This window comes from Megascapheus bottae, chromosome 12 (assembly GCF_031878675.1).
Source record: "Megascapheus bottae isolate mThoBot1 chromosome 12, mThoBot2.hap1, whole genome shotgun sequence".
NCBI classification, from domain to species: Eukaryota; Metazoa; Chordata; class Mammalia; order Rodentia; family Geomyidae; genus Megascapheus; species Megascapheus bottae.
The window spans coordinates 8116402-8260580 of record NC_143520.1 but is presented as its reverse complement, the minus strand read 5'-3'; the positions used below and the strand labels follow the sequence as shown (position 1 = coordinate 8260580).

The following is a 144179-nucleotide window of genomic DNA, read 5'->3' as shown; positions in this document are numbered from 1 at the left end:
TGTTCATTTTTATGTTTAATTCTTATTTTGTTGTTCATTCTTGTCCCTATTATCCTCCCCACCTCCACCCAGGTTTTTGAGCCAGTGTCAAGGATAGCCAAGACATAACTAATCCTTCCATGCCTCTCCACTGCCAGTCCTGCCCCTCCTCGCTTCCCAGTCCTGACTGAGCTGTGAAAGTACTTTCCAAGCATCAGAAACTTCACCTCCAAAGATGCCAACTTTTTTCACCTATTTCAATTTCTTTTTGGGGGGGGGGTTCAAATCTGTACCATGGGTCATTAGAATGACCACCTTCAGGACAATTACCTTGAAAAAGAGGCATTCTAAGGTGATTTCCTTTTATCCTCCCTTGAAACAGAGAGCTGTATTTTGTCAAAACTTGAGTTAGATCCCAAGGGAACCCAAGTTTAGATCACACATCCATCGGAGAGAAGGCAACTCAAGCTGTGTTTACAATCTGGCAATTTACTTTCTTCAGATCTAGCTAGGGGTGTGCAAGCCCCGCAGATCACATTTCTACAGTGCAATCCTAAGAATTTTTTAACCTCACCGAGAAATATTTAGGGGGATAAACCCTCTTTCCATCCTATTTGCTTCTCCCCTCCCAAAGCAAACACACCACAATATTTTTTAATAAAGAAATGTGAACCACTCAATATCTAAATAAAGAAATGTGAACCACTCAATATATTTTAAAAAATGTCATTTGTCTAAAAAAATGTCATTTGTTAATAAGTCATAGGAGATATAGGCTTTTCTTTTCCCACAATCTTCTCCTAGGTGAACTCTTTGAGGATAGAGGTCAAAATGTTAAGTTAGAGCAATTTAAATAAGAGACATTGAGTAATTTTAAAAGAAGACATTCAGTCCAAGACTCATTTATTTAAATTACATAGAAATCTGAGGTAGACTGTGTTCAATTAGGAGCCTTTAAGTCCTCGGGCAATTTCAGTGGGGTTAAGAGATTGCTTCAATAGAACATGACAAGTTTCCTTTTGTTTTTTTCTAAAATACTGAATCCCTATTGAAATGTTAACAAATCCTTAATGAAATCACAACTCCTTTATTGTTAGGTAATACATTTTATGTTTTGAGAACACAAGCATGTCAAAACAATTAATGCAAATTAGTGATGGAAAAATCCTCAAAAGACACAGAAGTCGGTATCAATTCAGATATATGAAGCCTCATAGGCAACTATGTGAAGACTTCAGTCAAAAGTCTTACCTGGTAAGGTGCCCCCAGGAGAGGCAATGGGTTGAATGGAATGCCAGGGTTACATTGGAAAAGACGTGCTAGGGAAGGAGACAGTAAATCTGATTTTTATTGGTTCTGTTATTCATTTCCTGGATTAGCTCCAGGAAGTAACTAGGAGTCTCTGGACATGATTTTTCTATTTCATTTTGTTTGTTGCATTATTTGTAATGATAGGGAAAAAAATCTTATGAAGAACGAGAAGACAAACAAAAAATATTTTGTAACTTCTATGTGTCCAGTAACAGTTATGTTGGACTAATAGTAATGAATTTCAACTAAATTTTAAAAAATACTTTCATTTGGTCCTCAAGTAGTAAAATGACAAAATCTGGTGGTACAGCTATGGTGGTGACTGTGTATGTTATAGTCAATGTGATTTACCAGCAGTTAAGAGAATTGAGGAAGGAGCAGACCAAACTTTTGCTTTAATAAGGGAGTCTTGCCAAACTAGCCTCCCTTTCTTGAGCTAATATATGGATGTTTGAGATAATCACTTTTATAAAGCAGCCATCTTAATTTCAGACAAACATAAAGCTTACTGGCTTGCATACTATTATGGATTAGATAATTAAAAATTAGCTATAGGATATGAAAACCAAAATGTTCTGCAATTGTTCCAGTCTTATTGTTCACTTTGTCAAAAATGAAGCTAAAGTTATCAAAGGTATATCTATCAAACCCTCAATAAAAAAAAGTAGAAAAAGAAAAAAGAGAGTTTTGGAGCAAAGGACATAGCTAGTAAATTAATTAGGAAGCCTACAGAATGGGAGAAGATCTTCACCAACCATACAACAGACAAAGGCCTCATATCTAAAACATATCAACAGCTCAAATTGAATCACTCCAAAACTAATCTCCAAAGAAACAACCATCCCATCAAAAGATGGGCCAAAGACTTAAAGAGAGTCTTCTCTGAAGAAGAAATAAGAATGGCCTATAGACACATGAAGAAATGCTCGACAAATCTGGCCATAAAAGAAATGCAAATCAAAACAACTCTTAAGATTGCACCTCACTCCAGTTAGAATGGCCAGGATCAAAGAAAACTAATAACAACAGATGCTGGAGGGGATGTGGCCAGGAGGGATCACTACTACACTGTTGGTGGGAGTGCAAACTCGTTCAACCACTATGGAAAGCAGTATGGCAGTTCCTCAAAAGACTAAACATAGAGCTCCCCTATGACCCAGCAATTCTACTCCTTGGCATTTACCCAACCGCCCAGAAACAAAGACATACTAAATCCACTGGCACAATGATGTTCATTGCAGCACTATTCACCATAGCAAAGATATGTAACCAACCCAGATGTTCCTCAGTTGATGAGTGGATCAACAAGATGTGGTATTTGTACACAATGGAATTCTATGCTGCTGTCAGAAAGAATGACATCGCCCCATTTGTAAGGAAATGGAAAGACTTAGAAAAAATCATATTAAGTAAACTGAGCCAGACTCAAAGGAACATAGGCTCAATGGTTTCCCTCATTTGCCATAATCAGTAGAAACCTTGGATTCTTCTAGCAGAGCTTTGCAACAGAGCAAAACCTAAATATATAAGGCCATACAGTATGATGCTAAATGAAAGGACCACTAGGATATAGAAACATAAGCCATATAATGAGTGATTGTTGTCCTTAAGGTACTATGTTATCTCTCATCTCTTTTGCTGTCCCTTGGTTATCTCATATTGTTACAGTATCTCACTTTGTTATCTGATATATCGGATATATTTGTATTTGGTTATTTGAAATTGGATAGGGAAGGGGGGAAAACAAGATGGGGGTGGGGGGAGGGTAATGGGGACCAAGACATGTGAAAGGGTATCAATGTATGTGAATTAATGTACCTTCTATCTGGCAAATATCATGTAACCCTTTTATTAATTACAATAAAAAATATCAAAAAAAAAACCCGAACAAGTAAAATCTATGTTAAAATAACTCAAATGAACTTTTACAGGGATACAGCCCATTGGTTAGGTTAAAAAAGGTTAAAAATATACATTCACACTACACACACATACATGAGTAGTTTTAGGTAATGGCTAAAATTTCAGAATCAACTGTCACATGACTGCCCAAAATATAAATGTAATAATGGGTAGCATATAAATTGAGATATCTGGCATTGTCCTAAATTACTAGCCTTATTTCACTTACTGTGGTCATCATTTTTATAAATTAAGAGGCTGTGGACAAAAAGGTCACAGCCTGGATGAGGATACAGCATCTGCTCTGAGACTCTGAATCCCTACTTTCACACCCCTTCACGCAGGGGGAGCTACCCTACTGTTCTCCAGATTAGGGTCTTTCAGTTCCTTGCACCTCCTGTGGTGAATCAGGACAAAGTACAACCTAAACATTGCAGGACAAAGCTGTAAGAAAGAGAGAAGCTTGAAAGAAAGAGGCTTGAAGGAGAGAGGGGAGAAAGCCAGGAGGACATCTTGGTGGGTGTTTCCAAATATCTAGACAAGAACTTGTCAAGGAAAGAGGATCCTTGCTCATGGATTTCTGTTGGGTCTAGAAGTCACAAGGAGGCAAATGCTAACCCAACATAGGATATCATCACACAAAACAATTCAAACTTGGATGAACTGCCTCTGAGAGCACAAGCATCCTGTCTGTGGAAGGATCTAGAGAAAGTTCTAGCAAGAGTAGTGCCATGCCTTGGAAAGGCAACGCAGGTGATCTAATGGTGCCTAAAAAGATACAGAGGTTCGGGTAACCAGGGTGAGTCATGATGTGGAAAAACTCTTTCGGAATGCCTCTCCAATTGGTGCAACACACACACACACACACACACACACACACACACACACACACACACACAAACCTCAGATGTGGAAAATGAAAATAAACACTCAAGACAATTGTTCTATTCTATGCATTCCCAGACAGTGAAACATTCAACCATTTGCTGGTAAAATACACCCTTTCTTACATCAACTTTAAAATATACAGCCATAGATACCATAGAAGATTGTATAATAAAATACAAGAATTTTAAAGTATCATTTAAAACTTATCAAATGCTACTACTTGAATATCTGGAAAGAAAACACAAGTAGGTCAATTATAAATGTAATAATTTTAAGGAACTGGATATTATATTTGCAAGATAACGGATGTGATACATAGAAACCAGAAATAAGGTGGTTTAATTTTCAATTTCCCTAGATTTACATTAAGGAAATATAGTTGACATCATAACCGTAATATGGAAGTTAAAAAATGAATCATGCAGCTAAGTAGGTTTGGGAAGGAAGTATGATATATTGTGTAGCAAATCAAATTAAAGTAATATATTAACTCTAGTTGAGGCAAAAATATCAAGAATAACATATATTGGAAACAAAAGTAAATAATCATCATGAGTTTTCCAGCTTGAAATTTCAAGCTACATATTGCCTTAGCCGTTTCTAAAGTGAAAGCTTGGACATCATTCTAGAACTTGTCTGGATCATACTTTACATATACACTGGAAAACTGAGACTGGGCAGGGGGAGATGGTAGCAGTTCACCCAGAGTTCTTCTTTTGGGTCTAAGCATGTACATGGACTACATTTGTCAGCTTCCCTTGCAGCTAGCTGTCACCATGTAACAAATTACTGACCTATGAGCAGAAGTGGTGTAAGCAATTATTACTATACTCATAGGGTAGGGAATTCCTGACCCTTGACTCCATCTCCCAGCTATTTCCTCTAAGCTCCTGTGGCTAAAGCATGGGAGACAATGCATGAGAACAACCTGACCCAGGTACATGCCTGCCATGGAAAATGGAATGTGGAAGAAAAATGTTTAAGTTACCCGAGGAATGATTCTTTTGTGTGTTTAGCATCTTGAAAAAACAAACAAAATGTTTTCAAAAAAAGGAATTTACCAGTTATTTTCAATACACACACATGTTGGCCTTTGGAGATAGATTTGGATTAAAATACTTGGAAAAAAAAAAGAAACATGAAGCTAGATGTGACGGCTCATGCCAGTAATCCCTTGGGAGAGTGAGATTGCAAGGATTTTGGTTCAAGAACTGCCTCAGCAAAAAGTTCATGAGATACCCCTCATTTCAACCAATAAAAAGCTGGGTATGGTTGCATGAACCATGTCATCCCACCTACATAAAAAGGATAAATAGCAAGATCATGGTTCAGGCTAGCCTTGGCACAATAGAAGACCTTATTTCAAAAATATCAAAAGCAAAAATAGGTTAGAGGCATGACCCATGTGGTAGAGTGTGAAGTCCTATGTTCAAAGCCCAGTACTGCCAAGTGCATATGTATGTTTTTGTACATCTTTAGTAATTAAATGGACACTTTATCTTAGATTTTTTTTGTTTTAAATTTTTATCCATTTAGTCTTACAACCACAAATTTTATCATATAAAGCCCAGCCATATGCCAGTGGCTCATGTCTATAATCCTAGCTGCTCAAGAGGCTGAGATCAAAGGATTCTGGTCCAAAGCCAGCTCAGGCAGATACATTCATGGAACTCTCATATCTAGTCACAAGAAAAAGTTGGAATTGGAACGGTGGCTCAAGTGGTAGAGTGCTAGCAAAAAGAATAAACACAGAGGGGGGGCGGAGGGAGAGAGAGAGCATGCCCAGTAATAGTGCCCAATTCCTGAATCTGAGTTCAAGCTCTAAGACTGGCATTATAAAGACAAAAACTGAGTTCAGAGTTTAAGTGAGCAATCTCTTAGAAATATTGTCATCACCATGAAAATTATACATACATTTTTCTGTACTATTTTGTGTACATAATTTTAAATAGCTATTTGGGTGGGGAGGCTTGAAGCTTACTGAGAAATGAGTTTCCATAGCTGCTGTCCTTAGAATACCTGTGTGCAAGTTTAGTCATATGTCTCGTGGGGAACTGGAGTGTCAGAAAGGCTTTCATTATTCCTCAGTTAACGACTGTCTCTGTGCCTAAACTGCTCAGGCAAAAAAAAAAAAAAAAAATCAGGTTTATACTGCTGCCTGTGCTCCGAGTTTGGGATCTCCAGACTTAGGGTTCTAGGTGAAGTATGGGCAGCTACAGTCAGAGACTGTGACAATAATTGCCCAGAATGCTGTTGTAGAGATAGTCTGAGGAGCTTACCTTCTAAAAATGAGTTTTTGTGACTCCTCTCTTGATAGAATTGAGAACTTCAATTGGCTGAATGGCGGGGGGGGGGGGGGGGGGGGGCGTCTGACCCATTGCATGTTTCTCAATCCTTATTGAAAATAATCATGCTATGGAATTCTTTTATAAACAGATTTATTAATCACACCTGAGCAAATTTTGATTGAGTAAATAGAGGTTGAGTTCAGGAGCTTGTTTTCATTTGGTAAGAGAGGAGAATACTAGTATTTGAACTTAGGGTAGGTGTGTTACCACTTGAGTCACATTCCTAACTCATCTTATTCTTTAGGTATTTTTTATACAATGATGGGCAAAAGTAATGATCACTATCTACCCATCTATATCTCCCATGTAGCTGGAATTATAGACATGTGCCACTATGCCTGGCCCCAGAAGTTTGCTTTCTTAATAGACATATTAGAGGATTTTTGAACTACATTCCCACAAAATTTTTAAATTACAGTATTTTTGCTTTCACACAATTTGAACCTCTACCATGAAAAATTAATGTTTTAGAACCTCAAATCGGAGAAATGAAGCAAGTAAAATCCTTTAATGCTATGATGTTTGTAAAAAACATTTTTTTTTCTCAGATCAGGACAATGACCTAGGAATGACCTTACAAAGAAAGTTGTTCACAGTATGGAAGTTGAGTCATAATATTTTATAATTGTTGGAAAGGATGTTGTTGTGTTGAAGGTGATATATAGTAACTGCAATGGGAAGTTTCACTTGTGCATCTGAAAGAGATTTTTAAGAACAATAAGGAGAGCTCTTGCTTGAACTCCCAACTTCCTGGCTTCCTACATGTTAGATTGGCTTCTGTAGTTACTTCTACTCCCAGGAGTACTCAATCCCTTCTGTCTTCATTTGGCATCACTCATTGTACTGGTGTGCTTAATGAGCAATAAACATGCATTTGCTCATGTTAAAACACATGTGAACATGGCTATTTATGTTTGATCCAGTGAACCAGAAGAATGGGCACCTGTAATGCATTCTATCTCTAATTAGTTAGTTAGCTTTTCTGTGCTTCCAACTATTACAGGTGCTCCAGGACAGTTGGTTCCGCTGATGACTGAGTTATAGATATCTCTTTTCCCCCCCAGAGCTGAGGACCGAACTCAGGACTTGTACTTGCCAGGCAAGTGTTCTTCCACTGAGGCAAATCCCCAACCCCCTGAGTTATAGATACCTATGTCTATGTATATAGTCTTTTTCTAAAATCACATGCATACTATGTATCATGTACCATGCTGGAGATTAGATATTTAAAATAACAAATGAGAGACACAAGTTTTGTCTTGAAATATCCATAGTCTAGAAAGCAAGATGAACACCATAATGAATGACAGAGCAATTTGGTAAGTGCTTTAAAAATAATGTTAAGTGGAAGCACAAGTTAAAGGCTAGAAAGGGAAATCTTGGGAAGAAAGAAGACTCTAGGAAGAAGGCACCATTTAAGCAGGCTTTTGAAAGTAGGAAAAGGGCATGATAAAAGAGGAGAAAATATTTCAGGCATCATGAACAGAGGGTACAAGCAGAGAGTTATGAATGACTTTACTGCATCTGGGACATGAGGATGATAAGGATGGTGGCAAAGCTGATGAGTGACTGCTCAGGCTCATGACAAGAAGCCTAAATCAGTCCTGTTAGAAGTTATGAGAGGTTGAGGACTTGTGTCTAGGAAAAAAGTATTCTGAAAACACAATTCATCAGCAACATAGAGGAGGATTGGACAAATAAAAATGAGGAAACTAGCATATCAAATGTGACTTCAAGTTTAGACAACAGAAATAAGGACAAGGGCATGGACTTACCATCTCAGGATATAGAATGGTTTGAGTGGAAAAAAAAAAAAAACGTGAACATCTATTAGCTCAAAATTTCCACATGGGTCAATAGTTTAGTGTTACTAAATAAAACATAAGGCACTCTGATATCCATTTTGGAGTTGCCACTCCAGAGAAAAATACAACAGCTACAGAATCAGTTACAGCAGATTATAAGAGAAAAAGAGAGCTTTTCATCAAAGTGTGCAGGCCTCCTTTCAACACTGTGCACCCTCCTCAATTTTCTTTTTTTTTCCCTCTCTTTTCTTTTTTTCTTTTCTCTTTCTTCCTTTTTTTTGCATTTTTTTATTGTAATTAGTAAAAGGGTTACATGATATTTGCCAGATAGAAGGTGCGTTAATTCACGTACATTGATACCCTTTCACATGTCTTGGTACCCATTTCCCTCCCCCCCACACACACCCCCCACCTGTCTTGGTTTTCCCCCCTTCCCTATCAAATTTCAAATAACCAAATACAAATAAATTCAATATATCAGATAACAAAGTGAGATACTATAACACTATGAGATAACCAAGGGACAGCAAAGGAGATGAGAGACAACATAGTACATTAAGGACAACAATCATTCCTTATATGGCTTTTGTTTCGATATCCTGGAAGTCCTTTCAATTAGCTTCACATTATATGGCCTTATGTATCAAGATTTTGCTCTATTGCAGATCTCTGCTAGTAGAGCCCAAGGTTTCTACTGATTATGACGAATACCCTCCTCAATTTTTACAACTCAGTGTCATCTAAAATCTCTTAGTATGACATAGAAACAACAGACTATTTCCAAGTAACTCAATTATGTCCCGAAATAAATCTCTAAAATATTCAGAGGAACATGTGAATATCCTGCAGATAAAAGACATGGTGTCTGTCATCCAATCCAAAATTTGTACAGAAGAAGAAAAGAAGACCCTTAATGCAAACAAAAAATAATCAGTCAAAATCAACTCAAAACTGACAAAGATATTAGAATTAACACAGAGACATTAAGATAAGAATTATAACTATATTCCTTCTGCTCCAAGAGTTAAATGGTACTAGCAAAGACATGTTTTTAAATACCTAAATTGACCTCATAGGGAAGAAAAGTATGTTTGAAATTTAAAATATTCTTGATATGATTCATAGCAGAGTAAATACTTTGCAAGAAGAAACTAGAAACTTGAGTTACGGCAAGAGAAATGCCCAAACAGGATACACAGAGAAACAAAATTTCTAAAATAAAAAAATTATCTTTGAGTTGTTCAAGAAGCCTAATCTATGTATTATTGGAGAGCAGACTGAAGTGAAAGAGCGTATTACATATTACACAGAATAGGAGCACTTGAAATGGGACAGTAATGAGCAAAAGAAGTGTATATGAATGTATAATATAAACCCTATGGCAACCACCAAAAACAACAAATAAAAGTTAAGACATGGATTTTTATGAATCATGAACATATTGATTCATTCAAAAGAAATTTTTAAAAAGAAAATGAAGAACCAAGAACAGATGGGACAAAAGAAAGTAATAGTGGATCTGGAAAGTAGTATGGAAGATCCTCAAAAGACCAAACATAAAGCTTCCCTATAACCCAACATTCCACTCCTGGGCATCTTTCCAAATGACCACAAACAAGACCACACTGAAGCTAACCATGCACAACCATGTTCACTCACTGCAGTATTGTTTACCATAGCTAAGATGGAATCAACCCAGCTGGCGCTCGGTGGACTAATGGATCAAGAAAAGGTGGTGGATATACACAATGGAATTCTATGCTTTCATTAGAAAGAATGACGTAAGGAAATGGAAAGAGTTGGAAAAAAATTTTATTAAGCAAAGTAAGCCAGACTTAAAAAAATATAGACTGCAGGCATGTTTTACCTCATGTGTAATAATTAAATATGCCTAGGAAATCCTTAGTGCTCAACAGCATGTGGATATGACCGAGTAAAATGATGTTTATCAAAATGAACTCCAGGAAATACGAGGAAGGAGTGTTTTTTAAAATTCCTTTTTATTTTCTTTCTCCCCCCTACCCCTTAGGCTTATTCCCTGTTGTCACTATTCTTTTTTAAATTTCCATACCATTGTTTTGCATAAATGCTTATCTGATTTGAGAAAGGGAAGAGGAATCACAGAAACAATGGGACTGAGCATGAAGTCCTGCAACAGTGACACTTACAAGACTCCATGTTGGAAATGAACTCTACAACTTAGGGTGAAACGAAGTCCAGGGGTGAGGGTAGTGGGAGAAATGAGGAAGAGTTAATAAAGAAATGCATTCATTACTTTACTTATGCAACTGTAATCCCTTTGTACATCACCTTTGCAATAAAATTTTTGAAAAAGCAATAGTGGAGTTGGTGGGAGTGCAAACTCATTCAACTACTATGGAAAGCAGTATGGCAGTTCCTCAAAAGACTACACATAGGCCGGGAGTTTGGCCTAGTGGTTAAAGTGCTTGCCTAGCATGCATGAAGACCCGGGTTCAATTCCTTGGTACCACATACATAGAAAAAAGCCAGAAGTGGTGCTGAGGCTCAAGTGGTAGAGCTCTAGCCTTGAGAAAGTCCAAGGACAGTGCTCAGGCCCTGAGCTCAAGCCCAGGACTGGCAAAAAAAAAAAAAAAAGACTAAACATAGAGCTCCCCTATGACCCAGTAATTCCACTACTTGGCATTTACCCAATTGTCCAGAAACAAGGACATACTAAATCCACTAGCACAATGATGTTCATTGCAGCACTATTTACCATAGCAAAGATATGGAACCAACCCAGATGTTCCTCAGTTGATGAGTGGATCAACAAGATGTGGTATTCATACACAATGGAATTCTATGCTGCTGTCAGAAAGAATGACATCGCCCCATTTGTAAGGAAATGGAAAGACTTAGAAAAAATCATATTAAGTGAACTGAGCCAGACTCAAAGGAACATAGGCTCAATGGTTTCCCTCATTTGCCATAATTAGTAGAAACCTTGGACTCTACTAGCAGAGATTTACAATAGAGCAAAACCTAGATACATAAGGACATATAGAATGATGCTAAATGAAGGGACCTCCAGGATATAAAACAAAAGCCATATAATGAGTGATTGTTGTACTATGTTATCTCTCATCTCTTTTGCTGTTCCTTGGTTATTCTCATATTGTTACAGTATTTCACCTGGTTATCTGATATATTGTATGCATATTTGATTATTTGAAGTCAGATGGGGAAGAGGGGAAAAACAAGATGAGGGGTGAGGGGGGGAAATGGGTACCAAGACATGAGAAAGGGTATCAATGTATGTGAAGTAATGCACCTTCTATCTGGTAAATATAATGCAACCCTTCTATTAATTACAATAAAAAGTATATAGAAAAAGAAAAAGCAGAAATGGAATGATAGATTTAAGTATAATCAAAACATCTCAATTAAAATGCAGACACTTTCAGATTGGATAAGAGATGGAGTTCATCTTCTTCCTAGTTGAAATGTACATTAAAAGCAAATGGAGGGAAAAATATGTATATGCTAATGCTAATAAAAATAAACACTAACACTAAGATAAACAAGATTAAAGAGCAAAGACTGTTACCAGAAATAAAGAATTTAAGAAGTCAGTTTATTAACAGAATCTAACACAACATGATATTCATCTGATTAATATCATTTTCAAATTAGGTGAAGCAAAAATTGCTACATCAGCAAGAAATAGAAATCAATAGGTAAAAACAGAATAGATGAATACACAAGTACATTTATTTAGACATACTTGCTAATATCTAAAATGTTATCATCCTAGATCTCCATGACTGTGCCTTTTTAAGGAAAGCAGATCGAATGTCAACAAGAATAGACTAGAACAAAAGTATGAACAAACTAAACTTAATTTACATTGTAATGTATATCACCACCACTCCACCTAACAGCAGAATATAAATTTTGGAGTGCGCAGAGAATCTTTACCAAGACAAATTAAACTACAAAAGTAAGTCTCAATAGTATAAAAAGTATTTACTCCAGTCAAACAAAATGTTTCCTGATTACAATGGAACTAAATTAAAAATCAATAACAGAAAGATCTCTGGAAAGTGTCCACAACTGCGAACCTAAATGATACAATACAACTGATAAAGAAGACATAAAAGGGAAAATTGGAATGTCTGAACATTTAATGTGAATTAAAATAAAAATACAACATATCAAAACTTATGACATAAACTTACAAATTCATGAAGTCCTCACATAAGTGACTTCAGCTCCTGCCTTTACAAACTAGAAGGATAAGAGCAAAAACCCAAATAAATAGAAGAAATGAATGGAATAAATATCAGAGTAAAGATCAATGAAAAAAACAAACAGGAAAAACAATAAAGAATATCAATGGAACTAAAAGCTGGTTCTTGAAGGGCATCATTATAACTGACAGTCTTCTAACTATTCATAAGGATAGTGAGACAGAAAAGGCACACATTGGGGCAGGAGTAGGGGGAGGAAAATGGGGACCAAGACATGAGAAAGGCTATCAATGTTTGTGAAGTAATGCACCTTTTTTTCTTTTCCTTATATTTTTATTGTGATTAATAGAAGGGTTACATTATATTCACCAGATAGAAGGTGCATTACTTCACAAACATTGATACCCTTTCTCGTGTCATGGAATTTTAAATCATGGAAGAATTTGAACCCTAATCTTATATTATGTGAAACTGGAATTGAAAATATATCATTAAAAGCTAAAGCCATTCCCTCTAAAATCAGGAATGAGTAATGCACCTTCTATCTGGTGAATATAATGTAGCCCTTCTATTAATTACAATAAAAATATATGGAAAAAAAGAAAAGGCACACATTACCACAACAAAGACTTAGATAGCATCAGTATAGAACCCACTGATATTATAAGAGGAGCAAAAGAATGTGAGAAACAACCTATGAAGATGAATTTAGCTGTCTAGATGAAATGGACATTTCCTTCAAACGCTTAAGTACCAAAGCTCCCTGAAGAAGCAAGAAAATATCTTAAGTCTCAAAATTCCTATAAAAATTGAATTGTGGGTAAGAGAGACCTTCTCACAGAGGAATCTCTAGGCATGGGTGACTTCATTAATAAATTCTACTAATTAGGAAGGAAATAATATGAATTCTGTCAAAACCTTTCCAGAAAACTAAAGGTGAGGAAACACTTCTCATCTCCGTGTATGAGACAAGCATTGTCATGATATCATAAAAAAGAAACTGTGTAATATTTTCCATGACCACAGAAACAATAATTCTAAAATAAAATTTTAACCTACTGAATGTTAAAAGGCTAATACATCACAAGCAAATAGGATGTGTGGCAAGAATGAGGCTTGGTCAACATCATCGAGATAAATATTGTCAAAGAATTCTTCTTGTGGTGTGAGGGATACCTGCAAGCCCCGTGCCCGACCACTGTGCATACTCCCGGACCATAGATGATCCATTTAAAAAATATTAGGAGACTGGACTCAAAGTCAGTCTAAGTTGTTTTTATTCGTTCTATGATGGAATGTAAAATTAAGATCTTTTTGACAAATCTTGATATCACTCCATTTTAGGAGCAGCCACCATCTCCTAACTAGTAGCACAACCTGAGGTCCTCTTAAACTGTCTATGTGTTCTTTTGGTCAATCTCACAAAAATCATTTTTTTAAAAAAAGAGTTACTTTAGTTGGGCATTGATGCCTGGTACCTATAATCCTATCTATTCAGGAGAGTGAAATCTGAGGTACTTGGCTCAAAATCAGTTTAAGCAGAAGTCTATGAGATTCATATGTCCAGTTAATCACTAAAATGCTAAAAATATATAGCTGTGGTTCAAGTGGTAAAGTGCCAACCTTGAGTGAGAAAGCTAAGAGATAGTTCTTAAGTTGAATTCAAGTTCTGGTGGTGTGTGCACATACACAGTCATATCACAATTACATCTTGTTGTAAACTACAAGCTAGTTTTTGCTATGGCTAGGTGATTGGGTAAACTTGTGACCCCATTTCAAAGATGGGGTCTTAGCCAATCACCTAAGACTACAACCTAAGTTCTCCAGACCGTGAGAACGAGGAAGGGTGGCGTGGTGGATAAACCTAGCTGGACTGCACTCCCAGTGTGCTTGCTAATCTGACATTTGTTGGTTGTTCACCCTTCTGCAGAAATAAAATTTTCCTTGTAATTTCTGTGTTGGATTTCACCTCATAGTGATATTCCCAATCGAGAAATTCATTTCCAACAAAGAGCTTCCTTTTATTAGGGCAGCAGCTAGGAGTTGGATAACTTTTTACTCTTCAGGACAAAGAAGAGTACTAGTTCAAAGCATGCAACAGATAAACCAAGTACATAAACTATACATCAAATGATATAAGCAATACTTGCATTTCTTGGAGACTTACTAGATACCAGAGATCATTCATCATAAGCATTTTACAAATGTTATAATTAGTTCTCACCAAATCCTAAATAGTTAAGTTTCCCTTCTTACTTTTAGTCACAAAAATAATATATTCTTGTTAGCTTTATCTTGTATGATTGCTGTTCTTAATGTACTATGTTACTTCTCTTTTGTTGCCTTTATGTAAACCTCATATTGTTACTGTATCTGACTTTGTTACCTGGTATATTGTATATATGTTTATTTGTTTATTTGAAATAGAAAAGGAAAGAGGGGAAAAAGATGAATGGAAGGGAGTGGGGAGAGGGAAATGGGGACAAAAACATGAGAAGGGGTATCAATGTGTGAGAAGTAATGTACCTACTACCTAATGAATGTAACTGTAACTCCTCTATACATTATTTCAACAATAAAAATATATTCTTGTTATAACAAGTCAAGCAATCATTCCATATTAGCCTTTAGCAAAAGTAAAAAATTGGCTTGTATTCTTCCATAGATTTTTCGTATCTCACATAGCCAGCATAAATATACAAATAATGCATTTGTACATAAGTAGGTTTATGTACACATTTTTATTAATTGCTTTCAAACAATAGTCATGGCCATTCTGCTAGATCGACAAGTACAGAGATGAATCTTTGAACTCTATACAGAAAGGCTTATGGTAAGAATGTACCAGAGAATAGGATAGGGAATGGGGGAAAACAAGATGAGGAGCGAGGGTGGGGCAGAAGGAAATGGGGCCCAAGACATGAGAAAGGCTATCAATGTTTGTGAAGTAATGCACCTTCTATCTGGTGAATACAATGTAACCCTTCTATTAATTACAATAAAAAATATACGAAAAAAAGAATGTACCAGAGAGCCAGGTACAGGTAGCTCACACCTCTCAGGAGACTGAAATCTGAAGATCACGGTTCAAAGCCAGCCCTGGCAGGAACAGTTCTCCAATTAGCCACCAGAAAACTGGAATGGCACTGTAGCTAAAAGTGGTAGAGAGCTAACTTTGACCTTGGGGACAGTGCTCAGGCCCCCAGTTCATGCCCCATGACCCACAAAACAAAACAGGAATGTACCAGAGTAGGTTCAACCTTTCCTATTCTAATCTAGATCCCCCTGCCATGGATTCTACAATAAGCATGTATCTTTGCGCATATCCTTGTACATACTGGTGCATTTATACTTGTAAGGTAGATTCCTCTAAAGCAAGTACACATAGTGAAAATTTTAGACTTACTGCAACACTAAATTGTTATTTTCCTTTACAGCTTATTTATTTTTTATCTTTAGAGTTGCAGGAAATAATGTGTACCTCCAGGTAACCTCTTGGGCTCTGCGCAGAATGATGAGGTCCTGACATTTTTTTGTTTTAATGGTCAACCTGAAGGTTTTAGCCTAAAATTTACATAGTTGGACAATGAGACAGAAAGCTATGGGGTGATAAAGCATCTCTTTATACCCACATCCCACCACTTACTGCTGAGGAATTCCTTACTTATCACTTGGTTTGAGCAAGTGCTAAGCTGTCAGGCTGCCAGATTCTAGGTGGAGAAGTCAAATTATGAATGAATACCTGTCCAAGTGGTCACGTGACATGCCCCTCTGCCAAAGTCACGCTGCAATCAGGACAAATATATTGCCATAACTACAGCTTCTGGTTTAGACACATAAGCAAACATCTCCTTAGAACTGTTTGCTGTATAATATATTCTTGAAAGACTTGCCTGCATTATTTCTAAGTAGCTTTGGTGGATTTAGCAGAGCTAGCATTTTTAAAAAGACAGATAAAGGGGAAATATTTTCAAGTCCAAAGCTAAAGCATAAGCCTTGCTTTTATACTGAGCAATTTGTTTTCTTTACTTTTAACATAACTGCATTTCTGTTGACGTGGACTACTATCCTCTTTTGTCCAGAGTTAAATTTTAAGTAGCACCAGACAAGGTGTTAAAACTATTCTTTCTAATGGGCTCTGTCTGCAACTGAATCATTTCTAGTTTGACCCCGAATTATGCTATTTTTCACATATCTGATTCTTGAATCATTTCTGGATTATTGCCCTATTTCCTCAGTATGCTCATTCCAAGTCTCCCAATCCTTTCCTCCATATTTTACCAGACCTGTTCCCAGTAAAAGTGTTCATCTACTCTACAGCTAATTACCTCATAAGACTTCATATCATATATGTAATAAGAAATGTCACTTAAACAAAGAAATAAATCTCTAACGTGAAATTGCAAATATCGGAAAACAGCCCTTCCTACATCTCTCTTACCTGTGACCGCAAGAGAGCCATTTCTTCCCTATTAGCACAGGCTATTCTTAGAGTGATAGGCATAAATCACATGTGCTCTCTATGAATAAATGTAACTCTTATCCTCCTCAGGAAGCAAATGCCTCTCTATAACTCTGGGTCCCACTTAGATGGAGTCTAAGCTCCAATGTCAAAGCACCTCACCCGACTTGCATGCACTTGTGCTCTTAGGACAGAACACTGGTACCCTCTTCTCTGTAGCCCCTCTCTTTAATAGGTGAAATTCCACTGAATCTTTGGACTCAGCTTGAATGTCTCTCCTCTGCCATTTCTGCCCCACTTCTCTCTAACCTCTATTCTCTGACTGACATTGCCAGATGCCTTATGTGTGGGCTCTGCCACCATCATCATATTCTGGAGAGCAGGGCTAGCTCTCATTTGTGATAGAAGCCCTCAGAAGTCCAACCAGTGCCACCATGAGTCATGTAGGATGCTCACAGACACATTTGAGTCAGTTTCTCCAAAGTAACAGGAAGGACTATTCATCTCAGTCACACTCTGCTCACAAACTCTCCACCAAACTCTCTATGAATATCAGTCTTGTGAAACCAAAACTAAGAGGATTGCTTCATTTGGTTTTCGAACTGCCAAGCCCTCCAAGAAAGGCTATGTTGCTTTCTGGAATCCCTGTGTTTAACACTAAAGCTGTGTAACATGGGACATAAGTACAGGTTCTGGAGTCAGACTCAAACTCCAGCTTTTGGGCTTGAACTCTGGGCCTGGGTGCTGTCCCTGAGCTCTTCAGCTCAAAGCTATTGCTCTACCATTTGAGGCATAGTGCCAATGCCAATTCCTTGCTGTATAATCTTGGACTAGTAACTAAACCTCTTCATGCCTCTGTTTCCTGAACTATACACTGGTTATGACATGGCAGGGCATTTTATATTAGCTATTATGGACATTATTTAAATTCATTTGTAAAATGTTTACAGTACTGTTGGGTTTATGTTACTGCAATAAATGGTAGCTACTATTAGAATTAGTAAATCCTAAATCATTTGATGTCCTTGAGCATTATTCAAATTTATATATATATGCAAATCCCAGTAATGTATGCTCATTGATGTCAACATGAATCATATCAGAATCTGCCCTGTAAGCATAATTTGAGCATAGGCTAACGTGTTTGTATGCACAGGACTTCCACAGCTCACCTTTCACAGACTAGCAGTAAGGATGTTATTCAGTGAACTTTGCCCTGGCAGTTAACAAATGATAAGAAAGTTCATTCCATGGAATTTTACAGGCAGGCAAACTGCCCCGAGTTTAGACTATCCAAAGCTACTACAATAAAACTAGCGCTGGCAGCTGGGGCACCCCATCCATGACCTCACTGGGTAACATGAAGTGAGGAAATCCAAGGAAAAGAAGGTGGGAAATGCAATAGCAAGTGGTTCTCTGATTCATTCAGGGTTTTCTTTAGGAAAAACATACCAGTTTATGAAACACAATGTTTTTTTTTTTCATTTTTTTTAATGTCATTTCTTTCTCTTTTTTTGTATTTTATTGTTGGGGTAATGTGCATTGATACCCCTTCTCATGTTTTTGTCCCTATTTCCCTATACCCCTTCCCAATCATCTTGTTTCCCCCACTTCCCTATTTCAAATAAACATATGCACAATATACCAAATAACCAAGTCAGATACAGTAACTACATGAGATTAACTATAAAGGGAAAAAAGAGAAAAGAAATAACATAGCACATTAAGAACTACAATCACAAAGATAAACCTCTTTTGAAACTCAAGTTTTAAAGAGAATTTCCTATCTATGTTTTCCTCACTAAATTCTTCTCATCTATCTGATTTCTACTTTCCAATATTCATCAGCCAATATTTAAGATTATTATCAAACTGACCCAAAGCATCATGGGAGAAAAGCTCATTTTTTTTATCCTACCCAAAGTGTCTACCACTTTACATCAACTCCCATCTTTTTTTTAACTTTTCAAAACATGTTAACTAGCAGCTTTATTTAAAAATATACAAATATTTTAACATGTAGAGTTTAAGATTTCACCTCCCATCTTAACCAAGGAAGTGATTTTCATATGCATGGCATCAATTGTTTGCCAACCTAGGACAAAACACAACTTCCCACTAGATGATGGGGTTATTTTAGTTCCTATTTGGCCAAACATTCTGCATTTTTAAACAAAGTAACCAAAGAGCTACAAGGAATTATTTAAAACAGACACTTATTTTTGCATTACTTTTATCTGATTCTAATTTCAATCTGCCAATTTACTTCTGAAAGTATCTCCTCCATTTTGATTTCACCATTAAGAATGAAAGAAAAAGTAAGGTTTCTATTCCAAATGGCATGTTAAAGTTAGAAGTTAACCTCCAAGATTATTCACAGGAGTTTCAAGAGGAAGAAGAAATGGAAGGAGAGAGTAATATTCCAGAGTCCATGGCTGTTTGGGACAGAATTGTGTCTGCTACCACTTTGATCTTAAATGTTCCCCTAAAGCCTCCTGAATTAAAAACTTAATCTACAAAGAAACATTATTGAGAAGTGGTGGAATCCTTAAGTGGTGGGGCCTAGTGAGAGGTCTTTAACTCCTCAGGAGCATGCCCTTGTGGAGACAGGGAGAACCTATCTCCTTCGTACTGTTCTTTTTTGCAGGAAGCGTGCAGTTTTCCTCTGCCACACACCCCTGCCACGGTAGTATAATGAAGCTACACAATCATGGATGAGAGCCTTTAAAATTGTGAGTTAAATCTTTTCATTTTCTAAGTTGACTATCCTGTGTTTTTTTTGTAACAAAGTTAAAAGAATATCCATTTCAATTTTGTGTACTGGAGTCTTACCTGCAAGTAACTCAGAACGTGACTATAGAGATAGACTCTCTAAAGATGTAGCTAAATTTTGAAATTTCATTAAAGGCTGGAAGTTTGGCCTTGTGGTAGAGTGCTTGTCTAGCATTCACTAAGACCTGGGTTTGATTCCTCCGTACCACCTACATGGAAAAATCCGGAAGTGGTGCTGTGGCTCAAGTGTAGAGCTCTAGCCTTAAGAAAGCCCAAGGACAGAGCTCAGGCCCTGAGGTCAAGCCCCAAGACTGGCAAAAAAAAAAAAAAGGCATTCGAGTGGATCATAATCAATCTGACTGATATTCTTATGAGAAGGGGAAATAGGACACAAAAAGAGACACCAATGGCAAAGTACAGAGAGATCTGACCATGGACAGTGCACAGGCTGCAAGAGGGCAAACATCTGAAAATTAAGGAGTGAGGCACCAGAGGAAATCATAGACCTCTTGATTCCAGGACTTTGATAACATTAATTTCTGTTATTTAACTAATCCACTCTGAAATATATTGTTATAACAGATCTAGAAAATTAATAATTGTGTAAGAATTCTGATGTAGTAATAAATCCTCTACAGAATGACAAAGTCTCAAATGTTGTACTGTAGCCCATGAAACTGATTGAAAATTGTAATGTACTCATCTTTGAACTCTATTTGCCATGCACCTCGAGGCTTAAAAAAATTGTGGCTGTGAATCCTATTCTATTCTTTTCAGAGATGATATCCAGAGTCTGTCATTCTTCCTTCATCCTGGTATCTAAGAACCAATGAATGGCTTGTGTGAATTGATTGTAGGACCTACTCCTAGAGTTTCAGATTCAGTAGGTCTAGAAAGGGCCCAAGAGTTTACAGTACTAGTACACTGCAAGTGACACTTGATACTTTGAGAATCATTCTACCACATACCAGGATACCAGCCACCCCTATTCTCACTTGCAATAAAAAAACAAGAGTACAATGTATCTTTAGGGCCCTGCTTGAATCTAGCAAGCTAAGCGGATGAATTAATTTATGTTAATGTTAAGAAATATATTACCCATTAGGGTGTTTGGCTTTACAGATTCATTTAGCAATAGTATTAATTGATGGCTTGAAATATCTTGCCATAAGTCAGAAGCAGCCTGTATTCTTGAGGAAAGGCTAATTGCTATTTTAAGTTATCGCTAGATCTCAGCAGCTTTATATAGTAGGAATTTATGCCTTGTTCATAGTCCAGTGCAGATGCTGAATGGAATGGTTACTCTGCTCCAGGCCTCATTCAGGTACCCAGCTTCCTTTCATCCAGTGATTTCCCATTCTCTGTAGCTGTGGAGTCTTTCACTGGATTCTCAATCTGGCAAACAGATGATGAAAGAAAGAAGTATAGCAGGAAATGCTGAGAGCTAGTTTTGTCATTTACCTTTCACATCGCCATCAATTTTACCCACGTTCCATCTGCTAGAACTCTCTCACCTGCACATCTAATTGAGGGACATGAGGTGGAGGGAAAGAAGGAAACCTTTGTCATGTAGACTTTTCATGGTCCTTGGAATCCTGAAATCAAGGCAATTGCAAGGGACCAACCATGCAGTTTTGTTGGAAAGCTATGGTATCAAGCCAACTGATCTAGCTTTCTCATGCCTGGCCATGAAAGGAAACCGAGATCCATACAATCTCCACTACCTAAAACAACAGGCTTGAATTGAGCAGATTAAAGAGGTCAATGGTCATATGCCCAAACCAGATAAACCTGAATTAAGCTTATGCTGCAAAAGACAGATCAAAAGAAAATAATATATCAAGCAAGGGCAGAACTATACTTTAAACATAAATTCTATAACTCAACTTTGATGCCCTATAGTGTGCAGTTCTTCAGATTTTACAGATTAAGAAAGAAAGGCCAGAGGTTAAAATCTGAAGCCAAGATTGTCCCATTACAATGTTGAATCCATTTTTCCCTTCATCATAATGTCACAACTTCATAGTACAACTTATTCACTAGCAATATATTAATGTGGAGCAACCAAGTTTGCCATTATTGTTTGGTCCCCAGAAATCTACCTACTATTACTGTAGCTCCTAAATTCTCTGCTTTGGAAAAAGTAAACATACTCTATTTAACTTTTATCAACTCGGTCCTTGTACTCCTCAGCCTGTCTGAACCTCAGTAGCAACATTAATAAAATGAGAATTATCTTAGTACCTCATAAGGACACATGAAACAACTCCTGTCATATACATGGAACATTCACACTTTTCAGGAAGTTATTATCCTCTCTGACACTTCCATGTGGTGTATTGACATGTAAGGACTGACTGACCTGGAGAGGGAAAAAAGGGCAATGGAAGAGTCATTGGTATTAGTAGATACGTTCTAAGCCTAATGCCAATGGCTTCATGTGCTCACAGGCATTTAGGAAAAGCACTTGAGTGAAGATGGTGAAAGAACTGAAAGCAGACTTTCCCCACACTTGCCTGGGAGTGCAAAGCATATTTCCTATTTTGTTCTGCTTCACCTAGTTCCACTTGGTAACCAGCAGTGGTCAGGATTGTGTGGAGCGCAAGGTCGAAGACATTCAGTGTATGGTCCGTTCCGTATTCTCCCCACAATGGCCTTCTTAGAACCACGCTCAGTGCACACAGATCACTCAGGCCCCCTGACCCCAATGGGCTCTAGCCCTCATCCCTCCCTACAACACTGCTCAGGAGCTTTCTGCCATCCACCTCCCAGGGGTCACACCCACTCTCACACTGTTCTGCAAGATCCAGGTGACATGCACGATCCACCTATGTGCCTTCTCAGCAGCCAGGGGTCTCTGAAGGGTCCCCTTCTCCTGTTATTTAAAGTTCTTATTTCTTGTACTAGAGATTAATGAAATGTATTTCACAGAGGTAGCATGGCAGAGTGAACAAAAGAAGGGCATTTGTGTCACACAGATCTGTCATCTTCCAAATGGGAGACTCACACTCAGTCACTTCATCTCCTTTCAAGGCCCTCAAGTGGAGAATACAGATTTCTCAGGGATCAGATGAGGACTGAGCTGGAGCCTGGCACGTAGAAGGTACTCACAGATGCTGGCCTTGTCTCTTCTCTTCCCTTTTGCTTGGGCCATTCTTGAGGTCAGACATGTTTCTAATTCCCCTGATGTCTCCAGTCTTGCTTGCAGATGGTGTACACGATCAGTGTCCACAGAATAAAGGAATGAATGCACTCAGAGCACAGAGCCACTTACTGAACATGAATGAGCAGATTAATTGCTCTGTTTTCTTGAATGTCTTTCTTTTCTCCTGTCTTTCCTCTCAAAAGATGATTAAGAGGACATGGTTGCTCAAGTTCTTAAAGGAGAGAAAAATTAAACAAGTCAGAATTGCTCACTAATTTTCTGAGGCTCATCCATGCTTGGGCTGCCCCTCCCTCCTGGGACACATTATGGTGGCCCGGTGGGAGGAGGCACAGCTGCTGCTCCAGCCTGCTGTGCCATCTCTGTATTCTAACATAGGGAGAGGATCCTCAAGCAGCTTGGGAGTGGAGGCTGGCCTCTTATTCTGAGAGTAGCTGTGCGAATGGCAGTAGCTAAAAGGAACCCTAGGATAGAATTATCTAACCTGCTTGGCCTGCCACTGGATATCTGAGGCTAAGAATTTGGCCTTTTCTCCAGCTAAAGAAGCTTTTACTGATGTGAAAGTGATTTGACTCAATATAAGATGGACTCAATATAAGGCCCCCATGATAGGATCCCCATATCATAAAGAAGGACCAGATCTGGTGTAATTTTATCTTGCTATCGTTGTGAGGGGCTTCGGGATCAATGAAGGTAGGAGGTCTATTTGCATAGTCCTATAGCATGCACACCAAATCAGCAGACAGTGTGGGGAGAGAGACCAAAGACTCATGTGGAACTCACATGCTAGAGAGGACTAGGGTATAATAAGCATCGGAATCGTGGGTAAAATGACTGAATATAGGCCTATGTCACATTGTCTCCTTGGTCTTCTCAGAAACTTTGTGAGGCAGCTCCAACCATTTCAGAATCAAAGAAACTAAGGTACAGAAAAATGGTCACTTGTCTGAGTCCTCATTGCTAATGGTTTTCAGAGTTCAATTGAAGTATTCCTTAATACTTTCACATTCTTTTATTCTACACTGACTTTTGATTCCAGTTCAGAACTCCCAAATCTTAAGGTAACATCAAACTTGCCTGGACATCCTGTTAAGACACATGTCCCAAGGCTCATTTCCAAAGATTCCATAAGACTAGAGTGGAACCTATGAGCCTGCATTTCTTCCAGGTCCCAGGTGACACTGCAGGGTTGACCTTGACTCTCTGAGAAGCAAAGTGTAAGGAAAACTTGTAGCTGCCAGGTCTTAACAGACTAGGAGGCATAAATCAAATCAGAGCAATGATTCCCAAGAAAGCCGAATGTATGTGGCTCAGGCCTGCAATTCTAGCTTACTCAGAAGCTAAAATCCAAAGAACATAGTTCAAAACTATCCTGGGCAAGGAAGTCCATGAAACTATTACCTCCAATTAGCCCAAAAAACTGGAAGTAGAGCTGTAGCTCAAGTGATAGAACACTAGCCTTGAATAAAAATAGCTCAGAGACATTGCCCATGCCATGAGTTCAAGCACGTACACACACACACACACACACACACACACACACACACACACACAAATTCCCCAGAAAAATCAAAGTAGTTTGTTCTAATGTCATCATTTTAAGTTCTGCAACTTCTACCCAGTGTAACTCAGAGAGGTGAAACATCATATCCACACTGATATATACTATCTATTTATCACCTTCTCTCTAGATCTATTAGATATAGATGGAGAGATAGATCTCAGAGCTACTTTTCAAAAATTGTATTATTTCAAATTCTAATTTGGCAAAATTAAAATAGGGAAAGTATTTAAGTTTAATATGGAGTTAAAATAACTCCAGAACTTGAATGGGACTTGAAGCTTTCCTTCTTCTACTGAATTGAGTTGGCTTCTTCTTCAGGCCTCAGTATTGCAGGCAGTCCTGCTACAGATGGATCTTTATTCCGAAGGTGCTAGAATCTTCCCTAGAATGGTCTCAAATGCAAGGAAAATGCAGAGAAAGATCCTTGTCAGTAGTGGAACGCAAGTTAGACCCAGGGCCCTGTCTCCTCAGGGGAGCTGCTTAACTTATGGCTTGAATTAGAGGAATATACAACATTGGGTCTGGAACTTCCCAGGACTAGCTGGCTTTCTTTCCTCTGGGAAGATATCACCGCAACAGGGACATTTTAGCTAATCTTTCCAAGACTGTGATCTCTGTTTGAACTAACCATCCAATAGCCAAAATGACTTTATAAATAAACTGGAACTATTCCCTGACATTTCAAGCATAACTCTGCCTGCACAATCCATACCATGATGGCAATTTTGTGGGCAAAAGCCCCAAAGATGTTTTCTTCAGCGATTACAGAGGTGTCCTTGGGTTGACTCAAAACCTACACTATCCAGTCTTTGTGCTCTCAACACAGAGGCCAGAGAGTTCTTTCAACCTTCACTAGGAAGCCCCTCAAAAAATGGTTTACACTGAGCTCAGAAGAAAGAAAGTGTACGCATACCAGCTAAGAAACCAGAGGACCTGGGGGGTGGGGAGGAGTGTAATAGAGAAGTTCCAGGAAGAGGTGTGGAGAAAGAGATCCAAGGGGCCTGCCATGCTCATGAGCTCTGGCACTTGCAGAGTTTACAGCCTCAGCACACCTGTCACAGAGAGTGGAATTCATAAAAACCAGGCAGAGAGTGAGCTTCCATGTCTGGCATTAGCATTTACAAGCTCCATCTTGGGCCATGTGGAATGACTGCTTTCTGTGGCCACCAGGATGTGAGGACCTTGGGTCTAGTATGTCTCTTTGGAATGCTTCTCTTCTCTCTACACTGCTGATTTCCTTTTCATCTCAACCTTTTCTAACTGCACTGTAACTGGTGACTTTCTTTCAGTCTACTGATTCTTAAAATCCAGATGTTCTTAGCTTCCCTAGAGTTAGGGTACAGGTTGAACATCCTTTGTTCAAAGTGTTTGGTACCAGAGTACCTCAGATTCAGGATTTTCCACTTTTTGGAATAATTGGATATATATGTACATATACACAAATACATGTACATATATACATATCTGTATATGTATGTACATATGTACATATGTAAATATATAAAATATATATTAAAACATAAACAGAAACACAAAATTTATTTTTATTTCATATGTTCCTTATTAAACACATTTATTTATGTTTCATATATATCTTATAGATATAGCCTAAAGGAAATTTTGCTTATTTTTGTGCATGAAACAATTGCTTCATGGTATGGAATGTTTCCATCCGTGGCATCATGGCAGTACTTGAAAAATTCTGGATCTTTGAATATTTTGGATTTTCAGATTAGATATGTTCAATCTCTTACCAAAGAGAGTCTTGTGAGACAGCAGCTTATTATCTGGCAGTCTCTGCCCCAGCTTCTACCCCAGGCCTACTCCCACCTCTGTACCCGGCACCTGCCGATTCTCATTGTAGCTCCTCATACTCTGCCACCCAAGTCCCTTCATTGATGAGAAAGACAGACACAGAGAAAATGGTCAGAAATAAGGCCACATACACAGAAAACACACACACACACACACACACACACATACACAAACACACACAAGAGGTTTATCTAAAGAGGATTTAAATTTCAAATTTACCTAGCCTTCTGCCAGTCCACCTTTGACCCTGCCTTCTGCTGCAACTTGGGTAAACTTAACAAATAGTTGAAGCAGTACTATTTGTAACAATCCATTTATGCAAAAAGAGAAACACGTTCATGGAAAGGGAGCTCCTCATTTACCCTGTGTGAACAAGAGTGAAGACACAATTACAGCTACACAGTTTAGCAACAGCATGAACCAAATCAGGCAATAAGTGGCCCATTTCCTTCTGTTCCAATACACCCCAATTAACACAAACAGAGGAAGGAATAAATTTAAGCAGGAACAGCTTATCAACATACAATTAGCACTCAATAATTTATCCCTGTAATGCCAGATCAAATAAAAACATGTGTCATAAATCACTTACTCAAGTAAGCCTCCAACCCTATGCTATAATAATTTTCAGTTGATTGTTTTCTAGTCACTACTCTTCTGCCACATTATTTTTGTTTTACTTTTCTTTTTCTTTCCTTTCTGGGAAAGATCCGAGACAGATAGCTATAGAGGCATTTGCTATCCTCCAGAGTTCAAGGTCATATTAACTATAAACAGAATTATGGGGTGGAGGGGGAGCTGCTAAGCTCCACAGAGCTGACGGTCAAACCCAACAGCTACAGAGAACTGTGAGCTTTAAGATTTCAAAGTATTTGCGGGTCCTCCAATCATTACAGGTAGAAGCATTTTCAGGTACCTTCTATCTATAGCTTCCATTTTATTTCAAGCAGTCAATACTGGCTCCATAGAAATAAAAAACAACTTGAACTCCTCCTATCTTTAATAATATCTGTAGATTTAAAGGCAATAATGAAGTGCCTTGAACACCTTTTCCTTAGTGCCCTCACCAGGTCTTAATCTTTAAACTTTTTGTGCTGAAGATGACCGGTGTATAGCTAGATGTTTTCTACATCCTTCCAACTCTGTTTCTCTGACTTCCTTGCATTTGACTTAGTCATTGAGGACCGTGGGCATGAGACTGGGTGGGAAAATCCCGAAAACGAGATATGGGAAACTGTTGAACTTCATTCCACTTGTCTGCCCTAGGATGTGCAGCCTGCCCTCATTACAGTCCCAAATTTCACATTTGCCAATTCATCTACTAAATATATAACCTCAAAATTAATACTTGTGATACTTTCAGGGTCCTTCACAGAAGTACACAGAAGATTCTTTTTAAAAAGTTGGGCCATCCAGTGGACACATTCCCAGTGGAAGTCAGCCATGGGGAAGCTTAGCCTTCTTGTTCTAGCTCTTCCAAAGTGAGTGTCATTTATCAGGTAAACTAAATGTCATATTAGTCCATCTTCTCTCCCTCCCCCCCCAAAAAAAAGGGTGGAACTAGATGGAACTAAAGCCAATCATGTTAAGTAAGCAAGCACAGAGAGACCAATAGCACATGTTCTCTCTGATACACATGACAACCATGGCAGAGGCCTCTCGGTGAAGATCAGAAGCAAGATGTATGACTGGTAGGGTCTGTATTTAGAGAGGCTTCAGCCATGAGTAAGAGTGTTGTGATTTGTGAAATCACTTCATGAATGGGCAAGAGATATGTTTTGCTGGGCACTGTGGCTCACACCAGTAATACTTGCTACTCAGGTCTAGCTACTGGGATCTGAGGACCCAGCCCAGGCACTAAAGATTGTGAGACTCTTATCTCCAATTAACCACTAGAAAAGCAGAGGGGTAGGGCAGTAGCGTTGAGCTGAAGAGCTCAGGGACAGTGTGCAGGCCCAGAGTCCAAAGAGATAGTAAATTTTCTCTAAGCAGAAAAGGAAGCCTGAAGGAATCTGACCTTCTAACTCCTCCAATTAAGGTTGACCACCCTGAATGAGAATAGAATATGGTAGTGGAGAATAATGAGAATCTACCATGGTTTCCAGCAGTGCACATGTTCTTCAGAGATTTTGATCCTTCTAAACAATCATACTTGTTCCCAACTTCTACTAAGAGGTCTCTACCATGGTTCCCACACAGAGCCCAAGCTTCCCTGTTGTGATCATACCACCTCCTTCAAGCGCTCCAGTACTACAGGTAGAAGTAGCTTCCACTGCTCTCAGTTCCTAGGGGCTTTCACCAGGATTTGTTCAGTTTGCCCCATTGCCAGTCTTTGGTGTAACAAATTCTCTGTATTCAATTTTGTCTGTTTAAAATTAGGATAGTTCCTATTTTCCAGCTTGTGATGTAGTTTGCTTCCCACAGGAATCTCCATACCTGACCATACACAGGAGCCATGGCAGATAGCAGTCACTGAGAACTGCCTGAAACCATGGTGTTGAGAAGGTGTTATACTTAGGCCTCACAACTTCCTCCATTATAGCATACTTTCCATTTAGCATAATCTAGCATATACAAAAGTGGAGAAAACATTATCACAATTCCCCATGTACCCATCATTGACCATCAACAAATACCAACTCATGGCCAATTTTAACTCAGCTATGTTCCTATCATCCCCTTGTTTGAAGCAAAATCAGATACCAGTTCCCCATAAACACTCAATATGCATCTATAAAAGATAATGACTCTTTAAAACATAACCATAAAACTACTGAACTGAATGAAAATTAATAATGATGGTATCTTATAAATCAATTATGAAGTGATGGTTGAAATTTCCCCAATCATGGTTCATGGTTTTGTTTGCATCAGCCATATATGGGCCTTATCATTGCAATTATTCATTTTTTCCAAATCCTTTTAATATATAGGCTTCCTCCATAACATCATTCTTCTTAAAATTTATTCTTTGACTTTGGTAGACTTTGTTTCGTCGTTTTTTAACACTTTTCTTATTTGTACTTGAGTAAGTAGTTCTAATGGATCGATCACAATTGTTTGATGACTGTGCAAATAGGATAGATTTCACTCTCCTATCTCATTGCCTCATTGGTTAAATTAAAAATTTTAATGATCCCTGCCCAAAGATTGCAAAATGGCAATATTCTAATTCTATTCTGCCTATCTTTAGTACCTGGAATCCTTTCACATGAAGAACAGTGAAAACAGCTCATATAAGAACAGCAGAACAAAAGAATGATTCATCCACTGTATTTAATTAACAGTTTTTCAAAACAATGAATTGGTTTCTTGGCATCCTACAAAGGTGGTCATTGATGGTGCCTGTCTTTTTAGTTATCACTACTATTATCTCATGGACTTAAGTGTATTCTGTGTGTTCCAGTCCTACACAGTTACAACTTTTGCTCATGTTCAAATTGATCCATAATTAGCCTGTGGAAACTTGTTTCAAATGGCCGGCTCCTGAGTCTTTCTGATGCATAAATGGTCCGAGATAGATTTTTTTTTTTTGTGGTGAGGCAAAAAGACCTAGGCTATCTTATGTTCTGCCCTGAACCAAGCATTAACTACTCATCTGAGAAACTCAGAATCTTCAAAATGGAAAATTATATGTGATGACAATCTGTGCACTCAAGATGCTCACAGATTGCCATTATTTCTAAGCTTTTTTGGTGGGTAGGGCCAAAAGGTATATTTTTAAATATAGAATGCTTCATGGGTTTAAGCTTTTCACTCTAGGTCAGGGCTTTCACAGTTTAAATTTTACCTCATGGATATTACCTCTGAATCTCAAAAATGGGGTTTATAATAACATCCACATATATATTCCCTATGTAATGTTCTAGAATAATCTCAGGAAGCAATGCTGACATTTTTACCTACAATATTATTATTGCTGAAAACAGTTTAAGTGCTCTTTTCTTTTTTTTGTCTTCAGAGCACTCATTTTTGTTCTGAGGCTAACTCACTAATTGATTTATGCCTAGTTATCAGTGACCCTACCTTATCAAAGCAATCTTGAAGCTATGATCTCTTTTCATTGTACAATAAGTAAAAACAGTTGATCAAATTAATCTTTTATCTGTGAAGATGGGATTGACTATAAATTGCACTCTGCTTCTAAGTTGCTGTCTACACAAAGAATAGAAACAACATTTAACACAGATTTTTTTTAGGACAAAAATATCAGAATGAGCAGAACTGCAAAAAGAGAATGACATGAGTTACCCAAAGACCAGAACTCTAGGGATAAGTGAGTACTGAAAAACTGGGAGGGGAAGTTGTGGAGCTCAGAGTTGACTGACTTGTTCATATTGCTGAACGCTGTCCAACATACTATGGCCGAACATGAAACCTACAACTTCACATTTCTACAAATACTGATGCCTGAGCAGACCATTTCTGCTCTCTTTCCATCTCCTAATCTCACTTGAGATTCTGCCCACTGGCACAATCAACTGAATCTACTTGACAAGAGGTAATCAGCTACACAGCCCCTCAGAGAGAAAAGAACTGAAAGGCAGGAAGAAGCTTACCTGAAACATGTCCAGCTCCTAGGTGTGTTTTAAGCCAGGAGAAAGGACTAACCTTTTCTCCTGTTCCCTTTCAATATCAGTGGTTCAGGACCAAGATTAAAATCATGAGATGTGGTGAATACACAGAGATAAGACATTTTATATAAATGCATTTAAAATTCATTGACCTTAATGAGGCTAAATGAAAAGAACTCTAGGATATGGAAGCAAGAGCTTTATCTTGTTTGATTGTTGCTCTTAATGTACTGTTATTTCTCTTCTTTTTTTTTGCCCTTATGGTTAATCTCATATTGTTACTGCATCTGACTTTGTTACTTAGTATATTGTATATATGTTTGTTTATTTGAAATAGGAAAGGAAAGGGGAGAAAACAAGATGATTGGGAGGAGGTAGGTGGAGGGAAATGAGGACAAAAACATGAGAAGGGGAATCAATGTGTGAGAAGTAATGCACCTATTATCTGATGAATGTAACTGTAACCCCTCTATACCCATCAATTAAAAATAAATAAAATTCATTGACCTTAGAACTATCAAACTATGGTCATCTACTCTTCTATCCTCTATTCTCTCACCCCGAAATGTAAGGAAAGTAAAAGTCCTATGTTTATGAACAGGTATGTAGGTTCATTTCAGCTTACTTTAAAATTTTATCTTCTCAAATTGAGTGCTAGTGGCTTATACCTATAACCCTAGCTACTCAGGAGGCTGAAAGTTAAGACTGAGTTTGAAACTAGTCCAGGCAGGAAAGTCTGTGAGACTCTGATCTCCAATTAACAAGCATAAAGCTCAAAATAGAGTTGTGGTTCACGTGATAAATCACTAACCTGAACAAAAAAGATTAGGGACAATGCCTAGGCCCTGAGTTCAAGCTTCAGAAGCAACCCCCCCTCCCCCAAAAAAGCTGTTATCTGATTAGGAATAGTTTACCAATTAAATAGGATAGCACCAAGGCAAAAACAGAAACATTGAAATCAACTGTTACAGTCATTCTTCTCTAGATGACATATTGTTGCTATATATAGTTTAGATATGAATAATGAGGAGGTGTTTACAAGCCCATATTTAGGGAAAAGCTGGGCTTATCACAACCATAACTATGATGGAATGTCTTGGTGATGGATTTAGTCATATATTATCTCAATTTGTTCTGTCTGGGATGCTTTTCTATTTAAGGTATTAAATGATTTACTTAAAATGGACAGAGAAGAATTTAAGCAAGTTATTTAACCATCACAAGCTTCTTATCTATGAAATAGAGATAACAGTATCTATTTCAGAAAGCTTCTTGCTTAAGAAAAAATGAAAAGATACTCATAAGGAACTTGGAACAGTGCCTTGACATACTGGAAGCACTCAATAAAGTTAGTCTTTTTTTCCTAGGGAAATAATAAAGAAATAAAATATTATTTCAGTTTCCAGCTAATAGTACTGTTACTTGAACATTTCCTCTTTTTTTTTTTTTTTTGGCCAGTCCTGGGCTTGAGCTCAGGGCCTGAGTACTGTCCTTGGACTTTCTCAAGGCTAGAGCTCTACCACTTGAGCCTCAGCACCACTTCCGGCTTTTTTCTATGTATGTGGTACCAAGGAATCGAACCCGGGTCTTCATGCATGCTAGGCAAGCACTTTAACCACTAGGCCAAACTCCCGGCCGAACATTTCCTCTTATACACTATAGATGATACTAGATTCAGCTAATGGTACCAATAAAAGATACATTAAAATAGGATGGATACAGTGAATTATATACTTGATAATTGTAGAGGCCCTCATGCCTAAGTCAAAAAACTTTTGCTCCTCTGAGAATAGGGAAAAGAAACTTTACACAAAAATATCTAAAGAACACTTAATGGGAAGATTTGGAATCAAGTATGGGATTGCATTCCTGTAATCCTACCTACTCAAGGAAGATTTTGGTTTGAGGCCATCCCAGATAAAATGTTTGTGAAACACCATTTGAACAAATAATCCAACAATGGTGGTGCAAGCCTGTAATCTCAGTTATTCAGGATATATAGTTAGGAAGATCACTATGTCAGTTTGGTTTCAGATAGAAAATACAGACCCTATCCAAGAAATAACTAACGCAAATAAAAAATAAGAATTGTGAAAATTGGGTCCTCACAACTCAAATAGGTCATCTGTTTTAAGTTGAAGATAGAAAATGGGGACAAAAATTTGAGAATGAGGGACACATGGGATCATCCTAACTGTTGGAAAAAACATCATGCAGGTCCCTATTACTTAGTAAAAAGAAACCTATGTCTCCCAGCCTTATTATCAGAAGGTTCTGCTTTACTACCAACTATGGTAGAAGTTAAAACTCTCACTTCACATAAAGATCTATGCAAAGGATCACATTCCCCAGAAAGAAATTTAAATTCACAGTAGAATGCCTAGCTAAGGGTGGTAATATCTCACCACAAACTATTACTGTGTGATGAGAGCCTTAGTGCTCCCTTGTAATATATGAGTCATGAGCATTGAGGTAAACTGAAATGATGCTCTCTCTACGAGTCACAACTGGATTGTGATACGTCCCCCTTCTATACTCTCACATGCAGGTGTGGATATGCACACCTTCTTGCACGTTCATTAACATACAGAAAGATTTATCCTGGGTGTAACCATATTCCAGCAGCAGACCAGTGCAAACAGGATGTGTCCTTGTTGCTCCAATTCTTTCTGAAAATGATGATCTTGCTAAAGAATTCTTGAGATATTTCCGGACATAAAAGGCCATTTCTCTTTTAACTAAATGATAGGAGCATTCATGGAAAACAGTGAGCATTAGGATGAAGTAAAACTGCGTTGTGCTTAAATGCACAGTAGAACTAGGTTGTTGCTGAGGTAATTTTGCATCTGATGTAGTAAGACATTCAAAATCCATGCAAGTCATACTACATCTTTGGATGCTGCTCACAAATGGCAGTCGTATGCCCAAATTATTCTGCCATCCAAATTGTTCTCCCATTCCTACCTTCCCCAACATGGTCCTAGAAGAAAGGGTGCTGAGATGTTGTTCTCTGTAGCATCCATGTTCTTGGGCTTTCAGCCTATAATACCCCAAGTTAATGAAAACTGTACTTGGAGGAAATATCCCAATGACCCGAAATATAAGCCTGTGCATGTACTCACAATGGTGACTGGACAATAGGCACTATATATTTAGTCCAAGAGTCATTAAATTATCCTTGGAGACTCATACCTAGAAAGATACATGAAAAACTTGTCTCTTGGCCACCCCTGACTCCTCATGATAAGGTTATCCCAAGTAGATGCCACAACCCACAGCTGGACTCCACTCTACATCCCACTCGTGGACCTGATCTCATTGGTTCATCTACGTGCCCCACAGACTGTGCACTGGCAAAAGCCTCTGTTCTCCTGTCAGAAATGCTTGAATGGAGGATAAGAACAAGGAAGTCCTGAGTATTACTTTGGTGTCCTATTTCCTGTGATTTTATGGACACAGCTGGTACAATGGTAACCACACTCAAGGGCCTGCTGGTTCTGCCTGTACTCTACTACAAGTGCATTGGGTCTGATAGGCACTTATTACTTATGACGAAAGGCACTTCTGGTTAGATGGATTGCAGGTATGCTGTGGATACTGACCTCCCTAAAGCTGAGCCTAGAGACTTAATCCAAATTCCAAGAAGAACTATAGGCCTCAATAGCCGGAGCTTCTCTGGCATTATTGTGATTTAATGCCATCTGTCCTCAACTAGTTGTTATCAACAAGCTATTTCCTCTGCATCAAGTTCAAATTCCAAGGGGAGAGGAAATTGTGGGTCACTAAGTTGGGGATGGGTCCTGTTCCTGGGGGTTGGTATCTGCCATTTTGGACAGAGTTGGCAGGAAGGGCACATTGCCATCGGCCACTCAGCACAGGCATGGGCAGAAACAGACTCTGTGCAAACATGAAATGGCATAGGAAGTCTAGAAATTTTAGATGTCATTACATATCTCTAGAACAGTAGTTTTCAAACTGAAACTCACTTTGCCCCTCAGAGTCAGCTGGTTATGTCTGAAGATAGTTTTGTTTTGCCCCGTGGGGAAAGTGATTGCCACAGGCATCTATCAGGCAAAAACTAGCAATGCTAGTGACTATACCACAATGTACACACAGCAAGGAATTGTCTAGTCCCACATGATAAGGCAGAGGGGATTCATAACAAGCATTCATCAGATTCCCAAAGGATTCACAATCTAAATAGCCCACATCCTAGACTTTGGCAAAAGGCAACAGAGAATTCTTTTTTTTCATATATCTTTATTGTAATTAATAGAAGGGTTACATTATATTCACCAGATAGAAGGTGGATTACTTCACAAACATTGATACCCTTTCTCATGTCTTGGTCCCCATTTCCCCCCCACCCCCACCCCTCATCTTGTTTTCCTCCTTCGCTATCCGATTTCAAAAAACCAAATATGCATATATACAATATATCAGATAACCAGGTGAAATACTGTAATAATATGAGATAACCAATTGGCAGCAAAAGAGATGAGAGATAACATAGTATATTAAGGACAACAATCACTCGTTATATGGCTTTTGTTTCTATATTCTGGAGGTCCTTTCATTTAATATCATTGTATATGGCCTTATGTATCTAGGTTTTGTTCTATTGTAAACCTCTCCAAAGTTTCTACTGATTGTGACAAATGAGGGAAATCATTGAGCCTATGTTCCTTTGAATCTGGCTTACGTCACTTAATATGATTTTTTTTCAAAGTCTTTCCATTTCCTTACAAATGGGGTGATGTCATTCTTTCGGCAACAGAGAATTCTGTGTGGCATTTTTTTACTTCCTGCCTGGAACTCCCATCTGCACCCATGGCAGTGCTCACAGCTTCCACAGTGCTCTAGCTGGGCTAATACTTCCCGGAAAGAATAGATGTCTGAAATCTGAATACTTAACCCTGAAGATCCATACCCAGAAAGATATAATGCAAACTTGCTCTCCAACGACTAGCTTTCTACATGACCTCTCAACCTCTGACACTTCACAACCTCAACCTGTCTTATCACACATCATGCATGTAACTCAGGCTTTGTCATGCCATTTCCCTTTTCCAGTAGACAAATGTCTTTTTACTCTACCTGCAGCTTATCTGTTTCTATCTCTATTTCCCTCTTCCACTGGATAGCCAGGAGACTCAGACCTTCTAAATGTAAGGACTAAGCAACAAAGCATCATTTTCCTACTAAGCAAAAGAAAGTTGTGAATTAGACATATTGGGAACACCATGTTAGTTTCTGCAGCACCTGAACTCCAAGGCCTCTCTGTGAGATGCTCTTTAAGTCTCTGCCTGGAATAGAGACATAAAAAATACAAACACTAGGGGCCGGGAGTTTGGCCTAGTGGTAGAGTGCTTGCCTAGCATGCACGAAGACCCGGGTTCAATTCCTCGGTACCACAAACATAGAAAAAAGCCAGAAATGGTGCTGAGGCTCAAGTGGTAGAGCTCTAGACTTGAGAAAGTCCAAGGACAGTGCTCAGGCCCTGAGCTCAAGCCCATGATTGGCAAAAAAAAGAAAATACAAACAGTAAATGGGGAGAATGCAATGATAATACTCAAGGCACACGTGTGAAAATGAAAGCAGGTAGCCTGAGGGGCTGGGTAGCGTTGGGAGAGATGGAGGAGAATGATGGAAGGATGATGGATATTGAGCAAGATACACTGTACTTATAAATTGACCTGCTGGATTAAAACCATTTTGTATAACTAAAGATAAGAAATGAAATATAGAAGTAAAAATTATAAACACTGATTTATTATTAGACTCTGTGGACATTTGCAATCTGTTATAACAAACTTTAATGCTTGGTCTCCATTTCTGTTCTTACCTGACATTGACCTATAGTGCATGGGTGAAGGACCTTCTAGACGGATCCCTTTATGGAGCCACACATAAAGCCACTGAAATAAAATTCAACCTAATATCACCCAGCCTCTACCCTTATATGTTGTTTAATATTTAATTAAGAAATCATATGAAGCAAACTTATATTACAATAAGGGAGAAAAAAACAGGTGTAAAGCAGAGCCTAGTTTGGTAGTAAGCATAATTTTTATTTTCTTGTATGCTAGGACATTTGTAGAAAAGATTATTTTGCTGAGTATTTATCTTTTTCTTCAATTCCTTGAAGCATGTCTATTCCAGAAAGAAAGGATATTTAATAAGCACGAAAACATGTGTTTAAACCATTTTACAAAATTTAATTTTCTTAAAAAATGGTTTCCGGAGATGAGGTCTTCTCCAGCTTTTTTTGGAGCTGACTTTTCACCTGATCATATGTCAGATCTGACCTGTGTGACCTATGTGGGCCTGTCAGTCATGTGGAGTTTGATTCAGACCTCCCACCTGGGAAGAGCCACCATCCCCTGGTATCTGCTGGGACAGAAAAGCCAATACCACCAGAGATCTGGCACAGTTGTTTGATAAGAAGGATTTCATTACCTGGGAGCTTGTTTTATTGTGAAAAGCAATAAAAAAAAACTTCTGGAAGAAAGCCAGAGAGAGAGTTTTGAATAGTATAGTCCTGAGCGGTTTAGGCCATAAATATAATCAAAGTCTGAATCAAGTTTATACCCCAGGAAGCAGTAACAAATGATACAAAGTGTAGTAAAAGATGTTGAACATGGCCTAGGGAAGTTAATGAAACATGAATGGAAGTAAGCAAGTGCCGTGCTTTCTGTAAACCAGCTCCATGCTGGGCCCTGCTCCTAAGGGGAAACTAGGCTGAACGAAAGAGAGGGGCCAACCAAGCTCCTGGCAGCCTTATCCTCAGAGTTTACAGAAGCTACCACATTCTCAGGGCAGAGGTTGAAAACAATAGTTGAAAGTGCTTCTTGGGGTTTTCCATGCCTGGACTGGAGTGACAAGCTAAGCTAAACCTGACCCTGCAACTGGCAGCACCTGAGGTTAAATGGTTAAAGATAAATTATCCTCAAATGACTTCTCCAAGAAATATTAACAAAGAAAAATAGAACAATGCTCTTTCCAGTGTTGCAGGTTCTTTAATCAAAGGAAATAGTGATGCCGCGCTAACAAAAGCAGTTTGTTTCCTTACAAGAGTTATTTTTGAACACAGTACATCTCCTTTTTCTGGAGAAGTAAGAAGTCCCAGTGTGCTGGCAGGGCTCTAAGAAAGTTGTGTTCATTGTCCAGGCCAGGAGAGGAACTGTGGTATGTAGCTATTCTGGCCTGGATGCAAGCCTTGAAAAGGCAAGGATCCCTTGTTCTCAGAACAAGAAAAATCTGCCATCAAGATCTTCCCAATTTTCTCACACATGCATACACAAAAAATCGTCTTCAGAGCAAGTGAGCACCTTTCTGTAGAGGAAACAGCTTTGTCTGACTATCATGTGGGTAGATTCAGATTCCTCTTGCTAATAGATCTACAGACTGCAAGCACTGAAGAGAACGTCCTCCCGTGCCAAATTCAAGACTTCAGCCACAACGTGATATGCCCTGCCACAGGGAACTCTAAACTAGGAACACAGCAATTGGTTTTGCGACTACACAGTGCCAGCCATGTTTTTTGTTTTTTTGTTTTTTTTTTTATCATTTTGCATGTTTTGCACCTGAAATATATGGAAATTGCCCCAAGGCAAATGACAGTTCTATACTCAAGGGCTCATTCTCTTTTTCAGATCCAAACTAACTCAATAGTGGCTTTGAACTGTAGGAAAGTAGACACAAAGCAGGTCTTTAAAAGGCACATGGATGGCAAATTTATTATTGAAAAAAAAACCTGGACATGGATTTCATATACAGTTCAAAAGTGCTTCAGCAGTGTGTATTCCTGTGAAGCAAGTCCCTTAGAAATCCAGCAGTCAGAGGGAGAGGTCACTAGGTTTGTTTTTTAAAGAGACAAAGAGATACGGTGAAGACGAAAGAAGCTTAAGAACTCTGAAAGTCTACCCTTGTGGAGAAAGAAAAAATAAACACATAAGTAGTGGAGGGGGTGGGGAAGATAATAAAGATCACTTGGGTAGTAAAAAAGACAGTTTACGTTCAGCAAAGATCTGATTGTACTTTTGAACTATTGGAAGCAGGAACGGAGGGAAAGAACAAATAAAAACCTCAAGATTGCTCAACGAAAGTAACAAAACATACAGCAAAGAAATACACAAGAGGTAAGGGGCTAGAAAAGTTCCTATGGGCTTTCAGACCAAAACAGACAGTATTAGACTTCCTAACTAGAAAGACAAAAAACTGGGAGTGAGGAGAAGAAACAAATCAAAAGGCAATAATACATGAAATATCTGAACATCAAATCCTAGCAACTTAGGAAACTTCACAGAAAAACATGCAAAGAAAACACATTTTAAAGGATAATTATATATTTAGGTCATATATATATATATATTCTCTAAATGATTTTTATAATTCAAGTTGTTAGCCAAGTATGGTGCTATGTGTCCCAAGCACTTGGGAAGCTGAGACAGGAGATCAAGAACCAAAATCCTGACAGTGCTATATAATGAAAACCAATCTGGGCTTCATGTTGAGAATCTATCTTAAAAGAAAAATGATTAAACTGCTTGATGAAAGTTTGTTGGTGAAAATAAACTTGTTCTAAATTTACTATTATAAATTATGATTAATCTCTAAAATGTGACTTTGGGGTTCTATGATTAGATCTAGTGGAATAAATCAAATATCCTTAACATGTGTAAGCTTATAAAAACTTATATTTCTTTTGAATAATACCTATTGATCAATATTAGATTTTTAATACCACCATTACTTTTGCCCCCAAAAATTGAATCTTATTTTCCCTCTAGCTACAGTGTCACCTTGAATAAATGAAACATAGAATCCTTGGAATACTTGAACTATATGTGGTATAATGAATAAAATAGAAATGTTAGACTTTTACTGTAGCTTTACCATATGGGGAGTTCTTACTGGAGAGACAACAGATATGGTAATCAAAAGCTTTGTAAAATAATAAAATGCAGCTAAATAACTTTTAACAGAAAACCTAGCCCCATTTCCAGCCAGCTATGCTACTCCCCAGTGGTTAACTCACATGTGCCAGCCTTGGCCCACTCTGGGCAAGAAACGATCAGTTACATGGCATGGAAAAGAACTAGATATGACTAACCAACGAGAATGGAGTTCTCAAATGGTCCTGAACCCACCACTGACAGTCAGGCACCAGGAAACAGCCTTAAAAAGAAATCACCTGGAAAATGTTGGTGAGATCCAGAGAAAACATTGAGGGTGGTGGAATTCACCAGGAAATGAGTCAAGCATATTGAGCCATTGCCCCTGAGTTTGCTTTAGCTAAATAGGAGAAAATAGGCGTCTTGCAAGTTAGCGATCTTCCCTGGAAATTGAATTAGTAAAGGAGGAAATTTTGAATAGAAAAAGAGTACCCTGGAACTGGCACTGTAGCTCAAGGGGTAGGGTGGTAGCCTTGAGCTGAAGAGCTCAACACCCAGGCCCAGAGTTCAAGTCCCATGACCAACAAAATAGAAAAGGAAAGGAAAGAAAAGAAAAAGGGCTCCTTCAGACATGGTCTTCTCATTCTTTTTCCCCCTAAAATGTTGTGTGATTTGGGAAATGATGAAAGGGTCAGGTATAGTTGTATATGCCTGTAATCCCATATATCTTGGGGTGTGGAGGGAAGAGGGAAGAGTATCACCATCTGAGGCTAATTCAGGGGAAAAAAAACAGGAGACCCAATCTGAAAAATAACTCACAAGCATAAAGGACTGAGTGTGCAGCTCAACTAGAGTGCCTGCTAAATAGAAGGCCCTGAGTTCAAACCACAGTACCAGAGAGACCCATGCAATGCAACAGGAATGCCAGCAACAATCAACAACATGGCCAGGCAGGAAGGCAGCCCCAGGACAGCAGCAGAGTGCCAGTGACACATTAATGGGGGGGGGGGGATATGCACAGAAAGCCCTTCATAAAACATGAATACAACTTCCAGCAAGACCTTTTCAACAGGCTTCAGTAAAGCTTTACGACAGCCATGGTTGAGCTGATCTGTTAGCTGCTATTTAGAAGTTCTTCCAAGTGCTGGTGAAAAGCAGGAAGTAGAAACTTACTTGTTCATGAAGTTATAAAATCTCTCATGTTTTGCCTGTCTTCTGTCACAGGCTATTCTAAGCCTAAAGCCTTGTCTTCCAGAGTTCATGCCCTTCCTTTTTCTGTTCTTCAGAGCTTATATTAGTCAGTTTTCATTCCCTATAATGAAATGACTGACACAATGTACTTATCAAGAGAGAAGGTTTGTTTTGGAGGTTCAAGTCCATTATTGGGTAGACTCAGAGTTAGGGACTCTGGACGACAACTGTAGAGAGAACTGGCAGAACAGACTCCCAGGATGCAGAAAAGAAAAGGAAGAGGCCATGATCCCACAGTTTAATTACCTAATATCTTTCTGTAAGTCTCCAGGTCCAAAGGTTCCAACACCTCTTGGTGGTCTCACAGGCTGGAAACCAAGGTGTTATTAGTTGAGCCTCTAGAGACCCTTACACCATAGCAGATTTTATTTGTATTTTTTCCTTATCACCTTCCCTACTTCTTCCCCACTATCCATCAACAGAACATATACAGACAGGCACTATTATCTAGGTCACTGGACATAGTTTAATTTTGCTTTAGAGGCCTTAGAGTCCCAGAGATTAAAATAATGATGTATGTTACACAAGTTAACCATCTGTCAATATTTTACAATTAAGACTTTCTAATCTATGTAAGCCTTGCAAAATGAAGGGGAATAAATGTAGATTGATATGAAGGAAAAAGCTAAATAAACAGAAGCTCATTTTGCTATTCCATTTACTTGTATATGTTTGAAAATTTACATAAAATTAGTCCCTTAGGTACAGAGACTTGTCTGTATATTCACACACATTCATACACACACACACACACACACACACACACACACACACACACACACGCAGAGTGGAAGCACTGGACAAGAGCTATCTAGTCCTGATTTACCACTGCCTCACTAGCCACTCCTCGGGAAATGGTGAGCTTTGACATCCGTCAGTCTATGCAATATTTTGCATTGTCTTGAAAATGTGTATATGATGTCATCTTTCTTCTGGCCTCCAGAGTGGAGCTGGACAACTGGACCACACTTCTTTGCATGGAGATGTTCAATAGCAGCTTTAAATAACACTCTTCACCCTTCCCCACCATTTCAAATACTGCTCTCGGCCCCTTGCTCAAGCTGAAAATGAAGTGAGGGTGTAATGGGCTATCATAGGAAATAGCCAGGTATGCAGCCAAATATTTCCCCTTCAAATTCCCTCTAACAGACAGCTCTGTCAGAGGTTCTGTTCTTCTCATTTTTGCCTGAAAGTGTTTTCCTCCTTTTCAATAGCGCATTCTTAAATTGCCAAAGTATGCATAATATATGGCCTCCCGCCATCTCTTGAACAGTTGGATTTTATCTCCTCAGTTTGGGTTACTTCTTATCCTGTTTTATTTATTTTACCTCTGCTGTCTTCTCCTTAATATCATCTCTCTGAAATTCTCTGGAATAATTTCTATGACAAACGAATTTAGTACATGCAAAAGAGAAGGTCACATTCCAGACATCTTTGAGAATAGTCTGTTTATAAGCCACTCAATAGGCATTTTAGTATATGATAAAATATTTTAATGATTTGGACTAATAAGGAAGAACCTAGTTACAATTATAAAATATTTTAAGAGAAACATCCTATAAAATAAAAATGATTGCACTCAGTAAAGGACACAGGCTTGCAAATCATTTGAAGTAGGAATGCCTGCAGGCTTGTTTTCATAAATAGACAATAATGGTTTTAATTAGCAAACTCATAACTGGGTGAGTAAAATTTTGTTTCTAAAGCCGAAGGAGTAGCGTACCTTTGTAACGAGGCTGGTCAGCAAACGTGCTTCCATGATTTGTGTGTTTCATAGATCCTTTTTTAAAAATTTAAGGTAAAGCAGGATTTCTTCCTGCTTCTATTCTCATAAATTTTGAGATACTAGGGTCCAAATTCATGAAGTCATCTCTCATACAAAATCCTATCATACAAGATGTCTTGGGAGCATTTCTAACCTTAAACTTAAAAAAAAAATGCATCTACAGCTCTTCCTACTACCTTTTGTTTTGTTGCCCAAAGAAGAATGACAATACTCACCAAAAAATTTACCATTGGCCCACACGCTAATTGCAAACTGTAGGAAAAAGTCCTGAAACCACTAAATCCAGGCACAAGTACCGTGGTCCAAAATGTCTGGTGAATGGTAGTTGGGACTGATGCACACTGGTTATCACCCAGTATGCCTCCCAGGTACTTTCCCTCCTGATTCCTTTATTTATATATTTAGTATAGCATATTGTGGATCTGTCTCTCCACAGTTCTGTCCAGTGGAATTAAGCTCAGTGATGGGCAAGCATTGCTACAAAAGCTGTTTACAGAGCTTTTATCAATGTTGGTCCAAGCTTTAAAATTTGCGATTCATCAGAATGAGGACCTTAACTGCCATGATGACTACCTAACCTGACACAAATAAACAGTCCTTAAAGCGAAGTATTAATGTCCATACTCCATACTCTTTCTAGTGCATACACCCTAGGTTTAACACACCAGTTTGGTCCTAGGCACCAAGTAGGAATTTCATTTGTAAAAATGTGTCTGAAGCTGAGGTTAACATGAACCTAACATCTAAGATTAAGAAAGGTGGGAGGGGGAAACATCCTCAAGTCCCCAGAGCCCTCTCTGTTCTCATGTAAGCTCTTTTTTATTAGCTACAAGTGGATTTTCCACATTGTACCTTTCCAGAGACAAATTCCTTTTGCATTTGCCTCTGTTACTCAACTAAAACTCATTTAGATGCACCTGAAAAGCAAAATATAATTTAGGAATATTAAAACACCACACACACACACACACACACACACACACACACACACACGTAGCCCAAGGGTGTCTTAAAAGTTAATGTATTTACCTAAGTAAACTTGAAGTTTTGTTTTATTTAAACACTCAGGGCAGTGTCCAAAACCATTCCTGGAATTCTATATGTACATGTGTTTTTGTATCTATGAATTTGGACACGTTTCCAAGTTGCCTGAGAATGAATACTTCAAGGAATGGGGTTATATGTGTTCCAATATCCAGAGTGGAAACTCCAGGCCTAGGGATAGCACTTGAAACAAGGGACATAGCAAATGCATCTTCCAATTCTGAAATCAGTGAAATGAAATCCAAGAGCACCTGCAACCTGGTCATTTGGGTTTGCGAAAAGGAGACATGTTTCTTGTGCCTGTCAGGTACCACACACAGAACAAACATTTATAGCCATTATATAATGAATCCCTACTTCTTCTCCTTCTCCAGGCTAACTCTCATACAGAGAGAAAAAGTGGGTTTAAAGCTGTGTGAAGTTACAGGGTAGTAAGTGATGAAGCTTCAGTCCAGCATCCTAGCACCTTGGAACAAACATGTGTCCTTGTCTGGATGACCTCAAGAACACCACATTTCCAATCACAGATCAATGGCAGCCTGGAAGGACATTTCAGATATGCAACAAAGCATTTCTTGGAAGATGTTTCCTGCCCCACCTCTGTCAGTGGCTTGAACAAAGCCATGGAAGGAAAACTAACCTCATTTGCATATGACACATATGTGAAGGACACTAAATACCTTAGGTGACTAAATCAGGATCACAGAAAATACTGACAAGCTGGAGTTACAGGCTGAGTAGAATAAATAAGATGTTGCAGTAAGGAGGTAAATGTCAAGGTCTGCTTAGAGGCTCAAGAAACCAGCCACAGCTTACAGGTTGAATCTCCCCAACACTACAGAGACCCAAAGTATTTCTGCTTTCAAAATTTTTCAGACTTGGCAATATTTGTACATACATAATGAGATATCTTGGGGATGGGATTCTAAATACAAAATTTACTTATTTTTTAAAATGTAGTCTGCAGGTTATAATTCAGTTAGTGCACCTGAATGTTGACTGCACATGACAAGTTGTAGGCATGGAGCATTCTATTTGTGAAATCATAACAATACTCAAAATGTTTCCAGTTTGGGGACTCTCTGTGTTTCTATTTCCTTTTCAAATTAGAAATGCTCAACCTATGAAAATGTGAGAAAAACAAAGTTTAACAAAACAACACATTACATACTGGAGTCAATTAAGTTTAGAATGATGTGGTCACAGATCTGATTGTAAGCTATATTAAAAGACGTATACCATTCACAGTAAAGGAGGTGACTCCAAGCCATCCTGTACTGTCCTGATCAGGCATAGCATAAAACAAACATGGTATACATTTGATAAATGTGTATCCAGTACCTTCTAGGTGCCAAGTACTCTGATGGGGCCTTAGGAATCCAGGAGAGAACGAAACAGAAATAATTCTTCAGTTGCCAAGCTTAATAGTCCAGCAAATGTTAGGGTAATATGCTCAGAGAACAGAAAGAAACAAAGCTATGTCTCAGAGGAGCAACAGAGAATTTCATGGCTTGAAAGTCTTCCTTCCTAGAGCATTTGCAGGGCTGATGAGGAAAAAGGGAATCATTTCATGGAAGATTATATAATATTCAAAAGATGCCCTGCTCCTTTCTGTCAAAGGATTATACCATCCTTGGGCCATAAATGTTAGACCATACCATGTGACCTGTGATCCTCTTCCTTATGGGAGAGACATGTTTTTCTTCTATCATTGGCCTCCTGCCAACAAGTGGCTGCACAAAGATGATGCATCTAGCCAGATCGGAAATGGCAGTTCACATTTGTTTTAGCTAACAAACAACACACTGAGTAGTGTGGCTTCAAACCACAAGAAAATGTTCAATTTTGAACCCAAGACAGAGCTAGATTTTCTGAGTTTGTGCTAATCTAGACCAAACCAGAAGGGAGCTTACGCTCACCAATGAGTTCAACTAAAGCATTAAAGGCAGCATTCTAATCAGTACTATTTCTCAAAATTAGGGGGCCCACCTATCATTAACACATATTAGTGTTGCCAATTCTGCTTTAATTATAGGTTTGATTCAACTTGTTTAAATCAATTTTATTGATGTGTAAGGACACCTACCATGTATCACATGCAGTTTCCACTAAAAGCTTAGTGATTGGCCTGGAAGAATTGATGCTCAGCTTTATTACTAATGCTGTTTATACTTCCCTTACACTGGAACCTGTTTCTGCCTAAGCATCTAGCATTAGGAAATGAGTTATCATTGATGACCCCTAAGTGAAATTGTAAAGATGTCAGATACCCAGACAGACTGTTTACACCTCAAAAAAGAAGTTAATGTGTTTCCTTTTCTCCATTCTAATCAATACTTAGGCTTTTCCTACACACTAAAGTCCCACAGGAAACTAGTTTTAATGTGTTTCTTGCAATTAAGAACTGCTATTTCTAAAGGGGAATGAATTTCAGTTAGGCCTTGCTTTCTAGCCCCACTTGCTAACCTCTCCATTTTAGATACTCTTTCCTCTTATTAGTACATTTATGATAGATATCAATATCTTTGTTTCTTTAAATTTATTTTATCATATTCATTTTAACTTTTTAGGAGTATGCTTTATAATATACAATACAGTAGAATCTCATGCATACTATAACAAGTATATAGCTATTGACATATGTATGCTAAAATTTGGAGAAGTGTTACTTACAGGGGTATGTAATCAGTGCTCAGGCCCTGAGTTCAAGGCCCAGGACTGGCAAAACAAAAAACAAAAAACAAAAAAAAAACTAACAATACGGATGCTGATAGGGATGTGGCCAAAAAGGAACACTGCTACAATGTTGGTAGTAGTAAACTTATTCAACCACTCTGGAAAGGGGTATGGAAGTTCCTCAAAAGACTAAACAGAGCTTCCCTATGACCCAGTGACTCTTCTCCTGGCCATTTGTGCAAACTGATCACAAACCAGGCCACACTAAAGCCACCAACACAACCATGCTATTGCAGCATTGTTTACTATTGTTTACTACCATCAACATATAGACTCAACCCAGATGCCCCTCAGTGGAAGAATGGATCAAGAAAATGTGGTGTATATACACAATGAATTCCATGCTTCCATCAGAAAGAATGGCATTACCCCATTTATAAGGATATGGAAAGACTTGGAAAAAATGACACTAAGCAAAAAAAGCCAGACTCAACCTATACGGCCATATGTACATAGTTTTTTGAGCTATTATAATCCTCTGTTGGGAGAATCCTAAATGTATACTATTTGTTACAAATGAGAGAAACTGTGGAGCCTATGTTTATTTGGGTCTGGTTTACTTCACTTGATATGATTTTTTCTTTCTATTTCCTTATAAATGGGGCAAGGTCATTCTTTCTGATGGAAGCATAGAATTCCATTGTGTATAAATACCAAATCTTGTTGATCCACTCATCTATTGAGAGACATCTGGGTGGGTCCATATCTTTACTATGGTAAATAGTGTTACAATGAACATCATTGTGCTAGTGGATTTAGTATGTCCTTGTTTCTGGAAGATTGGGTAAATGCCAAGTAATGGAATTGCTGGGTTATAGGGGAGCTCTGCTTAGTCTTTTGAGGAATCACCATACTGCTTTCCTGAGTGGCTGAATGAGTTTACACTCCCACGAACAGTGCACTAGGGATCCCTTCTGACCACATCTCCGCCAGCATCTGTTATTACTTGATTTCTTGATCATGGCCATTTAAACTGGCGTGGGGTGAAAATCTCAAAGTTGTTTTAATTTGCATTTCTTTTATGGCCAGAGATGTTGAGCATTTCTTCATGTGTCTATTGGCCAGTTTTTATTTCCTCTTCATAGAAATATCTCTTTAAGTTTAGCCCAGGAAGAGGTTTTTTAATTATACTGGTTGTAGGCTTTTTTCTCTCTCTTTTCTTCTTTCCTTTTTTACCCCTTTGGTTAAATACCTTCTGTCAGTGTTTTCAAGTTCTGTACCCTTTGGTATAGAAGTTTATCTGACTTGGGGATGGAAATGGGAGGCAGGAATGGTGTAACAAAGGGAGAGCCAGTTCAGCAGTGAAACCCATTAGCCACAATAATAGAAATGAACTATATCGCTCTGGGGGAGGGAAAAACAGGGAGAGATTGAGGGAGAGGTAACACTGCTCAACAGGAAATGCACTCATTAAGTCATTCAGGTAAATGTAATCCCTACCACCTTTACAATGAAACAAAAACAATGAGTTTTTTTTTAATGTCAGAGTGATATATAGAGGGGTTACAGTTACATTCATAAGGTAGTAAGAAAGTTGTCTTCCTCCTCAAAGGAGATTATTTCCCCCAAACAGCCCTACTCTATTGATAAGATGCATCAAAATCCACATCTGGGTATCTGCCACTATGACAGGGGGAAGTTGTCTCTTTCTTTACATTATCACGAGATAGGACTTCAAGTATAAGCAGCAAACATCACATGCTTAATTTGAAAGCAATCATGAGGAACACAAATGTACTTGAAAATATGATCTCATGTTTTATAAGCCATGAGAGAGGTGAAAAGAACATTTGGAAAAGGGGAAGAAAGTCAAAAAACAAAACATGTGCATAACATTTCAAGATAATGGAGTTGATCTGTCATTACTTCCAAATGTACTACACCAAAAAAAAATGTGTTCATGTTTGGAAGAATAAACATGTACAGTAAGCCACTGTGATAATCGAGTTTACATGGAAAAGATTAATCTCTTATGGGAATTTTTTTATTTTTTTAGTTGATATAGAGAGGGGTTACAGTCACATAAATCAGGAACAATCAGTGCAACCCTTTTTGAACCATGCCTCCTTTCCCTTTCTCTCTCCCAGTCCTCATGGGTATTTGAATTTGAAGAAAAGAGTTCATTCCAGGGAGGTGGCTCAGGAGTGAGAAGCAAGAATCAGTAGTCAATATTTTTGACTGTATCATTTTATGTAGTGAAGACAAAGAGAAAGAATTTAGCATTTCTAGCAGTTGGAGAGAGGCTATTCCTTACCTGGCCTCTGGTGGTAGGGAATTCATCCAAGTCAGGAACAGAATTCAGAATTTGAAAATATAACAGTGAAAATTATTTGCTCCGTGATTATAAATTTTCACACATTAAGCATCACTTGAGTATGAGCTACAGTGTGTATGAAACAATTTCACCTCATTTGGGGATGATTCTCACACACACACACACACATATGCATGTGTAAGTACATATATATTAATGTATGTATATATACAGATTTATGTATGTAGACACATAAACTATAAATACATGTGTGTGTATGTGTGTGCAACCTCAAAGGAGACTCCAGAGCTTGCACACAGCATTTCATAGAAGATAAAGTTCTCATTGAACTCAGCAAGAAAGCAAGCTTCAGCCAATTCTTTCATTCTAACAGGTTCTAGCTATTAGAATCTACAAATAACAAACATAAAATAATCATGAACATGTTTGGTAAACTGCTTTCCAAATGATTAAGTAATGAATTTTCTTCCACTTTTTTCCATTTTTTATTGTTAGTATAATGTATAGAGGGGTTACAGTAGGTGCATTACTTCCTGAATATTGATGTTTTTGTCCTTGTATCCCTTCCCCGACCTCTTCCCAATCATCTTGTTTCCCCCTTCCCTTTATTTCAAATAAATAAATAAATTCAGTGTAAGGAAAGAGTTAGATTGTCTCACTGTCTTCACTTTCTACTTATACGATTGCTCATTATGGTTGAATGTGCCTTAAAAATGTAGCAAACAGAGGAAAATGGGGACCAAGACATGAGAAAGGGTATCAATATATGTGAATTAATGTACCTTCTATCTGGCAAATATAATGTAACCCTTCTATTAATTATAATAAAAATATTTTAAAAATGTATCAAACAGGGCCTGGAGTTTGGCCTAGTGCTAGAGTGCTTGCCTAGCATGCACAAAGACCTGGGTTCAATTCCTCAGTAGCACATACATAGAAAAAACCCAAAAGTGGTGCTGAGGCTCAAGTGGTAGAGTTCCAGCCTTGAGAAAGTCCTAGGACAGTGCTCAGGCTCTGAGTTCAAGCCCAGGACTGGCAAAAAACAAATGTATCAAACATCAAGCATACTTTCTCTCTTGAAGCTTAGTCTCACAAACCTAGGAGAAATCAAGGTGGTTCCTGCCTCCTTTGGAGATATAAATTGGACAGGTAAATAAGTAATGGTATCTTAACAATGAAATGAAGATAAAATGAGATAGGAACTTATTGAAAACAAAATGTAATTAATGTAAAACAGTAAGCATGATTACTGAAATGTAGTTTGATCAACAAATAATAATGGTAAAGAACACCACAAAATATCTAATTTATTGGTTGTATTTTACAAGATTTACAAGGGTTATACTAATATATGTCTTTTTCATATTTTGTATTTTGCAGAAGCATTAGGCGACTGCTGCTATTTTCAGTTCTGGCTTTTCCTGCACCAGAGGATGAGAACTTGGTTGTAATGCTCTGTCTCTTTACCATGCCACTAAGACGAACTATTGAAAAGTGGTGTGAAAATATTTATTAATAAAGACACTCCATGGGGAGAGTATTTCTCAGATCCTTTCATGCCTTCTTTCCCCTGTGTTCTGTCTGCTCCTGGAATTCCCAGCTCTCAGCTATTCTGATCTTTGTCCCATTTTTGTAATGCCATCTTTCATTGACTCTTCATAACCTTTTGGTTACTTATTTCTTGCTGTGTTTCTCATTCCGGCATGTTCTAGTCCTAATTTTAAAAGGCCTCTGATACATAAAAGAGTTCTTTTGAAAATAAAGGGAACTGACTTAATACCACTTCTGCCACATTCTCCTAAAGGCACTGTTCATTAGATTCAATTGCCTTTTTGGTTGCTGTCATGAAAGACATTCAACTCACTTCATCTGAAACACTCTCAAAGCACCTGTCTCCTATGGAAAGTGGGATCCCAGAGAAGATGAACTCAGAGGAAGCCAGAGATTTTTATGGACTACAACTTTCTGGTACATTCCGATGATCAGCCATTAAGTAGGAAAAAGGAGAAGCAGAACAAAAGAGAAGGCCTATGAGCCTTTGTTAATTCTGTAACTATTTTACACTGCTCTAAGTATGGTCATTTACCTGTGAGTTACATTTACTCATGAGTCAGTGTCAGGGAAAAACCAAAATGGACAGCTACCGTTAATATATTTTAATGTTTAACAACTTGGTCAATAAAAACTTGATAGGCAGATGCCGGTGGTGGTTTGTATTTGTAGCTACTCAGGAGGGTCTAGAGGATCAGGGTTTGAAGCCAGTCAGGTAGAAAATGGAGATTTTTGCCTCCAAAATAACCAGGAAAAAGCCATGCTGGAGGCATGGGTCACAGTGCAGCTGAGCAAGCAAGCAGAGAAAGCAGAAAGTCCCAAATTCAAATCAAACCCCAGTCTTATAAAAAAAATTGACTTTATACTTTCTATATCTTTGTATTTTCATTTTTTCTAATCATTGATTTTTTATTGTATTTTACAAACAGTGAATCTACAAAGTATTGAAACAATGTGGCTAGCTACTACTGGTTTAAAGAAGAGAAAAAAGTGATACCTGATAGTGCTATGCTTTCTGATTCCTGATAAAGATGCACTTTAGTAGATCATGTGTCTGTGTCTGTGTGAAATGTATTGCCATTATTTGTGTACTCATTACCTAGCAATGCTGGAAACATGGGACATGCGCCAGCTCAACAAAGACACTGCAAAGAAGTGAATTCATTTCTAAGCTGAAGGAAGATCAAGAAAAAGGATAACAGAAATGGATGTCATTGAGACTCTGCCATTTAGACAATGACCATTCTGCCCTTCAAGCAAGAAGTTAAGAATATGATTGTTTATTTGGCACTGAATGTTTCTTCATTGTGGGCCCAAGGCAGCTGAGCTTGTCCCCGATGGCCTCTGGCTGGCTGTGGAACACCATCTTGGCTCAAACAGTAGTGCAAAAGGACATCTCAGATCACTGCCCCTGCCCTTCTCTCCTCCATCACCTGTTACCAAGCTGCCTTGTTGGCAGGAGAAGAATGGGGTAGTCAGTGCAAAGGACAAATAAAGTTACTGACCTAAGTGCAGCTGGAAAAGTGGTAGGAAGAACTGAGGAGCATTTCTTGGAAGTGTCTAGAATCACAATGGGGCAAAAGGCATCTTAGAATAAGGAGAATGAACTTAATTCTTTTCCTTGGGCCAGGACAGATTTAGTAATATGGTGTCAGATGTAGCATTAGATTTTTTTCCAGTCCGGGGCCTTGAACTCAGGGCCTGAGCACTGTCCTTGGGCTTTCTCAAGGTTAGAGCTCCACTACTTGAGTCACAGCACCACTTCCAACTTTTTTTCTATGCATGTGGTACCCAGGAATCGAACCTGGGTCTTTGTGTATGCTAGGCAAGCACTCCAACACTAGGCCAAACTCCTGGCCCTAGCATCTCATGTTAAAAAGAATCTAAGGCCACTTCCCTAAATGGAGTGATTTGGGAATTGAGATAAGCTAAATATTTCTCTTTGTAGTTGTCTGCTCAGACTGTCATAAGACAATATCAGCATCTAGGGGACTTAAGTAACTGCAATTTTTTCATTGTTCTGGAGTGCAGAAGGCCAAGGCCAAGGGCCCAGCAAGCCAGGCTTCATCCTGAAGCCTTCTCCCTGGGATTGTAGGTAGCTGCTGGCTTGCTGAGGGTTCACCTGATCTCCACATCATGGGAAGACTGAGCTTGCCGGTTTCTCTTTCATAAGGATATAAATTCTATCAAGAGGGTGGAACCCTCTTTTAACCCTAAATACCTCCAAAAGATACCATGGCCACATGCCATAGCATTGGGAGTTAGGGCTTTAACATACGATTTTGAGGGAACATATTTAGTACATAATACCTTTGTATTAAGATGCTATGATCTCAAGTAGCTCCTAAAACAAAGAATCCCAATTCTTTGATACCTGTTCTTACAGAATTGAGATTTTTTTTTCTTAGTCTGCTGTCATCACAATATAGAGGCAGGAAATGGTTAAACAATATGTAACCAGCAAAGAAGCCTAAGTTTTATCAGCTGAGAAGAAAGGAAGAAAAAAAGAAACAGCATTTCTTTTTTTTTTTGCTTTATTTTTTTATTGTAATTAGTAAAAGGGTTACATGATATTTGCCAGATAGAAGGTGCATTAATTCACATACATTGATACCCTTTCACATGTCTTGGTACCTGTTTCCCTCCCCCCCCAAATCCCCCACCCATCTTGGTTTTCCCCCCTTCCCTATCAAATTTCAAATATTCAAATACAAATAAATTCAATATATCAGATAACAAAGTGAGATACTATACCAATAAGAGATAACCAAGGGACAGCAAAGGAGATGAGAGACAACATAGTACATTAAGGACAACAATCATTCATTATATGGCTTTTGTTTCACTATCCTGGAGGTCCTTTCAATTAGCTTCACATTATATGGCCTTATGTATCAAGATTTTGCTCTATTGCAAATCTCTGCTAGTAGAGCCCAAGGTTTCTACTGATTATGATGAATGAGGGAAACCATTGAGCCTAAGTTCCTTTGAGTCTGGCTTACTTCACTTAATATAATTTTTTTCTAAGTCTTTCCATTTCCTAACAAATGGGGCGATGTCATTCTTTCTGACAGCAGCATAGAATTCCATTGTGTACAAATACCACAACTTGTTGATCATCAACTGAGGGACATCTAGGTTGGTTCCATATCTTTGCTATGGTGAATAGTGCTGCAATGAACATTGTTGTGCCAGTGGGTTTAGTATGTCCTTGTTTCTGGGTGGTTGGGTAAATGCCAAGTAGTGGAATTGCTGGGTCATAGGAGAGTTCTATGTTTAGCCTTTTGAGGCACTGCCATACTGCTTTCCATAGTGGTTGAATGAGTTTGCACTCCCACCAACAGTGTAGTAGTGATCCCTCCTGGCCACATCCCCTCCAGCATCTGTTGTTATTAGTTTTCCTGATCCTGGCCATTCTAGCTGGAGTGAGGTGGAATCTTAGAGTTGTTTTGATTTGCATTTCTTTTATGACCAGAGATGTTGAGCATTTCTTCATGTGTCTATAGGCCATTTTTGTTTCTTCTTCAGAGAAGACTCTCTTTAAGTCTTTGGCCCATTTTTTAATGGGATGGTTGTTACTTTGGAGGTTAGTTTTGGAGTGATTCAATTTTTTGAGTTGTTGATATATTTTAGATATGAGGCCTTTGTCCGTTGTTTGGTTGGTGAAGATCTTCTCCCACTCTGTAGGCTTCCTGATTAGTTTACTAGCTATGTCCTTTGCCATACAAAAGCTCCGCAGTTTAATGCAGTCCCACTTATCCAGCCTTTCTCTGATTTGTTGTGATTCTTGGTCCTTATTAAGAAAGTTTCAACCTGTGCCAAGGAGGCCTAGTGTATCTCCTATTCCTTCCTGTAGAGTTTTCAGTGTGTCAGCTTTTGCCTCCAGGTCTTTGATCCATTTGGAGTTAATTCTAGTGCAAGGTGACAAAGAAGGATCCAGCTTTAGTTTTCTGCACGTGCTTAACCAGTTCTGCCAGCACAACTTGTTGAAGAGGCTGTCTTTCTTCCATTCTATTTTTTTGGCTCCCTTGTCAAAGATTAGGTGGCCATAGGTCTGTGGTTTAATATCTGGGTCCTCAGTTCTATTCCATTGGTCTTCAGGCCTGTTCCTGTGCCAGTACCAAGCTGAAGAAACAGCATTTCTATAGAAGAATTGCCCTAATGGTCGCTCACACCTGAGATCCCAGCTACTCAGCAGGCTGAGATCTAAGGACCATGGTTCAAAGCCAGCCTGGGCAATACAAAGCTGAGAGACTCTTATCTCCAATTCATCACTAGAAAGCGGGAAGTGGGGCTGTGGCATAAGGATAGGGTGGCAGCCTTGAGCTGAAGAGCTCAGGGACAGTGCCCAGGCCAAAGTTCAAGCCCCATGAACCTCCCCAGTCCCGCCCCGCCAAAAAAAAAGAATTTCCCTAATGGACTCCTGAGTGATATTAGGAATTCGTCCATTCATTCTACAACAATGATCTGAATTTGCTAGGGGCAGAGATTTTGGAGTGATGAGGATAAAACTCCAAGTAAAACACTATCCAAATGGATTTTACAGGTGGAGAGACCTTTGAAAAATAAGATTCATGTTAAATTAGGGGGTCAAGCTGGAAGCAAGTCAAGGAAGGCACAGGGCCACTGCTTCAGGCCAAATCTATTCAGGCACCTAGAAAATTCTCACCAGAGAGGCTACATTTAAGTGATTCTTGAATGAGAAAAGAACCCTTAGGTGAGTGTGGGTTGTAGAGACAAATAGAAGGAGGAAAAGGGTAAAGACTAAGCACAGGAAAAAAATAATGCAGGAATTTCCACACAAATTTTAGAACTAGATCTGGATGGAACTGAGTTTCATGCTGAGACATTTTGCTTTCTTTAGAACTGTAAAGAGCCACAGAGTAACTGAATCAGAGAAACCACTTTTGAGACCAAGAAATCTGCTAGATTGTTGAAATGTTGATTCAAGCAGGAAATAATTAGTGGAGAGTGAGAAATAAGGAAATAGTAATAGGAGTAGGGAAGAAGGGAGAGAGGAAGGACTACAAGAATGGAGATAAATCCAATTATGTACTGAAGTTGAGAGAGCCCTCGGCTGGCCGCTGGGCTCTAGGTGACAGTAAGAATTTCAGGCAGAAGAACAGGTTTAATGAGAGCCCACTGAGTTCTATTGGGCATGTTTCAAAGTGGGTACCTGAAGGACAGCCACTAGGAGGTGGTGGGACCTCTGAGCCAGGCATACTGGAGAAAAGCTAGGGCAGAAGTTGTCTGTTCTGAGGGCCACACCAGAGGGCAGCTTCTTGGGCAAGGAGTCTCCATAACTTGGTAATGTCTTGTACATGTCTATCTTCTTGGCTACATACTCTCTTCCTAAAGGGTCTTCAATTCTTACAGCATTTTGCATAAAGAAAACATTCCATAGTTGCAGATATAATGTGACATGAACAATGCCAGGAACACAGGTGCAAAACTAACATAAAGAGTCCATTAGTGACAGGACGTTTTAGACTCAGAAGCATGGGGATAAAAGTCTCTTATGTGTGCATGGTTCCTTGGTTCCTATCATTTAATAAATAATTTGTCTTTGGAACAAAACAGCCTATCTTAGTGATGCCAACACAATAGTATTTGCCAATAGATTTGCAGCCTTCCTGTGAGGCCCAGTGGTGAAGGGAGGAAATGAAGTATGATTTCCCAAGTGGGTGTGGTCAGAAGGGGAGTGGATGGAGAATGACTCCATGATTGAACCAGCAATGCAACAAAACAGGCTCCCTGCATCCTGCTGAAGTTAAATAGACTTTATTGTTTTTGCTAAGAAAGGTCAATTAATCACCCAAAGTATTATCTGTCAGTAATTAACACTCAGCACAAATGGAGTTTCCAGTAGGAGTTTACAACCGAGGGTTTTGATTTCTGTTTCCATATTCCGCTGAAATGGGAGCCACTGTGTCAGATCCCCTTTAACAGCTTCATTAGTGATCTGTAGCACGGCACGAAGGAAAGGGTGAAGAAAATAGAATTGTCGCAGCTCACCTACGCTGACTCTCCGGTAATCAGTGACAGCCCCACTGCCTGTACAGCAGCACCTGTCCTCTAGCAAAGCATTCAAGTGTTTCAGGGCAACCCCTGTCCAGAAAGAAGAGCAAAACAAAGCCAGCGCCAGCCATGCCTCTGCCTGTACTGCGCCATTGAATTGATGAGGAGGAAGAAGGATTACTAGTGAATTCAAATTCTATTTCAAGGGGAAATTAACAGCAGTGTTAAAATAAAAAACTTCCCCCATTCAATGATTTTAAAATGAAGCTGGGTATTTAAATTTAATGCAAGTTTGGGCAATAAGATCTCTGCCATAAGCACAGGGAGATTTTACAGCAAGAGCATAGATCATCCAGGAAGACTATGTTTGTCCAACAGGTCTCTCACGCCATACCTTGTAAGAAGCAGATTTATGCCTGGCTTCAGGAAAGGCTCTTGATGCTAATTATTCACCTAAACTTTTGTACCATAGGGAAACAAAACCAAATGCAGGACTTGAAGGAAGGAAGAGTAAGTAAAGAGGTTTTTGTTTTTGCCAGTCTGGGCCTTGAACTCGGGGCCTGAGTACTGTCCTTGGGCTTTCTCAAGACTAGAGCTCTACTACTTGAGTTACAGCACCACTTCTGGCATTTTTCAATGTATGTGGAACTGAGGAATGCAACTCAGCTCTTCATGCTTCCTAGGCAAGCACTCTACCAGTAGGCCAAACTACCAGCCCAAGGGGAGAAGTTTTAACCATGCATTTAGATGGACTGTGGTACTATTTACTTAAGAGCGTAGTTGTGAGAGGAGAAAGATTCCTGCTAGATGCGCAAGGAAAGACGTTGAAAGCTATTGGGGACACAGGTACACAGCTAGGGGAAGATGTCAGGTGTGGAGACACAGACCTTTGTGGAGAGTTATTGGAAATGGTGATTCTCAAGTTCCACTCAAAGGATTTTCCAAAATGGATGGGTTCATATTCGTCTGTTAAGCAGTTCATTTAATGCCTAGCTATATATTTTTCCATCTTACATATTTTAATCTTTTTGATAAATGTTTACATATCATATAAAACATAACAATATATGTAGCTAGTATTAAGTTATAATTAATTCAACCATATTACCACAAATATATTCTACTATAAATTTATTACCAAGTGATAGGTTATATAGCATGGTTATCTTTTTTTTATATGATTCTCTATGACTTTATTTCCCAAATTTTACATCTTAGCAACAAAATGAGAGACACTAAATTCCTTTGGAGGAAACAGAATTGCCTTTTCTAAGACACTTCTAATACAAAAGAAAAAGAGAAAGCCTGGCAGCAGTGGCTCATGCCTATAATCCTAGCTACTCAGAAGGCTGAGAGCTGAGGATCACAATTCAGGCAGGAAAAAAAAAAAATCCCTAATACCCTTATCTCCAATTAACTGCTCAAAAGCCAGAAGTGGCACTGTGATTCAAAGGGATGGAGCACTAACGCACTAACCTTGAGCAAAAGAGCTCTGGGACAACACCAGGCCCTGAGTCCAGGCCCCACCACAAGCAAGAAAGGGTGGGGGAGGGGAGGAATGGGAAGGCAGGGGAAAGGATTGCTCCCTTGAAATTATAAATATTCTTTTTTTCTCATATATTTTAATTGTAATTAATAGAAGGGTTACATGATATTTGCCAGATAGAAGGTGCATTAATTCACATACATTGATACCTTTTCACATGTCTTGGTCCCCATTTCCCTCCCCCCAGCCCCACCCCTCATGTTGTTTCCCCCCTTCCCTATCCAATTTCAAATAACCAAATACAAATATATCCGATATATCAGATAGCAAAGTGAGATACTGTAACAATATGAGTAAATATTCTTATGACTCTACGTAGTCCCTGGATAACTAAAACATGACTCACTTCTAGGACTTTCACATCACGTTAGAACCTCTTTCAAAATGAATCAGACGGCTGGTGGTTCATACCTGTAATCCTAGCTACTCAGGAGGCTAAGATCTTAGGATCATGATTCAAAGCAGACTCTTGTCTCCAATTAACCACAGAAGCCAAAAGGGAGCTGTGGTTCAAGTGGTTGAGCACCAAAGCTCAGGGACAGTGACTAGGCCTGGAGTTCAAGCCCCAGGACTGGCAAAAATTAGCAGAACTGGAAATCAGCAGAACTCTTGGTCTTTATTCACCAGCATTCTCTTTTATGAAATCAAGGTAGACTTGCCATGAAAGCTTTGACACCTCTGTCATGCTCTACAGCTGGCTGGTTTATGATCTCCACCCCTCATACTCACAATTGTTCCCCTCAGCGCTCTGCTGTTCAGTTAGGAGTGCAGCTTCAAGCCCATTCAGTTCATCTGAGAACAACCTACTTGCTTTTGCTAGTGCCAGTGACCTTGGCCTTGTCCATTCTGAGCTTCCTGTTGGAGACATTCTCCTGGACAGAAACTTGGACGCCTCCAAGGACAAGTCCCTGGAGCAGATCTTCCCCTCAGCTTTCATTTCATTCTTCCTGATTTCTTTGTCAGAGTAAGGGCTTCTTTTGACTCAGTTCTGATTTTTTCTTTTACATTGGTTTTTCTTTTCTTTGGGGGATAGTGCTGGGGCTTGCTTGAACTTAGGGGTGGGGCCCGTGGGTAGGGAGAGCAGGGAGGCTAGCACTCTACCGCGTAGGGTTTTGGTGGTTAGCTGGACAAACGAATCCGATTTGTCTGCCGGGGCTGGCTTCAAACCTTGGTTCTCAAATCTCAGCCTTAGATCCATTGGTACTTCGGTCCTGACACAACTCCCACAACAAGGCTCCATATTTTATGTTTGCTTGGCCATGTGACCTATTTCCCGCCCGGAGTTCATGTCTCTTTAATAGACTCTCTAAATTCAGGCACCTTCCTATGTTCATTACCACACCAAGCAGATGTTTAAAGTGCCCTGGTCCAGAGTGAACATTCATAAACTATTATGAGACGACTGATGGGTCCAGATTTCTGTGCATGCCAGTCCATCAGAACGCTTACCACAAGGTTATTCTCATTACTCAACTGTCTTTGACGCTAGTTAGATTACTACTCAGGTGAGGTCAGGGGAGCTACGACTTGGGTCCAAGACAACTGACCCCAATATCTCTCCAAGGCTGGTTTAATGGTTAAGATAAAAGGACTTTGGGAAAACAAGTTCCGGGAGACTTTGTGGTAGAAGAAGTGATGGCGGTGCGTAGGGACATGCCCTTGCCATTAAAAATGGCATGTTTATGGAGTGCTGACACAGTTTATGGGGTGTGCGCCTTCAGGTACCAGCCAGAACCATGCTTTCCCTAATGTTTTCAGCGTTTACCCAAAGGTTTGGACAATGCAGCTGTGACAAAGCCGCCAGGGGAATTCCTCAAGTTCGGGGTTGTGTTGACATTCAGCCAAAGTTCCCTTTTTCTGCAGCGAGAGGGCATTCCCTTTAGATAATAACCCTAGGAGGAAGTTGGCCGCAGTGCACAACTCCAGAGGATGCTAAACTCTGTCGTGTTCTAGGCATCCAAGGGCCTCATGACTAGAGTACAGACAACCCTGAGGTCCTTATCCTGCAAGTCCCCTAAGTGACCACATGTCAGTCAGCCACCAACTCACATTTTACCCCCAGGGAATGCAATGCCACAGTACAGGCTCCATGAGGTAGTTTTAAGGACAGCTTCCATGCAAACAGTATTTCACATTCCACTGAGTACACAAGCCCTGAGTTCAAGCCCCGTGTCCAGCACAAAAATAAATAATGCAGATACTCAGTGACTTTTAAGTAGAAAATTTAACTTTGGTAAGGGAAGGAGGGCTGACTCACTAAATGTCATAAAGCCCATTTATAATCATCTAGAGACACTAAGTTAAATTCTTATTTCTTCATATTAAGCTTTAAAATAAGATGATTTATAGAAGATCTCAACATTTAGAACAGTGGTCACTAGAAATAAAATTAAGAATGTGTTTATCATCATGGTAGATGTCTTTGGTTCATAAGAAACCATAAAGAGGGACCAGGAGTTTGGCCTAGTGGTAGAGTGCTTGCCTAGCATGCATGAAGACCTGGGTTCGATTTCTCAGTACCACATACATAGAAAAAAACTAGAAGAGGTACTGCGGCTCAAGTGCTAGATCTCTAGCCTTGAGTAAAAAACAAAGGAGAGTGCTTATGCCCTGAGCCCAAGCCCAGGACTGGAGGACTGCCAAGGAAGAAAGAAAGAAAAAAAAGAAAGAAAGAAAGAAGGAAGGAAGGAAGGAAGGAAGGAAGGAAGGAAGAAAAAAAGAAAGAAAGGAAAAGGAAGAAGAAACCATAAAGATTTTTTTTTTCAAATAGATACATTTTTTGTGTGGTAGAGCACATTGGGGAGTCAAAAACCACACAAAACACTTTTAGAAAACTATTTCCAGCTTTAGTATAAACTTAATATATTCAAAAATCTTTTAGTATGGAAAAGAAGAAAACTTAACAAAAGAAGGAAATGAACAGAAGTAAAGGATAGCAAAAGTAAAAAACACACACATCTGTATGAAAACCAAGCCAGACCATTTATGCAAGAAATAGCAAGTAGTAGTGGTGAAACAGTTCTATACTTAAACTTGAATGAAACGGCTCATCACACTACAGTATGAGTACACAGTATTTATTTGAAAAGATTTTTATATCATATTTCAAATGTCAAGTTTAACAAAAAAGTACTCAAGAATGGAATCTCTATATGCAATCACTGGCACATAAAGAACAAAATTAAAATTAAGCTAAGTTTGCATGTAATAGATACATATCAATCTATATATCAATATGCCTATAGAATATATATCCCATCATAGACTTATTTGTCTATACAGTTATATTTATATCCGCAAGTTCATGTCAATGACCTTGAGAACCCAAGTATTGACTCTCCGCTCTTGTACAGTTTGGACTTAACATCCACATATCAAGGAGACCATGCCTCTTTTGTTCCTTTGGTCTTGACTTATCTCACTCAACATGATTTTCTCTAGTCTCATCCATCTCCCAGGAAATGCCATTATTTTATCTTGTCTGGTGGCTGTGTAGAATTCGATTGTATATATGTACCACATTTTTTGTATCCATTCATCTGTAGTGGGGCGGCTGGGTTGTTTCCATTGCTTGGCTATTGAGTACACAGAATTTTTCATATATTCATGAAACTGTGGAGAGGTACATAATTTGTGTGGGGGGGGGGTGGTCCTGGGATTTGAACTCTTTACCTGGGTGCAGCCTCTGAGATTATTTATTCCAGGCCTTTGAGCCACAACTCTACCTCTGCTTTCTGTTGGTTAATTGGCAATTAACCTGCTGGGGCTGGCTTTGAACTCAGATGTTCAGCTAGACTTACAGGTGTGAGCCATCAGTGCCTGGTGAAGTATATAATTTTAAAATAGTTTTTCAACACATACCAACCTATACATTTTTATAATAACTGAAAGTTTGTATAGGGCATTTAGGAATTTATCTTGCAGAAACACTTTTAGTAGCATCTGGAGACATCTGACCAAGATGTTTTTGTAAGACCAAAACATTGGAGTCCACTTCAATGCCCTCCATACAGAAGCAGCTAAGTAAATTGGGGTATGTGGAATGCTAAAAATAAAATTTTAAACTTTGAGACAAATACTTTTACTCTAAAAGAATGCTCAGTATATATTAGGTGGTAACAACTATCCATAAATAACATTTCTGTAAAATAATATATTTAGAAATGAATTTTAAAAAGAACCTGTAATAACATATACCAAGCTGTTAACAGTGGTAATCATGTATTGAGTTTATATATCTCTGTTGTTTGAATATTATATAACAAGCGTTTTATCTATTCAGGAGAAAAACAATCATTGGGTAAATGTCCCTTCCTGTCCATCACTGGCCAGTATCACCATGTCAGCTCTCTTAAATCCCACTGGGTACAATGGTTCACACCTGAAATCCTAACCACTCAGGAGGCTGACATCTCAAGGTTCAAAGTCAGCCTGGGCACAAAAGACCCTGAGACTCTCATCTGCAGTTAGTCACTAGAAAATGGGAAGTGGGGCTGTGGCTCAAGGGGTAGGACGATAGCCTCGAGCAGAAGAGCTCAGGGACTGTGTCCAAGCTCAGAGTTCAAGCCCCATGACTCACCAAAAAAAAAATCTTAAATCTCTTGGTATTTATATAAAATCATCTTTTGATGGCTAAATCTGATGAGTTCCTTCAAATCTTCAAAATACTAAAAGATGAAAAAGTAGAACCCCCCAAAAAAGCAAGCAAGCAAGAAAGAAAGAAGTAAAGAAAGAAAAGGAGAAGCCAAGCACTTCTTATAGCTTTGCACAGGACAACGCTAGAATGTAAGTCCAGAAATTGTTAAAACAAAACCCAATATGGGATGGTGTGTGTGTGTGTGTGTGTGTGTGTGTGTGTGTGTGTGTGTGTGTGTGTGTGTGTGTGCGAGCACATGCACTCCTGTGCTGTAGGCTAAATTAAGAGGGTTTGTCTTCTGTTCCTAAAATTCACAGAGACTTCAAAGCAAAGAATCCTGTACCAAGCTAACATTTGAGGCCTGGGTCAAAAGGAAAATTAAATGATAGCTGGCAGCCTTCCAAAGCCTTTTCAAATTATGCCAAATAATGAGAAGGAGATCATGTTAGATAGATCCAGGCCGAATTATTCTGGGGACAATAGGTTGAGGAAGGCAGGAGGTAGAGGAAGACAAAGATTCTATACTTCATTCCCCACCCCCACATTTGATTTTGCCATCAGTCGTTGCTTATTAGTGTACACGTTCTTTTTTTCAAGGGAAATTTATCTAATTTAATTGCAAAACATACAACATAGGTAATCCATCTTGCCCCACTGCCCATATAAATAATATGAAGGGTGGGTTGTTTTCTCAGTGCTTCTCTGGCACAGCCTCTTTACTTTCAAATTAAAGGAATTACAAAGTAAACATGGTAACCACAATTAAGATATTTTTAGAAACATAAAAATCCTCAGAAAACATGACACTAATACTGGTATTATGATTGAAGTTAGGAATTATGGTTATTAGAAGCTTTGCGGTTTATGTGCCTCATAAATCTAATCACGTCACACACCCAGCGATGCTGTTGCTATATTTACTGCAGACATCTATGATGACAGACAGTACCTCTGAGAAGGGCCAGATAAACAAAATATTTTACATACTCAAGCACCTCAGTGCCTAATGGATTCCTATCATGGAGAGAAAAAGGCTTCATTAAAGGAACTGCACCAGGTGCTGAGAGCTGTTTGCCATAGAGATTTGTTCTGAGTTATCTTCTCCTGTTTAATGGGAACGCTGTTACTCCACCCCTGGAATCCAGAGCACAGAATGGACAAAGATGGGGCCCAGGGTGGCGGGGTGCAGAGAGATAGGTCAGCTGACAACAACTCTGTGGATTTAAATATTCTCTGCAACTTGGAAACCATCTGGAAGAAGGATTATGTGGAAACTGGTGGCATGTGTGACATGTCCCTAAGAAAATCCATTGTTACTGGGAAAGCATCTGAGGAAGGACCAAACTGCACATAGGGACCCTCAAAATCTCCTCCTCAGACACAGCTATATCACAGGAGCCCTTAGGGACCTTGAAGAGAGAACTGCATAAGGCAGGAAGTTGTAAGTACCAGACCCAGAGCCAAGAGGAAGCAATTTTAGCATTATGACTGACCTTTGAACGTTCCTTAAAGTCAGACACAACTCTCACTGTTGGAGATCCTCATTTCAATGTCTAAAATTCAGTTTGAGTATGTTACTGTGTGGCAGGTGCCAAATTGAGAACCTTTTAAGGGCTATTAGCTCCTTTCAAACAACAAGAGGGTGAATGCAAAAATAATTGCCATGATGACTGAGAATGAACTTCCCACCTCTAATACAAAGTCTACTAATGTTTTAATTACTTATGAGCAGAGATGACAACTTCTAAAAATTGCCCTAGCCCCCAAGAGAGTATTCCTTTCACGTGTACACGTGCGGTAAATGTGATTAACAGAAAGGGCTGAACAAGAGCATATGCCAGAGAGGGCATTCCCTATAGTCCCTGGCTGGTGACCAGGTAGACTGTCCAGCTTTAAGTTTGACTGTTTGTGGCCAGGATCAGTGGTTGAGGGGATTATGTGTGTGGGTATCAAGGACAAGGACTGGTAATCCAGGAGAAAATGATGGTGTTATAGTATCTTAACCTAGAAAGTGGCCACTGCAAACAGGACACAGATTCAAAGGATCTAGAAGAAGAACCAATAGAGCTTAGCTGGTGTTCGGTTTGTCAGTTGGGGTAGAAGAGGGCACTCAGCCTTGTTTCTGGTTTGTGCATGAGGTTTGCATGAGGGAAACAGATTTGTGAAAGATGATGATGATGGATTTAGTTATAGACTTGAGAGTTGGAGAACAGTCTTCATGAGGCACAAGAACAGTTGTCATATAAATAAGAAAATAGAGTTATGAAATTAAAACAGGAAATAGACTTTCTATAGCCAAGGACTGGATGTACTTTTGTCATAATTAAAACACTATTTTTGGCAAGGAGAACTATATAAGAGATACCATAGAAAGATAAACTCTTTGAAGGCAAAGTCATGGTTCGACCTTAATTCCTAATAAATAAGCTCTCATTTTAGGCATGTTTGCAGGTAAGGATGCCATCCACTTAAATAATTGAGATCCTGTCATCTTCAAACAAAAGTTCATGAAATAAACAAAATCTAAAGTGTTCCCAACACAAGCTCATACATTGTGAGATTACAACAATTAGATATTTGTCTGAATAAAATACTCCTGTAATTTATGATGCATGTCTTAAAAGTAAGTTTTATTCATAAGAATAAAGAATAACCTTTGATTTTTATCTAAATATGAGAATTCTGGTAGAAAAAAATACGGTGTGTGGAGGGCAAAGGCATGAATTATGCATGCCATGTCATCTTGCCTGTTCCTCAATATGGAGTTGTGGCATGCTTTGCATGGAAAAGGAAATTAGAATAGAACAGATATTGAGCAATTTTCTCCATAACTGGTTCTTACTCACCTTAAATGTAAAATTTTATTTAGCTTATTTCAAAGGGAGACATCCTTATTAAGAGAACACATTTACTGGCGCCTGTTGGAAAGGATTTAATGCAAACAAGCCTGAAATAATTGAAGAAAAAACACCTTCTGACTGTTCTCAGAAGAGCTTAGCAAAGAAGAGGATGGCAGAAAAGAATTACTTTATTATATTGATTTTCTTGGAGAAATCAAAGGAGGATAACTCAAATAGACCAATTCACTTTTGCCAAACTCAGTGGAAGTATATAGAACAACCATGAATTTCTGTGTCAAAACCTGTTTGCAATCATTTAGTTGAACATGCAAATCAGGATTTGCACATTATTACTCTAATAAAGTAGCTAATACAAAAGCATATCTGGACTCCTTTACATACAGTCCCTGCTTTAAGTGACTGCATGTATAACGGCTGTAAGTTTTGTCTAACAAAATGTTTACCGTCCAATCAGATCATTAACAGGGAAAATGAAGAGAATGAAGTGGACATTGTGGTGCAGTAACAAAGACGCTGGGAACACAACAGACATAACTGGAATATAGAGCTTCCAGCTCTTAATATCTATTTTTCTCTTATATGGGCAAAGCATTTCTTTTTAAAGACTGTGGTAAAGTAGATAACATTGGCCATGTATTGGGTAGTTTGTAGATATCTATAGATTTCTTTTTTATTTTAATTTATTGTGTTTTATTGTCGGGGCAATGTATAGAGGAGTTGCAGTTAGATTCCTCAGGTAGTGGGGACATCATGTCTTAAACATTGACACCCCTTCTTTAATTCATGAAATAGCATCATAAAAATAATATGACTTTAAGCATTGTAAGTAGACAGGAACATTTTTTACACTTTATTCTTAAGTTGTCTTCATGAATATGAAATTTATTTAGTACTTTTCAGAATTCCAGTTGTCTAATTCATTCTTCTGCCTTCTGGTGAGACTAATCCATTTCAGATTCTCCTAAAGTTTTCCACAGAACAGTAATTCCATAGGATGGCAACTACAGGTTACTCAAGGAGATGGCATTTGTTAGCTAAATAAGAACGGGAATGAAGTTAGATTTCTCCACTGCAAACGTCTTAGGTCTTTTAATATATTAATGCCTATTGAAAACCTATAAATTATGACTATTTAAATATATGTATGTGTGTATGCATATATGTACATTTTATACTCCAAACCCCTTTCTTCAATGAGCATCTTGTAGAACTGGTCATCCAGCACCCACTAGTTCAATCATAATCCATTTATTTTCACTTTCTGGGCCAAACATGTGGGTTATAAGTGAGGAAAAAAGACATAGGGAGAGGAAGAAGTAGCATACTACAGCTACTAAAGATAATAACCATTATTCAGTTTTGACCAGAAAGTGGGCAAGTCTTTTAGGAGCAATAAGAAATTTGGATTTTTTGCACCAGGCATGGTGGCTCACACCTGTAATCCTAGCTACTCAGGAGGCTGAGATCTGAAGATAAAGATTCAAAGCCAGCCCAGGCACAAAAGAACCTGAGACTCTTATCTCTAATTAACGTCTAGAAAATGGGAAGTGGGGCTTGGCTCAAGGGTAGAGCGGCAGCCTTGAGCTGAAGAGCTCAGGGACAGCGCCCAGGCCTAGTTCAAGCCCCATGACCCACAAAAAGAAAAAAAGAAGAAGAAATTTGGATTTTGGGAAGGTGTGGCTGAATTTGTTTTTAAACACTGTGGGTCAAAAGGATCTGAGGCAAATTTGGACCTTGACCTTCCTGATCTGGACTTCTTTCTAAGATAGTACTAGCTAACCTATTCTGCAAAACTTACTGCTCAGGAAGGATATCAATGTATGTGAAGTAATGCACCTTCTATCTGGTGAATATAATGTAACCCTTCTATTAGTTATAATAAAAATATATGGAGGGGCCAGGAGTTTGGCCTAGTGGTTGAGTGCATGAAGACCCGGGTTCGATTCCTCGGTACCACATACATAGAAAAAAGCTGGAAGTGGTGCTGAGGCTCAAGTGGTAGAGCTCTAGCCTTGAGAAAGTCCAAGGACAGGGCTCAGGCCCTGAACTCAAGCCCAGGACTGGCAAAAAAAAAAAAAAAAATATATATATATATATATATATATATATATGGAAAAAAACTTACTGCTCAGGAAAGTTACACCAAAATGAAATAACTTATCAGGTGGTGGCTTAAGGTTGTCATTATGTAATGCCATGTTAAGACTAGAAGTGGTCAGGCAGAGCCAGGAACCAGTGGCTAATGCCTGTAATCCTAGCAACTCAGGAAGTTGAGACATCTGAAGATCACTATTTGAAGTCATCTCTGGCAGGAAAGTCTGAGACTCATATGTCAAATAAAAGCATGCCAATTTCCCTGTTTGAGCCAACATACATCACATGCATATGTTGAACAGTATACTGCACTATATCTAATAAATGTGATTATTATATGTTAATCAAAAATACTTTTAGCTGCACCCTCATGACTCACATTTATAATCCTTTATCTGAGGATCATGTTGAAGCCAGCCCAGGAAGAAACATTCACAACACTCTATCCTCAATTGACAAGCAAATGGTTGATCTGGTCACAGTGAAAAGAAAACAGGAAAGAAATGATTCAACTGACAATAATAACAACTCTTCTTCTACTTTATGTATTTATGTAAAAATCACCTAGAGACAATTGTTTTTTAAAAAAATAAAAGTAAAGTCTGACATAGGGAAGGGAAGCACAAAAATAGAACAGGAAAGAAAATGGCTAGAAGGTATTTTTAATATAATTTTATTATTATATTTTGTTTATGTGGTAATGAGGAATTGAAGCCAGGGCCTCAGGCATGCTAAGCTAGCACTCTACCACTAAGCCACATTCCTAGTGAGAAGATATTTTTTAATGCAAGATAGCCAAGATAGCGATAATCTAGTATAGAGTTTCTAAAACTTACCTGTCCTACTATTCTGGGTTAACAAGCAATGGTTTTGAGACTCTCTGGCTGATAGAATATAAAGGGAACGAGGTTGGTGCAGTATTCATAGAATGCAATTAACTAGTTGATTTGTGCCAGGGACAATATTAATGTTATGCCAGATTCCCTGAAGGAGTTAAGGAGTTAGCTTGTAACTAATAAAATATGTGCAGGGAGAGGTATAAATCATGCATGTGTGTCATATTAACAGATTAGGGAGAGACCAGAAACAGGAACAGAAATACTATAGGTAGACTTCAGTTAGGTTGATAATTTTAGCATAAAAACTTTCATAACATGGACTGTATTGTTGTTTGTAGGGCAGTGTTCCAAAGAATAATTTTAGTGGTTTGATGTTAGCACAGGGTCATTCCCAGAAAACTAGTGTGGAGCCTAATATCTTAGCATTTGTATTGATTCAGTGGGCATGCTGACTATTCAGCTGACAATAATTTAACAGAAAGATCTATTTGAGAGAAGCCAGGAGAACAGAAAGTATAGAGGTAGAGTGTTCAAAAGGTTCTTGCAGACTGTGAGAACACTTGGAGAATTCTATACCTACTGCCTTTCCATGGAAATTTTAAGTGTGCTCTTTAAATGCATGACATAACTCACAAAACAAAATTGAGACTTTTTCCCTTCCATCTACCTAAGACATTTGAGCCAATTTCAACTGGGTGAAATAGCCTATGGATCTCCCGTTGTAATATAAATTAATAACCATCTATTCTAGATCCCAAGACAAGACTGATCCTCAGTTGTTGGATAAAACATCCTGTGTGTATCTAAATTTCACTGAACATCTGGGATAAAAAGTTGTTCTTATAATACTTTACATATAAATTATTTTTCAGTTAAAAACCCCCAAATATGTATGCACCTATAAAGTTATTATTTTTGCTACAGCCTATATATGTGAGAACATGTCACATAAATAAGAGGGAGAAGGATTCCTGGACCACTTCAACCTCAGATATTGTTAGTGTTACCAGAGTGCTGTGTTTATCCTACAGCAGCTGAACTCATGGCTTGGCAGGTCAAAAACCTTGCTGTGTACTTTTCAACTCACACTGAAGCCCAATGTCTGGGAAAACACTCAGGAAAGTATTATTTCCATTTGCAAATTTCCTTGTGGTCACATTGCTACTTTGGCAAAAGCAGTTAAATGTCTGTCAAATTCATACTGTTCACCAGCTAATGTATAATTCTAGTTTGCCCTTCAATTTTCATTAGGGCAACAAAAATGATTTAAAAGTTTTTTTTAATCATTCTTGACAAATCTTTAGGGAAACTCACAAATTGCAGTTTTAACTAGCAAAATAAGACCAATATCAACTTTTTCAGAAAAAAAAATATGCAGAAAAAAAATTCACCTCAAAACACACACACACACACACACACACACACACACACACACATACACACACACACACACACACCTAGATACGTGTGTATATCATGTTTTAGATATCCTGCAAAACTCATGTTGAAATTTAATGACTATTATAACGGTATTAAGAGATGGTACTTTTATGAAATGACCATGAATGAATCAATGTCATTATTTCAAGCATGGTTCCCCCACTTTTATCTCTCTTTTCCTTCTCTTAGCTTCCTGCCATGTTATGTTCATACCCAATACCAAATCCTTAATTGGAAATTGCTATATTTCTGTTTATTATATATTACTCATTCTATAAGAGTCTATTATAACAGCAAAGCAGCCTAAGACCGCATGTGTGTGTTACAGTTGTTGACTTCTCAGTTTTATTACAGAAGGTTTTCTTAGTAAATATTGAGCATTTTCTGAGCATATTTTAAGTTCTAGAAAGTTACAAAAATATTGCCTGTATTCAGTGTGTTATCTGAAGATGGTCAAAAAAAATCTGAAGTGAATAATTACAATTTAGTGTAAAGGGGTCTTCAAAAGAAGGAAGAGGATGATTCCTAACTACCAAGATGAGGGTCAGGAGATTTCTACTTACCTGGAAGCCTGGTTCAACAACTGTTTTCCAGACTCTGGAAAGATGATTGACAAACTAGGGCCATGGGCTAAATGCAACCAACTTCCAATTTTTTTAAGTTTTATCATTCCCATTTATTTGAACATTAGATAGGGCTGCTTATGTCCCCTCCAAATTCCAAAGACTGTTTGTACCTTTTGTGGTACTAGGGAGGGAACCTAGGACATTGTGCGTGCCAGGCAGGTACTGTTGAGCCACAGTGCCAATTCCTAGACAGCACTACATTTTCTTTTCTTTTTGTCCCTATGCTGGAGTTTAAACTCAGGGCCTGGGCACTGTTTCGGACCATTTTTTCTCTCCTAAACTAGTGCTCTACCACTCGAGCCACAGCTCCACTAAGACTTTTTGGTGCTTAATTAGAACAGGCATCTGACCCACCATACTAAAACAATCTAACCACCCTGAGGCTGCCCTGCTAAAGAAACCAAATATAGTTCTCTACCTAGGCCCATCCTTCAACCAACCCAGTGAAATATGACTACAGAAATCATCTTGTAAATACAGCTTCAGCCCAGCTATTCTTGGCCTAACAGGTTGTGACATCCCAGACATTGTGTAAAAAGACCTCTGTTCTTGCTGAATTCTTCACCCATAGAATCCATGAGTATAATAAAATGGTTATTTTATGCCACTATATTTTGGGAGAGTTGTTATATCTTAAAGAATGAGAGAGAGAGGAGTAGGATGACAACACATAAAAGCTTAAGTCAGGCACCTGTGGCTCACACCTGGAATCCTAGCTACTCAGGAGGCTGAGATCTGAAGATCACAGTTTGAAGCCAGCCCAGGCAGGAAAGTCTGTGACACTCTTACCTCTAAATGACCCCCGGAAAGCTTGAAGTGGAACTGTTACTTAAATGGTAGAGAGCTAGCCTTGAGCACAAAAGCTCAGGGACAGTGCCCAGGCCCCAACTATAAGCTCAAGGACTGGCACACATGAACAAAGCTGTCTTCCCAACCCTCCAGAATCTAACATTTGGGATCTGTACTGAACTGGGACATGAGATGCTCCAATCTGGCCTTTACCTTGAGGTAACAGGTCCTCAAAGTCTTCATGGCTCATATCCACACGTCCAGGTTCTCTGAACCTTACTCAGACCTAGAGAGCTACAACAACATTGAGAAACTCAGCTGCAGTGACCCTCGGAGACTTTATCTAAGGCAGAAAGAAAAAAAAATGTCCTCAACGAACAACTAAACCTCAGCCCTTTATGCCAGATTTCTACTTGTCACAAAGAGCCTAAGACAAAACTTTGTAAAGAAGGATGATCTACAGCATGTATCAAATGACCCAGGAACTATCACTATTACATCATTCCTATGAAACAAGCTGCCACATCAAAGTTTGATTAATACTAGAATAGCATTATGTAGCTTGGATTTCTATGACATCTCTCTTCTCGGAAGTATGCTGGTGTGCAATAAGTTGGGGCTTACAATGAATTAAGGGCTGTGAACCTGCTGACATACACCGGCAGCCAGGACAGGATCAGTCCACAGGAAGGAAAAGAAAAGCAAATCTCTCTCCCTGATGCAATCAGTCCCTTCGCCCCTGAGAGCTCCTATGTCTGTTAACCATGTTTGTCGGGACGTTGGGCTCTTTTAGGACTAAGCCTGCTGATTAAAACAAAAATCAGTACCTGGTTTAACCCGCTAGTTTAGTCCTTGAAAGATATTATGCAATCATCTGTTTAATTGAAAAGCAATTTATTCTGAAGCTCACACTGAATTTATTCAATGCTCAGTAATGGCCTTTGACACACACCCCCCCAAAAAAAAACTAGAGAAAGGTTTACTGATAGAATGAGAAAATAAATTAGATGATGCCTTAACATTCACATAATTAGATTTCATTTATCTGTGCTTTTGTCTGTTGAGAGTACTGTCAAACGACACCTAGTTTTGCTGAAACATGAAAGACAGAAATGCTTTTCTTTTCTTTTTTTTTTTACACTAAGTCTTTTTTTTTATTGTAAGTAGTAAAAGGGTTACATGATATTTACCAGATAGAAGGTGCATTAATTCACATACATTGATACCCTTTCACATGTCTTGGTACCCGTTTCCCTCCCCCCCCCACACCCCTCACCCGTCTTGGTTTTCCCCCCTTCCCTATCAAATTTCAAATATCCAAATACAAATAAATTCAATATATCAGATAACAAAGTGAGATACTATACCAATATGAGATAACCAAGGGACAGCAAAGGAGATGAGAGACAACATAGTACATTAAGGACAACAATCATTCATTATATGGCTTTTGTTTCACTATCCTGGAGGTCCTTTCAATTAGCTTCACATTATATGTCCTTATGTATCAAGAAGAAATGCTTTTCTTTACCAAGTATGCAAAACTATTCGTCTTTCCTCAACCTGATTCTCCCCACCCCCACAGCCATCCCTTCCAGTTGCTCCTTTTGCTGGGATGCATTCATGTATCATTTTTCTACTGTAAACTGGATCTTCCCTATCAAGCTTTGGGACCCATTTAAGTACTGATATAAGCAAGATAGCCTCTAAGAAATAAAAGCCAAATGGGGGGATTTTCATAGCATCCTGCTAGGGTAATTTTTCCAAGGACTAGTTCATTGTTTTCCTAATGCACTGTGATACTTTTCATAAGACAAAACCCACGAAATAGACAGCTGGCTGGATTGTGAAATACAGAGTTCAATTTATAGCTTCTCGTTAAGGGTGCCTTTCCAAATGATTGGACCTGATATCATCTGGAACTCCAAGGTATTTGAAATGCTATAACCAGCCTTCTACCACATGACTCTATTATTAAACTACTTTATCTTGAATATTTTGATGAGTTTTTAATTGACACTCTTCAACATCAGCATTGCAGTATTGAGCGGCGGGGGGGGGGGGGGCGGGGGAGAAACCCTTGTGCCTCTTGTGTTAAGGAATGCCTTCAGAGTTATAGATTGTCTTGAGTAGTCAGCTAAGTATAAATCAAAAGCCAGTATCTCTCCCAAAGGATTTTTGAAGGTATTTTCCAAAAAATCTTTTCAACTTTACCAAATTATACTTACTGTAGAAAAAATCACTTTCTCCTGTTTTGAAATGTGAAAGAATGTTCTCTTTGCAGATGTTTTATATGTTACTACCTTTTCAACACAAAGAACAGAACAGGCTAGTTCTGGGCTAACCCAGGGCACCTTCTTAATGGGAGCACAGCTTGAATAGCAGTGATTCTTGTAATACTGACAGTGTGCGTACCAGTGCTGGGTCTGCCCACCTGCCTGACCTTGAGTGAGTCACTCCATTGTTACAGATCTCAGTTTCCTCAACAAAACTATGCTTGAATTAAAGGCTCTCACGTATTGGTTCTTCTCAGTTATGTGGAAAAAGATATTAGTTGTACTCGGATATATTTAGGTCCTTCATTTTTGCTCCAATGTGAGTGTCATCCATCTAAGTGATTTAAGAAGCCACTTCTTTACCACGCCCCTGTTACATGGAAAGCATGCTCAATTCAACCTTATGAATCATATGAAAATGGCAGACAGCAAATTGAGTCTCAGAACTTCTCCTTTGGTTGGAAAGATAGGAAAAGACATGAAGCTATATGATACCTACCATACATTGTACCACCTATCACTTGTGTAGGTTCTTTCCTGTAGATTCTGAATAATTCAACATTTCCCAATCTGGCCTCAAGTTTGGCATTGTATTAGCATCCACATCTTCACTGGTTTGAGTCCTTACCAAGGTATCCTAAACCTCTTCCCCAGACATCCAAACCTGTATATACAATAACTACAATCTAAAGGGTAGATGACACTGTTCAGTTTTCTGGTGAATTGGTTTGGTTACTATCCAGTTTAAGGTGCTCCATCAGAATCCCACAAGTGAGGCTGTGCAAGCTTTCTAAAGTAGCAAGTCCAGAGTCTGGTCAGGTTGTTCTACTGTTTTATATACCTGGCTTACATTTCTGGACAGCTATAGTTCAAACAGCCATGGGAATGGCAGAAATAATTGGGTGTCACAATGTTGAAGTATCTGTGTTTAAGTGAAGAAATTATCAAGAGGCTTGAATTTGTGCAAATAGCTCCACTCAAGTCCATCTCTATGTTTCCCAAAGAAATTTTGTAACCCCGCAGATTTTTCTAGATGTGTCCTCAAGTTACCTGGAGAAGCTGTTGTACTGTTGAAGAGGAACATTTGGGATCGAAAAAGCACAGAAACTCAAGATAGCAAAACAAACAAGGATAAGGAATGTAAAACTAGTATAAATGATACAAGCCTACTGAAATGCAGCCAAAAAAATTGAATTAAGAGGTCTGCTACTGTTTGGACAGAAGTAAAACTGATATTTGCATTCAGCTCTTTTCTGAGGTGTTGTACAAAGAGATGGTTTCAAGCTGGAAAATAGTTTAACAAGCAGTTTCCATTGTGCATAGCTAGGGTCCCAACTCGGGAGAAAGGGAGGAAGAGTGGTATTTTCTAGACTCACAAATAGGCACTTTCAAGTTAATAACATTTACAGTCTCTGGTACATCAGGAGAGTGAAGGGGAAATGGAGTAGTCGTGAGTAACATTTGAAGTTCTGGAAAAGTAGAGTTCCATAAAATATCCTGGCCCCAGTGCATCTTTGAGGGCTACCTTAGAAAAAAGGATATTTTATCTCACATCTCCAGGTTGAATCTGTGTGAGAAATGAGGACATGAGCTTGAAGGTATGCTTGTGAAACTTTGTCCAACAGAGGTATTTTACTAATAGAAATGGGGTATTTTCAGAGCCACAGGAGAGGAAAACGGAGTTCAGGAACCAACAGGAATAAACCACTTGCCTATAGACTTACCTTTCTCTTTGTAGGATGACATACCGAAAAAAATAGTCTTCCATTACTGAGTTTCTTCAAAGTCTTTTTTAAAGCACAGTATTTCCCAAATATTTATATGGAAAAAATTAAACTTGTGACGGTAGAATGAATGTTATTCTAATCAGAGTTTCCTTTCAATGTACCAAGCTAGTCTTTCCAACCCTATGTTTCTTGTTCCAGTCATTACCGTCAAGCAAAATGAGAACTAGTTTTGTCTCTTTGCTCAGAGATAAAACCACACAGACATTAAATGTTAACATAAAACTCTATAATCATTTTGGGCCTAACCTTAAAAAATCTTAAACTAAATGATAAACACAAATGTTCTCATTTTCATGATATGAGATTTATTTTTGAAAAATCTGTACTGAACACAATATATATTTTTAATACTCTCACTGACACCAGTGCTGTATTGCCCAAAGTCAATCATTAGATTTTTAAACAGATTAAATAAAACCTTTTCTCAGGCAAATTTCCTTTAAACAAACTGGAGTTGTGCAAATGCTGGCTTCCTGCCTCCCTCACTCTGAAGTATGTACTGGAGACTGAACCCCAGGGCTCAGAGGAGCCAGGGTGCCCTCACACCAGCACCTCCTACCCCTCTTTTCAGTCAGGGCTTCTTGTTTCAGCCTAGACCCTATCAAGCCCATGAAACTATTTCTGTGGCTCCAGCTACGAAAGCCTCCCTGCACTCACCTTTTCTGTTCAAAACTTCTTATCAAACAAAAATAGACTTCTCATTCCCAGAGAGTGGGTTCTCTCATTCCCAGACAGTGGGTTCTCTGAGCTGCTCTTTGAAAACCAGTCATTGTTCTAATCCCAAACCGAGATCTGCTCAGGCACTCAGCATTTTTTTTAAAAAATATGTTCAATCTCAGTGCTGTAGTTTTGTTTTCACAACAACAACAAATGGAGCTTTTTATCTCATTCTCAGCTGACAAGAGCATTCAATCCCCACCATTTACAATTTCAGTTGGGAGATTCTGTGTAAGTAGCTCTGTGATTCTCCTCTCCTCTCCTCTCCTCTCCTCTCCTCTCCTCTCCTCTCCTCTCCTCTCCTCTCCTCTCCTCTCCATGGACATAGTTGTTTATAGGAGGCAAGCTGCTTTTGTGTGATTCAAAGCATTACTAATTAAAACCTGTTACCTTCCTAAGGGCAGATATATTCCCCTCCAGAGCAGCATTTGTCTGTCCCATTAGCATTAATGGGAGCAACACAAGTGCATCAAGAGGAGAATGGTCCCCTTGGGTCTTTGAACTTAAGTCTACTTCAAAACTGAAACAGATATATACAATGGTATCATTGATGCCATTAAAAATCATTATACTTTACTGCAACTTTTATAAAAGTAATTGTAAGCTTCATGAAATATACTTGGCTCCTGGGAGTTGTGTATTATTAGGCTGAGACTGGACATGATAAAGTGAATTACACCGGAATACTTGAAAAATACTTTGTTCGGTGGAATTTATCAGAACCTGCTGAGTTTGTGCAGGGATCTGTATTCATGAAGACAACTAGCTTGTCTATATAAAAAACATGTGTAATTGTATGCTACAAATAAGGGAAGAATCTGGTAAAGGATATAACTTGGTGTCTGTGTTTACAATAATATGTCTTAATGGGATGCTATAAAATACCATCACCTTGTGTCACTATATATTCTTCATTTGCATAGTCTTAAATGCTTTACAGGGATTGTGTCGCTGATGATCCAATTATTTTAGCAAAAAAGGGGAGGGGGAAGCTCCCTTGCCCTCAAGGCTGTGAGACTGAGGTTTAAAAAGCAACTTGGTGATCAGGTAAGGGATGATCAAAAAGGAAGGATCTGAGTGGGGGTTATGAACTGCCAATCTAAAGGATTAAATCATTGGGAAGCCATGGCAGTGACTCAGTTTCCAAGGTCCAGAGCCGATCTACAGAATTAGCTGCTGCATTCACTGTCCTGGGAAGCTACTAAGTATGACATCCTGGATATGTACCCTCATCAGTCATGTGACCATAGCCAAGTTTAATAGCTTCCTCATATGGAAAATATATTACAATATGCCAATGTACCTCATGGGGTTGTTTTGAAGATTAAATGACTTAATGCAAACAAACCTCTTTGACTAAAGTCTGGCCCAGAGTAAGTAAGCACTCAATAAATGTTAGTCATAAGTATTAACCTTCCAGCCAGGGTTATGTTATCTACAAAAAAAATAGTGTGTGGGAAAAGCCAGAGGGCAGAGAAGTTGATGTTCTTTACTTCAATTCTCTTTTCTGGTCTCTTTTCCATATTACTTTACTCATTGTCAAAGTCTCATGAACCATGAGTCTTAGACTCTCTAAGGTTCCTGGAAAAAATAGTACATATTCCAGGTAGATGCATAGCCCAACCTGGTCAGGTTTTTACTTGAGAGAGAAGGAAAACTCTGTGTTCACTGAATCCTTTGGAAAGGATAGACCAAAGGCCAAGTTCAATGCTTCCATGATAGCCTAAAGCCAGCTTTGCCCTCACAGCCGAGTCACTTCCTTGTATACAATTAGCCATTAATTAGGGAAGTATTCCCTCAATTCTAAATCTTCCTTGTGTCACCTGAAAAATGCCTGTGGTTTGAAGTCTTCTCAGCAAAGGAGAAGCTCTGAAGGTACTTCAGGCTGAGACACCAGAAATGCCTTCTTATCTTGTCCTGTGTGTGTGTGCATAGCTGCCTGATGAGACAAGGGTCAAGGAGAGAGGCGTAAAGGGAAGCCTCCCTTTATGTTCAACAAGTCCATTCCTAGCCTTTGGGCACTATGGCATAGAGTTTCTTAACACATCTCACTGTTTATTGAAATTATCTCGTTTTCTCCACTAGACTGTAAACCACTAGAAGACAGAGTATATTTTATCTTTGTACTAGCATGCTATCATTATTAGTGGGCACCCAAATATTTATAAAATATAAAACTTCTGCGTAAAGGAGTTGGCCAAAGCATTTCTTGGAACCATACGTTTGCAAAGCATTTCCACAGTTGCTAATTCAGATCCAATGCTATAAATCTATTCCTTGGTGCTCTTGAAGGTGATTTGATTTGCTTCAAAGTTGCCTTCCGGTTTCTTAGCTTTCAGGCAATTACATAAATGCTAAATTGGACATGTTTTTTTCCCTTATTTTTAAATGTCAGCAATAATAAACTAAGCCCATCTTTGCTTTTTAAATGTAATGAAAGTAAAATTAGACCACCAGATCAATTTTGCTGATTATTTTCATATCTTTGGGGATTTAAACAAACTAGCAAAAACTGTGGTCTCCAGAAAGCTTAAGCTTTCAAAACCACTGGCTTAATAAGTTTTTTTATATCTATTTAGCATCTCAATAAACCTTAGCAGCCTTCTTTCATTCCGCTGGCAATTTTTCTGACCTCCAAGCTGAAGACTTGAGCCCTGAATTCTGCTCATGGGTGAGTAATCACAGCAAACCCATAGCAGAACCTATCCCCGAACTACAAATATATCATCCTCAGCATTGTAAATCAAAGCCTCAAAGAGCATCATTTAGCCTGCAGCTAAAATTGCTTGTTTATCAGATGGTGCCTGGTTTAGCGTGGAGCAGTCCCTTGTAAATCTCTGGGACCTTTTACAGCATATACTTAAGCAAGCACATCGGCTCCTGGGAGGCTTTCTGAGAGCTTTAATGACTGTGGGCTGCTTAAAGATCCAGGCCTTGGTTTAGCTAAAGTGGCTACGGGTACAGTTTGGCTCCATTTTGTAAACTCACAAAGATAAGGCGTCTGCTTTCTCTAAAGGGAGAGTGAGCATTTATTTCTTAGGGAATCTTTATATCCAAAGTGTTAATGTTCATGTGGCTTTGGGTATTTTGACCTTTTTGTCTGCTCACTTTTGATTTATTGAGGGAGAGAGTTCTTACTCTGGGCTTTATTGCGACTCTGGAAAGACAGTGTTAACTCTGCGAAATTACATAGGGGAAACACGATTTTGGATTAACATGGCGCAAAACGCACACAATGGTAATGCATTCCCATCCGCTACAACCTGCCTTGACTTCGAGTTAAGGGTAAGTGCATGCCCATGGCTCTTCAATGGGGCAATTACTGTGTTTGCTGCAGACTCTTGCTGGTGGCTTGCTCACCTCAGCACTTTCTTCTTGAGAAAGAAAACAGTTTATAGATTCTGGCCATGGAGTTGAAGGGAGCAGAGGGAAATTGTCCACCAAATTCCCACTGGAATTTAAAACATAGCTGTTTGCTGAAGTCATGAATAGCTTATTGACTGAATGTACCGCCAAGGGCCCAAGCAGCCCACCACCTACTGTACTGATGCAGGAACCCTGATGAAATTCACTAATTAAGGAAATCTTTACACGGTTCTTTCTGATACTCCATTTCTGTGATACAAATTAATTAAAAATACTCCTCAAAACCCTCACCTGACATGGGAAAAGCTCCCCAGAGAACTAGAGCTGAAGCAAAGCCCATTTCAGGGCCTCTTCCTCTGTTTGCAGGCCATGATAAATTGTTTCTGAGCTAATTTTACAGTAACCATGGCTCAGTTTTTGAAAATCAGCCTCTTCTTCCTAACTATTCTCTCTTCATAAGACTCAAGGTTTTTATTTGTTTGCTTTGCCTTTGCTTGTATTCAGGGCAAAGAGATTTTTATGTTTGGGAAAATTTTTAAACAATGTTTGTTTTTGTTTGCTATTTTCCAAATAAACACACTGCTGTTGCTAAGCTTTGTTGGCTTCATTCCGATGGAGGCCATTCAACCCAAGGACCCCTGAGGGTACGTATACAATACTTGTCATAAAAATGAAAAAGATGTGCACCTGTTGCAACTTGCTGAAAGCACAATGAGCTGGTACCACACTTGGGAAATAAAAGCTTAACTGACTCATATACTTCCTGAAAATAGACTTGATTCATTTCTTTCCTCCAAAGCAACTCTGAGAGACAATTTGGACTATTGAAGTAAATTAGAAGACCTATGATGCTGATGAGCCCAAAATGTTTTAATTTGCCTGTATGCTTGGTGCCAACATTTATAGGCACCTCCACTCTAACCACCAAATAGCAATGAGTATTAGTCAGTATATTATACAATACATAATTTGCTGTATTCACACAAGGAATATTTGAGCATTTGATATACAAACTACTAGGACCTGGAACACAACTTTCCTGTTTTAAGTGAAGCATGTGTTTTAAGAAACGTGTGGGTCAGCTTTTCATCACTGTGACAAAACACCCAAGTCCATCACCTTACAAAAGGAAAGGCTTGTTTTGGATTACAGTTAGTGTTGGAGGTTTCAGTCCATGAATGATTTGTTTGGGGCTCAATATAACAGGGTGGCCCAGGAGCTCCTACTGGATGGAGGCTGCTCCCCCTTTGCTGCTGGGAAGTTAAGGAAAGAGAGGAAAAGGAGGAAGAAGAAATGGCTAGGGTTCCAGTATCCCCTCAGAATTGTCACATTGGGGCTGACATGTTTGGCCTATTAAAATTTCAACACTTTCCATTTGCCTTTAAAAAAAGATTTTATTAACACTGAATTTTTTATATCATATTTCAAATGTCATGTTTAACAAACAAGTATTCAAGAAGGGAATCTCTATATGCAATCACTGGCACATAATTTTAGAACATAAAATTAAGCTGAGAGTTTGTATGTCATAGATAAGTATAATTTTATTTATTTATTTATTTTGCCAGTCCTGGTCTTGAGCTCAGGGTCTGAGCACTGTCCTTGTGCTTTCTCAAGGCCAAAGCTCTACCACTTGAGCCTCAGCACCACTGCCAGCTTTTTTTTCTATGTGTGTGGTACCGAGGAATTGAACCCAGGTCTTCATGCATGCTAGGCAAACACTCTACCACTAGACAAAACTCCCGGCCCCAATACATATAATTTTTAAAAATTATTATCAAGTAGTTGTACAAGGATTACAATTCTAGAAATGGCACTAGGAGTACAATGTCTCTTGGTCAATGTCACCCTTTCTCCATTTTCCTCTATTTTCCCCTTCCATCCCTTGTCTGAGTACTGTCATACATTCCTAGATCTTCACAAGAATGGGAGACCAGCCAAGATGCACCCTGGACTTGCCCACTTTGCAAAAGAGGAAGATGAGTGGCCTTGCCAAGGTTATAGAACTGCTCATACCAGGCACAAAGAGACACCCATACTCCCAGCCTGGGGTTATTAACCCCAACCTACGTCAGAGACCTTGTTAGTTAAGAGCCAGGGAACCTGCTAGCTTATAACCACCTTCTCAAGAGCCTACTTGAGATATTTGCCCGAGACAGAAAAGAAAAATAGCTTAAATATGAAAGTGTTCTCATCCCAATTTGACTTGTAAATAGACTAAGGACTCATTCAAGGCATGTGTCCCTTGCCTCCCAGCCCCTCTCCCCCTGCTCTCTAAGCAGGTGGCTATAGTCACTTCTTTGATTAAGGACAATGACTTCCTTTCATTAACACCTTCCCAGGGAGATCTCATAGTTCAGGCAAATAGGAAAGTATTGAGGTAAGAATTGATTATTGTAAAGTAGTACAAGATTAGTAGCACATTATCAATAAAGCTAACATTTTTTCATCATATAAGTTAAAGATCAGGAGAGACAACACAGAAAGAATTTTTATTCTGCCCTTAGGGAAAACAAATGCATATTTTAAAAAGCAGGGACTGGTTCTTACAAAGCAGCCGCTGAGGTAGATAGAGGTAGTGGTAGGCAGAGGGGCTCATTTGAGGTCCTGTGACTCATATTTAGGTTAAAAGATAGGCATTTTTTTTTCCTGTCCTGGGGCTTGAACCCAGGGCTTGAACACTGTGCTCAGGCTTTCACAAAACTAGGGTTCTACCACTTGAGCCACAGCACCACTTCTGGCTCTACTTCTGTGGTACCAAGGAATCAAACCTGGGTCTTCATGCATGCTAGATGAGCAATCTACCACTAGGTAAATTTTGAATAATATTTTACTAGCAATCAAGATTCAAATTGAATTAAAGGGGTTTATGGGGAGTAGAGGTTGCGTATAGGACTAAGAAGACAAAATCAGATCAAATTTGCCTATCGGCAATGTTTTCATTCATTCATTCATTCAGGATATATTCAACTGAACAACTACTATGCTCCAGGTACTATTCTATTCCTGGACAAGGAAACAGATAAAAGCTTTGCTGCTACTGTTATCCTGTCTTGTTGATTAAGACAGGCTGCTGGCCTTGGACTCAACTATCATCCTGCCTTCATCTTCCGAGTGCTGGGATTTCAGGCATGTACCATCATGTGTTTTGTTCTGTTATTTAATGGAAACTGTTGAGAAAAATATGTGTCCAGTTGTGAAAAACTAAAACCAAAATAGGGAGAAGAGAATTCTAAACTCTATTCCATTGTATAAGGCGTTTTATTGGAGCAAAACTGCCCAATGAAGACAGGGCTGTGAGATCATGACTCTCTCACTAGTCTCCACTGTATTTACAAGAGAGAAATACTGCTCCTTCTCCCCTGACCCTCCGGGTAGGTATTTTAGGATCCATTTCCACAGCTAGTTATGGTCATGCAAAATAAGGTTAGGTTAGATGTTGACATATATAATGCAAAGAAAGGGAGATATGACTTAAGGACTGGAAGCAAAATGCTGTGTGCTAGCTAAAATGTTTGAGTACTTGCATATTTACATGTATATCTTCGAGGGTGCAGAAGTCTTGTCATTTCAGACTGATTCATAGTCCTAAACATATCCACATATCTTCTGTAAAAGCTAGTCAGTGTTCCTCACCCCATTTGTCACCTCTACATGGCATCCACTCTGGTTTTGTGTTGTTCATCTACACCAATGAGCTGTGCATGCATTTTCTGATGGGTTCTTTTACATTCTTGTCCAGTGGATCATCCAATCATGACGTAGCCCACTGTCCCACCTGGGTCCTCATGTACCCCATCTGTTGCTGGCTCCTCTCTTACCATCACTGTAGAGACCTTCCCCAATTCCCCCACCTTCTTCCAGTTCTTCCTCCACAGTGTGCATGCTCCCCCATACTCCTCACTCCACATGCTTCACTGGCTTTGTGCCCAACTTCTCCAAAAATAGAAGTTCTGTGGAGGAAGGATGTTCCAACAAACCTCATGCCTGGTCTACAGGCACAACACCCTCCTTGGCTTGTCTTTTGTGTTTTTATTTTCTACTTTTTGTCAGTCATGAGACTTGCACTCTGGGCCTGGGCATTGTCCCTGAGCCCTTCAGTTCAAGGCTTCTGCCCTACCCTTTGAGCCATAGCACCACTTTCTTGGCTTGTCGTTTTCCTCTACCATCTTTCATCTCTCTATTCCAATGGCAGATATGCAGCTGATTCTGAGGGCTTAAAGTTGTAACTCATGGCTGGGTGCCAATGGCTCACACCTGTAACCCTAGCTACTCAGGAGGCTGAGATGTGAGGCTCTCAATCCAAAGCCAGATCAAACAAGGAAAGTTTCTGAGACTCTCATCTCCAATTAACCAGAAGAAAAGCAGATATTTTCCAAGTTGTAGAGTGTTGGCCTAAGCAAAAAAAAAAAAAAAAAAAAAAAGTTGAGAGACAGCATCCATATGCTGGCTTTAAAAATAAGCTCTGTCCTTACATTAAGCCCATCAGATAAAAGCCACCTCTAAACCTAAGTCTTTCCATCCCAAAATTTGGCACTGCTTTTCTTGATACTTGACACCAAGGTTGGTGACTGGTGCACAGCATTCCTGTCCCCTGGTCTTTAGGGTGTGAACTTGGAGGCCTGGCTGCTAGGATTAGGTTCTTTATTCATGTGGAACCCATTGCACATGCAGACACCACCAGGTCTTCTTGGACACCTCTCTATGCCTGGCACCATCTGTATTCAGAACAATGTCCAGTGGAGACAGGACTAACCCACGGCGCGGCTCAGAGCACGGGAATCTCATGGACGAGCATGAAGCACAGTGTTGCACTGTAGGAGCTTTTGTCGCTAGCCTGACTCTGCAGTGCCTCTGGCAAGATTGAAGAAATGTTCCCATTACCTCCAAGGAGCCTACTAATCACCATGTTGAGCCAAAGCCAAGTGTCACCTCAGAAATACAGGGGCAAGGAATTTTCTCTGTCTTTCTGGCTGCCACCACTCAGATTTATCAGCCTTTCCAGTGTGGGCAATGTTTGCCTTTTAAAATCAGCTTTCTTAGAAAGGTTTAACTGTATACAAAAAAAGCCAGTTTTTCACAAGATGATAATTCTAACAATATCAATGGTTGCACAGATATAGAGCATCTGGAACTCAGATATATTACTGGTGGACATAACTTGTATATTCACTTAGGAAAACAGTTTGGTACTTTCTTTAAAAAGTTGAATATTAATGTAGAAAGATAAATGACCTAACAACCCCTGCTAAGTAAGAGAAAAAGAAAACATAAGGATTTGTGTACGTGAATGCTCATAGCACCTTTCTTTATTATAGCTAATGGATATTATGATCCAGATGTTAGAGAGACAAATGAGTGAATTGTGCACATGAATATCCATGCTGTAGAATACTACTTGGCAAGAAAAAGAAACGTCTACTTCAAAGAGATTATCTTTAAGTCACAAGATATCATGATTTCAGAATAATGGATAAATTCTGCCCAGCATGACGTGAAGTCACTTGCTCAAGCTCTCTAAACTTTCCTAAATAAACTGAGATATACGCGCAGGAATTCAGCATGGAGATAGGTCCACATAGTATCCTATTTAATCAATCATGGGACTTGACCTGGGGGTCTGGGTGCTGTTCCTGAGCTTTTCTCCACTCAAGGCCAGTACTCTTCCACCTTGAGACACAGTGCCACTTCCAAACTTTCCGCTTAATTGGAAATAAGAGTCTCAAGGACTTTCCTGTCAGTACTGGACAGCAATCTCAAATCTCAGCCTCCTGATTAGCTAGGGTTACAGGTGTAAGCCAGGCAATTATTGCCAGGCAATAATTACACATTATTATTAAAGAGATCTGAGTACTACTGCACAGTCTTTGAAGCTTTAGGAAAAAATAAACTTATGGCATTGTAATTATTTAATTAAAGAGAAAGTGGAGACATTTATAAACATATTTGATTTGTCTCATATAACTGAATGAGCTAGATCTTAAGTCTGCAAAATTTTTCCTTGAATAGTTACTCAATTTTCCTATTTTACAGTATTTTGGGGAAGTAGAGGGATTTGATCTCAGGAGCTTATACTTATCTAGCCCTTGAGCCTTAACTCCAATCCATTCTTGCTTTATGTTTCAGACAAAGTCCCATGTTCAGATAGCAATCCTCCTGCCTATGTCTCGGGTATTGATAGGATTATAGTATGACCATCATACCAAACTTGTTCACTGAGATGAGGTCTAGCATAATTTTTGCCTGGGCTGGCCTCAAACCACCGTCTTCCAGATCTGTATTTCCCAAGCCGTTGGATTTACAAGTACATGCTATCCCACCCACCAGAAATCTTTTGTAAGTGAAGATGAAATTACCCTTATGCACCTGACACAGGATTTTAAAGTTCATTTTGGAACAGTACTTGAACTTTACACCATAAAGTTAAGTCAGCTAGTACACTATCGCTTGGCACCCTTATCAGCTCTAAAAATGTTGCAAGTTCTTTCCAGAGAGTCAAAATGACCCTTTAAGCTGTTGGTATAATAGTTTTTCCCCTGTACAACGAATTAATAAACTAAAAATTATGAAATTAAATAATATAAAATCAACTTGGGACGTTAAATGATTGACAGTGAAAAATCTTCCGTTAATGATATGTTTTTTGATGTAAAGGCTGCTAACACTGCTCTCCTACCTGTTGTACTCCAGAGCCAAGTAGTAAAATTGCCTCTCAGGGCTCAGTTCATTTCTGAGTTTCACATACCAGGTCTCCATCCAGCCTTTATCAGCCAGGCTAAAGCAGGTGATGGGGAAGGCAAGCTGATTAGGGAGGGAGGAAGGAATCAAAACAAAAAAGAAATCCTGCTTGATGCAGGATTTCTCTAATTGCCTAATAATTTAGGAACATTAGAAAACCCCACATTTTTCCTACTTTTTTACAACAATAAGGAAGACATGAGAATATTCTCTTTAGCATCCTGTAATGCCTGATTTTGGAATCTCTTGCAAATCCTTTATTATAAAAAGAGAATATTCTGAGAATGTTTTTTTTTTTTTAGGATTTAAAGTTGCATTGGTTCAACAATGAAAATTCCTAAATTTAATGCATGATACACATTAGGGAAAACCCAACTAGTGCCAGAAAGCAAGCAGATTTCCTTCCTGAGGATTGAGTTCAATGGACATTATGACATAAAGTCAGGTTCTGGTATTCACTTGGAAGCAGTTCCAGATCTGAGGACAGCCAAGTCCTGTATATAAAATGATGTAGTATTTGCATATAATCTACAGGCATCTTTCCATACAATTTCAATCATCTTTAGCTTATTCACAGTACCTAGTATAATGCAAATAGTATGTAAGTCATAGTTACACTATATTCCTTTGAAAATGGTGTATATGCTCAGTATTTATGCAATTTTATTTTTGTTGATTTTTTAAAATTTTACTGTTGGGGTGATGTACAGAGGGGTTACAGTTACATCCATCAGGTGTAAGTGTATTACTTCTTGAACATTGGTACCCCTTCCCATGATTTTCTCCCACTTTCCCTCCTCCCACTCCCTCACACTCGTCTTGTTTTACCCTTACCTTCCCTTTTCAAATAAACAAATAAATGTATATCCAATATACCAGGCACCACATTCAGATTATGCAATTTTAAAAAACAGATGTTTCTATCTTTATTTGGTTGAACTTTCCGATTCAGGCACAGGGGTTAGAGTGGTTAGATTTTTCTTTTTTTTTTTTTTTTTTTTGCCAGTCCTGGGCTTGAGCTCAGGGCCTGAGCACTGTCCTTGGACTTTCTCAAGGCTAGAGCTCTACCCCTTGAGCCTCAGCACCACTTCCAGCTTTTTTTCTATGTATGTGGTACCGAGGAATCGAACCCGGGTCTTCATGCATGCTAGGCAAGCACTTTAACCACTAGGCCAAACTCCCGGCCCTGGTTAGATTTTTCTGCATGAAAACTTTAAATGTTGGTTTGCTTCAGAAGCTGCTCGGTGGGGTTCTCTTTCTGTTCTTGTCAGTGTTCTGCGCTCGGGCAGAATGAACCTCTTTGAGCTCCCCATTAGGCAGTGCTAGGTCTTCTGCTTGGACCCCCTCCTCTCTCCATGTGGCTGAGCCACAGTTTCGCAGGAAGCCCTCCTCCCTCACTCTCATTGCCTGCACCTTCCAGGGGATTCTATAAGCCTTCCCCAGCCAAAAGGTTACCCAGATTGTGTTAGATTGTAAGTTCTCTGGAGGGCGCAGTCCGATCTGTCTTATTCGCTGTTACTTCCCTGCCATCTATATACACTTGTCAACAGTTGGCAAATTAGCTGAGAAAGACTGCTACTATTAATTTAAAATACATTGCTCTTGTTTTTCTTTGCAAGGCAGGTGCTCTGCCACTTGAGATATATCCTCAGCCAACTTTGCTTTACTTCTTTTTTAAATGACGCCTCCCATTTGTGCTTGGCTCAGGACCTCAATCCTCCTGTGTATACTTTACACATAGCTGGGATGACAAGTACATGCCACAAGGTCCAGATTTTTTTTTTTTTGGTTGAATTGGAGTCTTGAAAATCTTTTTGCCAGGGCTGGCACTGAAATTATGATTTGCCTAGTCTCCATCTCCCCAGTAGCTAGGCTTGCAGGCATGAGTTACCACACTTGGCTGCATTGGTTTTTCTGACAAAGCTTAATCTAGTGCTCAGTCTTAAAGGCTCACACAGACACTACCTCACCTATTAAATTCCTCCTTTCTATGCCCCTATTCTTCCCTATTGAGATTTTATTCTGTGCCATTGTACCTTGACAAAATGTGACATTTTTTCATTTTACTGGGTCACACAGCAGGAGTTTTCCTTGAGTCTCAGAAGAGACTTTGCACGTGGATCTTTGAGCAGTGTTGGAATGTTAAGATTATGGTTACTCGTAGCGATGGAGTGAAAGCATATTCATTATGAGATGGGTATTTCATCTTTTAGGGGACATAGGAAAAATGTTATAGTGTGAAAATAGTATCACCTCAAAAGGGTCTTTATCAGGGGTTTGGTCCTCAGAGGGTGACACTGTTTTAGGAAGTTCTGGAAATTTTATGAGGTAAGACCTAGCTCTCTGCTTCCTGCCCACCGTGAGGTGAGCAGCCACTCTCCCCACCATTCCCAGCACATGATGTTCTACCTCACTATGGCCCATCAACACAGATGGAGTGACCCTGCACTACATCTTCTAGAACTGTGAATCAAAATAAATATTCACTCCGCAAAGTTGTATCCATCCACTATTTGGTCACAGGAATGGTAAAGTAGCATAGGATATGATGGAATAGATTGGACAGGAGGGGGAGGACGGGGAGGAAATGACTCTAATAGCAGAATCTAACTGTCAAGGTTCCTCAAAGAGCATAGAGTTTATTTATAAAGAGTGGGGGGAAAAGAGACTTTTAGGTGGAGCTAATACTTGAAGCACATTGCTGAGTTGAAGCACAGGTATTTAATGAAAAGTTCCTGACTCACAGGAACGGGCAATGCCACGTCCACAGGGTAAGGAGTACATCTTAGACATGGTTCGCTCACCTGGGACCACCATTCAACATTAGAGAATGAAAAGGGCCACATACACAGAACAAAAAGTCTTAGAGCAAAGCAACCCTGAAATGTCCCTTCTGGAAGGACTCTTGTGTGCTGGCTTCTTTCTCTCCAACCGTCTTTTTCAGTCATCTTTCCTGGTCACCTGGCCTCCCCCACCCCTATTCAACATCTACAGCTTCATCATAGATTGTCTTCTACCCAACCCCATATGGGGTCCTGCATTTCAGCTGGGTCTCAGATCACTTGATTATACCATTTCAAATTGCAGTGTGGCTGTTTCCTAAACAAGTCCTTACTGGCACTCCTCAAAGAATTAGTACACATCTTTAAGAATTCCAGCTCATCCTCCAGAATTCAGCTCAAATACTATCATCTCCTAAGCGTTCCTGGGGTTGGCTCTGCTTTCTCACACAATGATAGCTCACCTCTGGCAGCCCCTAGCAATGGTGTGCCTTACAGCCTACTGTACTTACAAGTATATTCTTTCCTCTTCTTTAGCCCCCAGTATCTTGAACTAAGCTTGCCATAAAATAAATGCCTTTGGGTAAGAAAGGGGGGTGTTAATAAATGAGGAACATAGAGGAGTCTGAAAAGAGCAAAGAAAACTCTCATTGATTAGTTGGGTCCCTTCTAGTGCCTGGAGTCTGAGGATAAGGACTTATGAAACATCTCCACATTCATTCTGAAACGGTAGGGATCTAGGATAAACTGGGCTCAGAATTCCATGACTATGTAGTACGCTGATGCCTTGAACCTGCGATCCCAGCTATTCAAGAGTCTGAGATCTGGAGGATTACAGTAAAAGGCCAGCCTGAGAGGAAAAGCTCACTAGACACCATCTCTAAAAGCAGTTTTAAAAAAAAAAGACAGGAATAGAGGGATGACTCTAGTGGTAGAACACCAGGCATGAGCCAGAAAGCCAAAAAAGATGTGAGGCCCCCATGTCAAAACTAGGACTGTCAAAAAATAAAAAGAATCTTGTGAGGTTTTTTAAAGCTGTTTAGAATACAAAGCTAATTAAAGTCAGCACCTCTGAACAGCCTGTGGGAGAGCAGTGTCATGATTCTGGAATTCAGTACATGAATATGCTTCACCAATGCAGAAACAGCATGAATGCTAAATCCATTTTTCTCCGAAACAGATATGAACACAGACAGACAATGGTTCTAGATAACCACCTACTTCTCCTGTTGCCAGCATGTAGATCGATTTTGGTACAAAATCAGAGACAGTGAGACAGACCCAGAAAGACAAAGACAGAAATCAAAAACAACTAGAGATACAGATGTGGTTTTGCTAAAATAAATAAATAAACTGATTCTAAAGCACATTCTGAACATTTTTCCCAATGTGTCATGCCCAGTGACTGCCGGGGAAGGGTTGGCATGCACCCTGGGACTGTTAGCACTCAGAACCATCTAGAGGGCAGAAAGTTAGTTCCGAGAAACAAGAAAGCTGGACCTGATGGACAAGCTTGGAGCGAGGATAGCACACAGTAATAAATACCATTCTGCTGGCTTGAAGCTTTCCTGAATTATTTTCCCTTCTCTGGTATTTTCTGGCTTTGTAAAATCCCTAACAATGAGAACGCTACAATACTGTGAACCAAAACAGATCCACGAAGCACCCAACATGAAGACTGCTCAGTGAGGTCAGGGCCCCATGGCTTCCTGGAAACAAAAACACACAGCTAAGGGAGCATATGAGTCACCACTGCTAACAAAGAGACCACCCATCTGTGCACATTGGGGAGAATGAGGTTCGCTCTGTGCACAGAGCTGACTGGGACAGATGCTTTGTCATGGGGCTTTCTCTGCACACAAGTCTGAAGCCCAGTGTCATCAACTGCCCTGCATTTTCAGCATTGAGGTTATTCCACAATGTTCTAAAACCAGGCCTAGATAGGTGAGTGGTGCCAGTGTTTGAATTCAGTCTAAAGCCATCCATCGTCATGTGTCATGATAGCACACTGCATGATGATCCTGTTGTCCAGGACCCTCAATCAACTTCCAAACCATGTATTCAAAGTTTGATGAGCACATGATCCATCTAATCCGTTCCAGGAATTCCAATGTCTATTACTCATGTAGAAATTGCAGTGATGTTTTAATCAGTGATAATACACAGCACATAGTGAACACTTGCTTTCTGTTCAACCTTAATTCCAAGAGCAATATTGTTAAATGGCTCCTTTGCTGTTATAATCATTTTGAAGAATGAAAAACTAAGAATTGAAAGGCTTTATTTATCCATTATTACCTACTCTTAGCCAAGATCATCCCTCTTACGCAAGGTCACATAGTCAATAAGGGAAGGAGGAGGGATTTGAACACCAGAGCTTACACACTTAACCTGCATGTCATTGTTAAAACATAATCTGGTTTTGTGGTGTTTGTAGTTTTACTACCCAATTAATGGGGTACATGCACGTATGTGGGGTGGGTACAAGGGCATCAAGCTCCAGTCCATACCAATGTGTAACTATTCCGTGCCATTCTGAAATGCAAGATGCATTTTTTTATGAAACAAAGGTATAATTTTTATTTCCAAAATTTTAGACTCTGTTGGACATGGTGGCATACACTGTAATCCCAGTATTTGGAAGACTGGGACAGATGGTGAATTTGAGATATACAGCAAGACTCAGTCTCCCGTTAAAAAAAAAAATTCTAGACTTCAGCAGAGAGCATAACAAACTTCTGGAGTGGTGGCTTCTGGTTTCTTGTTGCAGCAAACAACTTTACAACTCTACTGCATGAGGATCTTGGGCTATATAACTACACGGGTCTTGACCAATGTCTTCACCACTCACTCCACAAGTGAAGGAAGTTTTCCTGTCCTTTGTGCCCCTGGCCCCGATGCCTTTCATCCTCTGCATTGACCTGGTCCTAGACCAGGAGCTGGAGAGCCCTTAGAAGATGTGCATTCCTGTATCATTTGCAGGTTCTATCAGGCACGGGTTTTTGAACCAAGGGAAGCGGTCAAAAGGCAAAGGCCTGCAGGGTACATAGTTATTTGTGGAGGGAGTGGCTGCTCCTTCACTCCATCTTCATGTACCACAGGGACTTAATGGGGACTTGGGAACCATGGCAACTCGCAGCGTGTGGATTGGAAGCACTTAACACAGCTACTAGGGAGCAAGGAACTGTGGGTGTTGCTGCCTGGGCACTTGGTCTCGTCACAGTCCTTAAGGACAAGTGTGCAGAAAGCATTCAGCACTTGAGACACTGGTGAATTACCTCCTAGATCCCCACAGACTCCTGGGACTTTTCGTAGTAGTCAATCCAGTCCTTCTCCTGCAGATTAATGTCATTGAAGACTGTCCCTGACTCCACACCCTCAGCAGCAAAGCCAGCCTGGGGCTGGAAGTCAACTGGTTCAAGGAACCGTATTCAAACTCTACTATTGTCTTGAATTTCTCATTGTTTTCTGCATTGTAAGACTTGATGGTGCTGCTCAAAATCTCGATGGCTTTTTCCCGAGCACAAAGCTTGCCCTTCTGGACCGTGGAGGCACTGCCACGGCCTCCCTTCGGGGACAAACTGTCCATCAGCCAGATGTATTGCCACTTTTCTGAACCCTCGCCACGTTTTCCAGCCAGGCCTTGAGCTGCAGCGCGATTTTCCCCAGGATGGTTCAGCGTTGCGTGGCGGTGACCGCTGCTTTCCGGCCTCAAGTTGCATTATTAAATTGGGTTTGGAGTTCAAATTGGGCAATGTAGCCGTGAGAGCTTAAACAAAATGAAATTATCTCTGGCTCACTGCATTCTGACCCCACGTTAAAAGTAATGTTTCTTGCTAAGCAAAGCATTACCACGTGTTTCTAATTCATTAACTCTCAGCTCATCGCAGTCGTTGTTCTGAATACATTGACAAAGTGATATCCAAAATGACTTGTAAAAGCTTCCCCCAAAGCCTTTTAATTCTGCCTTTCTTCAAGCTATGCCAAGAGTAAATGGAACTGGATCATCTTAAACTGTTACACTTAGAAACCAAAATGTCTGCAGAGGCCAAAAGGACATTATCAGCTCTAGAAGGACTGCAAAGTGTGGGAGAACTTGGAAGTTTAATCCATAAATGAACCTTTACTACAGTTCAGAATCAGCTAAGACTTCTATGCAAACCTTTCTTTACAGACCCAGTCTGAGCATATAGGCATAATGGCTGGCAGACACTTTCCATAATGAAATCCAAAGTCTGTTGATTATACATCCATATTGAGAGGGTCCACGAGGGATAAGTAGGACTCTCATAGGAGCTGAACTAGAGAAGTCTCCATGTCCTCATGAGACACCTTCAAAGGATCCCAACCTCTGCATCTTCCAGTGTGTGCTCTTGTCTGCCCTTCATCAGGGGCCTTCAGGTTTCCTAGGGCTCTGTGCTCAGGGCACAGACCCATCCAAGCTACCACAGGAAACCAAGCAGCCTAAGAAAGCCTTTGTGATCCTAGAAGGTCAAAGCAACTTAGATCCTTTGTGGCTGTAGAAATCCAGCTGAGATTCTCTCAACAGGATTTGAGGGAATTAAGAGAGTGGCTGAAGTCAGTTAAAGATATCTTTAATCCATCCTTTTGAGTAGAAGCACAATTCAAGTATCACCACCATCACAGCAGGGGGCTCTCCAGAGTTGAAAGCCTCCTCAGAGAGCTAGATTTGGATTTTCATTTTTTTTTAATGAGAAATGTTCAATATGTGTTTTAGAGCCAACTGGCAACTTGTTTGGTGATTGTGGCAACAGCGTCCCAAGGGTCCTGACTCTTGTAAACACAGTGTGGCACCAAACAAGACAGGACACAGAGTAGGCAGAGAAGAAGCAGGGGACCACAAAGAGGGCTAATGCAGTCTTTTGATTTTTGAAATAGAGTCTGGCTATATCATACAGGCTATTCAAGAAAAGTGCCAGTCTCTACTACCTAAGTGTTGGGATTCCATGAATGATCTGATGATCATTTATGTTGATATGAATTGTTCCCCAGAAATTTCCAAGTACAAGTGGTGGGTCACAATGTCAGAGAATGTTCTAAGTGAGGAATCCAACATGCAGCAAAATCCTTGAGGATATATCTATGTGTGATGATCATGAAGACAGAATCATAGCACACAGCCAGAGTGAGACAGCTTTAAACAAGGTGCTTTATCTCTCCTGTATTCGTTACCTATGGCTGTATAACCAATTTTGCAAGTCTAACAAGTTAGAATACATGCCTTACAGTTTCTGCCCAGTGTAGCTTAGCTGGGTCCTCTGTTTCAGGGTCTCTCTCAAGACTTCATGAGCTAGGATTTCATTTGAGAGTTCCATTGGGCAAGTATTTCCAAGCTCACTTCTGTAGCTGACAGAATTTTAGGTCTTAAAGGGAGGTTAGACTAAGGGTCTTGGTTTCTAAGTGGATATTGACAACTTTAAACCTACATATAAGGCTTGTGTTTGTGGGGATCCTATGAGATTATCTTGTGGATAATGATTTAAAGTCTTTAACATGTCCATGAGGTAAAACAAGTTTATTTCTTTACACACGAACCTCTCAACACAGTGAATGAAGCCAGCAAAAGAGAAATTCCTGCCTGGAGAGAAGCCCATAATGTTTGGTAATCTAATTACAGGAGAGACATCTAGTCATCTTTGCTGTATTTTGCTATGAAAAATCACTAGGTCAGCACATATTCAAGGGGAGAGAAAACACAGGGCATCACGACATCTCTAAACTTCAATTTTCTCTCTGTAAGATGGCAATGATTGCGTTCTCTCAGATTGGTGAGTGGGTTTGAAGTACTTTTGGTGGTATTCTCAAATTGTTTTTGTAAAGGTGATATACAAGGGCTTACAGTTACCTAAGTCGGGTGATGAGTACATTTATATTTAGTGTCACCCCTCCCCTCTTTTTCTTCCAGTCTTTCCTGTCCCAACCCCACCACCTCAAGTTGTAAAATTCATTTCCCACATAGTGTCTAGTGAGTGCCACTGTTGAATTGATTCACCCTTTGTCCCCACATTTCCAATTCAGGCAACATTAGAAGAATGCCTGGCACACAGCAAGTGCTTGACATGTCTTAGCCACGATCATCACTTGATTTCTATTTTATGTTTCTTACTACTTTATTGTTATATTCTACTTTCCAATTAAACATGAGTAAATAAGGGTGTGGAAGTTACCAAGGTCAGACATAAAATCCAAACTGACTAGTGTCAATGTCACTCTAATTGGAATCCATCTGCCTCTCAAATCCATTCTTAGTCTACTGAAAGTTGGAGAGGAGAGGATTTTCTGGTTTAGACCTGAAAAATAATGACCTTATAATCTAAATCTGGATCCCCTATAACTATTGAAATCTTCTCAAAAGCCAAGCTATTTATTGACTAATATTTGAATGATGCATCCAGATTCTATATGTAATATTATCCAGATCCTATGTTGACTGAAAAAAGAACCAGAAGCACATGGCCTGTGTGCCCCAGTCCTCCTCCACCCTGAGTATATTTAGATACTGGTTATTCAGCCTCCATGTGGGAAGAGAGCCTGGGCTAGTGTTGTTGTGCCTCCTTTTCAGCAAGTTCACTGTTCCAAAGCCCAAATCTTAAACCTGGCAGTGTCTACACAGATAACACACGTAATTATTTCCCTCAGCAGAAGAATTCATGGCCAGCTTTCCTCACAGAGTGTACTCCTCTAGGCATTTATGGCTTCAGAGATTAGACTAATGACCTGGCACAAAGCAGCCAGGGAAAGAGCCAGGCACTCAAGTCAGGCTATAAGTGATGATCAGATAGTAAATAAAGAATCTCTAATGTCATCACACAAATAAAAGGCAAAAGTCTCCCCTGGACACTGAGATATGGTATGTTTGTTCCTCTCATTCCGTGAACTTCTGAAGGAACACTTCCAGGTTTCAGGCACCTTTGAAGCCTTGGCATTTTGCCTAATGCCAAATACAAGGCAGGTCCTCCATAAATGTTTGTTGAGTACCTAAAGGATGGTTAACTGACTGATTGTCAGAATGACTTATTGACCAGCTGAATGATGCTGTCTGAAAGGTCAAAAGTGCTGGTTTTAAATATGATCACTGTTCTCAAACTAAAAACCTAGTTGTTAGCTGATCAATAAAGGTGGGTTTTACAAACAACGTTGTAACAGCTGGTCAACCATGTACATGCAAACAAATCTCAAGCTAACCTCCCCTCCCCCCACCATCCCACACAAGCATTAACTCTAAATGTATCCTGGATCTTGACTTGGATGAGCTGAAGAATTCTCAAACTTTTTTTTTAAAAAAATCACTTATATAGGTGAAAAAGTGGATGGCTGCACTATTGAGATTTTTTTAAATTTCTTACTAAAACCTACCGTTAAAATGAAAAGAAAATATTTACAAGTAACATATCTGACAAAGGACTTACAACCAGAATATGTAAAGGATTCTTCTTTTAAAAAATGAAAACAAAACTATGAATGACTGGGAAAGACAGTATTCATTTGCATAAGGGCATGGACTGTCTGATGCCCTTTACAGAAGGCATACATACTGAGCCAATTCCCTCTCCTGCACAATGATAACTTGTGTGTGCCAATACTGGATTTTGAACTCAAGGGCATTATCCTTGAACTTTTTTGCTCAAGGATGGTGCTCTACCACTCGAGCAATTACTTTACTTCTGGCTTTTGGGTAGTTAGAGATAAATGTGTCATGAACTTTCCTGCCTGGGTTAGTTTCACACCTCAGTTTTCATATTTCAGTCTTCCCAGTCCCTTGGATTACAAGTGCAGCCACCAATGCCCAGCATTGTTTTAGAAATCTTTTACAAATTTGTTCATTTCAGCCAGAAAAAAAAATGGACAAAGGACTTGAGCAGACACATCACTGAAGATGTCAAGTACATGAAATGAATGTCAGGGAACGCACAGTAAATTCATGAGCAAGCACTGATGTGCAGAAAAGTATCCTGATCACAGAGTGATTGGGACATTTCTACACTAATGGTAGGAGGACAATATACTGAACCACAGCTAAGTGCTCTTCAAAAAGTTACATATAAGCTGGGCATGGTGGCTCATGCCCGTAATCCTAGCTACTCAGGAGGCTGAGATCGGAGAATCACCTTTCAAAGCCTGCCTGCCCAGGCACTAAAATCCATGACACTCTTATTTCCAATTAACCACCAGGAAACCAGAAGTGGCGCTGTGGCTCAAGGACTAGGGCAGTAGCCTTGAGCTGAAGAGCTCAGAGGCAATGCCCAGGCCCAGAGTTCAAGTTCCACAGCCGACCAAAAAATAAAAAGTTACATTACATGTCCACTTATCATGTGGGTCCACAAGCACCACAAAATGAAAATTCATGTTCAAATACATACATATATATATATATATATAATCCTATATACAAATGTTTGGGTTAGCATTATTTGTAATTGCCAAAACCTAGAAATAACCCAAATGCACTTGAAGGGAAGAAGGTGAAATAACTGTGGAACATCCGGATAATAGAATTATCCTTGACAATAGTTAAAAAAAACAATAGAAACCTGCTAGGCATTACTCCTGTAATCCAAGCACTTGGGACTACAGATTTCAGCAAGAGGCTGAGATGGGAAGGTGCATGAGTTTGAGGACAACTTCAAATAACCAAATACGCATATATACAAAATATCAGATAACCAGGTGAAATACTGTAACAATATGAGATAACCAAGGGAGAGCAAAAGAGTTGAGAGATAACACAATACATTAAGGACAACAATCATTATATGGCTTTTGTTTCTATATCCTAGAGGACCTTTCATTTAGCATCATACTGTACAGCCTCATGTATCTAGGTTTTGCTCTATTGTAAATCTCTGCTAGGAGAGCCCAAGCTTTCTACTGATTATAACAAATGAGGGAAACCATTGAGCCTATGTTCCTTTGAGTCTGGCTTACTTCACTTAATATGATTTTTTCTAAGTCTTTCCATTTCCTTACAAATGTGGCAATGTCATTCTTTCTGACAGCAGCATAGAATTCCATTGTGTATAAATACCACAACTTGTTGATCCACTCATCAACTGAGGGACATCTGGGTTGGTTCCATATCTTTGCTATGGTAAATAGTGCTGCAATGAACATGTTGTGCTAGTGGATTTAGTATGTCCTTGTTTCTGGAAGGTTGGGTAAATGCCAAGTACTGGAATTGCTGGGTCATAGGGGAGCTCTATGTTTAGTCTTTTGAGAAACTGCCATACTGTTTTCCATTGTGGTTGAATGAGCTTGCACTCCCATCAACAGTGTAGTAGTGATCCCTCCTGGCCACATCTCCTGTTGAGGGTATTTTAATGTGACTAGTCGAAGGTGGAAACAAGGACTAAGAATATTAATTTTAAAATTAATATTTGAAAGAGTTCCCTTAGTGTTGGGGGCCAAGTAACGCCGTTCTAATACCTTTCTGCTGAGGCCTGTAGTAGGGGTAAACAAGTGGACCTCTTTATCCTGCCCACCTGTTGTGCTGATAGGCTCCCGCACCCAATAGAAGGAGGGGAGTTTTAGAGAGAGATTCCTGCCTTGATGAAGCTGCATGGCGTTTCTGTTCGTGCTCCGGAGAAGCAAGGCTGAGTGCGGGAGGGCAGTGGGCCCTCTCCTCTCGCGGCTTGGACTGGTTGGGGTGTGCTTTTCCCCATCCCTCCTCAAGAGGGATGTTGGGGATGAAGGACCCCAACATATTGGCGCCCAACGTGGGGCACGAAAGAGGCATGAAAGGGGCACGACTGTGAGTTGAGCCAAGTGAGAGATACATGGAGGAAAGACTGAAAAATCTGAAAGGCACAAAAAGACTGAACAACCAGGGAAACCTGAAGGGAAAATACAGGCTGAAGTTGCTCACAGGGAAAAAGAAAAAGACAGGAAGACAAGGAGAAAGAGAGGGACAAAGAAAGAAAAAGAAAAAAAAGGTGATAAACAGGAGAAAGGGAAGCAACTACCTGCGAAAGTCAAAGAAGAAAAACTCAGACTGAAAAACCAGAGAAATCTGAAAGGAAAAAGGGACTGAAAGGCCAGGGAAACCTGAAGGGAAAATGCTCACAGGGAAAGAGAAAAAAGACAAAGGGAAAGACACAGGGAGAAAGACAAAGACAAAACTCAAAGACTGAAAAACCAGCGAATGTGTGTGAATGTGTGTGAAAGGGATTTTAATCATTCCCAGATCACCTCGGAAGCGCGGGTCACTTCGGGAGGACCTCGCGGAGGGCGAGGCAATGTCCCAGGAAGGGAGGAACCTCGCGGGAGTCTCTGGCCAGAGCAGTAGGGCGAGGCCTATTTTCTAATGGTTACCTCGCGGAGGGCGAGGCCTATTTTCTATTTTTCAATGAAAGATTTTAGAATAGAACCGAGATGGGTTCAAACCGGAACGACCGCGAATGTGTGTATGAAAGGGAACGAATGTGTGTAAAGAGATTTTAGAAGAGAACCAAATAGGTTCAGACTGGAACGACCGAGAATGTGTGTGTGAATGGTAAATCTAAGTCTATACGGGAGTAAACAGTTTAACAACAGGTGAAAAGCGCAGACTTGAGAAAGAATTAAGTGGTAGTGATCTAGAAAGCCTGTGCTCGGGTTCAGAATAGTTGAAAACAGGTTAAAGCTTTTTAAAGTCCCTGACAAAATATAGAGACGACGCCCCTGAGTCAGCTTGAAGAAGTTACAGAAAATGGATCTTCGCCCATAACCCCCTAAAAATGAAGGGACCAGAGTCATGTTTGGAGTTTAAAACAAAAGGGGGGGACTGGAAGACTCCTAATTTTTCCATTGCCCCGCTATTCCCTATGGCTTGTGTGAATGTTGTTCTCTTAGTTGGTGTTGGAATGTTTCCCTATTTTCTCTGTTGTAGTCAGAGCCACTCAGTATATACCAGTGCCTGTACAGGAGGAGGAGAATGCTTTTCCGCTCATCAGTAAAAGAGACTTTGGTGTTTTCCTGCCTTACTGCTGCGAGTATTGTCCTTGCTGCTGTGGTTCCTACAGAGAATGCTTTGAATGTGAGGACTGGAATTGTTATGTGCACAAATGACAATATTCTAACTTTGGGTATCTTGACACTATTTTGGGATTGATCAGTTTGGATTTGTTTTTATGCACTATAATTGTAATATGTCTATTGCCTGCCTACAAAGTCAACGCAGAAAGTGCTAATGAGACCGGCATCTGCTCCCATGGAAGTAGGTGCATCCCCTCAGGTCTGATTTGCTTAAATGGACGGCTGGTAGTCAAAGACGGGAAAGTCCCAGCTGTTAGCCTATCGACCTAAGACAGGAGCCAAGTAAAAGACTTGGTGATCCCATGACGGGTAAGAAATGAGCTTGGAGACACCTAAGACAGGCACAGCCGATCTAATATGGTGGTAGCCCCACATATCCTAAGTTTTGTCTTTTTTAAGATAAAAATGGGGGAGATGTTGGGGGCCGAGTAATGCCATTCTAATACCTTTCTGCTGAGACCTGTAGTAGGGGTAAACAAGTGGACCTCTTTATCCTGCCCACCTGTTGTGCTGATAGGCTCCCGCACCCAATATAAGGAGGGGAGTTTTAGAGATTCCTGCCTTGATGAAGCTGCGTGGCGTTTCTGTTCGTGCTGGGGAGAAGCAAGGCTGAGTGCGGGAGGACAGTGGGCCCTCTCCTCTCGCGGCTTGGACTGGTTGGGGTGTGTTTTCCCCATCCCTCCTCAAGAGGGACTGGGGATGAAGGACCCCGACACCTTAGATATATTAAAGTACTATGTACACAGTTGATATTGTTTTTCCTTATATTTACTAAAGGTAAATACAAAACCTAGCACTTAAAAAAATAATTTGGTGAGGAGTTATTCATGCAAAGAGGTAAATTGTGAGGTAAAGTGTGCCATTATGTGCAGACAATACTTAAGGTAATCTTCAAAATGACGATGCCAGGAATGGGGGTCTGGAGTGTAATCTTGGAATTTATAAGACTGAAGCAGAAAGATGGAGAATTAGAGGCTGGTTTAGCAAATGTGACCCTGTCAGGGCAAAAAGAAAAGTGTGTGGTGGGGGGGAAGCAAGATTGTCTGGATGCTACACTTTGGCTGGTGAACCAAGACTACCTGGTGTACATTTTTTCTGGTGTCATCACAATTTGGGCTAGTTTCTGGCAAAAGCAGCTGAAAGGTTAAGGAGCTGAGGAAAAGTTGAACTTTTAAGTGAGGATCCTCAACACAATGGGGAAATTTGCTTTTTGGCGAGGAAAGAATTACCACTTGCTTTCAAATATTTGTAGGCCTTCAGAAGACATATATTTTGAACTACAAGAAAATTAAATTGACCATCTCCCAGTTTTCTTCATCACTAGGGCCATTCAAAGAAAGAAACTTACTTATGTAAATAAAAAGCATTATTTAATGCAATGTTTGTAACAATAGTTTCCAGACAATGAATTTAAAGTCAGGTTCATCTTTTTTACAACATAATAAAAGTATTGACAAAAGATATATAGAACATCAAAGTAGATGCAATAATAGCACAAGAAAAAGGAAGAATACTGTTGTACGAACATTATACCACATATAAGTAATAGAATAACTGGTATGTAAATTGTGATGAGTTCCACTATGGAACTTTTGTTCCTGACAAGACGTTAACTTGAAGGTAGAAATCAAGCTTCTGAGCTCTTCCTAAAACCGAAGTAAAGGGGAGGTGGCAACAATTTCTAATACCTACTCAATACCACTTTTATTAAGGACTTATTTTGTTACTAGATACTGGGAATGCAGTGGAAAAATCTCTTTACCTCATGAATTTTCCATTCCAGTATGGTGAAATAAGCAACCAATTAGTAAATAATGAAAGCAAATATTTACAGATAGTGGTGTGCATTGCATAAATACAATAATAGGATAATGAAATCTAACTAGCGATTTTATTCATGACATGCTCTTTCTAGTAGCTCTTCAAGCTTTTGCCTATAACTCATTTCTGGGAAACGTAGGATTATTTTTTTATGTTGGGACCCCTAGGTTTGCAGACAACTCAAACTAACCTTTTCCTTCTATGTATCATCTAATTCTCAAAACCTGTGAAGGCATTCTGGGTTACTGGATCATTGCTAATGATGGGAAAGTTTCCCCATTTGCAGAAGTATGTGAGCTTCGAAGTTGGGAAACTGAGAAGGAATGCTTGCTGTTCCCCTAGTACATTCAGAATCAGTGGATGATCAGAGCTGTCCAGAAACCTCATCAAGATTTTCAACAAACTCTGGCTAACAACACAATATTAATCCTCTCTAGAAGGAATTATTCCTGGTGGGAGGGAGGATACTGGGACTTAAACTTAGGGCGTTGCAGTCTTGCTTGGCTTTTACTCTAGAAGCTGCTACTCTCACTTGATCCATACTTTCACTTGTGGCTTTTTGCTGGTTAATTGCAGGTAAGAGTCTCATGAGACTTTTCTGCCTGGGCCTGCTTCAAACAGCAACACTCAGATCTCAGTGTCCTCAGTAGCTAGAATTACAACCACCAATGTAGGATTGTTAATAAAAACTTCCTTCTAAATCACACGAGAAGATGCTACCTTATTCAACCAAAGATTGAGATGAATGCTTAGCAAGCTGTTTTGATTTCTTGTAAAAACAATTATGCTCTCAGTCCTAGGCTTCATTTCCAGAAATGAATGCTCTTTTCCCTCGTGCTTCATTGATGGCTTGATGAGTTATGTAAATATTTTTCCTGTAAGAGTTTAGATAATAGCTTCACTACTTCTTCTAATGAGACATTATAAATGAAAGCAAGTTACAGTTCCATCTAAAAACGTCCTCTGTCTAGGTCACTTAAACTCAGATGTTTTGACCTTTAAATCAACTCTATAGAATCAAGTTACATGTAGAAATACTTGATTTTTCTAGAGAAATTAAGTCATTTGGCATCACCTTTAGTAAAAACGTGATTTTTTAGATCATTCTGGAAATCTATCAATAATCATCTTTCCATCTACAGCTAATAGAACCACTTCATCCTGATATCACAAATGAAAATAAACACACATTTCACTCATTAATTCAGTCTATTCACAGTAAGAATACATGCATGTGAATAGTTGTAAGATCAGACCTCATTGTGTAGCTATTTTTTTTAAGTCAAGGAAAGCCAAATGATTCAAAGTAGTATACAATTCATTCCAAAAACTTGCTTGAGGACCGGGAGTTTGGCCTAGTGGTAGAGTGCTTGCCTAGCATGCACAAAGACCCGGGTTCGATTCCTTGGTACCACGTACTTAGAAAAGGCCGGAAGTGGTGCTGAGGCTCAAGTGGTAGAGCTCTAGCCTTGAGAAAAATCTAAGGACAGTGCTCAGGCCCTGAGCTCAAGCCCAGGACTGGCAAAAAAAAAAAAAAAAAAAAGAAACTTGCTCGCACCCTTTCTCCCACAAAAGGCACATTAAAAAAAAAATTCTCCAACACTCTATTCCAAAAGCATTGCTGATTATCTTAATAACTGCTAGTGCCTTCTCATCCCAGTTCCTAGAAACAAGCCTGTATGACCCCGGAGACAGCTCAAACCCTGGTCCCACTGGAGAGATCAACTGGAGACTCTAATGGAGTGGGTCTCAGCTCTAGCCACCCCATCTCACTTGACCCTGTCTACTCAGAGCCAGAAAGCGGCGAGGCTGGGCCCAGAAGTGAGGGAATGAAGTGCATCGATTGCTTGTGATTATTAGCCGGAGTGGGATGAGCCTCCTCCTTAGTATGCAGATTAGCGGAGCTCTCAGCCCCAGCATATTGTGCAGATGCAGGCTAGCAGCTGCTCCTACAGATGGCAAGTACACAACTCCATTAGGATGGATCTATTGTCTGCTCCTGGCTGGCGCAGAGGCTGCGCTCAGGCTCGGCAAAGAAAAATGGTTTCACGGCGCGATGTAAAGGCGCACACGCGCTCTTAAAAACCTGCACCCGGGAGACTCTTTACACAGCAGGGCCGACAGCGTTCAAATTAGAAATCTACCCTAAATAAGGACTTTCGTATGTCACAATTACGCTTGTGTATTTTTTAAAGCAGATTAACCATTAAAACTGAGTAGGATAATTCAAATTTTGCAATGCCACACTATTAAATATTCAGATTAAATCCAAATCCTAAGAGATTCATTCAGAAATCTGCATGATGCTCAGCTCTCTTGGGACTTTGTGTGTTGTCAGTTCCCTATTAAAGAGGCAAGTTTATCTTCCATAACCTCAAAATGCAATAAGGTACCTGGTTCCTCCATTAAGACACTTGCTTTAGGATATTGTTTATTCTAAAGACCATCAAAGCAGTTAATTCAAGCTAGTCTGGTGTGAAAGTATGTATTGGAGAATCCTCTCTTTTAAAAAATAATCTTTGAATCATTAGTAACTATAACATCATATACTACATAATTTAATTACTAATTGAAAATGTCAAACTGGGTAAAGGGCAGCTTTGGTTTGTTTTTTACCCTATGTTTGCCTAAATCTTCTTGCCACATCTAACAGAGGAAAAGAACCTTGGTCAGGAGAGGCCACAGAAACTGGGACATTTGGAATTGGAGGGAACTGCCAGGATGTTACAGAGGCCATAATTTAAACTTATTAGAAAACCATGCTCTGCCTGTAACCATGGTTCAGAGCTACTCAGGAGGCTATGATCAGAGAGTCACAGTCCAAAGCCAGCCCAGGTAGGAAAATCTCCCCAATTAACCACCTGGAAGCTGGAAAGGAGGCTCAAGTAGTAGAGCATCAGCCTGGAATGAAGAAGCTAAGAAACAGCACCCACACCCCGTGAGAAGCCCCAGTATTGGCATGCATGTGCACACATGCAAAGACACACAGTGCTGTTAAGTGCAAAGGTTAAAAGGACAAGTATAGAAAGTTAAGTTCAAAGAGTCAAGTATAGAAAGGAAAATGGTGACCTACTCATTACTCAATGTGGAAGCACCAGGAAATAATTTAAAAGCATACTTAGGAAATACCCATGATAAAATTTTATACTACAGTATAAAATATGAGAAAAGAGAGGTGACAAAGTAGATTGAGCTATAATCAGGTTTTTTTTAAGGTCTGTTAGGTCCTTATCTAAAGAAATACATGTCCTGTCATAAACCAAAACACACAAATTTTGTAAACCTTTCAACCCATTATATATACACTGGTATTTTCTATTTTATCCTATTCTCTTGTTGGTCTTGACATTAATTGCATTTCATGGCTACATAAAACTGCTATTTTAGTAATGAAGCTGGTGATAGAAGAAAATGGGCTGCAGACATATCAACATCAATGAGAAAGGGGAGAAGGACCCTACTCCTATTTGCCAGACTGGACCACCACTTTTCAGGGCTTGGCAGAAGGAGAGAATCGCGGAAAAGCTGCCTTGTTCCTCCAGAATGAATCATGGAGAAGGGCAATGGATGGAAGGAGCACCAGGACTGAACTAAGCCGATTTCAAGATGATCTGGTGTGCAATGTAGCCCTGGAATTCATGCTGTGTCTGTTAGATCAAAAATAACTTTCTCAAATGCTGGCTAGGAAACCACTATGGAGGGTAAGGGAAGTGGAACCACTGATCTCACGGCTGAAAAATGATTCCTGGTATGAAGAAGATCCAGGAAGACAGTCCAAGTATACGCCTATGATCTAAAAATCATCAAGATCTAGAAGTTCAACCGCTACTACTGAATGAATGAGGTGTAACCTCTGCAACTGCATTAGTCAGGAATTCAAGAGCACAGATTGAAAAAAACTAAAATTACAATTCTGCAAAGTAAATATCAATACATGAAAATAGGACTAGAGTTCAGCTTACCATGTAAATCCATGTCAGTTCAAACCACATTGTTCATAAAAGCCCAATATGTTCAGCAACATACTCTATTTACTGTTCCTTCTACAGCACACTGTGCACTGACACAGCAGGCAGTCAGTGAGCAGCTGAGGAGCGGATGTATCAGTCTCTGAAAGAATGCACATGGAGTGATATGGAAGCAAATGGTTACATCAGAAATTTAGACTTTCAACTATACAGAGTCGGCCAAACCTATACTGGCAAGTCAGGACTTAAACACTTTTGAAATGTGTGTATGTGTATGTGCATATGTGCACACATACTTGAACTGGGGCTTGAACTTAGAACTTTGCACTCTTGCTTGGCTTTTTCTACCAGTGGATTCCTACCTCCACTTCTGGCATTTTGCTGCTTACTGGGAGATAAGAGTCTTAGGGATTTCTCTGCCGGATTGGTTTTGAACCATGATCCTCAGATCTTAGCCTCCTGATTCACAAGTAATCCAGGTGTAAGTCACTGGTGTCCACCTTTGAGATGGCTTTAAACAGTAAACAGAAAGATGATCATCCTGAGAAAAAAGCTCAATGTATACAACATGGATATATGAAACTCAATACAATAGCAAGTAGTGCCTTGTGACCAGGAATGTCTCATGGCTGGAGACAGTGGGGCAGAGGATAGACAGCAGGGTAGAGAGGAAAGCCAGGGTCAGGTTATAGGAGGCCTTGAGTATGTCATGCCAAAGAGGAGCATAAACTTAAAGTAACCAAAAAGTTTTCAGCAAAAGGGAGACATTAGATTTATTTCAAATTCTCTGGGTTACATAAATAGAGCCCATTGAGCTACATACTATAACTTCTTTAAGTACACTTACTCTACTTTCTGGCAAATGTCAGCCCTTGTGTCTGTTGTCTGACCTTGTATAAGATACCATTAAAGCTAAGAGCACTTGTTTCCCCTCTGGAGATATGGGGCTATCCTTTCTGGATCTTGAATTCCAAAGTCCTTGAAGCAACAATTTGCTTCCAAGCTATAGCAGTGTTGTTGAACTTCCCTTCCTAGCAAACAGACTACTCAGTGTAGGCCGTGGATTAACATGATGTCTGTTGAGGTAGATGAAGATTCATCCATTTAAGGCATTTGTAAATGAATTTTCAATGTCTGTGTGATGAGCCACTAGTGCCCAGCTCATTCAGGGTTTTAAAACACGTGCCACTGATTTATTCTACCTAGCAGCTTCATCTCCAACAGTTTGGTGCCTCTATTCACACACATTTTCTATCACTTGGTACCCCTCTGTTTCTATTTGTTGAACTATTTTCTTCTTTGACTCATAACACTCAAGCACATTCAGTCTTGTGTGTGTGCTGGTCTTCTTGCACTCAGAACCTGGGCAGTGTCCCTGACATTTTTTTCTCCCCTATGACCCAGCAATTCCAGTACTTGGCATTTACCCAATCGTCCAGAAACAAGGACATACTAAATCCACTAGCACAATGATGTTCATTGCAGCGCTATTTACCATAGCAAAGATGTGGAACCAACCCAGATGTCCCTCAGTTGATGAGTGGATCAACAAGATGTGGTATTTATATACAATGGAATTCTATGTTGCTGTCAGAAAGAATGCCATTGCCCCATTTATAAGGAAATGGAAAGACTTAGAAAAAATCATATTAAATGAAGTAAGCCAGACTCAGAGGAACATAGGCTCAATGGTTTCCCTCATTTGTCATAATCAGGAGAAAGCTTGGGCTCTCCTAGCAGAGATTTACAATAGAACAAAATCTAGATACATAAGGCCATATAGAATGATGCTAAATGAAGGGACCTCCAGGATATAGAAACAAAAGCCATATAATGAGTGAGTGTTTTCCTTAATATACTGTTATCTCTCATCTCTTTTGCTGACTCTTGGTTATCTCATATTGTTACAGTATTTCACTTTGTTATCTGATATATTGTATATATATATATATATATGTATTTGGTTATTTGAAGTCAGATAGGGAAGGCGGGAAAACAAGATGAGAGGTGAGGGAGGGGAATGGGGACCAAGACATGAGAAGGGTATCAATGTATGTGAAGTTATGCACCTTCTATCTGGTGAATATAATGTAACTCTTCTATTAATTATAATAAAAATATATGAAAAAAATAAAACCCTTATTCTATAAACCCCACTTCTTTGATTACCCCCTCACTGATACACATGCGTTGGTCCAGGGGGGTCTCAAAATAAAACTCACTGGGGAACAAAGAGAATCCTGACACTTACTGTATTGATATGTCTAGTCAGAGTCATCTCCAAGCTAACCCATAACAGGAATACACTTCAGAAATAGTGTTCTAAATGACATCTCCCTAATTTAACCTGAGCATACATTTTCTAATGGCATTCAAAATTTAAATGGTTCACTGTACTAATCAGACCTACTTCCTGAAAATGTGTACCTCTGCTAAGGAGAAACTTCTAAGAGGGAAACTGATAGACCTAGAACAAATCATGTTAAAGTGAGGTTAGTTCAGGTAAATGGTGCATATTTTCTCTCATGTGCAGAAACTAGACTTGAAATGCACAGGACAGGACTGTATGCATTTACACAATGAAACTAAAGGAGGATACCCTTGGGGTGGGGGCGGGGACTCAAAGGCAAACTTCTGCTGTGCCTCTGGATTTATCAAAATGAATTCCAGAAACAAGAGTTTTTTTCTTGTCTTTTGGGCAGGCAAAGGGAGGCACAGAAATGGAGGGGCAGTCAACAAATAACAGCAGTGGTATTCAGTAGACACTAGGTTGAAAGTGAACTATACAATTTGTGGATGGGTATGGGAGAGGGGATCCAGGGGAGCCTGAAGGGAGGTCATTGCCCCAAAGGAAATGTACTCATTCTCCAACTTATGTAACTATAATCCCTCGTACATCACCTGGATACAAAAACATTGTAAAGAAATATGACGTAAAAATCAACGTTAATAAATTCTCTAATAAAAAACAAAAAAAAATTGTAAAGAAAAATGTATTCACCTGGAATTTCACAGAAAAGTCCTCCTTCTATGTGGAACCGGAGAAGATCCAGCTTATCATGTCTCAGTGCCTAAGGTCCTCACTGTCCCCATCCAAAAGTTGTATAACTCATTTTTCACATACTATCTACTGAGTTTCATTGCTGCATTTGTTTATTGTTTGTCCCTCCATTTCTGTGCTCCCCCTTATCTTCCTAAAGACAGATAAATGAACAAGACAAAACATATAAACAAGGGGGAAAAAACTCTCACTTCAACTTCTTGCATTCATTTCAGTAATTGTTTTAGGTGATCAAAGAACACAAGCATTGAGCCTTTGCATTCTTCCTCTAAGAATATGCTTTGGTCTCACTGTGTGTGAATGCCCAGAGTCCGGTATAATTTATCATGTCACAAGGTTTTTAGATCTAGCGTCCACATATGTCTCTGTGCTTGACTTACCTCAACATGATTTGTTTTATGTCCATTTCCCTGCAAATGACATTCTAATAGCAGTATGAAATTCCATTGTGTATAGGTACTTCATTTTTTGATCTACTCATCTATGTCAAGTATCTGCTTTGTTCCATAATTTGACTACTGTGGATAGTAAAATAATGAATATGGATGTGCAAGTGTCTTTATGGTATCTAGCTTATGATGTTTTGAATAGATGCTAAGGAGTGGTATAGCTCAGTCTTTTTCAATTTTTTTTCAGGGTTCTCCAGATTGCTGTCTAAAGTGATTTTTTTTTTTACCAAAGTGCAATAGGGTTCCTTTTTCCCCACATCCCCACCAACATTTGTTTTTTAAATTCACAATGTTGGTTAATCAAACTGGGGGGAGATGCAATCTCAGTTATTTTGATTTGCATTTCATTTGTGGCCAAGGATAACGAGCATTTCCTCATATGTGTCCTTGGCATTCTTCTGAGAAGTCTCTTCTTAGATCTTTTGCTCATTTAGTAGTCTGTTAGCTTTGGGAGGAGTTCCTTGAGTGCCTTGTGTAGTTTGGATATTAGGCCTTTGTCAATTGTGTTACTGGTAAAGATAGTCTCCCAGTCTGTTGGCTGTCTTTCTAGTTCAGTAACTATGTTCTCTGCTGTGCAGAAATTTTTTAGTTTGATGTAATCTCATTTTTCAAGTCTCTGTGCTATCTGCTATGCCCCTGGAACTCTTTTCAAAAAGTTTCTGCCTATGCGTGTAAGTTCTAGTGTTTCTCCCACTCCCTCTTTGCCATACTTTCAGAAGATCCAGGTCTGATGCTTCAGTCTTTGATCCACTTTGAGTTGACCTTAGTGCATGGTGCACATATCAGTCTTAAAGTTGAAAATACATGCTTCCTTAAGTGAAGAATATTCCATCCATGTAATCATGGTTAAACAGCACATATATTACATACATTATTACTTATTAAATATGAGTGAACTTTTTTACCCAAACTGCATTCTATACATGTATACTGAAAACGTACTTCCAAATGCTTTAATACTCTATTCTAGGCCTTTCATGAAAGATTCCTAAGTCCTGTTACCATGCTCACTTTCAAAACCCCTCTCTGAGCACTCACACTTGGAAATAAATTTAATTTTACAGTAAACTACAGCTAGAAAAGATCATAGCACAAAGAGAAAACTCGCTGCATCCCTCACACCTTGTGTCCTGGATAAGAAACAGAGAAGATCTGACTAAGTTTCCACAGTTTGGGGAACTATAGTGAGAATAAATTATTACAGAGTGAGCTGGTGACTGTCTCATGGCTGATAAGCCCATGGTGCAGCTGAATTTATTTTCACTTCAGTGTAATGCTTAGGAAATAAATGGAATTAATGCATTTGTCTACCTGCATGTGTATTATTGATGTATGAAATATATGTAACTGTCTACAAAACACAAATGAGAAGCAATTGTACAGTGATGTTATTTGGATACTTAGTGCTTGCTAAAGAATAGCTCACCAGCTGCCAGGGTATTAAGGGTATCAGAGAAAAGGACCAAGGCTCCAGATGGCCGGCCCTTATAAACTTTCGGAGCAGGAACATCAAGTATATGAATGAGAAGTTAATTTGAGATTCGAGTATGTGTAAAATACACAAGGAACACTGGAAATTTCATTAACATACTCTACCTCATTCTCTGTCTGCCTCCTCTGCCTCCTCTGTCTTTCTCTATCTGTCTCTGTCTCTGTCTCTGTCTGTCTGTTTCTCTCTCTCTCTCGCTCTCTCTCTCTCTCACACACACACACACACACAGCCTTCTGGCAATATGTCCTCCATAGGAGCACCAATACCAGGCATGTCTTGGTGACTTAGTGCCAACTCTGGAAGCAGGTGCCCTGCTTCCACCATCTTTGCTCTGTGACAATTTCTATGTCACATGTGTATACCACCCCCCTTAAAAACCCAAGGAGTTTGGGGGTCAGAGGTTCTCCTCAAATGACAGCCATGGAGGCACCATACCTGCAATAGAACCATTGTAGTGAGAGGACAGGGCCCCAGGGGGATTTTGTGTTTTTAAATTTATTGTCAAGGTGATATACAGAGGGGTTACAGTTACCTAGGCCTTTTCTGCTGACAATTGCTACTCCCCTTCATTTTTATCCCACTTTCCCTCCCCAAGTAGAGTTAATTTCCAACGTAGTGTCTTGTGAGTATCACTGTTACATTGGTATGCCCTCTGCCTCACCATTTTGTTGGTTGTTTTTAATGTACTATGTGAAGTTATTTCTTTTTGCTTTCAGTGTTTTCCTTTAGCTTATCCTCTGTGGCTACTATATTTCATTTTGGTACCCTGTACCTTGTATATACATTTATCCAAATTGGGGAAGAGAAGGAGAATAAACTAGGAATGTTTTTTCTCCCAATAAGGAATCCCCAGTCAGAATAACCTGCCTTGGAGAAAACTTACAACCAGGCCCATCGTTTTCCACTGCAAAATCTGCCTTGATTCAAGTTCTCTCAGCCACATGCAATGGCTGTAAATCAATTTCCCAGCAGAAATCACTATGCAAAATATGCATAAGTCATGATGGGTAAGGAGGTGGCAGGCTGCCCTTCCTGCCTCCTGTCATGCGGGGTCTCCTCTTTCTTCCCCCCCAAAGTCCCAAGAGGTTAAAAGGAGGACTTAGACTCACAGATTCTAACATTGGAGGTGACCTCAGAAGATTATCCAGGCCCACTTTCTGCCATTACCCACAACTTCAACTCCTCTTACTCTTGGTGGGTTGGGGTGTTCCTCTGGTTTGGTTTTAAAATAACCAAAATGCCAGTGTAACCACTTGCAATAAGAAATACAATTATCCAAGGAACCAGATTTTTTTTTTGCATTTTAAAATTTTATGTTGCTACTGGGGTTTGCTCAGGACCTGAGCATTAACCCTTAGCTTTTTATTTTTAATTTAATGTTTGAAAAGAAATGTACTCATTGCCTTATGTATGTAACTGTAATTCCTCTGTACATCATCTGACAATAAAAAAAATTTTAAGGAACAAATTATTTCAACTCTACCAACCCACTCTCTCTATAGACACCATCTTACAATTCCTTTTCATAGGTCACAATTTGGTGTGTATGGTTCTTTTTGGTATGGAGAATTTAGCTTTAGTTTGTGAATTATTTATTCCTTTATCCTAGACCCCTGCTTTGTTGGGACATCCAAGTTCTTCATTTCCAGATAAAATGAAGTGTTACGTGGGCTGGCCTCGGCTTTTGCATAGATGAGGGAGGCAGGGTTAAAGCTCTGCCTTATGTAAGCCATCTTGAATCATGTCATTCTAAAAAGATCAGCAATCTGCTGCTGGAAGAGAAGGATCAGTCAGTAGAAACAAGCATCACAAAGGGTCAAAGCTCAAGAGCCTCCCTGTGGCAGTCAGATTCGACTGTCATTGACAGCTTGCAGGAAGGTTCCACAGCAGTAGCTGAATTTGTCATAATGAACCTGTTTGGCCATTATGGTGATTAGACTCAATGGACAAGAAGTCTTACTAGAAAAAAAAATTTCCCCTCATTGCCTACCTGGAGCTGGTGGGAGAAGAAATGCAGACAAGATTTGTTATTCTAAGTGAAAGATGACAGGCACAAATGCCACAGGTGCATGTTCCGTTTTCATGGAATATTCAGAAGAGGCAAATCCACAGAGATAGAAAGCAGATCTGTAGACTCTACAGATCTGTGGCTCTCTAGACCTCATATGTAAGTTTACATTTATATGTATACATAGAAATATGAAGCTAACTGTGGGGTTGTTTAGGAGGACAATAGAGGAAGAGGGGATGAGAATGGTAGGAAACAAATATACTAAAATACATGGCATCTAGATAGGAAGATGGTATAAGGAAAATCACTGAAAGCTCTTCAGTAATAAGGAAATAGTGGAGATTAGGAAAGAGCAATAGATGAGGATAATCTGTATAAATTATAACACACGTATTAATTATTGTAGTGAAAACCCTTGTACAACTAACATATGCTGGGAAAACAATCACAGGAAAGTAAAACTGGCTATGTTAGAAGGTATAGACTGGAGAATGTAAAGAAAGCCAGTAGAGTGAAAGGGGGATAAGCGGTGCCACTGTATTTACACACTTGCATCAAACAAGAACAATGAGACCTGTTGGTGGTGTTTTTGTTTTTTTGTTTTTGCCAGTCCTGTACTTGAGCTCAGGGCCTGAGCACTGTCCTTGGACTTTCTCAAGGCTAGAGCTCTACCACTTGAGCCTCAGCACCACTTCCAGCTTTTTTCTATGTATGTGGTACCAAGGAATTGAACCCGGGTCTTCGTGCATGCTAGGCAAACACTCGACCACTAGGCCAAACTCTCAGTCTCTGTTGGTATTGTTTTAAGCAGTGTGTGTGTGTGTGTGTGTGTGTATACACTAATACATGAGAGAAAAAAGTAGATTACTAACTATCAAAGGATGGAGAAGGGGAAGGATAGAGGGAGTGTGATTTGTGATTGCTATGGGAACAGGTTTCTTTCTGGGGTGATAAAAAAATATTCCAGAATTAGATAGCTGTATATATTATTCATTCACTAATTGCTGCTCCCAATAAATTTGATTCTCTATGTATTTTTCCACAATTTTTAAAGGATGTGACTGCAGGTTTTTTACAAATAAATACTGTTTATTTGTAGATATAGATATAAAAATAACATAAAAAGGGTTCATAACTAGCAATGTGCAATAAACAAATGACAGCAAGTTGGAGCCTAGCCTCTGACCTCAGAGATCTGTTTGCCTTTTTTTACATGGCTGAGAACTTAATGGGAAATTCTGTAGGCAAGAAATAGAAAGGTGGCATGTTCACCCTCCATAAAAATTTCCTTGGTGCCTCTAGTCCAAATGAGTTGCCTGTGGTTCTGTGTATTAAGTAGTTATGTCCCAAGTTAGTAATTGATGGTGATATCCTACAGAGGATGCTCTGCTTTCCCTGGAAAACTTATCCTGAGGTGCTTGTGGGGGAGAGGAGCGGGGGAGTTGAGAGGAGGGGATGGGATAGGGCTGTATCTGGGCACCTGGGTGTGGTTTGGAAGTTGGGAGATTTCGTGACTGCAGTTTTTTGTTTTTTGTTGTGTGTGTGTGTGTGTGTGTGTGTGTGTGTGTGTGTGTGTGTGTGTGTGTTTTGCCAGTCCTGGGCTTGAGCTCAGGGCCTGAGCACTGTCCTTGGAGTTTCTCAAGACTAGAGCTCTACCACTTAAGCCTCAGCACCACTTCTGGCTTTTGTTTTTCTATGTATGTGGTACCAAGGAATCGAACCCGGGTCTTCATGCATGCTAGGCAAGCACTCTACCACTAGGCCAAACTCCGGGCCCGTGACAGAAATTCTCTCCAGTATCTGCTTTCCTATGCCAGTGGAGTTCAGGAGAGAAGATAATAGGGCTAGAAGAGAAAAAAGGAGCCCCCAAGAGTGGGCAGGTGAATGAAACAGCTCTCAGCCACTCCCTAGACCAGGATAATTATCAAACAGATTGGCCTTCCCAGGCTAACATATACAGCTTACTCACTAGCTTTGAAAAGCTAAATAGGGACTCAAATCCAGCTTCAGCTCCTCTACTACACCACTCTTGAGCGACATGGCAATGACATTGCTGGTATGTGTGCCAGTGTCAGGAGTCCCTCCCTGTGTCCTCTGCTTCCACCATTACAAGTCTAGGCATCAGAAGCCATTCCCTTCCTTAATTTCCAGATAAGGAGCCCCAAACGGAAAAGGGCTCATGAAGTCTCCTCAAATCACAAGACTTTAAGCACACAGTGAAGATGATAGAGCTCCTGTTTCCTCATTTCTAAGAGAAGGAGAATAGTAACTGCTTTGCAAGATCTTCACTTGGATTATAGATGCATTGTGGAATGTCACTACATACCACTGTGAAGGCACAGAGCGATGCTCCCTAAATGGCAGCTGAAATCAGTGATTAACTTCCCAAGACCCCTGTGAGGGAAGGCCCGTGGCAACTTAGCAATAGGGTCAAAACTGACTCAGCTTCCAGAAGGAAATAGCTGTTGATGACGGATCACCACAAAAGTGATCAGAACATCATAAATGAGCACAGAGTAGTCTAGGGCAAAAGATAAGTGTCTTATTGGAAAGCAGGGATTCAAACAGCGAAGGAAAGAGGAAAGGAAGTGGACTTGGTTAGTGTTCTACTATTACAGAAGAATTCTAGAGAAACAATGGCATGACAGCCAGGTGCTACCAGAGTAGCACAAAACCTGGTAGTGTTAAGATGGTAATGACAATGAGAACCACTATTGTGCACGTAACACGGCCACATATTTATAAGTATTTCTCAAATACTTGCAAATAGGTATGGAGGAGTTAGTCGGGTCCCTATTTGCTGGTGAGAAAACTGGAACCCTGGGTCAGACGATGGAGACTGGAACTTGGGCCTACCAGAATATAAAACCTTGGCTCTTAAAGAGCCCACTTTTCAAGGGGGCGATTACTAACCATTCAGTACTTGCCATGGCTACATCTAGCATGAAAAGAAGTGGACTCAAGAAGTATCAATATCTACCCATGTATTAATATTTGTCCAGGAACAATAAGGTAAAGTGCCCTAGGCAGAATATTACACAAAAAATTCCTCTAGAGGCTGAGTGCTGGTGGCCTATAATCTTAATTGCTCAGGAAGCTGAATTTAATGAATTATTCATAGCCAATCAGGGTGGGAAAATTGACTCTTATCTCCAATTAGTCACCAAAACACTAGAAAAGGAGCTGTGGCTCAAGTGGTAGAGCACCATTCTTGAGTGAAAACACTAAGGGTCAGCAATTCACACTCTGAGTTCAAGTCCCATATCAAACACATGCAAAAATTCCCCTGTAGCAGACATTACTAATTTCAGCCCATCACCAAAAACAGAGACTAAAGTCCACATTCGACCCTAAGGCACAAATCTTCCTTCCTAACGATTTTACCCTGACAGCACTTTAGGCCAAATCTCCAGCTTTCTAGATTTAGGAATGGCTTTGTATATTCATTAGCCATGGTGGTGCCCTTGATATGACTGAAGGCCTAATTCTTAAAACCTGTACAGTTGCTTTTAGAAACAAGTATACAAGATTAACTCCAAAAACTCTACTTGTCACTTCCATATCCAAAGATGTCTAGTAAAGGGAATTCATGTTGTTTAATCAGATTCACTGCTCAGTCAACACACCACCAGCAGCTTGTCTGCAAACACAGCTATGAAAACAAAATATTAGTGACCATATGGCATCTTAATAGGCTGGAAATAGTTACTGGATTTTACCTACCTGAAAACAGTATAACACTACATATATTTGTATAATGACAGAAAACCAATGAACATATTAACATATTTCATGGATCTAAAATTTTTGCGTATCTTAGCAACTCAAATGGAGTCCTACCAGAGCCAGACTGCCCCTGTGAGAACATTTCTGACTCAAGAAAATCTGAGATTACAGTGGAACACTTCTCTTTTTTTTGCCAGTCCTGGGCTTGAGCTCAGGGCCTGAGCACTGTCCTTGGACTTTCTCAAGGCTAGAGCTCTACCACTTGAGCCTCAGCACCACTTCCAGCTTTTTTGCTCTGTATGTGGTACCAAGGAATTGAACCCGGGTCTTTGTGCATGCAAGGCAAGCACTCTACCACTAGGCCAAATACCCGGCCCCTGGAACACTTCTTAAAAAGATGTTTTATCATGAATGCTCTTGGTAAGCCCAGAAGAAAGTTCTATGTAAAAAAAATACAGGCATCTCTGAATAATTAAAAATAGTTAATGTCAAATAGGAAATTTTAACCAATTTATTTTTACTTATATAAGATCCACATGCTTTCTAAAAATTTGATATCTAAATAAATCTATTTTCTCAAGAACTTCTTTAAAGTTAATATCAAAAACTAGAAATCAGGGCCAGGAGTTTGGTCTAATAGTAGAGTGCTTGCCTAGCGTACACGAAGCATTCACCAGATTCGATTCCTTGGTACCACATATACAGAAAAGCTGGAAGTGGTGCTGGGGCTCAAGTGGTAGAGTGCTAGACTTGAGGAAAATTCCCAAGGACAGTGCTCAGGGCCAGAGTTCAAGCCTCAGGCCTGGCCCCCCAAAAAACAAATCTAAGAAATTAATGTCAGTTTAGCTGTAAGCATTATTTTAACATCTTAGACTCAATGGATGAAATGCAGCGCATTCAAGAATAAAACAATTCATACCAGACACCGGTGGCTCACACCTGTAATCCCAGTTACTCAGGCAACTGAGATCCGAGGATTGCAGTTCAAAGCCAGCCTGGACAGGAAAGTCTGTGAAACTGCTTCCTATTAACTACAAAAAACGAGCCAGAAGTATGAAAGAGATGGGGGCGGGGATAGGAAAGAGAGGAGAGAGACAGACAGAGACAGACAGAGACAGACAGAGACAGACAGAGACAGACAGAGACAGACAGAGAGAAAGAGAGAGAGAACCCAAATCTTTATTAAAGCAGATGTAAGTTCCCTTGGGCAACAAATATCAAAGTTAAAATTCATGGCAATATTTTGTTGTACTACCTGAAACAGCATAAAGTTCTATCTGAAAGTGATACAAAATGAATTAATCATTTGTTGTTTCCCAAACACTATACTTTAAATACTGAAGAACTTACAAAAATCTAAAAACTCCTCAAAAAAAGGATAATATTGTATTCAGTAAGTAAATAGAAATTGTATCTCATTCTACTCCCTTGAATTAAGCTTTGGTTTCTTGTTTGAAAATAGATTTAACAGTTACATCATTGAGAACTATGAGAATCAAATGGTTAACACATAAAATGCTACATAAAAAGGTCCGCATAGTAGGAATAATTTATAAATATGCCATTATGACCATTATCTTCATGATCCTTTTACATTCTGGCTGGATGCTCAACAAATGTTTGTTGGTAAAAGTTTTAAAACAAAAAAAAATCTATCATACTTCCATCTTTAAAAAACAATCTTTTCCTAGAAATCAATTCTTTTAAAGTGTTATTTGAAAAACAGACTGAGAAGTAAATAAACCATTTGAGTTTTGAAGCCCATTTTTTTGATACTGTGGTAGTTTAAAGGTCTAATGGTTCAGTCCAACAAAAAGATGCAGCCTGAGAGATTTTCTTAGTGATGGAGGTGTTGAGGTAGTGGTAGAAGGGTAGCAAAAAGGAAAAAAGATTGCAGTTAGCTTTAATTCATAGTCCAACTTCAGTTTTTCAGGAAGCAAATTCTGTCTCCCTACACACACATGCGCAATTATTTTTAAGATCTTGAAAATGTTTAATCAAATTGGTCTTAAATGTCAGTCCTCTGGTAGGGAAGAAAAAGAGCACCACACACCAATCCTTCTTCTGTTTTTGTTCAGACTTATATAAGAAAACAAGCTTAAAGGATAATTGTAATCTATTCTCCAAAAGAAAAAAAATCATTAAAATCTTTCCCTTACATTAAAATGTGAAACATCTTAAGACATAGGTTTTAGAATCTTGTAACCAAGTTTTTACAAATCACCCAAATATAGTATGTTTGGTGCATGTTATTTCATAAATATACCTACATGTGATGGGAGCACTTTTTGCAAACATTCCACATTCGCATTACAACATGCCTTGAGGAAGTACCTCCTAGACACTAAATCACAGATACAATCTCATAGCCTCTTAAGAAGCAAGGTCAAGTGAAAGGCACTAGGCAGGATGTCTGAAGCCTGCATTTCCTTTCAGCCATTTCTTGAACTAACTGGATAGCTAACCCTAAACAGGGACTTGACCTGTCTCTGTTTCCTCATTTGGACATAATCTCCAAGTCCTTTCCAATGCCAATTTTTTTTTAACTATAATTTGGACTTTATCCAAGATGACCCTAAGTTGATGACAAGAATAGGAAATAGTCTTTAGGATTCCTATCATTTCATTATCTCCTCCACTTTACCTCCTTTTATTCTTGAAAATATACAAAAACCTGGTGTGCACTTGTGCATACACATCCACATATGTGCACACTTCAGAAAATGAGTTGCAAAGAACCATGCTGTGAGAATTACATACAGCACTTCATGTGACACATTGGTTAGAGCCATGTATTAGTGCTAATTATGAAAGAGCACATGAAAGTTTGCATCATCCTTGCAATCTGCTGGACCCACATTCCATTTCCTTCTAAGGTCAGTATGGTTTCATACAAAGCTCTTCTCCTCTGCCCTCTGCTGACCAGAGGACAGTGACCCCCTTAAGCTCCTCAACAGCACAACCCCAAAGAAAATGTGCAATTTAATTCTTACTCTGAAACATAGCCCATTTGGAAGGACCCCAGTCACTAGGGTATTGTTAGTGCCTTGAAATGGCCAAGAGGGATTGCTGACTCTGCAAATCTCACTGGAAAGGCAGGAATTCTATTTGAATTACTAACATAACAGATGTTTGCTAGGGTATACCATGCAGTCTGCATACAGTTATGCTAATTTGGCAGTGCTTCTCTTCCAGTTAGCTCTGAGCCATTAGAGCACGCAGCTAGTAGGTCCTTCTGTCTAACTAATAATTGCCTATTATTGATATTAATTAACATTTTTTGCACCTTTCCTCCATTTTGACCTAGTATCTGTTGGTAGTCTAATCACTGCGGCCTATTAAAAGTCAAAATACAGGGGCCTAGAATAGTAACGAGCCATTTATCAAAAAGCAAACAAGGCCAATTAAACAGGCAGCCAGACAGTTGTCTTGATTTGCCGCTGACTGTTTCTTGATCACCATTATAAATTGCTAATAGGGCAGAAAGCGCTAAGCAGGGAGCATCTGTGGGGGGCTGGTTATTGCTCACTCCCCGCCTGGTGACAGGTGAGAGAAAGGCTAGTGATGGTCTTATTGATGCGAACTGCCCATCAGTTGGTAGTTATTGTTAAAGTTCATGATGCTACAGCTGATCCCATCCTGCTGAGAGTCAATCAAATTAATTAGAGCTAGAAATTCTTTATTATTTTAGAGCACGGGTATAGAAAAGTCCTGTGATTTGGATCCAAAGGCAATGAAGGAAAAAAAAATATCTTCATGTAGTATAGTCTAGGAAAAAAATCAGATATTGCTTCTTCCATTATTTATAATAAGGGCTGCGGCTAAAGGTTTTTATAGGCACAGATCAAGAGATCATAATAGAAGCATATTGACAGATTTTTTTTCTGCAATACTCCAAGGAACTGGTTGCAGCAGGAAAATATATCAAAACCTTATCATCAGAGCTGAGATCTTCTGTGGAAAATCAATAAAGAGTTATACATGGTTTGAGTTTAAACAGTTCTCTGTAGTCATTTAAACATAGTGCATCTGCACAGCTTTTTACCTCTGGAGACGAGGTAACCTAGCAACTGCAGGGCTTAAACCGATTAACTACAAATGAAGTACTGTACGCCTATCAAAGCAATTGTTCATCGTTGCCTTTGTTGCAGAGACTAAGCTAATTGAACATGATACAGTATGAAGATAATTAACACCCATGAGTTTGTTAATTGCCTGTTAGCATTACAACACAGTCTCTTGGTTTCTTTTTAACTGTCTCCTTTGTAGCCTCTTACTTCCCTTAAAATGGTGCACGACCTGTTTAACTGGCAATGATATCTTAAAGTTTATTAACCCTTTTTAAATTGGAAAAAAAATCACCCTGTCTTAATGAAGCATATTGTATGTGCTTGTTAAATGCAAGCTCCCACTTTGTCTCTTATTTTCCCAAGATTAGGAATTTGTTTTACAGATACTGTACAAACTATGTTTATTTTTCTTGCTAATTTATTTCAAGCAATTTAGCCATTACAAATGCTCTTAGAAAAAATGCTTTAGTGGTTCCCTTTATTACTCATTCAGATGCTCTGCTTTGGAGAGAGAGCGATAAATGTCTTTGAGGGCTAGCATATTAATTGAAGGTAGCATCTGGTCAGCAGCTGACCAACTCTACTTGTCCTGCTCCTATTTGCCAGGCTTGTGCTTTCCCTCAGAGCTGTAGACTCAGTGAACCCCCATTTTCTCTCTGCTGGATCTCTGCATCAATGCCAGAAAGGCAATTGGGCAGGAAAATCTGTACATCTAAAGTGAATTCAATCTAAGGAATTACTTAAAATAAATTCATCACTTCAAGTTTATATGTATCATGACAACACCTTGAAAGGACACAAGGATTTCAAAGTCAAGATTTGTCTACACAAGGATTTCAAAGTCAAGAGTTGTCTAACAAAGAACAATTTGCAGGCCGGGAATTTAGACTAGTGCTACAATGCTTGCCTAGCATAGGGTCCGATTCCTCAGTACCCCATACATAGAAAAAGCCAAAAGTGGTGCTGTGGCTGAAGTGGTAGAGCTCTAGCTTTGAGAAAGCACAAGGACAGTGCTCAGGCCCTGAGATCAAGCTGAGGACTGGCAAAAAAAAAAAAATTGGAGCTGGTGGGAAATAGCATATCTGATTACAAGCTTAAGAGGAAATGGAAAGCCCCAGTGGTGTATATTTGAAACCATTAACACACTTGGACCCACAACACGTGGACACTAAAGACTTGACTCTTACTAAAAGGTAACATCTTGACTACGTCACAATTGTTTAATTTTGATTTTCTGTGTTTGTCATTACTATGTTGTACCTAACACTTGCTAGTAAGCCTGTCCCAGAGGACCACTTCTGGTGTCCAATTACAAGTTCGATCATCAATCATAGGCATTATTTATTCAACAAAATGAATTGCTAATTAATAACTGATGAGCATTATGGCCTTGAAGACTGTAGCACTATTAATTATGGCTGGCATGAAAGGGTTCTACCTGGCACATTTTCACTACAATTAGCCCCTGAAGCTTTCATGCAATACGTCTATGAAGATAGCCAAAAAATGGCTGGGCTTCCTGGTTCTCCTGCATAAGGTCTGGCAAGTACAGCCTTGCCTCTGGGTAGGACTTCACCACTTGAACTCAAGTATCTCAGCCATGGTTTCCCTGCAGGCCATGCTGTGACATGAGAAAGAATACATAAGAGAGGAAGTCCCCACTGAGGCCTGCAGGTAGAAAACATGGCAACACTCCCAAGCCAGCCAATGCTGCATAGGGCAGAGGAGCACTGAGACACAGCAGGACAGTTGGATTGTGGCCATTGGCTTATTTTTAGACACAGTTGCTGCTGAGCTCCTGTTCCCAGCTTTGGGTACAGGCACATGTGGCAGCTAAATCACTAGAGTGGGCAGCTGGTGAGCCAAAACTGCTCACATTTACTCAGTCAAGCTAGGTTACATGGTTTTCACCTTGAAGACTTGGTGATCAAAGAATTAAAGAGAAGCTAATGCGTGCCCTCTACACACAGTAGTAGTCACAGAATATATACAAGTATAGCAATGCTCTGAAGCTCTTTGAAAGCACAAATCTACTTTCTCTTAGATGTGGAGAATGGATCCACCCAACACATAGTGGACACATAGATCTAATGCCATAAAGATGGCATTAACTGTGATGATAAAGACTTTTAAAAAGTTATAGGAATACTAAAGAACAAAAGGCGCATGGTATCCTTAATATGTGACTATTAAATCCAAAGAGTACAAGAGCGAGGACTCAATAACTGCATACCCAAAGCTATGGACATGGTAATGGAAATATAAACATAACTATATAGACATAAAAACCTATGACTCTATAGACATGTTTTATTTCATAAATTAATATGTTTCTATGACATACAAACCCTTAGCCTAATTTTGATTAAGTTCTAAATACTAAGTCCCACTGATTGTAAATACAGATTCCCCCCTTGAACACTTGATTGTTAAACTTGTCATTTCAAATATGATGTAAAAATCAATGTTAATAAATTCTTTAATAAAAAGTTATGGGAATATTAAAAAGGAAAACTATCTCTCCTCTGCATGTGTGCTGGAAAAAACAAAGCGCTTGTTAAATAACATTCTGAGTCTGGTGCTGGGGGCTCACACAGTCCATTCTGAAGATATCCTAGGCAGGGTATTCTGTGAGATGCCTATCTCCAATTAACCACCAAAAAGCTGGAGGGCGAGCTGTGAGTCAAGTGGTAGAATGCCAGCCTTAAACTAAACGAAGCCAATGGACAATGCCTAAGACTTCATTTCAATCCCCAGGACTGGAGGGGAGAAAAAGTGTTCTTGAAACCAGGCGCGGTGGCTCATGCCTGTAATCCTAGCTACTCAGAAGGCTAAGATGTGAGGATCGCAGTTCAAAACCAGCCCAGGCGCTAAAGTCTGTGAGACTCTTATCTCCAATTAAACACTAGTAGCTCCAGGGGTAAGGCAGTAGCCTTGAGCTGAAGAGCTCAGGGACAGTGCCCAGGCCCAGGGGTAGGGTGGTAGCCTTGAGCTGAAGAGCTCAGGGACCAAGTCCAGAATTCAAGCCCCACGACAAAAAAAAAAAGTGTTCTTGAATAATCTTGTTCAGGCAGTGATGTCACATTTAGAGTTAGATGGATTTTGGAGAAGCTATTTGCATTGATCTGATTAACTATAGGACTGGAAAAACATTTTCTTTGTGTATACAGAACAGTAACTCAGTATTTTGGTTAAGAAATGTTTGATGAGGGGTTAGGAACATAGCCTAGTGGTAGAGTGCTTGCCTAGTTTGCATGAAACCTCAAGTTCGATTCCTTGGTACCACATACACAGAGAATGCCAGAAGTGGTGCTGTGGCTCAAATGGTAGAGTGCTAGCATTGAGAAAAGCCAAAGGACAATGCTCAGCCCTGAGTACAAGCCCCAGGACTGGTTAAAAAAGAAAAAAGAAACATATGATGGTTCCATTGACATAGACATCTTCCCAATTACTTAATGTAGCAGGGCAGGCTCCAAAAGCTGTAGAAAAGAGTATGTCATCCAAACCCTAAGTCTAAAAGCTAAAGAACGGGCATGCAGTTAAGAACACCAAAGTTTGCATGTGTAAGTATTTCCTTAAACTTAAAATTAAGCAAAAGGTATCCGATCCACAAATCGGTATGTCCAATGATCACACCCAAGGCTCTACTTCTACTGAGGCGTACATATTTACAGAAATGCAAATTCAAGGCTACAACAAGACCCTGTCTCCAAAAGAATTTACTTCCCTGCTGTATGGGAAACAGAACTTCAAAGTTCCTTCATGGTGCTAATCAAGAACATTAAGATACTCATTAAAACTCCTTAAACTCATTGAAATCTCATTTTTTAAACTCCTTTTTAAAAAAAAAAGAACTAAAACCCTCTACCAAGCCAGGTTCCAGTGGCTCACACCTATTATCCTACTCAGGAGGCTGAGCTCTCAAGATCATGGTTCAAAGACCTGACTGAAGGAAATCCCATGAAACTCATCTCCAGTTAAGCAGGAAAAAAAAGCCTAAAGTGGAGCTGTAGCTCAACTGGTATAACACTAGCCTTGAGCAAAAAAGCTCAAGGATAACATCCAGGCCCTGAGTCCAAGCCACATGACAAGCACACACACACACACACACACACACACACTCCCTAAACCAAGTTACTGCAGATAGATACATAGTTCTCTTCTTCTGGTAGGAAACTATTATGTGTTCTAGGAGATGAACACAGAACAAAAACCTTTATCTCATCTTAAAAAATGAATTCTCGGGGCTGGGAGTTTGGCCTAGTGGTAGAGTGCTTGCCTAGCATGCACCAGGACCACATACATTGAAAAAAGCTGGAAGTGGTGGTAAGGCTCAAGTGGTAGAGCTCTAGTCTTGAGAAAGTCCAAGAACAGTGCTCAGGCCCTGAGCTCAAGCCCCAAACTCTCCAATAGTAGAAAATAAGTATAGGGTCATTTAGTGACATCACAAATGTTCCCTTTTGAGATACGATCACAGATGCTCTGTTGCAGGCTTCAGATGAATGAGGAACTGTCTGCTCCAAGAAGGCCTTCAAAGTCAAACTTGTGTTCACATCAGGCATGTTTTCTTCAGAAGCTACTAGTGTCACTTTGTTAAACTACAAGCTTCTCCTACAGCAAAACCCTTGAATCCAAACAATGCTTCTTTGAAGGAGAAAGAGCCACAGTCCCTTACTCAAAAAACCTTCACATGATGAAGATTCAACAAGGACAGTATCACACTTGTGAATCCTCTCTCCGGGTCCTTCCATGAAGGTTGGAATAATCTAGAAAAGGGCATTTATGAACCACTATTTCTTCCTGACCTGTCCTTTTCTGGTGTTTGGCTGAATATAAAATCCTAGGCTGTTTGTGATGGAAATATTCTTTTAAGTGAAACTATTTCCTTTAATAAATAAGCATATCAATGGATGGACGACCTGTGAAGAGACAGTGCTGATAAATAAAACCCTATGACACATGAGTAAGGACACTTCTGTGGGACTTCAGCTTTCATTATGCTGATGAGATTTATGATTCTCAAAATAAGAAACCAGCACGTACAAGACCTAGTTGATCACAGAATCTCAAGGCAACCCTCATGGAGAAGAGACCCCATTCAGTGAAATGAGGCAAAGGAAATTCTGCCAGCTAGTAAATACCTATGGAAAGTCTCATGTAATACTTCAGAAACCCCAGTGAAACAGGTTATCATCATTTCCTAGAAATGAGGTTCCAAGACTTCCATCTCTAGCAGTGTGATGGACCAGTTGTCCTGAGCAATTTATCTACAGTCAACTACAAAATCTTGTTAGCTGCTGGTGGCTTATGCCCGAAATCCTAACTATTCAGGAAGCTTAGATCTGAGGATAAGGTTCAAAGCCAGGCCAGGCTGAAAGTCCATGAGATTCTTATATCCAATTAACCACCAGAAAACTAGAATTGACACTGTGACTCAAAGTGGTAAGAGTGCTAGCCTGGAATGGAGAAAAAGCTCAAGGAGGCTAGGGCCTAAGTTCAAGCTCCACTACTAGCCAAAAAAAAAAAAAAATACCTTGTTCAAATACATCAATAAGTTGGCAAATGAGGAAGAGTACTCAGTGGCCAAAGACTAAGTAAAAAATCCAACATCAATGGCTTTTAGCAGCCTGTGCCAAACACCACCAGTTTGTTTTTTTTCAACTGTTCGTCAAAACCAGTAAATTGAGCTTTGGGTTTGGATAGAACTAGAACAGAGTGAAGTAGGAAGAGAGCCAAAAGCTGAAACTTGCTGTCTGTTTTTGGCAATCTAAGTGGTCCAAAACCACTTTCTACCTGGAACTGGTTTGAAGTGCCCCAAGGCTGATAGTGACCCAGACACTGGAAGATGCACACAAAATTCTCTTAGAGTACATACTCGACTCATTCTCACATAATTCCTGTGGATAAAGTTCCACCAATTGTGCATCCAACATCAAAAAAGAGGTTCATAAATAAAATGCAATAGCTTCCTCAAAACAAGAGCCAGAAGAGTTCCAGAGCAACTTCAGATACTGAGAAAATGTATAAATATATTTGAGGAATTTTTGAAAGTGTTAAAAAAAAGGCCTAGAGACAAAAAATAAGATTTGAAAAAAGCACATCGCATTTAAGAAAAGAGCGGAAATTAAAAACTCATGAGTTTTCTTAACACTCCAGAAAGCTGAACAGAACTAGTCAGCTGGCAGCTAGATGTGAAGACTATCTATTTATGTGTATGTACACGTATACACATATACATTAAGAGGAAAACCAGACAGTAAAATTTATATACATCAAAATTGTAAGAATTAAAGATATATTGATAGAAAATTTCTGAAAACTGATTAAGGACACCAACCCATAAATTTAGAAAATTCTAAAAAATCCCCGGTCAGAGAAATAAAATATAATATCTTAGACATTCTGTAATGTATCTCTGCAAATCTGAGATAAGATTAGAAAAAAGAGGCCAAAGACTTCAAAGGAGGGGAAGTGCATTTGGCATTTATATTTGCAATGCAACAATGGAAATACTAGAATATATTCAATGAGCTACAGGAAAATAATTACCAGTGTATATTAAAACTCTTCAGAACCAAAACTATCTAAATAAAGTCTAAAGGCAAAAGAAAATTGATACCAGATACAAAGGAAAGTCCTAGCAAATAAAATGGAAAATCAGTGGGTAAGTTTAAACAAACACTGTGACCTAAATTCACTTCTTGACCTAAATGAATTCTCTAGAAAATGATGAGTCTGAGATTTGCGTGCAGTAGGTTTTTAAGAGAGGCAGCTTTAGAAAGTAAAGGAAGCAAAATTATTACACAAGTTGTATTGTGAGTGATATAGTCACAACAAGGCCATTTTCCAATCCCATAGAACACTCTGGGACCAAATGCTCAGACATGAGCTATCTTTAGGCAAGAGGGCATTCATCATCCCTGCCACGCCCCCTTCCACACATCATACACTGACCAAGCTTAGGGAAGAGGCAGGATGTTGGGCAGAGACAATTCACCTACTGAGGACAATTGTAGTAAGGGAAACAGTTAACAGCTGTCATTGTGGTAGGAGTGTCCAGTCCTAAAAGGGAAAGAGGCAGAGCATACGGCATTGAGGGTAATCCTCAGCACTCAGGAGTAAATGCGGTACCGTGTAGGTTAGAAAAGATAGTGGAACCTCGCATGTGTTCAGGTTGCTGTGCTATTTGGGGACAAAGAAATATGTCAACTTTGTACTTCAGTAAAGCTGGATGTAAAAACTTTTTAAACAGTATTTGATTACCAAAGATGCAATAAAACAAGGCTGCTGAGATGAAAAAGAGATGGTTATATTTTTAAATTGGTGAAAGACACAAATCCACAATTTCAGAAAGCTCAATGAATCTCAGGTCATCAAGGTAAACCCTCCCTTAACTCAAAGGCTAAGAGGAAAAGGACAGGAATTGCTATGCAATACACAGCAGGGATTTTGAAAAGCTGGTAACATCAGACCAAAAAGGCATTCAGGAGTAGTATCAACAGCTCTGAACTTAAACATACTTCTGATATAGCCTCACAATATATTAGGCAAAAATTATCAGAAGCACAAAATGTAATCCAATCATAATAAATGAAGAGATAAATCAAGTTCACTAAAAATGTGAAATGTACCCATGGAGCTTGTGATGTATGACAGAATATGAAGACCTGAGTCTTCCTCTGCTCCAGCATCGAGAATCTCCTGTAATGCCCTTCAGGTGAGGTAGGAAAGACCAAAGAATCTTGGGACAAGAAGAGGTACAATGCTGATACCAGACTATATAAGGAAAACCTAATTTCCTATTCCTCTAACATGTAATGAAAGTGTTGAAATAGGAACAAAAGCAAAATGGTAGAGTTGTTTCTAGGCATAACTTGGGTGCTTTAATTCCCAACTCCTGTTCTTTGGTTAAATACAAGTGATAGAAAATACACACACACATCACAACCTGCTCAGAATCTGTAACACTGATTTTCATAGAAAATGACAACTGAAGTCCAAATTGTCTGGGGGCAAAAAAAGCTGATTTCTAATACAAAATCGTATCTGAAAATAAGTTATACCTCTCTTCTTGACCACCCCTCAGTATTTTTATAGATTATCAAACTTTGACAGATCTGTAAACTATAATCACCATCACAGTAAAACTGGGAAATGTTTGCCTGGAATATCAGACTTTTGCTTCTCTTCTATCCAGAGATATCATGGATAAATTAATACTTAAGAGAAAAATGTTCCACCATGGTGGCCATTCTTCTATTTTAAGAGATTTCATCTTCTAGTAAATATACTGTGAGCCACACCTGGCAAAGAAAATGCTTACCAGAGGATGAACCCTATAGCCAGAGTTCCCATGAGGACAAACAGCTGAGGCCCTGGAAACGTGCTTCCCAGGAGATCCAGTTGGGGAAACAGGCAGTGTGCCTGAGACCACAGATTGGCCTCAGCCCTGCATGGAACAGGCCACCAGAAGCCCAGTCTTATTTAAAAGGCAAGGGCTCAGGGATTACCACTAACCCGTGAATATTCTTAACTGGTTTGGTTGCTGATTTCACTGGGAAATGAGCCAATAACATTCTTTCATTCTTCATTAAAAAAAAAATTACCAGCTGGGCTCCAGTGGCTCACACTTGTAAGCCTAGCAACTCAGGAAAGCTGAGATCTAAGGATCTCAGTTCAAAGCCAGCCAGCATGGGTAGGAAAGTCCATGAAACTCCTATTTTTAATTAAACACTCAAAAGCTGAAAGCGAAGCTGTAGTTCAAATGGTAGAGTGCTAGCCTTGAGCATAAAAGCTCAAACAGCACCCAGGCCTTGAGTTCAAGCCCCAAGACTGGAACATATTGGGGCTGCCATGTTGGGGCTGGTGTCCACTCAGTTTTCCCATCAGGCTGTCCTGCCACAGATCAAGCACAATTCTAAGCACTCTGCTAGTTCTACTTCAACAGATTTATTTAGAGCAAAGTGAATGGTTTCCTTGTCCTTGGCACAGTTGCAAACATATAGCTGTGGTATGCTATGGGGAAGTGAACTCATCTGTGCGAGATGGCCTTCATTTAATCTTTTATACAATCTTTTGGGCATGTAGTATTAACAGCAAAGTACTTCCAAGAGCTTAGATAACTTAGAAAGCGCCAACAGTGTAAAATGCACTGCGATATTGGCTTCTTGTTAACTTCAACTTTTGTCCTCATAAATCCTTAGTTATGAAACATGAGAGAACTTTTCCCTTAGCAAGAACTGGGTGTCTAGAGCCAATTCTCTCACACACACACACACACACACACACACACACACACACACACACACATCCCCTTCTCTGAAAGGACAAATGTAAATCCTTGGCTTCAAAGCTAGACAGACCAGCCTATGACGCCCAGACCCACACCCACACATAGTAAGGACATGCAACTTCTACTTTCTGTTCATTCATCTACACAGGACAAGGTGGTTCTGACTGCCTGGTACAAGTTGTGCCTGAAGTGCATACACAGATGGTGCCGAGCCAATGGTGGGCACCCGACTGCTCACAACTGTACGTGAGCCGGTGCTGGCTCAGCAGCAGCATCCGGCTCCTAGTGAGAATCAAGAGGAAGGGCATGGGACCCAAGGAAACATGAAATGCTGGGGCGGAGGGGGTGCCAGCAAGGCGGAAAGCTTACCAAGGACAGCACTGCTCCGTTACAGACTTCTGGATTCCTCACACTTTCAGTTTCAACCACTACCCATGTTTGGATCAATAAAATGTGGTGGGGGAGGGGACAATAAGTGAGGAACAATGAAAATCACATGACAGGCAGAGCACCAAGTAACTTAAAACAAGAATGCAGACTGGAATTTCTTTCATCCATTTTGAGGTTTGCTTTTGCCCGTGTGATATGAATTTTTAGATGGGTTTAACATTTGTTACAAAACATCAAAAATGCATTAGGAACATTGAGATCAGTTTGAAAATCATTTTCTATCAAAGCCTTATAAAACTGTCTAAACACAATTCTAAAAAGGAGAAAATTAAGCCAGGCACAGTGGCTCATGACTGTAATCCTAGCTACTCAGGAGGCTGAGATCTGAGGATTGAGGTTCAAAGCCAACCCCTGCACAAAAGGACCTGACTCTTATCCCCAATTAACCTCTAGAAAATGCAAAGTGGGGCTTAGCTCAAGGGTAGGGCAGTAGCCTTGAGCTGAAGAGCTTAAGGACAGTGCTCAGGCCGAGTTCAAAACCCATGACCCACAAAAAAAAGAGAAAGAGAGAGAGAGAGAGAGAGAGAGAGAGAGAGAGAGAGAGAGAGAGAGAGAGAGAGAGAGAAACACTTCTACCCACTGCAACAGCTAACCCTCATATCCAGCCACAAAGAACAGACAGACTGCATGGCATTTCCAAGGGGTCTTTATATCCCACCTAACAAGATCCTAACATCCTTTCTATGCCAAACTCCACAGCAGAGGTGAGTGGGACCCAAAATGCTGTCTGTTGCTGTGGCCAGTGCGGGCAAAACGGCTGGCTCAGCTAGCACAACCTGCAGAAGACAGCATTGATTCAGCCACAAAACAAGGTTCCCAACTTGACCTCAGTGACCAAAAAGGTGAAGAGACACAGCCTTAGGTCACTTTCAACTTCAAATTCAAAGCAAATAGCAGAAAGAAAAATCAAACTGACACAGGCCAGTTTGCAAGAAACAGGCTTTCCTAGGAAGCCACTTCAAGACTTACCTAGCTCAGAATCCATACTTGTTCATTTTGTCAAGGTGATGTTAGGAGGGTTGTCACATGAGTATATTCGTTACCCATGTCTTGAACATTGTCACTCCTTCCTTTTCTCCCACTTCCTCCCCCCAAGTTGTAAAGTTCATTTCCAACAGTGTCTTGTTGAGTATTGCTGTTGTGTTGGTTCACCCTTTTTCTCACTATTGTGTTGTTTCTCTTCCCTTCCCCAAATCAGATAAACACATACATAAGACCTAGGGCACCCAAATCAAAAACAGTAACAGGGGACAAACCAAACGGAAAAAACTTCATACAGTACATTAAGAACAACCACTCAGCAAGATCTCTTGTTTTCATATCTTGGATCATCATCATATGGTCATACGTACATAGCTATTGAGCCATTGGGACCTTCTGCTAGGACTATCCTGGACATATTCTAATAATTATAAATCAGAGAAACCACTGAGCCGATGTTTCTTTGGGTCTGGCTTAATGTGGTTTTTTCCTAAGTCTTTCCATTTTCTTAAAAATGGGGTGGTGTCATTTTTTGATGGCAACATAGAATTTCATTGTGTATTTGAACCACATTTTCTTGATACATGCATCTAGTGAGAGGCATCTGGGTTGGTTTTCATCTTAGCGATGGTAAATAATGCTGCAATGAACATGGCTGTGCATGATTAGCTGCAGTGTGGCCTTATTTGTGGTTATTTGGATAATGCCCAGAAGTATGATTGTTGGGTCATAGAGGAGCTCTTATGTTTAGTCTTTTGAGAAACCTCCATACTGCTTTCTAGAGTGGTTAAACAAGATTACATTCCCACTGACAGTGTAGTGGTCCCTTTTGGCCACATCCCTGCCAGCTTAAGGCATAATTTCAAGTAACTTCATGTCCTAATTTCTATCCTTCTTTACTAAAAACTGTCAAATGGTAGCCATTGGGCTTTTACAAGTATAACTCAAGACCAAGATTCATGTATAAGGAAAATCATTTTAGAGTTGAGTTGTTCTTCTGCACAAAGTATGTTCAAATAATTTCAGATTGGTACCCTTCTCCCCCAAAATACTTTTTGCGTTGCATTGTAAGAAATAGAATGTCTCCCAACCACAATGTCTACATTCTACTTTGCAAAACTTAGTATACTCTTTACATGGCAAAAGAGCCTTTGCAGGTACAGTGAAAATGTTAAGGCAAGGAAATTGAGGGGTAGGGAGTTGGTTTCATCAGAAAATTCTGGAAGTAAAAGGAGATAGAAACTTGAAAATATGAAGAAATTTGGTTAGTTTTATATTGTTACAATATCTGACTTTGTTACCTGATATATTGTATATACATTTTTTTATTTGAAATAGGAAAGAGAAGGGGGGAAACAAGATGACTGGGAGGGGGCGAGGGGAGGGAAATGGGGACAAAAACATGAAAAGGGGTATCAATGTATGCGGTCATGTACCTACTATATGGCAAATGTAACTGTAACCCCTCTATACATTGCCCCAAAGAGAGAGGGGGGTGAGGGAGAGAAAGAGAGAGAGAGAGAGAGAGAGAGAGAGAGAGAGAGAGAGAGAGAGAGAGAGAGAGAGAGAGAGAAAGAGAGACAGAGAAAGAGAGACAGAGAGAGAGAGAGAGAGAGAGAGAGAGAGAGAGAGAGAGAGAGAGAGAGAGAGAGAGAATAAGGAAGCAGAGATCTCAGTAATTTCTAGCACTGAAAATGGGGAAAGGAACCACAAGTGAAGGGATGCAATTTTCTCTAGGAAAAAAAAAAAGATTCTCTCCCCTCCAGCTTCCACAAGAAGTGCAGCCCTACCAACACCTTGATTTAGTCCTCGAGAGTCATTCCTGAGATCTGACCTGTGTAACTGAAACATATCTCAGCTACTAATATCTGGCAGTGGATTGAGAAGTAATAGGAAATTCATCCATGTATGTTCCCTCCTTCCATTGCACAGAAGTCCTACCTGCATATGCCTGTTCTAGTTAAGGCAGGAAGTCTTCCAGTTCTGACGAGACAAACAGAACAGGAGGGATTCCCCTCTCCATTCCAACTGTTCCTGAGGCTTTGACCACACTAACAGAGCTACTTGCATCTCAGAATTTTGTTTCATTGTTCTCAGAAGATTGCCTACCATAATAGGGATTTTCAAAACTACTTAGATGAGGCTGGGTACTGTTGGCTCATGCCTGATATCCTAGTTATTTTGAAAGGCAGTGATCATGAGGATCATGACTCAAGGCTAGACCCTATCTGAAGCAGTTGATCAGATGGTGCACCGCCATTTGAGCTACAGTAGGAAGCACTAATAGGAGAATCACAGTCCAGCCCAGCCCTGCTACACACATGAAATCTGATCTCAACAATAACCAGAGCAAAAAGGCTAGAGGTACCTAGAGGTATAGCTCAAGCAATAGAGTGCCTAATAAATACAAAACCCTCGAGTTCAAACCATGGTACTACAAAAAAAAACACGTTGTGATTTCTATTTTGAATTTTTAAGCATTTTACCTATGAAATTATACACACTTTGCCTGAGATTGTAAATATGTACCAAATGAACAAATTAAAGACTGCTACTGGGGTCCGGGAGTTTGGCCCAGTGGTTAAAGTGCTTGCCTAGCATGCATGAAGACCCAGGTTCGATTCCTTGGTACCACATACATAGAAAAAAGCCAGAAGTGGTGCTGAGGCTCAAGTGGTAGAGCTCTAGCCTTGAGAAAGTCCAAGGACAGTGCTCAGGCCCTGAGCTCAAGCCCAGGACTGGCAAAAAAAAAAAGACTGCTACTGATACAAAGTCCATTTATCCATCATTTTAGAGAGTGGCAATACCATATTGTGCCAGCCACTCCCACCTGTCCATCCCAACCATCCTGTTTCCTCACTTAGCCTCTCTCAGTGTTTCCCAGGCTGATAAAGATTAAGCGAATGTCCACTATGCTTAGACAACAGTCTTAGGCTACTTCACACACACAAGTGGCACCAGAAAAGGTAACTTGCTATTATGAAACATGAAAAATTTTATCTACATTAGGAAAAAAGTTACCAAAGCAATGTGGCCATTTTTTCTGAATGAAGTGGGGGGAAATGCCTCATTGAGGTATATAAAATTCTGAAGGGAACAGAAGCAAGATTTTACAAGACTGTTTGAGACAATGTCAAGTGCAAGAACAAAGGAACATAAACTAAGGCTCAGAAAGGGTCAGACCCTCAAGGAATTTAGGCAGAATTCCTTGAGACATGGAGAAACAAGTTTATACAGAAAAAAAATCAGAGGGTTAGAATGAGAAAATACTGTTGTAAATCTATTTGAAGCTATTAGGCCAGAATCATTCCCTCAGTTATCATAGATGTCATAGATCACAGCTTCTAATTCTTACAACAAAGCAACTTGAATTGAGTAGTAGTCTTTCACTGAGTGGTGTCATTTTCTTTAACTTTCTTCAAATTTGTGTCAGGACCTTAAGAATACAGAAAGCAGGCAATTCTCTTTCCAAGTTTACCAGTGTTGCTCTCAGATAAGAGAGCAGAACAGTCCGGATTAACCTGTGTGTCACAGAATGGGTGATAAACATTCTAGAAAGAAAGAATTCAGGGCCGCTGCACCACAAAGGTTCTGCTCATTAAATTCCTTCTTTCCCATTTCTGAAGGAAAATCCCAGTGACTCCACTGTTATTTCTCTCTTATTGCATATTCTTACTACAAAATCCTCTGTGCCCTTTGATAATTGTGTTAAACGAGTAAATTGGCTAGTGTGAAGTATATTAAATGGGGAAAGAATTCATCACTGAAGGAAGCAGCATGTCAGCTGGTGGCTGTAGGATAGAAGTTGTCTATGTGACAAGAGGGCAGAAGACAATAGGTGAGGACACACATGCACAGATCACATATTCTCAGCCAATGGCTTTTGCAAGCCAGAGGGGAGCACGTCCCCTTCATGCCTGAATTGGAACAAGGCTCAAGGAAGACTCCATGTTAGGCCTGAACAGGTCAAAATGACAAGCCTTTGAAGGAGCAGGCATCATCACATAAGCCATCTTAGTGGAATGGCTAAAAATAAGTAAAATTGTGAGAATTGCATGGGTTGAGGTGGTTGGAGTCAAAACAAGAAATCCACCACAGAGAGCTCCAGGAACTGGCAGATGCAGCAAAGAAGTCTAATCTTCGTATAATAAGGATTGAGGAGGGCACAGAATTTCAGGACAAAGGAATGCAACCTTTATTCACCAAAATCATAGCAACCTCAAAAGGGAAAATACTCACATTATTGAAGATTTCAGGACTCCAAACAGGCAAGATCCTAGAAGGAACTCATCTAGATATATCATAGTAAAGACACTAGACCCGAATACCAAGGAATTGATCTTAAATGCTGCAAAAACGAAGAAAGAGCTATACTACAATGGGAAAAAAATTGAATTACAGCAGATCTCTCCACACAAACCCTAAATGCAAGAAAAGCTTGGAAAAACATCATTGATGTCCTGAAGACCAACAACTGCCAACCCAGACTGATATATCCAGCAAAACTAGCATTTACATTTGAGGGAGAAACAAGAATATTTCACCCCAAAGAGAAGCTTTATGAATACGTGTACACTAAACCAGCGTTACAAAGAATACTAATTAATCGAGAACAAATAGTAGAACATCAAGAACCCCCATCAAGAAGCAAATATCTATAATTCACTAAACACAAAAGGAGGGGAAAAGAAAGAAAAAGAAACCTAGAAGTAAAAATAAATAACAACAATGGACACTGACCACTTCTCCATAATCTCCCTAAATGTGAACGGGCTGAACAATCCAATCAAAAGACACAGAGCAGCAGACTGGATTAAGAAATACCACCCATCCATGTGTTGCCTCCAGGAGACCCACCTCACCACCAAAGACAGAAACAAATTTCACGTGAAAGGATGGAAACAAATTTTCCACTCCGATGCACCATGCAAAAAAGCAGGAGTAGCAATCTTAATCTCCGACAAAATTTACTTCTCAGTAAAATCAGTACATAAAGATAGAGACAGCCATTATATATTAGTAAAGGGTACAATCCATGCCCATAATATTACAGTTATAAACATTTACTCCCCCAAAACAAGAAATAACCCAGTAAACTAGTTTTCCCTGACCTGCTACCCAAATGAAGATTAGCACTTGGGTTTGTAATGCTCATTAAAATAATGTAGTATTCTATCAGATTGGCACTAAAATATGTGAAGTATTATTTAGTGCTGCTAAGTGTCTGTTCTGCATAGTATATACACAATGTTAACCGAGTGTGGTGGTCATACATATAATCCCAGCCACTTCAAAGGCTGAAGACCCGTGGATCTCAGGAGTTGAGACCATCAGAACCAGCATAGGAAAAGCCATCTCAAAGAGAGGGGAGGGGAAAGGGAGGATGGAAAGGAGTTATTTCTCGGTTCTGAGGCATGAAAGTCGATTGCACTAATAGATTCAGTGCCTAGCAAGGGCCTATTTCTTTGCTCATAGTCTTTCCTCATCATTCTTCCCCAGTGGCTGCTGTGGAGCCACTTGTAGAAGAGCACTGATGCCCAAGCAGAAGCATTGGGCCTTCATGACTTGATCTCTTTCCAATGCTCTTTATTTTGCCAATCCTGGGGCTTGAATTCAGGGCCAGGGCACTGTCCTTGGACATTTTTTGCTCAAGGCTGTTGCCCTACCACTTGAGCCACAGCACTACTTCCAGCTTGTTCCATGTCTGAGGTACCAAGGAATCAAACCCAGGGCTTCCTGCATGCTAGGAGAGCACTCCACTTAAACTCTGGGCCTGGGTGCTCTCCCTGAGCTCTTCAGCTTAAGTCTATCGCCCTACCCTTGTGCCACAGCGCCACTTCTATTTTTCTATTGGTTAAATGGAGATAAGGCTCCCATGGTCTATAGTGCCCAGGCTGGCCTTGATCCTCAGATCTCAGCCTCCTGAGTAGCTAGGATTACAGGTGTGAGCCACCGCATCAGACTGCTCCTACTTCTGAATACCACCAACTTGATTCTAATTATCAACCTGAGGAAGGACACAGATATCAAGACCATGGCTGGTAGTTAATTCAGAAAAGCAAACATTCTTATATGTGGCTGGGGTGGGGATGTAAGTTTGAACAAATGTTCTGCAAATAAAGAAATTTATAGTTATCTACTAGGTGGATGCCTTTAGAAACATCTTTTACTTTTTTCTTGTTACTCTGTCTTCCCCGAAATTCAGTTTTGAAATCCTAATCTACAGGTGTTACCCTCTGGAAACTAATCAAACAATGAAGACAGAGCCTTTGGGAACTCGACTGATGTTCTTAAAAAGAGACTGCACAGAGTAAGCTGGATCCCTCACCCTGTGAGGACACAGCCAGCCTTCATCTTGGGACGCTCAGCCTCCAGCACAATAATCAGTGCCTATAAACAATCCTGTCTATGGCATTTTAGTAAGGGCTGACTCTTCCCAATGCCACCCTCTCTAGACAATGGAACACAGCTTTTTCCTTGACCTTGTTTCCCTTTCCATTCATTCTCTCATTCCACTGGGGCCCTGTACTGATAGAAGCTCAGAGCAGAACAGTGATCAACAAACACAAGGTTAGGTAAATTCTACTCTATACCTTCAAGAAAATAAAAATTTTTGTATCTTACCTGAAGCCTAAGAACAAGTCAAATACTTAACAATATTTAACCTAGTACTCACCCCTAAACAGTGATATGTTCCAACATAGAGACAAAACTAACTCATTACACACAAATCATGTTGAATTTATTGACTACACTGAATAGCTTTCTTGTGGTTAACTCATCCTATCCTTACAATATTCCTTTAATGAATTCAAACCAAATAATTTCAAACAGCTGATGGCCAATATCAGTGTATTTCTTACTCAGAGATACTTGTACAGTTAATGATATTTGAAGAACAATTCTTTGTCCAGGAGTAACACAGCTATAAGTACATTTATCGGGGTGGGCAGGAGAATGGCTTCCAGACAGCTTAAATACTAAAGGCCTCTGAAGTCTGTACTTACTAAGCATGTAGCAAGACCTAACTAAGCATTCTCATTTATTCTCTCCCTCTTAGCACTGTGACTGATAAGTAGCTATGGTGATTTTTTTGTAGATAGGAAATAGCATGATAAAGCAAAAGACTTAACATACCTTCGACAGTCCACCAAAGCCCAGTGTGGTATGACAGTACTAATGCCCAGCCAGAACATTAGATGACACTTTACACCTTTCTATTTAGACTAGCACAGTTTTTTGTGGGTCATGGGGCTTGAACTTGACCTAGGTGCTGTCCCTGAGCTCTTCAGTTCAAGGCTAACACCCTACCCGTGTGCTAAGCCCAACTTCCCATTTTCTAGAGGTTTATTGAAGAGTCTCTGGTCCTTTTGTGCCCAGGCTGGCTTGGAACCTTGATCCTCAGATCTCAGCCTCCTGAGTAGCTGTAAATAGACTTAAGTCACTGCGCCTGACTTAGACTAGAACATTTCTAAGTTTCTTGTTGAGATGTCACTGGGACTATGGGGATGACATCTCTCCATCATTGAGAAATTGAGTACTTTTAGATATTAATGGCTAAAACTTCCTGAGGCACCAAGGCAAATATCACCCTTTCACAAAAAAAGAAAAACAAAACACTGAAGTTAGAACTAAATTCATGTGGTTGTGAAAGATGGGTAATTTGTAGCTGGGTCACAAAAGGACACAGATACTGCCACATTCTGGGTTCATCCAGCTTTGAGGAGCCTATGTCTACCTCCTTAGCAAAGCTGTTTTGAGCTCATGCTGAACAGATTAGAACATTCCAAACTCCTACCACAACTTCAAGTCAGCAACCAGAATATATAAGCTCTGTAATGCTTTTCTTTTCTAAAATGGTATTTAATTTTAGTCCTGCCTGTTCCTATTCCTTTCTCATTTACCTTCTAAAGTACAAAACTTCCATCAGGCAAAAATTTATGTACTTGTTCTCCAAAACAGCATACTTGCACATCCCATCCCAAGTTTAGATTCCTCTAGCATGTCTGTTTGCTAAAGCTTTATTTGTGGTTAAGGAGAAATTAGATGGCATTTGGCTAGTGATCAAGAAATATACAAATTCCAGATTTTCCACTGGGGTCCCAAAGCAGAAAACGCACAAGGAGAAATGGTAAGAGTGAAACAAAATAACCACTTTATTACCCAGATGTGAATGTCTTAAATGAATCCTATTTCCCATACACAATTGTGGACCAAAGGGAAATCCAATAGGCCATTATCCTATTACCTACTTAGGTTCCAGAAGTAGTGAAACCTTGGATTCCATCCCTGGAAACTTTAACTTGCCAGAATATCCCAAATCATGGCTGACTACAAAAACATTCTACATATGAGTGAGCTGAGATAACCACAGAACAGGCTTCTAGACCACTGCACCCTATGGGTAGCTATAAAGTTATCAAGTTAGCAGATGAAAACTGACCAAGATAGGAAGGGGATGCACATTCCTTCAAATAAAATGCAAAGCCAGGAGTTTGAGACCCCAAACCCTCCAGTTCCTCAGTGCTGGATATACCAGTCCATAATTTACATGGAATGTCTCTTCTTCCCTTGGGAGGACAGAGAAATATAATAAAAAGTGAGATACCTGTTTAAATTTGTTTTCAATCATTCCCTAAATGTTTTAAGAACTTAATGCTATAATTCAATATGCAGAAAGATGTAGTCCTGCCTGAATTACCCAAGTCAAGTAATTAAAGCAAATACCAATGAGATTTTTAGTTACACTTTTAAATATTCTTTGGTGGCCACTCTTCACAGGAATTTGACATTTTTCCAACCCCACCGTGCTAATACCATGCATTAGAAACAGAAATGCATCCAAAATTTCATTTCCAAAGATACTCACTATGGCATTAAAATTTGGATGCAAATAATCTTGAGCCTGTGACATTTAAATTACATTTTTAAAAAACTATACAGCAATATGCCAGATTCTGTTGGCTCATGCTTGTAATCCTAGCTATTCAGCAATCTAAGATCTGAAGATCATGCTATGAAGCCAGCCCGGTAAAGCCCCAAGTCACCTTGGCACTACTCAACCGCCTGGCCAGAGCATTAAAAAAAGCTTTTGAGTCAGATTTTACCCTTAATGTGTTAGCTACCCTTTGTTATTGGTCAAAACTTTAAATTCACAGTCTTGTGCGATTCACTAGTTTAAGAATGTGTCCATGAACAATCACATCGCAACACCTTTCGAAAGCAGGAACTCAGAGAAACTGTTCTAACTCAGCTGATGCTCTATCGCTGCCTCACATTGTCCCGTGGCTTTGTTTCATAGACATGGGAGTTGTGTTTAAGGGAGGACTTACCAGTGTGGAAGCATTTATAACTTCACATTGCGCCGACCCTGAATTTTGGTGGAACAACCTTGATTGTGATGAGACGGATGTTGTTTTGCTGTTCTAGTTTTCTCTCCGTTGTGAGGACTGATTCTCACAAGTGGGATTAAGTTTGTCTTCCTTCCAGGCTTTACAGGACTCCAGTTAGGGGAGGGGGAACTGGAAACTCCAAGGATTTGCAACCTGAGAAAGTAGAGGAAGAGATCCAGCACATATAGTCAACTTTCCAGGGCTTAAATGATCAGCTTTTTCTGAACAATTTTATCTTTTCCTTTGCTATTGATCAAACCTCACTTCAGTAGTTGGCAGATATGAGCTGGGGAACTAAGAAATCACAAATGCAGTCTGCTGGGGGATGATCAGTCACTTTTCAGTTGGCCTAACCCAGGCACAGTCAGGTAGCTCCCCACCTGTTGCCAAATATCCAATGTGTTTTCCCTCAGCCACCCAGAAGAACCCTCGACAGAAGTTTCATCTGAGAGAGGGTTTCTCCTTGGCCTGATGTTCTGTCAGGTTCAAGCAGTCATTGGTGACTACCCTCCTGTTCAAAGTGTGGCTGGATTTAGATAGGCATCCTAGGTATTAAGTTATTCCTCCTATTTTTCTATTTTCTCCCCTTACCCTACACCAATGGAACTGATTTTTAACAATCTTATTACTTAATGACAAAAACATGTCCTAGCTTCCCATCTTTCTTGTCAGGTTTTCCTCCTAACATTTATGAAAACTTCAATGCAGTAACCATTAGACCTACTTCTTAAGACCCATGCTTGGTAAATAAATTAAGAGTGAAAGGGTATCAATGTATGTGAATTAATGCACCTTCTATCTGGCAAATATCATGTAACTCTTTTATTAATTACAATAAAAAATATTTAAAAAATTAAGACCTTGGTTGCCACCTGAGTTTAAAAACACCTTTTTTTTCTCCTACTTGAGACAATTTCTGAATTATATATGGTTAGACCTGATAGCTTATGTGTTAAAAACAGGCCATTCTGAAGATGTTTACACACACTGTGCACAGTAAAGTTTACTTTGAACACATAGAACATGCATAGAAATTGAGCTCAAAAATGAAAATGAGAGGGGCGGGGCAGGAGTTGGCCTAGTGGAAGAGTGCTTGCCTAGCATGCATGAAAACCCAGGTTCGATATCTACATGCAACATACATAGAAAAAACCAGCATTGTTGTGGCTCAAGTGGTAGAGCACTTGCCTTGAGAAAGCCCAAGGAGAGTGCTCAGGCCCTGAGTGGAAGAGGGTTGGGGGCGGGAAAGTAGGAGAAAAACATGGGAAGGGGTATCAATGTTCAAAAAATAATATATCTACTACCCACTTTTTCCTGCCTTATCTGGTACATGAGTTCACCCCGTTATCAGGATGGCCGCCTTGCAATTAGCAACTTGAGACCCGTTGTCAGCCATGAAGGAGTTATGGAAAGGGAGCAGGATGGGTCCTCGAAGGGCCAAGGACCCCCTCGGATGAGATGAAAGATCCCAGCCAGGTCTTCAAGTTATTAGAAATATTTCTGGATTTTAGGTGTCACACAGGAAGGCACTCAAGTAGAAAGGAACTGGCAGGGCAAAGCTCATCTCCGCCAAACGACAAGAAGTTAAGCAAGCAGTGCACGGGGAAGGCAGGTCATCTGCGTTTTATGCCGACTATGGTCCTGCCCTTTATCCTGATTGGTCAGGACTAGGTCCACACTCTTGTGTGATTGGCTAGTTTGATCATGTAAACGTTAACCTCTTACAATCAACCAAAACCAGGACACCTGGCTAAAGCAGGCACTTAGGAAAACAACTCTGATATTCTACACCTCCCATCGCTAGAAAAAAACTTCTTACAACAGGATGGAATAGTTGGTTTTTTATTATTTCTTCACAGATTTGTTGATATATATGCACATGTAATACAATTCATCCACATAAGTGTACAGTTCTGTGGTTTATAGTATCTACACAGAGATGTGTATTTGTCACCCACCCCAATCCATTTTAGTGCACTTTCTGTAACTTCAGGGCATCTTCATTTTCACTAGCATTTCTTGACCCTCTTCCAGGCCCTGACAGCCACTAACCCACTTTCAGTGTCTGTGACCTGAACTCTGTTCTGAAATCCTAAGCTATGGATATTTTGTTAATCCATGCTGTAGCATGAGTTAGTGCTTCATTTTAATTTCTGAATATTTTCTTGGGTTTTTTTTTTACCACATTTTGTTTAAACAGTTATTGCTTGATGATCATTCTGGTTGTTCCTACTTTTTGAATGTTATGAATAATTCTGTGAAATTTTATGTGCAAGTTTTGTGATAACCTGGCCGACTTACCTGCCAGATGGTTTGTGTTTTCGTAAAAATGCTTAACCTGCACGACCATCTGCAAGTGGTTACAAGTACCAGCATGCAGTGTTTACCCTTAAGAGCTCAGCCCCACTGAAATTTGGGGCTTCTCTCTATCAGCGTGAAAGTGGAGAATAGCCACTATACTGCTAAATACGGGTGACTCTATTGCTGGGGTTTGGGGGCTCCGTAAAATGGCTGGGATATTACAGTTTGGGTGGAAGAGTGAATATTTTTCCAGAATCAAATCGCTGGGTAATATTGATAACAATTTGTAGCATGTTTAACTATTTGAGGAACTGTCCTGTTTCTTTCCAAATACCTTTCCCATTTGCATTTATTTTGTAGAATAGATTCTTATAAGAGGGTGGTGCTATGTCAAGCAGCAACTTTGACAGAAAACAATCTAACCTTATAGACCTAAGGAAAGAAATTTATCATGAAAGAATTTGTATCATGAAGATACAAAAACCCACAACTGAGGTAGACTCCCAGATTACAGGTTTCTCATCTCTCTGCTGCACCAATTCTCTTTGCCACACCATTCTCTTTATCTGTAGTGAATTGGGTTCAAGAAATCCAAGCCCACCTTAACAAAAAACATTCTAAGGCCCCTGTAGCAACCTAGGGTACTCTCCTGGAGACCTTTCCTTAAGTTAAACTAATCATCAATCGATGATGGTTTCTAGATCTAGAACATGTGACCAAATATGCCTGCTTCCAGATACACAATGAGCTCCACTGAGATCATATGCTTAGATGTGGAAATTGAAGGAACTAACTTTTGAGGAGAGAAGGAAAAGACTAGAGCTCTTGCTAACTCCTACGTTCAGGAAGCCTGACTCAGCCACTGCTATTCCATTCACCTTCTGGAAGACAGGTGCTCATGACAACAGAAAGTCTTTGTTATAAGTCTCTACAACCCAGAAAAAGGGGCTCATTATCTAGCAGACCAGAGTCATTGCACCACCAGTTGTGTGCAGTATCTGTTAATGTATGATGGAAGGGTACAGGCAATGGCTGGCGTGAAGGGAGAAGGGTAATGAAGGTAGAAGAAGTAGAAACTTCTCTGTCAAAATGATTGCTTGACATAAGCATTGCCATTTAAAGGGTAGCTGTCATTGCACAAGAAACTGTTTTAGTTAAGCTACACTAGTTATAAGAATTGTTTTTCTAGGGGCTGGAGGCATGGCTCAAATGATGGACCTCCAGATAAGAATTGTTTTCCTGACAATTTGGCCAAGTGTCCTAGTTTTGGTTGATTTCTTGAATAAA

The 144179-nt window shown here is 39.6% G+C and overlaps 2 long non-coding RNA genes and 1 pseudogene across 2 annotated transcripts; all 3 read right to left on the bottom strand.

Moving 5' to 3' along the window:
• Positions 1 to 20181: 20181 nt before the first annotated feature.
• LOC150056171 (uncharacterized) lies at positions 20182 to 26577 on the bottom strand. Its single transcript, XR_016537300.1, has 4 exons — positions 26440 to 26577; positions 22790 to 23055; positions 21923 to 22040; positions 20182 to 21073 (listed from the first exon to the last, which is right to left on the bottom strand). It is a non-coding gene; the product is annotated as an uncharacterized LOC150056171 (long non-coding RNA).
• Positions 26578 to 66266: 39689 nt separating this feature from the next.
• Positions 66267 to 142198, bottom strand: LOC150056169 (uncharacterized). Its single transcript, XR_016537301.1, has 4 exons — positions 141896 to 142198; positions 140532 to 140744; positions 67869 to 67961; positions 66267 to 66429 (listed from the first exon to the last, which is right to left on the bottom strand). It is a non-coding gene; the product is annotated as an uncharacterized LOC150056169 (long non-coding RNA).
• Positions 92099 to 92451, bottom strand: LOC150056170 (CXXC motif containing zinc binding protein pseudogene; annotated as a pseudogene).
• Positions 142199 to 144179: the final 1981 nt, after the last annotated feature.